Source organism: Enhydra lutris, unplaced genomic scaffold (assembly GCF_002288905.1).
Source record: "Enhydra lutris kenyoni isolate GAN:26980312 unplaced genomic scaffold, ASM228890v2 scaffoldscaffold9, whole genome shotgun sequence".
In the NCBI taxonomy this organism is placed as follows: Eukaryota; Metazoa; Chordata; class Mammalia; order Carnivora; family Mustelidae; genus Enhydra; species Enhydra lutris.
This window is the reverse complement of record NW_019154093.1, coordinates 79136419-79280597: the sequence shown is the minus strand read 5'-3', so window position 1 is coordinate 79280597 and position 144179 is coordinate 79136419. Positions and strand designations below refer to the sequence as shown.

General features: G+C 43.0%; 2 protein-coding genes across 2 annotated transcripts; both read left to right on the top strand.

Moving 5' to 3' along the window:
- Positions 1-15398: 15398 nt before the first annotated feature.
- On the top strand, positions 15399-15806 carry LOC111143688 (nescient helix-loop-helix 2). The gene has a single exon (XM_022497515.1). The coding sequence runs from the start codon at positions 15399-15401 to the stop codon at positions 15804-15806; it is 408 nt and encodes a 135-aa protein (XP_022353223.1).
- A 61989-nt stretch (positions 15807-77795) lies between these two features.
- LOC111143039 (calsequestrin 2) lies at positions 77796-142978 on the top strand. Its single transcript, XM_022496470.1, has 11 exons — positions 77796-78320; positions 103670-103754; positions 106469-106569; positions 107969-108080; positions 113673-113746; positions 119226-119356; positions 120960-121005; positions 127323-127377; positions 136538-136638; positions 138734-138808; positions 140381-142978. The coding sequence occupies exons 1-11, from the start codon at positions 78087-78089 to the stop codon at positions 140597-140599; spliced, it is 1233 nt and encodes a 410-aa protein (XP_022352178.1). The 5' UTR covers positions 77796-78086; the 3' UTR covers positions 140600-142978.
- The last annotated feature ends 1201 nt before the right edge of the window (positions 142979-144179 follow it).

The following is a 144179-nucleotide window of genomic DNA, read 5'->3' as shown; positions in this document are numbered from 1 at the left end:
CATTTGTTGCCATAGAAAGGTCAGTATATCTGGAACACTTCCTTTTTGTCAAAAGAAAAATGCTGAATTCCATTTCTAAGTCCACAGTGCTTCGGAGTAATTTGTCATAAGTTCACTAGCAAATTTCCATGAGGTAGAACAGATTTTCAGAGTCAATCCTCATCTCATTAAGAACATACCCTGAAGATTCCGCGATGGTTGAAAGGTCTTGCTTCAGTGAAATTGGCCATGTCCTATTATTAATAGTGAGACCCTGTTAATGCTTAGGCTACAATGCATCACGGTTCACTGAGAGCAAAATAACAGTGGAGGTTTCTGGTGCTAGCCCCACACTGTAGCAGGCTGCACACGCCGCTGGTGACCCCAAGACACGGAGGCAGTGAGGTCAGTGTTGTCTCTCTGTGTATTAAAGAACAGTAACATTTACTTCAGTTTAGCTAAAATTTAAACACAGCCCTCATCTTTTCTTCCTGTAACCCAAAGGGTTAACTTACACTTCCTTTGAGGTATGCACACTCCTCTTTAGGGACCACTGACTCTAAGAATATATTCCGTGCATCTGCTCTTCCGTTCCTTACTGTCCCCACCATAGGGCAGTATCATTTTCCCCACAGTGTAGGTTTCCCATCATGAAGTTTGAACTGCAAATGGCTGTCCATTCTCTGATGCCTTCTGTGCACTTCAGTACTTTTCCTATCTGGACCTTAAAACAGACAAATCCACCCAGAGACGTCTGAAATGAAAACACCATTTTTTTTCAAAAATTGACATTACTTAAGATATAGGCGTAAGTCGTGTTCATTATTTAAGATAATGACACGACCTAAATGCCCACACATAGGCGAGCGAGTGAATAAAGTGCAGGATCTCACACAATGGAATACTGTGCCATTAGGCAAAGGAATGTGGATCATCTCTCGGGAATGGAGTGGGGTGATTTCCAGGACATATTGTTAGAGTGAAAGGGAGAGCGGCAGAGAGAAGACGCCATGGTTCTGTGGCTGGGCTAGTGCCCTGGCTTCTGCTGAACCGGCTAGAAGGCCCTGGAGAGCAGAAATCATCATCAGAGCTGGGGCCAGAGAGCCTGTCTCTGCCTGAGTTCCTCGGCCCTCCCTGCACTCTCTGCTGGCGGTCAAAGTGCGGGGACGGCAGCTCCCACTCCTGTGATTGTGTCCTCACCAAGACCCACACATGCTCCACTCTGCTGTCTTGTCTCTGAGGAAAAGTCCATTTGTAGCTCTGACTCCTGTAGGGCTCAGCCCAGTGGACCTTCTCCATATACCTCTTTCCAACTTTCCTGCAATTTGTTTTTCTCTAAAACCAAGTGGATGTTATCATTAGTGTGGTACACCTTACTTAATATGTATGATCTTAGGTAGGCTTCTGGTTTTTTATCACCTGGCTGTCATAATTGACTTAATCCATTTGGTGAAAGACAAGGCTTCCTGAAGTCATGATTTACAAGTCTGCTTATTCTACAAGAAAGTGTGTTGCCTATGTACAAAACATGAGGCCTGGGACACCTGGGTGGCTCAGTGGGTTAAGCCATCAGCTACCACTTGTGTCCGATGACCTCCAAATCTGGGTCTCTAACCTTGACCACTCTCTTAGTTTTAGATCCACCCATTCATCTTGGTTCGGAGGGTGCACAGGCAATTCAAACAATAGAGCAAAACCCCAATTCACTACCTTCTGCCCTCAATTCTCCTCCTCTAAATGGTGTCCCAGATTGGAAGAGTGATATCACCACGTATCCACTTGTCGAGGCGACCGGAAGGGGCATTTTACACTTACCCCCAGTCATGGAAATTGTCCTTTAAATTGTAGTACATATTTACTTGTCTGTCCTTTCGCTAAATTGTAGGCTTCTTGGAGGCAAGGAATTAATTTATCTTTTTATCTTCAGCAGCTAGCACTCTGTCCAGCACAAAGTGGATGTTCATTTATTGAACTGATGGGTGAATAATTGATTAACCAGAATACCTATAATTCCCCAGCACTGTTGGATAACAATGGTTACAGACCTCCTTATTTTTATTTCTCGCCCTCACAAAGTGAGGCAGACACGTGCCAAGCTGGACTATGACGCCATCTGGCCAGATCCAAGCACACCTCTAATAAGCTCTTGGGGAGGTACATTTTCAAAGCAATCATTGACGTTAATCTTTCAAATAGCCAAGGAATGTGGTCTGTCATGAAAGTGATCTATTCTCCAACCCAGGAAAATTCTCTTATTCCTGGAGGCCTGAGTAATATGTATTAAGTTAATGTGTGGTAGTCCCGCGTTAGAAGACTGAGTGGTAAGCTAGTACTGTCTGTAAGTAGTAGTGCTGTTTAGTCACTGGTCTAAGCTTTTTTACACTGGTATTTATTTAATGTTTGGTATGTGCCTGGAGCAATAGGCTACATGGTTTAAGGTATTATGTCATTTAATCCTTACAAAGTTCTTATGAAGTCTTGTTATTACCCCCCATTTTACAGATGAGGAAACTAAGATGTAGAAGGCCCAAAAAAGTCTCCCAGGGTTGCACAATCACTTTAAAGGAGTATAGGGGTACTTGGGTGGCACAGTGGGTTAAGCCTCTGCCTTCAGCTCCGGTCATGATCTCAGGGTCCTGGGATCAAGGTCCTGGGATCATCAGGCTCTCTGCTCAGCAGGGAGCCTGCTTCTCCTTCCCCTTCTGCCTGCTTCTCTGCCTACTTGTGGTCTCTCTATGTCAGATAAATAAATAAAATCTTTAAAAAAAAATGAGACCTATAGCAGGTGTTGGGGTAACGATGAGGGGGGAACAAACAGTGATTGCAATATAAGTTCTATCCTCAAGGAACTCATAATCAAGCTCACTGTCTCTGAGGGTTTTACAACCCAGGGAGTACACAAGATCTACTGAAGTCTAGGGTGAAAATACTAGAATTTTTTATGTCTAATTTCTGCTCTAATATTCTAGCAAATGTTTTATTTATCTAAATAAAGAAATCAAACCTTACAGATCTATAACATGTGGATCAATCCTGGTTCCTTTAGCTGGTGTTATGTCATATAGTTGTAGGTCATGTATCATATAAAAGGATCCTTGGGGCAGAGTGGGAATTCTCCAGCTTGCAGGGGTCCACAGTGGAGACCTCTGCCATTTAATCACTTCCAACGTACTGTGAGGTACTGCACTTTGAATGTGCTTGGTTAAGAGGGTTTGCAATTATATTATCTAGCTTTAAGAACATTAACCCCCACAAAGAGACAAATGGCTTTAAAATAATCCATTTAAAGATACTATAAATTAAACATAATAATAATAATGCAGGCACCAGCAAACAACAAGAAAATGGCAGTGGGCACTCTCTCCGTTGCAGACATGAATGCCTCATCAGCTACATTTTAATAAAAAACTAGGTTAATCTGGGCAAATCCATCAAGACCTTACCTAAAACTTTAAAATGATCAAGAGTGTTGACTAATTAACAGTGAAATTCAACCCAAGTGTATCATTCACCTTTAGATAGAGCTGACGAGAGTTCCACGCAATCATGATAACCAAGAGTTTTAAAAATTATGTATGGAGTTTCACTTCTCCTTAGGATGTGGAAAGCTGCAAACACACCAGCCCCATCCTAACAAAGAGAAAAATCCAGACAAAAAACAAAATGGGAAATTTCAGTGAACCTCTCAGAGAGCTGGGATCACAAAACAATGGAGCAACCTGAGTTCCAAAGACAGACCATCTTTCTGATGAGAGGTGGAAAACAAAGTCTGTCACCTATGGGAGGGTACACAAGAAAAAGCTGTAGGCCAGGAAACATGTGAGGAAGAATAGCTACAAGTTTAAGGAATTGTTGAAGGCCAAGTCGGGGCTATGTGTCAGGCCAGAAGAGTGAGGGCCCCACCAAGGGCCATTCATACTTTTCACAAGCTCTTATCCTTAAAGTTAACCTTAAGTTATCCTTAAACCTTTACTGAATGCTCATGAAAGAGAGTGGGGTTGTAACAGGTATATAGGAGATAATTGGCAGGCATGGGGTTCGGGCAGAAAACGCCAGGCATTTCCCTAGATTCTTCTCATGTGTGAAACAAAACCTTCAGGCTTGGGGGACTGGCAGCAAAGACTGTTGCCCAAAACACAGAGGAAACGGAGGTATAAAAAAGACTATCCTGGAGGAGAAGCACAAAACCATGTTGGGCCCATGATCCTCAACTAATATCAGGCAGAGGTTTCCTACTACTGGGGGAGGGGAAGAAAAGTCCCACTCCAGATCAATCACAAATACAAGGCAAAATTTGGCTGCTGTAAGGAGGAGGGGCAGGAATGCAGAGAGGGGCCCACACCTGAGGCTAAAGTACATAGGTCCTTCCCTAAGACAGACCAGGGTGGAATTGAGAAATCCTCACACTCCCAACACAAGCCTGGCACAAAGTAACGAGCACCAGCAGTTCATCTAAAGCTGGGGATGGGGCATGCACGTGGTGAGGGACCTAGGCTGAAAGCCAATGGTGGAGTGTTAACCCTGGGAAAAACTTCCATCATGAGAGCTCTCATCCTAAACACAAGGCAAAAGTAGAAGAACTTGAAATCTGCGGTGTACTGTTGCTCAGCATAGCAACAACAAAACCCAAAAAGCCAGCTCCACTGCTAACTAACTTGACTCTCATGACTCAATTCTCCATGCTAATAGCCTAACAAAAGAAGAGTCATGGTCATTTCCTGGCATTGATAATATTCACCTTGGTCTCTACTGTTCTGCATGAAATATCTGGTATTCACTCAAAAACTACATTTTACACACACATGCACACACAAGAAATCTACTGTCAAGACACAATGCAGGCAACAGGAACAAACTCAAGTAATACTTGGATAATGGAATGAGCAGGCAGTGACTTTATGATAACTATAATTAATATGTAAAAGGATATAGTAGGAAGGGTAAACAACATGTATAAACAGATGGGGAGTTTCAGAAGAGGAGGGGAAATACTAGAAATTATAAACCCAACATCAGAAGTGCAGAGTGCCTTCAATATGTTCATCAGTAGACTGAGCCCAGCTGAGAGAACTGATTAACTGGAAGATCTATCAAAAGAAGCTACCACGTCCCCCTGCCCCCAAAAAAAGACACAAAGAGAAAGAACAATGAAATCAAACACAGCAATGACAACAAAAGAACAGAGCATCTGAGAGATCTAGGACAGCATCAAACATTTTAACATATTTATAATTGAAATCCTAGAAAGCTAAAAGAAACAGAATGGGACAGAAAAGATATTGAAAGAACAATGGCCAAGAATGTCCCCAAAATGATGGATGACAGTAAATCACAGATCCAAGGGGCTCAGACAACCCCCAAGAGGATATACACCAAACCAACCAACCAAGACATTTCACACACACCTACATATATCATGGTTAACCTGCTAAAAACCCAAAATAAAGAGAAAATATTGATGGCAGCTGGAGGAGAAGAGGGAGGACCACGTTACATACAGAGGAATAAAGATAAGAATTAGAGTAGACTTCTCATCAAAAACTACACAAGCCAAAAAAACAAACAAACAACAACAACAACAAAAACCAAAAACCAAACCAGCACATTTTTAAAATAGTGAAAGAAAAATATATAAATAAAAACAGCTGTCAGTTTAGAATCTATACCCAGAGCAAATCTTTCAAAAATGAAACCAAACTAAAGACATCTTCAAAAAACAATAGGTGAGAAAATTCAGTGCCAGCTGGCATGATGTGTAATAAATGTTAAAGGGCAGAAGAAATATGTTACCAGGTTGAAACTTGTATGTATGTAATCATATAAGGAGTTTTGAAAATGGTAAAATGAGTACTACCCTGCAAAATAAGGAGCAGACTAGTGATACATGTAACAACACAGATGGACCTCAAAACAATGACCCACTGAAAAAAGGCACACAAAAAAGAAGAACATAGTATTTGATCCCATTCATATAAAATTCTAGAAACACAAAATAATCTCTAATGACAGAGATTAGACTAATGGTTTCCTGCGGGATGAGAAGGGAGGATGAATGGGGGTGGATTACAGAGTATAACAGATATGTTCACTGCCCTGATGGCAATGATGGCTTCATGGTTCCACACTCATATGCCCAAACTCATTACACTGTGCACTTTACGGGCACACATTTTATTAAATATATTATGCCTCGGGGCACCTGGGTGGCTCAGTTATTAAGTGTCTGCTTTTGGCTCAGGTCATGATCCCAGAGTCCTAAGATTGAGCCCCAGTTCGGGCTCCCTGCTCAGCGTGAAGCCTGCTTCTCCCTCTCCTTCTCCCCCTGCTTGTGTTCTCTCTCTCTCTCTGTTAAATAAATCAATAAAATCTTTAAAAAAATTAAAAATAAATAAATACGTATATTATACCTCAATAAAGCTGAAAGGGGGGTCATTAAAAATAAAATTACAATGAGACGCCTATTAGAATGGCTTAAAATAGGCTTTAGGAGCTAACAACAATAAATAGTAAGGAAGATGGTGGACAGCTGGAGCACTGCTGGCAAAAATGTGAAATGATACAACTACTATGTAAAACTGTTTGGTGGTTTTTCATAAAGTTCAACACTCGCTTTATAACCCAACCATCCTAGCCCTATTTATTTACTCAGGAGAACCGTATCCATATGTCCTCATACATGCCTGTGTGTGCATCGTTAGACCGGATTAGTTAGCTGTATATTTAGGATCCAACCGGATTAATCTCAAAAGCTGTATGCTGAGTAAAAAAGCCAGACTCAAAAGTCTGCATACTGTAGGATTCCATTTTTACTACATTCTGGAAAAGGCAGAACTATAAGAACGGAACTCAGGTCACTGGTAGTCTGAGGCTGATTGTGGACAGAAGGATTGATTACTAGGGGATACAGGGATGCTTTTAGGGTGATGGAACTGTTTTATATTTTGACTGTGCTAGTAACAGGAATGTATGTATTTGTCAAATTCATAGAACTGAATATCTCTAAAGGATGAATTTTACTCTCTATAAATTAAACTTCAGTGAACTGATTTTAAAAATTAAGCATCCCAACCATGAAAGCAAACCCCTGAAGTTTTTCCTTGCTGCTTAAAGTCATGTCATACTCAATCCAGTACTTTTAAACATTTTACTAAATACAATGGGAAATGTTTAGAAGCTTTTCTTGCGGTTTTGTACTCTGAAGCAGAAGCCACTCTAGGGGAAAAGGCTGAAATAGTACATAGGAACCAATAAGGTAACAAACAAATATGCATTCCAATGTCAGCGAATTTCACCGATAGACACTGGAGAAACGCTGCTGGAGATTTGAAGAAACAAGTATGAGACCAATTCATTGGGTAGGGGGCAGTTTGCTATTTAGCTGGATGAGAAAGAACAGCAGTGATTTCTAACATGTTTCAGCTCATGATACTTTACAGATTCTGTTTCAATAATCAAATAACACGAAGAACTTCTCTTTTTAAGAAGGCATTGAAGGTAAAATGTATGGGAGAAGAGCTACTCACTACTCATATCTTTAATAAAAGAATGATTTATGGAAAAATTGTGGACATATGTATAGCCATGAGGAAATGGCTGTTTTAACTCAAATAGAGGGCCGGGAGCCAGAAATACCATCACAAACAAGGTTTATTCACTAAATAATTCCTATGTAAGAATTTTCCTTAAGAAAATTGAAGTATACCAGATATATCCATGTAGTTTTAGAAATACAAGTCTTTTAATACATGGTAGAATCTGGGCGCCTAGGTGGCTCGGTTGGTTAGGCAACTGCCTTTGGCTCAGTTCATGATCCTGGAGTCCCGGGATTGAGTCCCGCACTGGGCTCCCAGCTCCACAGGGAGTCCGCTTCTCCCTCTGACCTTCTCTCCTCTCATGCTCTCTCTCACTATCTCTCTCTCAAATAAATGAATAAAATCTTAAAAAAATATATGGTAGAATCTTTACAATAGATGAAACTGGACGAGACCATGAAAGTCTTCTGGCCCACAAAGAATTAGTTAGTATGTAGCAAAGCTCTTAAAGAATCTCTTGAAGAACATTGTTCAATTTTAAGTGCTCCAAATTTATTTTTCTCTCATGACTAACGGGTGTCAGTAGGATGCTAACAGCGATTAAAAACACACAAAACACCCTGAATGTCTCTCTTTAAATATGTATTTTTTAAAAAGAGTTAAATGGTAATTTTTAAAAAGGAAATTAGTGCTATAGAAAAGACATTTTAAAGAGAGATGTTTGGGAGGCATCTGGGTGGTTCAGTCAGTTAAGCATCTGACTCTCTGTGTCAGCTCAGGTCATCATCTCAGGGTTGTGAGCTAGAGCTCCACGCTGGATGTGGAGCCTGCTTAAAGAGTCTCTCTTCTTCTCCCTCTGCTCTTCCCCCCACAACACTCTCTCTCTCTTAAAAATAAATAAATAAATAAAAAATATAGAGATTTGGAAAATTTTCTATTGTTATGTGATTTTTGCTGCCTGAAGTAATGGAAAAGTGCCCATATGTCAAAATCTCTTAATGTGAACACCCAAAATACTTAGAAATAGAAAAATGTAAACTTTTTTACATTTATAAATTTTACAAATTTACAAAATTTACAAATAAAGAGTTTCAGGGCTTCTGAACTCATTTGTTAAAAAAAAAACAAAGAATTCCCATTAGAAGGACATTTTCTAGCCAACTTCCAAGAAAACTTTGGCATATTTGGTAGATAAGACAAAAATTAGTATAATAATTTAGTTAATAACTAATGATGAACTATGATTTGGATCTTTGGATTTTTGTATTACACCTCTTTCTGCTATAGTAGCCATAAAAACCAAATTCTAAGTAAATTGAGCTTAAAAACCAGACCATCAGATCATATTATCACAAAGGGTTAAGCAATGATTATAATAAAATGAAGCTTATTGCTTCCAAAAACCATATATTATCTTGTGCTGTTAACAGGCTGTTGTATTTAATAACAATAACAGTAAATAAAAAATTTTAACAAAGATTATTAATTTTGTGTTTAGCATTCTTTAAAAATGTTTTGTTTATGCTTTGTAATTATAGAATATGTTTGTACAGCAGTCCATGTACAGAGTTTGTTAATAATAAACATACAAATACTGGATATGTATTATCAAAATTTTTACTGATGGGGTGCAAAATTTAAGAATAGATTGGAAACAGCTGTCTAGTAAAATTAACAAATAATTATAAAGCCTTTGTAGTCCCATACTGTCTGGTACAATGCTAGATGCACAGTAAATATTTAAAACTATTTGCTCAGTGACCCCCTCTGAATGCAAAAATGTGGTAGTTTCTATGTTTTTTGTGTATGTATGTATTTCTCCCTTAGAATATGCATATCATTTGGTAACTAATCCCTCTGCCTGAGTATATGTGTGTAAGACACCATGACCACAGAAGCAGTAGTGCTCAGTGGTGGCAGTTTCTGAATTTAAATTACCTGAGTCTAAATCTTGGCTCCATAATTTATTAGCTAGCTAACCTTGAACAGATCATCTTCTGTGGCCCAGCTTCCCTATATGCATAATCAGGACAACAGCAGTACCCATCTCATTGCTTTGTGGTGAAGATAAAATGAGTTAATACATGTAGAGTCCCTAGACCTATGTCTGACATATGGAAAGTGCTCACTGTAGGTTAGTTGCCAAACACACACATACAAATACACACACAATTGGGGTGAGTATACTGGTATGTTTATATTTCATGTAATTTTATTTTACATTTCTGGTTTACAATACGTATGTCTTTTGAGTTCTGGGCACTCATTTAAGTACTTTACACAGATTATCTTTGTTCATCTTTAGAAAAAAGATGACATAACAATATAAAATACTTTTCTTATTCCCATTTTATAGATGGAGAACTGAGGTCCAGAAAAGTAAAGTAACTCCCTTAAGTTTACCATAGCCAACATATGATAGATCCAGGAAGTCTGGCCTTTTTTTTTTTTTAAGATTTTATTTATTTATTTATTTATTTATTTGGCGGGTGCAGAGAGAGAAGGAGCCAGAGTGACAGACTCTCAAGCAGATTCTGAGCTGAGCAGGGAGCCCAACATGAGGCTTGATCCCATGAACCTGAGATCATGACCCCAGCAGAAACCAAGAGTCAGATTCTTAACTGACTGAGTCACCCAGGCTCCCCAGTCTGGATTTTAAGTCACTGGTTGCCACCTCCCCACTGGTTTAATATTACTGAGTATTACTCCTAATACTCCCTAATATCTTCATTTGTATGATGCTTGCTATTCTATAAGATAAACTTTCACAGACAGTGAGTCTCATAACATAACTAAAGTGAGTAGGGCAGGATCATTATCCTCACTTTTATAGGAGAGGAAACTGGTACCACTGAAACCATGGGAGTGTTTCAGTAGAAGTGTTTCTGTGTCACAAACATCCTGGCTGCCTCTGTACACAGGGAGTCATTCACGATAAACCTACGAGTCCTTACAATGTGTCAAACTCAGACATCCGTGCTGAGGCTGTGAGCGCTGGACCTGCCCTGAAAGCGTCACAGCCTAGTGGGAAACACAGGTATGGAAAGAGAGAATCACTGTATACAATATGTAATCTCTAAGGGGGATAGGAAAAAAAGTGTTTATGAAGCACAGAAGGAGGGACCATCTGTGCCGGGGAGGTCTTAGAAAAGGCAAAGGTGGCAACGGGGAGGGGGGGAGGCTTTCCTGGAAGACAGAATGCATGTGTGTGAGTGTGAATCCGTGTCTGTGACCATGACCGTGTGTCCAGCCATGGCTAGGTATGGATCTGAGTGTGTACCTGTTTACAAGGGCTTGCTCACAGATTAATGTATGTACAAGCAGTTCTGTCAGTGTGGAATCATTGAGCCTGAATATAAAGAAGAATGTGTCTGGATCCACACATACCTTGGCAGAATCTGACCTGCCCTGCTACCTTCCCTCTTTTCCTTCTTTCCCCAACAACGGGTACCTGGTACCACTGGTAACCAGAGATACCAGTGGCTTCCCACTGCAGTAATTGTCTCAGGAGCTATGGTGATTAGACTCACTGGGTTTCTCATTCTGTCAATCTGAATGTGCAGCAGTCTAATAGAGCCAGCTAGCTTATGTGAGTAGGGGTGGGGTGGAAAGTACAGTTATCCGTGGATGCACATCTGTGTACACTTCTGGCTATGTTGAATGCTCAGCGTTGCTGCTCTTAGCCAGACTGGGGAAATCTCCTTTTTCCCTTCATCTTCACCACCTTGGGGAGTTCACCCACTCACCTGTTTCCACTGCCACCTAAATGGGGCTGGCTTTTGCCACCACTTAAGTGTCCTGGGGATATCTAAAATGTACTTCTGTGCTAGGGTTGAGCAGAGGCAAGGCTGGAAAGTGTTGGTGCCCATTTTCCTTGGAGACACTTCCTACTCTTCTCCCACCCCCACCCCATTCCTGGCCAGGCATCTCCCATAAGCTGAAAAATGTGTGCAAAAGCAAACAGGACTGGTGGTAGCCATGAGGGTCACTCCCAGGGGTAGGCTGATCAATCCTCTCCCCTGATGATAAAACCTGTTTTTAGAGCAAAATTGAAAAAGAAGGAAAAATAAGGACTCCTCTCTCCACAAACGTTCCCCCAGGAGTTACTGAGGTGGGGAATAAGGCTACAATATTCTTTTATTTCTTTTAAGCTTACACAATCAAAAAAGCTAAAATGATTGCAAATAATACATAGTCAGTGGAGACTAACAGTATCTCCATAAAGTGGTAAAGTAATTGAACTAGATTTTCCCTTTTGTTAGAAGGCATATAAATTCAGGGCCATGGGGTCATGTAAGGCAAAGGCATAATGTACTGCGATACACTGGAGATTTGTGTGGGTTTACAGCTGGCCCAATGCACTGCCTCACAGCTAAATATTCGGATGGTAAAATAAGCCAAAATGAAGCACAATAATCAACACATGTAATTTTAACTTGAATGAATGAATGGGCAGAAAGAAAAACATACATATTTAGAAAAGTAGGATGGTCTCGTGGTACAGTGCTCTCTGAAATTACAATTCCTGGATTCTCTTCCCAGTTCCACCAATGACTTAATCTATTGAAAAGGGTTTTGTTGTTGTTGTTGTTGTTGTTTTTTAAATCATATATTGGAAAATTAATCCAGTGGCAGGATATATTTTAAAAATACAAATATGTTCAATCAAGTCTTGTTCAAGTGTCTTTTAAAATGTAAATGATCACAAAAATAAATGATCACTAATAAATGTTAGCTGTTGCATATCTGAATATATTTACTATACAGTATATATTTTCATGTGCTGGACACAAATATTTTCCTTAACATTAAGAGAAGATACTGTTTTTCTAGAATGTGAGGAGAATTTTTCCATAGTCAATATGTTGTTTATTTGCCCTTAAATACTGCATCAATAATCTGAAAAAGAGAAATAGTCTGATAATGGCTAGAGACTGTTTAGAGGCTAAGGTTTCTATCATGGACTGCTTTCAACTGTTATATTTTATGGCACAGATTCAGTGGGAATCTGATCTGCTAAAATATTTGGGCTGTGAAAACTCCCACACTGTGACAGATGTCAAGTCCAATTAAGTGACTCATGTCCAGGTTTCTGTCCAATAGGATTTCCCATTAAATATCAATTTAGGGAAAAAAAATTCCATCCCCCTTCTTAAGCCTTTATCTCTTCCACCATCTCCAGGCTGAATCAATTGGTACCAGGAGAGCCAAGAAGCCACACACGCATCTCTGCCTCTTTGCTCTGGCTCTCCCACCCTCTCCCGTCTTTCTCCGCTTCCCTGTCACTGTTACTCCGGGAGACGTTCACTTTCCACCAACCTTCTCCAAGAGTCTCCAAGCCAGACTATATATATTTTGCTGTAAGGTAAAGAAAGGAGGGGGTGGGGTGGGAGATGTAAGCAAGCCTGGAAAGACTTTGAAACTGCAAATAGGTGTCTGTTTATACAACCTACAAGTAAATGAGGAAAGAGGAAGAGGCAAGCTTAGCCCCGAGTTACAGTATTGTGTTCCTGGGAACTGGGGAGACGTCAGCTGAACAAAGCCTTATCTCAAAAAAAAAAAAAAAAAAAAAAAAATCACTTCTGAGGAAGATCGCATCTCTGCCTTGCACTTCCCAGTTTCTGCTCAACCGTATTAAGGGAAGGAAAGGAGTCCTACTGGAGCTGGGATCTTATCTTAACCATCTTTCTTATTGATTCTTCCGCTATTAGAAAGTGGAGGAATCAGCCCTTTGATGTGATTGTGTTTATCTCTGCATCTCTTTTGTTATTTATAGAGACCTAGAAGAGGAAAAAAGGCACAAGACTTTTCAACACCTCACTTAAAAAAAAAATCAACAACGAATTTCCCGAAATGTTTGAGAACAATTAAAAGGAAAAGGCGTTTTTGGTCTATCAACTAAGTGAACAGTCATTTATATCGTCCACATCCTGAGATATTATCTACCTTCGCTGTGGACACCAGCGAGATGACAGCTGCTTTTTCATATTCGAATGTAATAAATATTTGCTGCTTTTAATATATTTCGGAATTTCCCCCTCTATTCTTTGGAATTTGTAACTCTAAAAGATTGGAGAAAAGATTAACGAAAAGGCTTTCACAAGGTAAGTCTTCTTTTTTCCACCTTGGAACTAAGTTATTCATATTGCATTTACGGATGTATTTCAGCTCATTGTTAAATAAATAAAATGTACGCACGACACGCTATTTATGAATATTTTTAAAAGATATCTGAAGGAGAATTTAACATGCTTTGAGGGCAACCCAGGAACTTTTTAACCGAACTACAACTATGTTGTTGCTTATTGTGATTTTCCATTACTCGCCAATTTATTTATGCCCTTTCAAGCCGAATGTGCAAATGCAAGTTGTTCTACTTCATAAACGTATCTGTGAAAAGCCCGTAGGGAGTCACATGTAGTTCACTTGGAGCATTTGTTTTTATTTTGCCTTAGAGGACCTGCTTTCCTTGCAGCGCAATGAAAGCCAGCTTGTAGACAAATTCGCTCCTAGGCAAGTGCGGTGCTAGGAGCAGATCACACATCCCTGGCTTTTGTTTCTCTAGGAGCAAGCCCTCCTACTTGTCGCCGCCGCGGATTTCTCCCCCGGCGAGCGTCGCTCGGGCTGCACTCGCGGCCCCACGGCCTGGTCCTCCCCCGGCGCCTGCGGTCGGTGCGCGCGGCACCTCCGGGTGCGGGCCCCTACTACTGGCCCTTTTCTTCGAGGCCGAATCCCCCCAAGCCCCGCGGTTGTGCCCCCCCACGACCCCCGCCGCCAGAAGGCGCGCGGTCGGGGTCGAAGCTCCAGGCTTTCCGAGGAGCCCGGCGAGGCGGTCTTCCAGGAGGGCGTCGATACAGGAGAGCTGAGCACTAACCAGCTCGGTCTTGGCCAGGCCGCCGTGGCACCGCTGCGGGTTCTCGACTCCGGGCGCCTGAGCACTGGACTTTGCTCCCGGAGGGGACGCTCGAGGCGTCTCCTCCCGCCCCCTGTCTTCCCTTCCCTCCCAGCCTCCCCTCCCGCCCCGATCAGGCCGCCGGAAGGTGGTCTGTCGACCGCCGGGCGCCGTGTCTCCCCCCCCCCCCCCCCCGTCGCCGTTCCCCTAGGTCCCCGATGTGTGTGGCTGTCTGCGTGACAGATGGTGCTTCGGGGAGCCGCGAGGGCATAAGGGTCAATTTTTGTAGAAAGGAGCCTTCGCGTTTGTTCAGTCATTGCTTTGTTTTTTCGGAGAAGCCTCCGGCTCCGGACCGCCTTGTCTGCGGTCCGCACTCGGGACTGGGTGCATCTGCCGCGCGGGGCGCCCTCCGCAGCCGCGGCCGCCCCGCACGCCCCAAACTAGCGTGAGGGCCACAGGCGCCGCTGCCTCCGGCTGCTGGGTCTAAGGCCCTCGGGGCAGGAGCGCCGTCGGCGTCTCCCCACCCCACGTAAACCCAGAAGTGCTAGCCGTTCGCAATCATTCGTTTGTCTGGGAAGGGAAAGTGAGGCAGACGGCCTCGCGGAGTCGGTATTTGGCCGGAGGAGGCACGGAACGCGGTCGCAGCCTCCTGGGCCTGCCCTCTCCCCGGGGGACCAGGCCCACAGACCGCTCTCCGCCTCTCGCAGGCCGAGAAGTCAGGTCCGGGATGCGGCCGGGGCCCTGCCGGGACCTCGCTGGCCCCGGCCCCGGCCCCGTGGGGAGGCTCGGGGCTCCGGTCCCCGGGCCTGCCCCTCTCGGCTCGCTCCCTTCCCCGGGGGGCCAGTTCCGCGGAACGCGCCCGCCTAGGGTGGGGAGGGGACCCGGGATGCGCCTAGGGCCGACCTGGTAGGCCCTCGCCTGCTCTCTCTCGGATCCAAAGAAGACCCTGCTTCCTTTTATTGATTGATTTTCTGACTCCCCCCTCAGCCTCCAAAATGATGCTGAGTCCGGACCAGGCCGCCGACTCGGACCACCCCAGCTCGGCGCACTCGGACCCGGAATCTTTGGGCGGCGCGGACGCCAAGGTGCTGGGCAGCGTGTCGGACCTGGAGCCCGTAGAGGAGGCCGAGGGCGACGGCAAGGGCGGCAGCCGGGCCGCGCTCTACCCGCACCCGCAGCAGCTGAGCCGAGAGGAGAAGCGCCGCCGCCGGCGCGCCACCGCCAAGTACCGCTCGGCTCACGCCACCCGCGAGCGCATCCGCGTGGAGGCCTTCAACTTGGCCTTCGCCGAGCTCCGCAAACTGCTGCCCACGCTGCCCCCGGACAAGAAGCTCTCCAAGATCGAGATCCTGCGCCTGGCCATCTGCTACATCTCCTATCTCAACCACGTCCTGGACGTGTAGAGCCTGGGGCGCAGCGGGAGGCCGCCGGTCCGGAAGCTGGGGCAGCGCCACGGACCCGGGCGGCCGCCGTGGGCTGGCGGACGAGGCGGCGGCCCAGGCTGACGACCGCCGGGAGAGGCCTGGACGCGGGAGGAAGCTCGCCACGCGTTCGAGTTCTCTCGGGTCAGCAGGGAGACAAGGGGTTTCCAACTCGGGAAGGTGGGGTTGTCTGGAGAGTCTGGGGTTTGCAGGGGGCATTTTCCCGGCCAGGCGTGCCTCCTGGAGGCACCCGAGACGCACCGCCTCCAGGCCTCCCCTCCGTGTGTAGGATCCCTTTAAGCGTGATTGCTTTAGCTCAGTGGAGACTTTTGAGTTCTCCTACATTTATCTCCCACAGATCTTCATGTTTTGAAAGGATGAGGGCAGAAGCTCAGAGTAAAGACTCCTTAACTTTAGACTATCTGGGATTTTTTCAAATTGACAAATCACCTAACATCTGGAGGCTTTGGGAAGGACTGTCCTCCAGTGTAAGAGATTTAAGGCACGGAAAGGTGGAACAGGAAAATTTCCGTTCTGCTGTGAAAAGGAAGTTATATTGGAATCCAGATAAAACAGACACACCCTCAATATTGGTAAACTCAAAAGATATATTGAGAATAGACACACTGTGGGAAGATTTGAGCTGGGTGAGATTTTAACCCCAAGGTATGACACTGATGTAGACAAGAGAATCCATATTTAAATGGAAATTTTAATATCTGATTGCTTTTTCAGGCAAAGTGCCCCTTTATATATCCAAAAACATCTATTTGTGACCTTAAACATGTGGACCCATAGGTGCAGTTAGAAAAAGACAACCTATTTTTATTTATGTTAGAAGGAGTAGAGTATTTTTTTCAAGACATTTATTTTTCAGAGTGGTGATAATTTTACTTTGGATACTCTGTGCCAATTTATTTATAGTCAAGTGTTTACACTTTTTCCTGTGGAATAATTATGTCTAACTTTTTACGTGTTTGTTGAGATTATACTGTGGTCTTTCTTTTTGCTCTAATTATATTGCACTTGTATAACAAATTTCCCACTTCTCCCTGTTTCTAAACATATTTTATATATTAAGATGTTTGTTCTTGAAAGGTTCTTTTGTTGTGAGATCAGCAACACTAGCACTTCACTATTATAGTTTTTTTTTTAGAAAGTAAGTGTTGTTATTCTTATCTGTAGTTATGTCTGAAAAGTACTTTACAAGCTGTTTATAAGGAGAGTAGCTTCTCTCTGTGTGTGTGTGTGTGTGTGTGTGTGTGTGTGTGTGTGCTGTTTGTGCGTGGGATGATTTTAGGGAATTAAGTTATTTTCCTAAAAAAATTTCAAAACTACTTTCCTCTGTGACAACCAAAAAGAAAAGTCTATAACCTGAAAATGTTTCATGTTCTCAGCTGTGAAACTCTTAAAACAAGGAGTGTATTTTAGAGACAAGGGAAAAAAAAAAAAACTGCATCTGCTATCCAAAGATTTTAGTCTTTTTCAGGGTTTTTTTGTGTCTCTGTTGCTTTATATAATGCAATATTTTGTAGTGAAAATAGATATAATCTGGTTTCTATCTGACAAGTTTTTCATATCTCATGAATGGTGCGCTGTTTTGCATATAAATAAAGGTATCAAATAAAGTCCTCTCCTTTACTTAAAGCATACTGTCTAAAAATAATAAACATACTTGTTGAGCATGAAATATCTTAACGGACACAGTCCTTAAAAAGGAAATAGTTAAAAAAAAAATCACAACCTCCCTCCCCCCACCAAATCTTAAGATATTTGTGTGTTCAGATACTTGATGCTTTTCCTAAACTTGGATCCTGACCAGTCTGTTATAGCTGTTCCACATATGATGGTGATATAAATCACGTTTGTCTGAATGAGAAGTAAATTACAGTGTTTATATAAAAATATTACTTGAATCATGGATTCTTTTGGCCTAAAAAGAATTTAGGAAACTGAGGCCCAGGGAGGTTGAATGCCCGGCACTAACTCACATGGCTACTTACTGGCAGTAAGAAGACCCCGAGATGATGAGACTCAGTCCTCATGGCACTTGTTAAGAAAAAGGTGTATATTGCAGCACTCAAACATCTGATTAGGACATCGATTTAAGACATGACACCTGCAAACAAGAAAAAAAATTAAGTCCTGGACCAACCTTGGGATGTGAAGAATGTTATCTACTAAAGCCCGTAAAAATGTGAGACTGTCTATAAGCAGAACACATGAATAACTTTAAAACTCCATAATAAACAGAATATATACATACATATACACTCACATATAGACTATTATGAGCTATGAGTCTACATCACACCAAATCTCTGGTTGCCAAGTAAGACGTGTAATTACATGGATACTTGGTTTTATGCCTGTGCAACATCTGGGATTATGAGCATTTTTTCAATTTTCACCCAGGTACCTTGTAATCAGGTTCACAGATACCCAGTGAGACTTTATTCTCTTCTTTACATGGAGGTAGATGCTTAGTAGGAATATACTTTCTACAGCCGGAAAAGCAATGGTGCCTTCTTTGGCTTTGTATTTGGAGTTCTGGCCATGCAGCACTGGATGATTAACCCAGCCTCCAGACATGCTGTCTTTGGATGGACTGTTTGGACTGAGATCTTCCCACCTTTAGGAGTGGTCCCAGTCCTGATAGTACTTCTCTATTACACTATAGAAAAATTGGCCCTGCTCCTATACCATAGAAGTGGAGTCAACTTCTAACCTCTAAAAACCTTCTGAGGGGTTCCCTTTTCCTGGTTTATGAGCGCAATTTCCAACTGACCTACACAGACCTCCCGGTGACATCTAGGAAGGATGTTTTAACTCACCCCCCGCCCCCACCAGACTATGGCCCTCACCCTTGGTGTTAACCTATAGTGGACAAGGACAAGGGTCAAGGCACAACATCCCTTCCCAGCTACATGGTTCCAGCGATACCAGAAGAGAAGCTTTGCAATGTCATTTCAGATCCAAGACTGTGCAGCACCCCACAAAGAGAAAGGAAGCACTGTGGCACTCTGCTAGACAGAGGGTAACTGACTCATCCCTGGAGTGTGGCAGGGACTCGGTGGCTGTTCAGCCACAGGTAAGAGAGTAATGATTCTTCTCTGAATAATGACAGTGAGCATTCATTCTTATATACAATAAATGTTTATTGAGGACCTACTGTGTGCCAGGCACTGTTCTATTAGATGCTGAAAATAGAGCAGCAGATGAGATAAAGTCTAGAGAAGAGCAGTACCTGGCAACAAATAGATAAACAGTATTTAATTTCAAGTTTTGCTCAGTGCTATGTAGAAAAACAAAGCAGGGTAAGGAAAGAGACAGTAGCAGTAGAGGCTGCTAAGGATATGATTTTAGGGCTTTTAAGGAAGGCCTCTTAGAAGAGATGGAGACCGGGATCTGCCTCACTGGCAGTTTCCAAGGTTGCTGCTGCTTGTGGTACCCTGTCTTCTCACATCCTATTACCATGTCCTGTGCTTATGCCACCAAAATCAGCCCCAGCCGATCTCTTGCCATGCCCCACTGGCAGCGGCCTCATCCTTCACCCCCAGCTTGCTCTCTCCCTACACAGACTGGGGACCACAGTCCCTTCAGCTGCTCCTTGGACCTTCTGCCCTCTGTCCCAGCTGCCCAGCAACTGGCCAGGGCATCGCCACTCCCCAGAAAACCTAGCCCCACATGGCCCAGCCAACAAGGCCACCTGTGCTGAGTATTTCTACGTCAAGAGGGCTGCTTCACTTCTGCCACTGTCCAGAGACATCCAGAGAAAAGTGACTAAATTCTTAAGCAAAAACCCGTCCCTTGCAGGGAGAGGGCAGGGGAGGGCGAGCAGCTGAGAGATGGGTCGTGGGATGGATTAGGAAAGGAAGAGCAGACTGAGGACAGGCGGTACATACAGAAAAGAAATAGGGCTGCATGGAGGAGGAGAGAAAGCCTGCTTTCTATATGAAACATGCTCTTCGGGCTTCTTCCGGTGACCCTGCCCTAGGACCACGTTGTCTGCTATGATGAAGTGCAGAGCCAGCCTCTGGAATGCCATGATGTAACCAGTTCCCATCACTGCCATCTGTCTCTGGATGCCAATCTTCCTCCTACTGAGGTCGGGGAGAGGCAAGGCATAAGGGACAGGGGACAGCTAATTCAAGGGCATGTATAGCCAATACCATTCCCAGGGCTCTTGCTCATGTTGGGATAGTAGGAACACTAACAGTTAACATACAGTCAGTGTGTATTGCGTGCTTACCGAGTTAAGGCCTTAGCATGCATTATTATCTCATTTAATTCTCACAGCCACCCAACTAGGTAGGTACTGTGACCATCTCCACTTAGCAAAGGAGCAAACTGAGGCTTACAGAAATTACATAACTTGCTCAGGGTCATGAAACCATGTTTGTTGGTTTCACGAAGTGCGTACCTTTAGGGGTCATACTCAACAGTTTTCTTTTGCCAAAAGGTGGCCATGCCATGCACGCACCTTACCTTTGGCCCTGGCACCCCTTCTCCCCATCGATGAGCTTAGGAGAAGCTTCAGTTCAAGTCATGCCTGAGGCGTGCAGGTCCCACAACCACGAGGACGGAGGGAGGCTAAGACTGAGTCTGTTCTCTGCCTGCCAAGTCCAGCATGTGCCGGAGCTTGGAACTAAGCTGCTGGGAGGCAGGGGAGCCTCTTCCTACATTGTGGGAAGACACTGCAGGCTCGTGGCAGCCCTGCACTGGCTTTTCCTGAAGGAGACTGGAGCTAAGTCGACACTGTCCGAGACATTACTATTCACCACCTGCTCTTCTGTCTACCCCACCCACGACTCCTTAGCATACTGAGGTCCATTCTCACGCTGCCCTGAGAAACATCTTTTAAAGTTAGCATGCCATTCCCTGCCTGAAAGCTCTTCTTGCCTCCCCACTGCTTATAAATAAAGCTCAAGTTCTTTCTCCAGGCATAGAAATCTTTCACAAACTTGTTGTAGACACTCTGTAGCATAGCATCACCTTTAGCCACTCTCCCTCAAGTTAAACGTTCCTGCCAATTTCAGATTTCCTCTCTTCCCTGGACATGCCTGGTTCTGTCTAACCTGTGCTGTTGCACTTACTCTCTTTCTGCCTAGACTGCTTTTCCTCCATTCTTATTTTTTGCCTGAAAATTCTAAGTATTCCATGGTCACCCAACTCAAATGTAAACACTACAAAACTTTCCTCTGTTTCTTTGGGCAGCATTAGCTTCTCTGTTCTCTGAATCCCATATACAAACTTCATTATACCAGAATTTACTTGTTTCTCCTATCCCTGTGTTTGAGACCCAGGAGTCTGGAGCCAGGTCTAGACTCTGGCTCCAACTCATTTTACCTGTGTGATGTTGAATATGTTACTATGCTTCCTTAAGCTGCCATTTTCTGATGTGTAGGATGGGAGGATATATGCACCTGTCTCAACTCTACATTTCTATAGGTTAATGGAGAGTGCTTGCCAGAAGAGGAGGAATACAGTAAGAGCTGGATGATTGTGGGCTATTATAACTACTGTTCCATTTATAGTGTGTATAGGAAGTTGTATAGAAGAGCCTAAAAATAATACATTAATAATTCATTAATGTGTTAATGATCTGTGGTCTCCATCAACTGTATTTATCTGCATATGACACATAAGTAGTTCTACAAAAAGTCAGACAGAAATACTCCCTGTCCTCTAAGACAGAAAACGTCACAGGTAAGTAACTAGGATGTGAGAGAATCAAACACAGAAGCAGTCATTCAAAGTCATGCACCTGTCTGCATCCCCACCCCACTCCATGTGGGAGGCCTGCCTTACACTTTTTCTCTTTTCCTCGTGGTTTTCCCCTGGGCACTGGTGCTGTCATAGCATGTCCCACTATGGGAGAGTGGTCAGGAGCATGGACTCTGACAGAGATGTCTTGTGTTTGAGCCCCAGCTCTTCTACTAACTGGCTTCGGCCCTGAACAAATAATTGAGTTCTCTGCCTCGGTTTTTTCACCTGTAAAATGGGGGTGATTAGTTGTCCCCATCCTGTAGCATTGTTAGGAAGGTTAATTGAGTTAATTCATGTAAAACACTTAGAACATGTCTGGTGTATGTTAAGCGCTCCACAGCACTTCCTACAATGGCTTTTTGAAAGTTAAGTTCTTTTTGAGGTAATGAAGAGAGAAACTGTTGGAAGTTCCTCTCCAGTTTGGTTAAGAGAAGTTCCTCCTCTCCTTGCTGGTCATTCCAAAAGACACCAGTAGAAAGGGACAGGATATCAGGGATCATGGGAAAGGTGTAAGATCCCTGGCTATAGGAGAAGGGAAGGGCCCTCTCCAGGATCTTCTGGGGTTAAAATGGGATAACTGGGGGGATAAGATATTGGAGTCAGTCTGCCTGAAAGGTTCAGAGGGTCGGACCAACTCAAGGGAAGGGGATAAATGAAACACCCTCCAGAGCTGACTCTGTGGAGCAGGACTTGGTGCATCCTCTCCTTCTGGTCGATAAAATCACAGGGGCTGGGGATTATTTCTGGAACAGTGGGAGGTGAGCTGTGCTGGAGGTCGGAGGTCCGGTCTGCAATGCAGGGAGGTTGCCTTGGTTCAGGTGTGAGTCGATTGGGGCCTGGTGAGTAAAAATCAATCACCACAAATTTTCTGAGCAACTACACTAAAGAAAAAAACAAAACAAAACACTTAATGGAGAATTTAAAAACATCTACAAAAGTGAAGGGCATAGTAAACTGCATTCTAATGCCCCAACATTTCATTTATACTCTTACCCCACTCTCCCCCTACCTCATTGGGTTATTTGAAGCAAATTCTGAACATCGCACCGTTTCACCCATAAGTGCATCAGTAAATACCTCTAAAAGACAGACTTTTCTATCTTTTAACTTAACTAAACGGCCATTATTACCATGAAACAAATTAGCAGTATTTCCTGAATATCATCAGTGAGCACCTATATATTTGAGGAGAATTCCACAGTTGGCCTAATCCACCTTTCCCAAAGATCTTTTTCTTTCTTTCTTTCTTTTTTTTTTCCTAAGGTTTCACCCATTTGTTTGAGAGAGAGAAAGAGAGAGAGCACACGAGTGTGTGTGTGGGGGGGGTAGGGGCAGAGGGAGAGGGAGAAGCAGACTTCCTACTGAGCAGGGAGCCCCACACGGGGCTCATCCCAGGACCCTGAGATAATGACCTGAGCCGGAAGTGGGTGTTTAACTGACTGAGCCACCCAGACGCCCCTCAATTATCTTTTTTACTCTAGCTTGTTGGATTGTCTTTCTGATGGTCTTCTATTTTAAAAATTCTCCCCCGTCCTCCTTAACTCGGGCACTTTCTACACACACACACGACTGCCCCTGTCACCACCCTCTCCCTGCCTTATCATGGAGGGACATGCCTGAGCACTGGCTGGTCTGGCACAGTAGGCCATCCCACAGTCTAAAGCTGCCGTGGGGGTATGCTGGGGTAGCTCACAGGTGGTAGCTGGATAACTACAAACCAGGGTAAAAGACACACTGCCAGAGCCGAACTTAGATCTCAAAGATTTAAAAACAAACAAACAAAAAAACCCAGGTAATTCTCTTAGCTATTGGTGGGGAATTGGGGTGAGGAGATGCCTTGGAGAAGGAAGAATTCTGGGAAATTAGAGGTGTGGACCTGCCAGCCCTTCTTCCTTGACAGCAGCATGTATGGAGGCTTGACGATTATTAACAACAGCAACAGATGCCCCTAGCATGGTCCTTTCAGCTCCCAAAGTCTGTCACATATGCTGTCTCTGTGAGTCCTTCAGGCCCCCAGGACAGGGGTATGACCAACTGACATCCTGACTGGTTAAATGGCTCAGCCACGTCTCATACCCTGTCAGCAGCAGAGCCACCTAGAAGACTTGGACACCAATCGTGTGCTGCTTCCACACACAGACCCCACACTGTCTGCCTTGGGTCACAGCCTGGTGACTAACAGACGTATCAGCAAGAACTACACAAACTTAGCGCATACCCTCAGCCAGGCACTTTCCATTATTAACTCACGTAATCCTTCAACAGTGACTCAGGAGCCCTTATTATTCCTAAATTACAGATGAAGGCACCAAGAACACAGAGAGGTAAAGAGACGTGCCCAAGGTCACACAGCTAAGCTAGCAAGCTTTGAATGGGAAATGAAGCTGAAGGGCGGTAAAATTCAAGAGCTTATACTTTGAAAAAAGGAAAAAAAAATATAAATTTCTTCTTCTTTTTTTTTTTTTTAAAGATTTTTATTTATTTTTTTGACAGAAAGAGATCACAAGTAGGCAGAGAGGGAGGCAGGGGATGGGGGGAGCCAGATGCGAGGCTTGATCCCAGGACCCTGAGATCATGACCTGAGTCGAAGGCAGAGGCTTAACCCACTGGGCCACCCAGGCGCCCCTACAAGTTTCTTCTTTGTGGGGAACAAAATATGACACAAAAACTACAGAAACTGAAAGAACACATTTCTCTTAAGCAGGGCCCCAGACCAGACATTGGCACAGTCCCCTGGATTTGTCCTTGCATGCTGAGAGACCACAACATCACCAAATAGAGCAGGTGACTAGGGCACAAGTGTGGGGTGTGTGGCTCTGGGAAGTTGAGTGCTGACAGCCTCAAGCTGCACTAGGTCAAGCTGTGGAAAGGTCCAGAATGAGTCACTGTTGCAGGATGACCCTGACAACACTGAGACTTTGGGAAGTGTTCGGAAAGCCTCTGCGGGTCAGTACACAAGACTCCTTGTACAATTCTAAATAAATGGAAAAAGAAATGAATGTTCTCACTCGAAAGGCTGTGTGACAACACCAAAGGCTCACACGAAGAACAGGAGCCCACCCAGGACTCTCACAACCACTGCGTCCTCGGGTCCTTGGTGTGACAGATGCCACAGGCCTACAGCAGTCACACACACAGCTGCAGATGTCTCCCAACCTTGTTCTTTATACCTAGCTCTATTTCTGGATTTTGTAATCAATACTACCTCATGCCAGACACTTTGTTTTGTCATGTGGTGTGAGCAAGAAGAAAAGGTACTTACTACAAGAGCTACTTATTAATTTTTTAAAAAACTCTGAAATCCTAATTAAAGTTCCAGGTGATTTTTTTGTAGTTGGGACTTCAAGAGGTGTTTGATTTTCTTGGTTTGCTAGCTGGGCGATGACGGGGTGTGTGCTGCAGGCCCGTGTCCCAGTCCCCAGCGTCCTCGTATTTGCATGTGGGCCCGGATTTGTCTTTGGCTTCTTGTATGGTTTGGGATGAGACCCTTGCGTCCCAGGGGAGGGGGGCAGGTGTTGCTCCAGTCGAGCGAATGGAACCAAATTACAGGCCCGTCTGTCACCTCCTCTGGGAGAAGGTGGAGGGAGGGGGCCTGGAAGGAGGGAGGCAGGGGGGATGGGGGAGAGGGGAGAGGCCTGCCACCAGGAGAACAGAGAGCTAGGCATCCGGCTTAGCTCAGCCTGGGGGGAGGATGGGATGGCGAAGAGGACTGCTGGCTCTGGGGACCTCTACCTATGCAGGGCCCTGCCAAAATGGGGACCACACTGCATCCTGGGGGCTGGGACGGAGAGGGGTAGGCCTGTGCCCCCTAGGCTCTTCGCTGACCCTCGGAGATCTGCTGCCACTTAGGCTGCGTCTACAGGGCGCCAGCAACCACTCACACTGGAATTGGTTTCACTAAATTGACTGATGCATTTTCTGACTGCATGGACTTGGAGTCTGTGTCTCTATCCCATCAAACCTACTGAAAATAAACATCCAACACATCCGTGGCCTTAATCTTTTGGCTTACAATAAACAGCTTGCTCATGCACGCACTCTTTAATTAAGCCACACCAATTTGCACAGGGAAGCCTAGAGGTACCACCCTGATTGCAGCCCTCGGTGGGCACAGCCAATGCCCCTCTGCTGGGATTTGTCCTTTAGCCAGAGACTGTGCACGCTGATACTACCTCGTAATGTCCTGCCGCGTCATGAGCCTTCTGTAAGTGACTTGGAGGCTGCTAGATATATAACCAGAGATAACAATGAACACTTTGCTGTCAGGGGCAACCTCTAGAGACTATCCTTCTCCTGAAGGCCCCAGTGGGGCAGAGCGATGTTATTCTAAGCTACTTGAGAAAAATACAAACAGATAATGTGGGCCTTTTGTGGAACACAGTGGATGGGAGTAAGAAATTGCCATCATTTTGCTTTCTCTTATAGATGAGTGGTACAAAGAATATAAGAGAGAATGGCGGGGGCAGATCTCAAACCAGAAAGAGTGGTTCTAATGTGAAACAAGTTCTTGTCAAATTCTTCAGACTTGTGGGAGAAAACAGTGTTTCACATGCCTTCTTCTCTCTCCCTGCCTCTGGGGTAGGCAAGGTTAAAGCAATTGTCAGCTCCTACTAGTTCTTTCAGCAAGAGAAGAACTGAGGCATACAGCGATGATGGACTGCAGGCCCAAGAAGAGACAAATTCCTTCCCCTTCCCTTCGACAATAAAATGATTGACAGAGATAATTCCCCATGTGAGATGAAAAAAGAACTGCTAGCAGATAATGGCTGTGCTTGGATGGTGGCTGGTGAGACTCTGTCCACCCGATGTCAAGTGATGACTGAAAAGGGAAACGTGAATTCCATTATCCAGCTGTTGTTGCTGCTGGTTGCCAAAATACCCAGATGTTCCCAAACATCTGGGTACTTGACAGCATGTTTTTACCATATATCCAGATGCCTGGTATTGTGTAAACAAAGGCCAAACCTAGATACAGAGAAGAAACCAAATAACTACCTGGACAGAGGGATGCCAAGAGCTGGTTAAGAGACTGTGAGAAGGGAGATCGTGTAGTGGTGGGGGAAGAAGAAGAGAAAGGGAAAAACACATGTGAGAGGATCAAAAAAATAAAAGTAAATGTTCAAAAAGAGAACTTTGTTTCCTAATAAGCTGTGCTGGGCTTCGCTGGTACCTATCTCCATGAAAAGTGGCTCTGCTTGCCGCATCTGGATTATAAAAGGCACAATCGAGTGAGCGGGAAGATACCCATGAGGAGACCTAGAGCAGCAAACTGGGCCCAGACTCCAGCCCTCCCCAGGGCAGGTGGCTGTGTGCGTCGGCAGAGAGGGGAGACTCCAAAGTGGAAAAGAGATTCACATAGCGGTGAAAGCAGTTATCACACAGGATGAAAAGTCCAAATTCCAGTCAAGGATGTCTACATTAAGCAAAGCCCTAAAATGTCCTGATTAGTCAACTTTGTTTCCAGTTATCAATCAGGATGAGGAGCTTGCTATCGACAGAACCAGTGATGGTGTGACAGAAGGAAAAGGGTAATTGACTGGGGGAAGGTTGTGCAGTTCGGTGACAGATTTAGAGGAGGGGACATGATGTGATTGAGGTGGTGGTGGGAGTAAGTGTTAGGCTTTCAGAACAGCTCACAAAGCCCCCTGTAATTCCCAAGCTGTCTGTTATCTGTGAAATGCAAATCAGGAGGGGAGTGACATCATGTCGGATTATGGCCACAGGGAGTAATTATTTAGACATTAAAGGCTATTGAAGGGAGTGGTTGACAATATTAATGATGTCCAGATGGACAGAGTGTGATGCTAAAATTATTTTCTAGTACAAAGAACGAGGGAATTTTTATCAGGGTTTCTTTTCTATTGGACAGCCTGTATCTCTTGAAGGTCTGCCCCTCAGAGAAAGAGAGTGATACTAAGAGATGGTCTCTGGAATCAAAGCACAATGGGGTTTGCAGAAAGGAGCCACGGTCTCTAGTTCCTCTGAAGAAAGGCACAGTCAATATGCAAAACATTCACACAGTAATTATGACTATAAAAAGAGGAAATAGTCTCAAGATGGTGTCTATAACAAGCCGGTGATTGGAAACCCTTCTTTTCCCACACTCACCCCAACCCATTCTGCCTTTCTTAGCCAAATACAACAGTGTGCAGCAACTTGTTGCTCCTCATGGCACTCTCCCCTCCCTCCCCTGCAATACAAACCCTAACACAGACACCTTGGCCATTAATACTGGTATCAACTGCATAAGCACACGTAACAGTATTCTTGACCATCAATAAACATGAGGAGAAAGGCATCGTGGTCAAGACCACAGTGTGGACCCCCCCCCCAAAAAGAAAGCCCCAACCTGGAATCCAAATTGGGAAAGACTAATGGGCAATGGCAGGTTATAGGAAACCAGTCTCAAGAAGACCCAGAGGCAAATATGCTGATCTGGACTGCACACCTGACCATTCCATCTAGAGTTCTGCTCTCTCTTCAGAGCAGGTATCAGTATTCGAGCAGAAACTCACCATGGCACCCAACATGCTGCTCACCTTCTGACCCATGTAGGAGTGAATGATACAGCCAGAAGCAGCCAAAACAAGTAGTTTTTCATATATATGAAGTTCCTGAATACAATTAAAGAGTTCAGAGGACAGGTGATGTTTTGGCCTCTTATATCTGAAAGTCATTAAATGGGTAAAGAGGAGGTTTCAGAAAATGAATAGGTAAATCCAACGATGGTTTTGAAGATTCCCTTCATCCAGGCCCTCCGTAGGTTACGGCTTACAATGCCAAAATGCAAGGCTCTTAGCAAGGGTCTACTTATGTAGACTTTGATTTCCCTTAGTGAGGACACTTCTAAATGCTCCTATAACCCCTTGCACCAGCCTGTCCTATCACTGATGTCACTGCACTCCTCCCTTAGGCTATGAGCTACTTGAAGGCGGGCAATCTTATTGGCCGCTGAATTATTAGCACTTGGGATGTGCCCTAAATTAATATTTGATTAATGAACTGGAGGAACATCATGGAAAGCTTTGCAAACTGTTCAAAAGGGTTTGACATGGAAACCTGACAGAGAGGAAGACAAATGTTTATGAAATCATTAAATCCACTATTAGAGAGGACATAATAAATCCCCTATTATGGAGGACATATAAAAGAACAGCAGCAGTGGAGACGGTACCTAGTAATTATTAAGAGGAAGTAGCTGGAGTGAGGATTAGGAATGAAATGTGTTGTCCCATCCACATGCCAATTCAATTCAGTTACCTGAGTTCAATTCAATCTAACAGGTATTTACTGAGTACCTGTATGCCATTGTGCATCACATATAGTATGAGTAATTGTAAAAGGAATACATAATTTTTAGACAGGAAGATAAATGTTTTTTAGAAGTGCTTAAGACTGGTGTTTGGAGACAGGAATGGAAAATGTAAGTAGTTCAAACAAAGCAGTAAAATATGGGTTAGATCAAGGACTGGAGATACTCATGATGTAAATATCATATGAAATTCACATTTCAGTGTATGTAAATAAAATTATAGGGGAACACAACCACACCCATTTGTTTACTTATGGTTTATCACTGTCCTTGAGCTACAAGGGCAGAATCAACAAGTAGTTGCAGCAGAATTTATGGTCCATAAAACCTAAAATAATTATCTGGCTCCTTAGAGAAAGTTGAAAAACCACTGTTGAGAGCAAGAGCTCTAAAATCAAAACACCTGGTTTCAAACCCCAGTGTACCACTGCTTACTAGCCATGAGATTTTGGCAAGTTACTTTTCTGTACCTTCTGTTTTACCAGGTATAAAATTGGGTATAACAATAGCACCTTCTTCAAGGGAATGTTGAAAGCAGTAAGGTGTTTAGAATGATGGTTAGAAGGCATTTAGAATATATAAAAAGTTCTCAAAATTCAACAAGATAACATGAAACACAATTAAAAACTGGAGAAAAGATTTAAACACCCACTTCACCAAAGAAGAGATAGGGATGGTAAACAGTCATCTCTACATGCAGAGATGCTCAATATCATTAATTACTAGGGAAATGAAAATTAAACCTGTGATGAGATACCACTGCACAACTATTAGAACAAGTTAAAAAACAAAACCAAAAACTTAAAATACCAAGTGCTGGCAAGGATTCTGAGCGACTGAAACTTTTATACACTGTGAGTGAGAATGCACAATAGTACAGCCACTTTGAAAAACAATCTGGTTATCTCTTATAAACATCCACTTACCAAATGACTCAGTAATTCCACTCCTACGTATTTACTTAAATGATACAAAAGCACATGTTCACATACATGAATGTTTTTTAGCAGCTTTATTCATAATAGCCCTAAAGTGGAAAGGAGACAAATGTCCACAAACCAATGCATGGATAAACAAATTATGGCACATCCATACAATAGGACACTATGCAGTAATTAAATGGAATAAACCATATATACACTAACACGGATAATTCTCAAGAACGTTATTCTAAGAAGTCAGACAAAACAGGTTACATACTGTATTGGTCAACCCATACGACATTTTAGAAAAGGCAAAAATAGAAAGACAGAAATAAGATCAGTGGTTGCTAGGGTTTGGGATGGGTGTGGAGACTGACTACAAAGAATTATGAGGAAACTTTTGGGGTGATGGAAATAGTCTATATCTTGATCGTAGTATTTATGCGACTATATATAAAATTCAACAAACTATATATCCAAAAAGAACATAAATCACATTTCTAAATCCAGCTTTTAAAAATCAGCATCCTGAAAATCTCCAGAAAATTAAAGATTTGTTATAGATAAATTTTCCAGAACCATGAAGGGAAATAGCATACGGTAGCAGCTGGGCAAATTTTTAATGAGAAAATTCTTGGGTTATAGAATGACCCAGGTAACATTAAGTCCCAATAAAGTTTTAAAATCTATTATATAATACAATCATAATAAATCTATTATATAATCACTATATTATACACTTGAAACTTAAAGCATTGGGAAAAGAAGTATCGTTCACAAAAGTAGGCATAATTTCAATAATAATAAGCCATGTAAAAGTAACTTTTTCTTTTTTCATATGCTTTTTTTGGATGCACCTGTTTTAAAAAATCATCTTCTAGATTGGGTCATTGCTTCATCTACCTCTTTAACAGATCCATGCCAGAAAAAAACCAACATCTTTTCTGTATTGATACCTTCAAACTGGAGTTCATAAGCTAAGCTACATGGATTTTCAAATTGACAAAACAAAAACAAAAACAAAAAAAACCTCCAACCAAACAAAAAACAAACAAACAAAAACAAACAAACAAAAAACCCAGTCCCAAGTCTAAATGTGGCTGAGTTCTGGGATATTTCCTGACCTCCAGGTAGACCGAAGAGCCAAGGTTTCCACCTCCCACTACTTGGATCAAAGATGTATTAAGTTAACACTGCTCCCCTTCCTGCCCCTCCCCCCAACCTTCCAGCTCACGCCTCTTCTCTCTTCTCCTCCTTCCCTTCCACAGTATAGTGTGTGGGGGATTTCACACTCTACATTCAGGAGAGTCTCATATGTTGGTAAATATAGGAGATACTTTTTACTTTTTTAATAGTGATTATTTAAACTTGAAGAGGGGTTAGAATTTTTTTAAGAGTTATTTATTTGAGAGAAAGAGCATGCACCATTATTTATATGAGAGAAAGAGAAGCAGATTCCCTGCTCAGTGGGGATCCCAACAAAAGGCTTGATCCCTGGACTCTGAGATCATGACCTGAGCCAAAATAAGAGCTGGATGCTTAACTGACTGAGCCACCCAGGCACCTCCAGAATTTTTTAAAGTAAGGGAGATTTTGGCCTTTATGTTTTCTCCTTGTTTATGGAAAAAAACAAAAAACTGTTTAAAGTATAGATATTGAGTATATTTTATCTCAGAATGAGTCATGGAGCAAGCACTGGAGGAAGTATGGAATTACTGAATCACTATACCATACACCTGAAACTAATATAACACTGTACATTAACTAATTAGAATTAAAATAAAAACTTAAAAAAAATTAGTCATGGAGTAACCAGTTTAAGAGAGCAAGAGAGAAGACTAATCCCACATTGTATCTTCTCTTTCTTCCAAGGCCTCATTTGAAGTATAATAAAAGAATAAAAATAGATACAACCTCAAAATAATGAAGAAAACAGTAGGCAAAGTATCAGCAAAAGAATAATCTCAACGCGTTTTTGGTAGAAGGTGGAAGTATGCTGACAGATGAGTAGAACCAGGGAAACCCAGCCTAATTAAACTACATACTAGGGGGACTTCATCGGAGGAGGTGTCCAGCAAATTCTGAGTTTCAGGCTTTGAATAGAAGATACAATGAAAGTTGGGAGTGAGAAGTTAAGTTGAAAATCGAGAAAGTAATTGAAGGTTTATATATGGACTAGATGAACTTGTCTGCTATTCCTCTCCTCACTCCTACCTCATAGGAAAAGTCAGACAGACATTTACTTTCAGGCAAAAAGTAGGATTCTTCTCAATTTTTTTAGAAAAGAATTACCTGACACAGGTGCTTAGAGCCCAGGTAAACTCTCCTCGTTTTAACATTTATGGAGCTAAATAGTTCAAATTTCATATAATATTAAATATCTACCACTTTACTTTGAACTAAAGCCCAACAATCAACAAATATCATCCACATATATAGAGTTCACGGTTAACCTTTTTATTTCCTCATTTAAAAATATGTACAAAAAAATAAATACCACCAGACATTTGAAGGACTGCTATAACTTAAAAGAGAAATACTAAGATAAATAAACCTGACATTCAAATTAACAAAGATAACTCCAAAAGTAATAACAAATTTAAAAATAGCCCCAAGGAGTATCTTTGAGAGCTTATATTAATAAAGGTATTGTGGTCATAGGAAAATCAGAGACAACATAATTTTTTGGAGTAAAACAATTTATTTTCTAAAGGAAAAATAAATAGAAGTGTTATACAATAAAGGCAAAGAAATCTCTCATGACCCTGAACAAAAATACAGAAAATATAAGAGAAAAGATAAATATGGAGAGTCACTTTGAGAGATCTAAAACAGTAATTCTAGAAAGAAAAAATGAAATAAATGAAGGAGACAAAATTATAAAGAATACAATAAAATTTTCCAGAGATGAAAGCATGAAACACTGAATTAAAAAGACCTTGTCATATAGTATCTCTTTGCTTCAGTTTTTTCATATGTAAAGTGGGAGAAATAATCCCACCTCACAGGGCTGTTGGGTGTGATAATACATATAAAGCACTTCCAACAATCCTTGACATATAATAAGTACTCAGTAAATTTTATTGCATTGTGACTATTATATTGTTAGTGTTGAACAAGATGAATACAGAAACACACACCTAAGACATCACTGGGAAATGTTAGATCTTCAAAGATACAGAGAAACTCTGTATAAGAGTTTTTAGGAATAAAAAAGTTATCCTATAAAAGAACAAAATTTTTATTGTGTCAAAAGAAAATATATTATGTCAAAAGAAAATAAAGCAATACTTTTAAAGACTTGAGTAAAAGAAGACTTTGAAATAATTGGAATTTTATACCCAACCAAGTTATCAATCAATTGTAAAGACAGAATGAAGACTGTTTTCAACAGGCAAGACCTCAGAAAGCTTGTCTTCCACATATCCTTTCTTAGTGAATTATTTGAATACATACTGCAGGAAAAACAAGAGTTTAAACCAAAAAACAAGATAATATGAAACAAAGAATAAGTCCTATTGAGGAGAGCAAAGCATCAAAGCCCAGATGACAATGGCATAGCTAACCCTGAAAGCAAATAAATAATTTGGAGCAGAAAGTTGGAAGGTATCAAGATGGATGTCTTTGATTGTAAAAGCAAAGCCATATACTTGATATCTGTGGAAAAGCAAACTTGAGCCTATGCTAAAGCAATTAGAAAGGTCATTAGAAACATCAGGAAAATACAAAACTTCATTAATATGTCAAAGTTTATGTTTGTACATTTATTTGATGTTTGAAACATTTGAGAAGCAGAGACTGGGTCTTTGGAATCACAGCACACTAAACTTTGCTGGGGTCAATATTTTCATGATTATAAAATGTTAATGTTGCTATGTAAAATGTAAATGCTGTGATATATTGTAACTTGTAGTTTGTTTTTCATTTTTTGCTATGAAAAATTCAGAACACATACAAAAATACTGTGTAGAAGGATGAACCCGGGTCATCACCCAGGCTCAACAGTGATCCACCTCAGGCCCAGTTTTGTTTCATTTATATTTCCTTCCTCTCCCACCTTCTGTATTGTTTAGAAATATAGCCAAGCCATTGTATCACTGTATCATTACATCCATAAATAGTTCAGTCTTTAGTTTTAAATGATAACTGTTCTTCAACAAAGTTTAAACACTGGTTGCTATGCCCTTTAAGTCTCCTTCATTTGTAGGATCGATCTCCCTCCATCCTTGCTTTTATTTTTATTTATTTTTTATAGAAACCAAATTGTTTTTTTTTAAGATTTTTTTTAAAGATTTTATTTATTTATTTGACACACAGAGAGAGATCACAAGTAAGCAAAGAGGCAGGCAGAGAGAGAAGGAGAAGCAGGCTCTCTGTTGAGAAGAGAGTCCAATGCAGGGCTCGATCTCAGGACCCTGAGATCATGACCTGAGCCAAAGGCAGAGACTTAACCCACTGAGCCACCCAAGAGTCCCAAATTGTTTTTTCTTAGTGAGTTTCTTGCAGTCTGGATTTTTCTAATCTCCATTTGTTGTCCTTCATCTTTTATGTCTTCTATAAATTAGTAAGTAGATCCAGAAGTTTGGCCTGATTCAGGTTTGAAATTTTGGCAAGCCCGCTTTTTAGACAGTGATATGTACTTCCATTAGGAGGCCCAAAATGTTTAGCTGGTCTCTTTTTGTATATTCAGCATTTGATGATCATTAATTCATTAGCGATTGTTAATTGGGTCTTCTACTTCTATCATTCCTTCTTCACTTATTATTGGAGACATTTCTCTAAAGATAAACTTCCTGTCATCAACCATCTGCTTAACCTGATGTATAATTCAAATAGGAAAGTTATGATAAGTTGTTTCCTTCACTTTACTTCCCTGTTTTTACTAATGAGTTAATTCTCTAGCACCCTAACAAGATGACTAATAAGAATTTTTATTTTTTATTTTTTAAAAGATTTTATTTATTTATTTGACACAGAGAGAGAGAGATCACAAGTAGGCAGAGAAAGAGGGGGAAGCAGGCTCCCTGCTGAGCTGAGGCACCCGATGCAGGGCTCCATCCCAGGACTCTGAGATCACGACCTGAGCTGAAGGCAGAGGCTTAACCCACTGTGCCACCCAGGCACCCCTAATAAAAATTTTTAATGTGTTTTTAAAATAGGTTTGTAAAATCATGGATCTAGAGTAGTTGTTAATTTTCCAGCTGTTGCAGTTATTATCCTTATTAATGCTCAAACTGGCCCATCTTTAACCAATGAGAGCCTTTTCAGGTTGGCTTCTAGATCCTTTTGACATGAACTCAGTATCTTTAACAAAATATTCTTGCTTCTGATGCAGCAAGATGTTCCAGCAATCCTCTTAATATATTTCCTTCCTGAGCTCTTGAGTCAGCCATTCCTCCAAGGTGCCCTAGTTTTATTTAGTGCGCAGAGCTGCGTGTAGATCAGTCTGGGTATAGGTACTCTCATCACTTCTGGCCTGGTCATTGTTACAGCTTTTTCAATTTGGAGAGCTAGAATACATTTTTGTTTGCTTGTTTTGCTTTAGGATAAATCATTACTTCCAATTGTATTCAAGCTTGAAGGGCTTTTAGCTGCCCTTTTTTATTTTACCTCTCTTTTCCCCCAGGCTGAATATACCAGTTCTCAATGACAAAAATATAATTACTTATTTGCCTTATCCTACCTAAAAACACAGTACAATCTTAGAATAACAGAAACAAAACTCCTGTGAAAAATACAACTGAAACACTCTAAGATTTTTTTTTTTTTCTGGAAAAATCTTTTTTACAGGTATACACCACTAGAGATACACAGTCATATTTATTATGAGTTTCTTGAAATAGTTTTTCTCTGTGTGGCAATACCACCAACTGGATTTGTATTTGGGAAAACTTGTTTCATTTTGCTTTCAATTTTCCAGAATTGCTTCTTTAAATTTAATTTTGTTTTAGAATTATGTGGACTGTTTACATGTTTCAAGTGTCATATTTAAGGAATTAGATGTATTTAAAGAATTGACATTGTGTTTTCATCACCACCTATTATATTCTCTTCTCCTCCCTAAAGAAAACTTGCTTTTATGGTTTATCCTCCACTTTTTTAATGTAAGCAAGTATGTTTAAAAGCAAATATACATATAAATATAGGTAGATATCATATCTTTCAATTTCTTAAATGGTGGCACACTATATGTACCTCTTTTCATATTTTGTTTTCATTTGATATATCCTGGAAATTGCTCCACGGGAACACATAGAATTATTGACATTCTTTTTAAAATATTTTTTAAAGGAGTAGTTGAAAGATAATAAACATTTGAAAGCAAATGTTTAAAATGTGAACTTTTATCCATTTTTACATATGTATGCACCACAGTCAAGACAACAGATACTTCTACTACTCTCATAAGTTTCCTTGTGCCTCTTTGTAATATATTCCTCTAATACCCTTGTCCCCAGCCAATTTCTTTTTTCTTTTTAAGATTTATTTGAGAGAAAGCCAGAGAGAGAGAGCTTGTGCACACAAGCAAGCATACGAGCAGGGGGAGGTGCAGAGGGACAGGGAGAGAGAATCTCAAGCAGACTCCCTGCTGAGTGTAGAGCTGGATGCTGGACTCCTCTCATGACCCTGAAATCATGACCTGAGCTGAAATCAAGAGTTGGGTGCCTAACCAACTGAAGCACTCAGGCACCCCTCCAGCCAATTTCTGATCAGCTTCCTGGCACCAGAGATCAGATCTCACTTTCTAGAACTTCATGTAGATGGAATAATGTAATATGTATTCTTTTTTACTGGCATCTTTCACTCAGCACAACACTTTTAAGATTCATCTATGTTGGGGCGCCTGGGTGGCTTAGTGTGTTGAGCCCCTGCCTTTGGTTCGGGTCATGATCTCAGGGCCCCGTGTCGGGCTCTCTGCTCAGCGGGGAGCTTGCTTCCCCCTCTCTCTCTGCCTGTCTGCCTGCTTGTGCTGTCTCTCTCTGTCAAATAAATAGATAAAATCTTAAAAAAAAATTCATCTATGTTGTTGGAACTATCAGTAGTTTGTTGCTTTTTATTGCTGAGTAGTATTTCATTGAATGGATAAACCACATTATTTACTCATTTACTTACGTATGGGTATTTGGGTTATATCCAGTTTTTGACTAATACCTATAAAGCTGCCATGAACATTCATGTACCAGTATTTCTGTGAACATATCTTGTTGGTTTCTTCAAAAGCTAAACATACACTCAGCATAGAACTCAAATCATTCGATTCCTAGGTAATACCATTTTGTAGCTGCACAATATACTCTTTTTTCGTAGATGTTTCATAGTTTATAGGATAGTCCCCTACTGATGGGCATTAAAGTTATTTTTAGTTTGGGGCGCCTGGGTGGCTCAGTGGGTTAAAGCCTCTGCCTGCGGCTCAGGTCGTGATCCTAGGGCCTGGGATCGAGCCCAGCATCGGGCTCTCTGCTCAGCAGGGAGCCTGCTTCCCTTCTCTTTCTCTGCCGGCCTCTCTGTCTACTTGTAATCTCTGTCAAATAAATAAATATAATTTAAAAAAAGTTGTTTTTAGTTCTTTACATAGTAAACATATAATCTTGCATATATGTCATTTAGCATTTCTGCCAGTGCATACTTAGGGCATATTCCTAGACATAGGATTTTTACCCAAGTTTTTCCAGTGAAGGAGGGACTAATAAGCAGAGAAATCATCCAGTTCTGTGCATTTTCTGCATTCTGGAAACTTATCAGTGTACAGTCTAAAGGTGAGTCAAAAATATCTGCAATTGCAGCCAACTGCACCCCCCCAGCTCAAATGACAAGTTCAAAGAGAGATGCACTTTAAATTCAAGGTCCCAATAGGCTAAAAGCAAAAGGATGGAAAAAGATATACTATGCAAACACCAATCATAGGAAATCTGATGTGACTATATTAATATCAGAGTAGAATTTAAGATAAGAAGTATTACTAGAGGGGCACCTGGGTGGCTCAGTGGGTTAAAGCCTCTGCCTTCGGCTCAGGTCATGGTCCTAGTATCCTGGGATCGAGCCCCACATCGGGCTCTCTGCTCTGCAGGGAGCCTGCTTCCACCTCTCTCTATCTGTCTGCTTCTCTGCCTACTTGTGATCTCTGTCAAATAAATAAATAAAATCTTTAAAAAAAAAAAAAAAGAAGTATTACTAGAGATAAAAGAGGGATACTTCATAATGTTAAGAAGGTTAATTTACCAAGAAGACATAATCTTAAATGTGTATGTACCTAATAACAGAATTTTTCCTTAATCATATGCTCAATTTCCATAAGCAACTGAATATTGCTGTATTTTATAAAAACTTGTTTCATTGTTCTGTCTATTCATGGGCAAATACCATCCTGTTTTTATTAAGGCTTAGAGAAACTCTGTGACGTGCTTTTAATATCTAGTAGATTTAGGCCCTCAATCTGGCATCACTGTTCTTCTCAGTTTTTCTAGCTACTATTACACGTTTTTCTCCTTTGAAGTGGACTTGATAATCAATTTATCTAGCTCTAGCTCCATAAAAAAAGTCTGATGGTATTTTTATTGTGTTACATTGAATTTATAAACTAACTTAGGAAGAAAAAAATCTTTATGATGTTGAACCTTCCTGCTCAAGAACATATATTTTTTCATTGATTCAAGTATATTTGGCTTATTGATTTTTACCTTATAGAATAAAGCCATAGACAAATTATGGTAGACATCATAATAGTTACAAAACAGAATGTTATCAATTTTGGAAATGCAAAAGAAAAAGCGTAGCTGATCATAGTAGTGGGACACGAGGTGAGGAGAAACAGAAAGAAGTGTAGGATTTTTATTATCCTTAATGAAGTAAGAAATCCAGAGTTGACAACACAAGAAAGAGGGGGGTTTACATATTTTTACAGACATTACAAATATAAAACATAGTTATGTTACTACTATGTTGTGGAGAGGAAGAGGGTCAAGAAGGTGTATAGAGCTAAAGCACTGTCCACCTTGATAAGACTTAACAGGGAATGTCTAACAATGATATTACAATGATTTGGAGGACCATGGGAATATGTTTACTGGATAATTATGGAAAGTAGGGCATCTTAAACAATTTGAGCTCTGTCCTCAAACTTGGGTTGCCGACTTCCTTTCATCAGGTGGATACCTACAAACCCAACTCTATTTTGGAGGTTTCCTCCCTGCACAGCAAAGACAGAAAATTGCTCACCATTTCATAAACAATAATCTCAACCCTTAATGGGAGCATGCCACGCTGTGCCTGGGGAAACAAGAACTAGATTGGTGCTTTCTATGTTTTCCATCTGATCCCTGTGCCCCAAGAGGGACTTCTTTCCTTTTTATTAAAATCCAGGGGTTAACTGATTTAATTACTCATGCATACTAGGGAACAGTAAGTTTGCTATAAATTTATTGAAGTGGGTTGGCTGAATTCAGTTTACAGTCGCAGGCACTGATTTGGGGAAGTAGGTGATGGAGTTAGGATGAGGCTCCCCCAGTTAGGGCCTTGAAAAGCCTCAGGCTCTAGCAACAACCAGCCGCAAAATCCTTTCATGATTTCTCAGTAAAGCTTCTCTCTACTCCCACCTACTCCCCTCTGACCAATGGTTGCTCTTTTGCGCCTTTTATTTTTGCTCTTCAGGGCTCTCCATTTATTCCCTTAGATAAGAATATGTGAAGGGACGGGTCAAGGGTGGGACTGGAGAACAGGAGACAGAGTCCATAGTGCTATCTCCAGTCTTACGTCATTTCCCTCCTTTCTCTCTCAAGCCAATTTCCAAGTTTTAGATCTACCATGAGAAATACAATTATTAAGTAGGCTGGATTGTCAGGTCTGCTGACCACCACGTCTTCTGTGGTGAGCCTACAAGATAAAGAACCATAATCGGAGGCATCCTTGGTGACTACAGAACAAAAGCAAAGAAAACTGGAGAGTGAAGCAGGACAGAACTCTTTTATGAACAGAGAAAAATTTGCAATGACATCCCTCCTGGGCCCCATGGAGTACCTTAGGTGTTAGCTCTCTAGGAAAGTTGCCCATCAAAGGCTAATTAAATAAAACTGATAATTTCCTATGGAGGTTGGCCAAGGCCAAAGTAATAAAGTAGTACATTGTGCATTTCCACCCCAACCACAACAGGAGAGCATAGACACAGTCAGTATAAGGACAGTCAAGTCTCAAATCCTCCATTTCCAAATCCTATGGTGATGGAAAACACCCCCAGCGGTGGCTTTCCTGATATTTGTCTTTGGGGATTACCATATACTTACTCTAGGAAAGTAAGTTATATTGTGAACATTAGCCTGGAACAAGAAGCTGTTGGTCTGAGCACTGGGACAATTATAAAGACAAGGTGACCTAAGGTGACTCAGGTATGTGAGGAAGAAGAAGAGAAAGAAGTAACAACAGAAATACCAGCAAGAAGAAAGGAGAAGCTTTGTGTGTGAGAGGGAACTGTGACAGAGTGAGCTGGACACGTTTTCCTTTGCCCCGAGGCTGACCCTGTCTTGCCTGTCACAGGTGCAGAGGATTCCCCTCAAAGCCACATGCAGGATGAACCCCACGCCCCCTTCCACTGGGTGCACAGTTAGGTGTTTCCCCCCTTCTAACCTTCTACTTCACCTGTCAGCTAACCGAAGAGTTGGAGCCTGTGCTCAACTCTTGTTATCCACTTGTGAGAGGAAGGAAGTGCTACCTCCATTTTCTTGTGTCTCTGAGGCAGTGTGGTCACTGGGGTTGTGGAGTTGGCTAAACTTTAATCCGTGTCCACTCAGGTGAAGTCCGCATCTTCTCTGAAGAGCAGATACTTTCCCAGGACCACTGACTGCTGAGTGTCTGTCCCAGCAGGGTCACCCTGACAAGCTTCCCTGCCCTCACGCACCTTCTCTCATTCAACCCCAGTAACCTTTCCTGCAGCTCTGTTTCACACACTTGCTCTGCCCTACCCACATATTTTTCTATTGCTGGGAGCCAACATCTCCTATATTCAACAATTCAGCCAACATTTGTTTGTACTGTGGGTTTATTCTCTAGCTGAATGGAGGTAAAAAAAAGATCTGGTAACAGAATTAACTAATACAAACATTGGGCCAAAAGGAGTAGAATGGAAATATAAATTAAACCCTATGGGAGACCAAGAGAAAAGATGATTAATTACCACAAAGTGAATCAGGAAATGCTTCATGGAAATTTTATCTGCACTGGGCCTCAGTGGGCAGGTTTCAACAGGCAAAATAGTAAAAGGTATTCCAGAAGGCAGAAGCAGTGTAAAATAAGGACAAAGCGGGAAAAGGTTAGGGTAGGTGGAGTTCTGATCACTGAGGGCCTTGAATGCTGTGCCCAGGAGTTTGGACTGCATTCTGTAATCAATGGGGAACCAGTGAAAGCTTTTACACAGTACCAGATCTGACAATAGTGACTATCTATAGAGTACTGCCGGTGATCCAGGCAACCTACTGAACATTTCACCTGCGTTCACTTACTTGGCCTTCATAATGACCTGTTGAGGATGGTGAACCTGGACAGCAGTTTGGGGATGGGTCAGAGGCAGAATGATTAGGGGAGAGGTGGTAGGAAAGGACAGGACTTCAAAGGACTGGGGCTCAGGGATAAGGGCCTGAACTTGAGCCTACTGGCAGCAGCAATGAGAATTGGCATTAGAATTCTGAGAGAGTAGAATCAGAATGGCTAATAGTGGCCAATTAGCTCCTGGAGTCAAGGGTGCCAGTGACTAGCAGATCTAGAAGGAAAACAATGGTAAACAATGTCAGCAGTCTTGGGACTTCGTGCCCCTACCCAAACTCCTAGTATCAGGAGAATGAGGCACTTTCCCATCAGCCAGTTATGAGACGTGGAGGGTCAGGAAAGTTATAGCAATGAGGGCTCTTCCATTTGGTCCAGTTGGAAGACCAGCTGGGATGCAGAGGCAAATAAACTGGGAACAATAAAAACCACCCCTATTGTTTTATTTTTAGTGGGGGCAAGAGAACGTACCATTCAGAGTCACTGGGATTGAATTTCATCTCACCTATGAACCATGAGCTATGTGGCAGGCACTGTGCTGGGCAGTTCACAGACCTCATGTCATTTAATACGCAAAATATTACTATACTGCTTTACTATAATGAAACTGAGATTCAGAGAGATTAGGTAACTGCCCTGAGCTCACATAGCTACTAAGGGGCAGCACTGACACACATACACACGCAAAATTGATGTTTCTGACCAGAGCATGAAACTGTCTACAGGGAGAATGACTTCTCACAAAGCCATGTGTGGCTCAAGTTGGGTTCATTCTCACAACTATTCATTCAGATATTAGTTAATTCATTCATTTATTCATATATTATGCAATGACTGATGATCTACTGTGTGGCAGGCACTGTGCTGGGTATTTATAAAAACAAACTACTAAGATGCCATCTCTGCCCTCAGTGAGAATAGTCTAGAAGGGGGCAGACAAGTGAACAGAGGACGGCAGCTAACCTGGCTTGTGCGGGTGAAAAGGAAACTGCAGACTTTCAGAGGTGACACCTGGGTTTAGTTGGGAAGGAGGAGCGGATGGCTAGGCTAAGGTGAGGAAGTGAGAAGAGAGCAATGTTGCAGCCATTAGGGTGACTGCAAAGGCACAGACCAGCCTGAGAAATGATGAATTCTGTACAGAAGATGAGAAGCAACTTGGGTTACCAAAGGCAGAGAGAGAGGCAGAGGAGGCAGAAGACTGGAGTGGGGGCAAGAGATGTACCATTCAGAGTCACGGGGATTGAATTTCACCCAGCAAACCATAGGCAGCCACTGAAGGGCAAACTGGTTGCATAAAACTCCCTCAGGCTGCAGTGGGGAAGAGACAGGAAGCCTGGAGGTGAGAAAGGAGGCTGCTGCAATGGTACCGGTGTGGGATGACAGATGCCGAGCAGAGGGAAGAAGATTTGAAAAATGTTCACAGATAACACAGGGGCTCCTAATAAGTGATTCTGGATGGGAGCAAAGGGCTGAGCACGCCCCCCCCCCCAACCCCCCCGCCGCCGGGAGGATGACTTACGTCCTCAGCTGCCTCCACCGCCTCCACCCACAGGTCCACTCTTGGTGGCCTTGTGTGGGTAGTGTGACACCAGTCAATCCTTAGGCTCAGTGAAGACAGTCTATTTGGATGCCTGTGCGTCCCAAGCCACTGCTTTCGTGGGGTGTTCTCCATGGAGTGAGGCTTCCAGTCCTGGGGCCATCAGCCAAGGGAGGGTATACCCCTCTCCCCATGTGGGAAAAGATTAGTTCAGGAAGTCTGGGTCTCTCAAACCCTGCATGTTCCCGAGAAAGACCTCGCTTCAGGAATGGCCTTGGCCAGCTCCTGGGAGATGAGCTCTGAGTCTCTGGAATATTCTGCCTGATAAGACTGTTCTTGTATGCCTGAAGCCTTGGGCCATATGTTACCAGTTTGATCAGATAGTTTATGCTAACAATGTGATTTGTGGTGAGCACCTGTTTTGCTCTGGAGGCTGAGGTCTGAGTTGCTGAGATCAGACACACAGCAGAGCATGCCTGCATGACAGCCTCCCCCCGCCCCATAAAAACCCTGGACACTAAGGCTTGGGTGAACTTCCTTGGCTGGTAACACTTTGCATGTGTTCTCACACAATGCCACCAGAAGAATTAAGCATATCCCCATCAGCTCTACTGGGAGGGGACACCTGGAAGCTTGCACCTGATTTCTCCTGGACTTCGCCCCATATGCTTTTTCCTTTTGCTGATTTTAATGTATGTCCTTTTACTGTCATAAACCCTAACCATGAGTAAAATAGCTCTCCTAAATCCTGTGAGTTCCTCTAGCAAATCACAGAGACTGAGGGTGGTCTTGGGTACCCCAACATACTCTACCCTGGGGTGATGGCAGAAGACACAGCTGGGACAAGCACATAGCCCAAACCCAGTATTTTACCCCAGAGTAGGCAACTTTAGAGTCAGGCCCCGCAAAAACAAGCTAAGTGGGACACTTCGTGTACTGCACAGAGTGGGCAAGAATGCCTGAAACACGGGGAGGGTATTATCCAGCCTCTCATAATCCAAAGTCACCCTGCTGTTCTCCATGTGGCCTCTAGGAGCTCGCTTTGACCTCTATTATACAACAAAGCACTTCACGTTTTTGTTTTCAGCCTTTGCAAAAAGCCTAATTTCCTCCCTCCACTCTTCCAGTTTGTTTTTTTTGCCAGATAGTTGTGCCAAAATTGGACCCATAACTGCAGGCAATTTCCAGATTCTGTAGAACAGAATTTGCCCTGAACAACAGATGTGAGAATCTACAGTATGCCCTAGAAATGTAATACATCACTGTGGTGTAAATTTATAGGTTATTCGAATAACGTGCTGTGATACAACAGGGAAATTAAGCTTCTCAGCAATGGGTATGAAGTACAGCCAGGAAATCTGAGGTTCAATTTTATGTGAATAGAAGCTATTTGTGTGCAATCTTCCCCTTCACTTTACCACTCGGTCTGTTTATTTACAGAACATGAGATAATCACTAATGAGTGGTATCCACCTTCTCTTCACATTTATCCTGAAAAGGATATAGATTAACAGATACTTCTGCTCAACTTGCAGTCCAGGCCCATTCTTGGTATCAACTTGAAGCCTAGGCACTAGGAACTTTTTTACAAATTTCAGGTAAATTAATGACTTCTTAGAACCCATCCTTGCACATACCTGTAAAGCCACTCAGGCCCTCCAGGCCCTGCCACGTTCTGGTTTTGCTTCTCCTTCATTATCTCCTGCTCTCTAGTGCGCTGTGGCCCTCAGTTCTGCACCTAGATCAGTGACAAGCAAGACAGGAGGTTCTTTACCTGTTCTCGACCTTATATGAGGCAGGGCTCCAGGTGGAAAACAGAAATCTGGGTATTGTAAGCAGAAAGGAATTGAACACAGGAAATGAGGTGGTAGCAAGTTACTATAAGGGCTGGAGATGTAGATTCTAGGCTGGGTTCCAGAAAGCCAGCACTAGAACTGCAGAGTTCAAGTCTGCACTGCCATGCCTGCTAACCAAGGATCCACATCCTCTGCCAGCTCCTCCACAACCACCTCCATACCCCAGGAAGCTAGAGACTGACACTGCTGCAGGACTCCCCTCTGTCCTTGACCTTGCTCAGCAACAACAACCAATGCAGGAAGAAGACAGCCCCTCCCTCACAGTTCAAATCTTGCTGGTGCACTACCTGTAAGTGTATGCAAGACCCCAGCCATGAGGGAAGCTTGGGAACTTTCCAGCATTTCATACAGAAAACATACTAAGAGATGAGGGTGCGGGCTGAGTCAGGAGATATGCTGCACCCACCGCAGGCCATCGAGGTCCCTTCAGGATCTAACATTCCATGTATGACCAGGATCCTGAATGGAAAAAGACAACCATCTCCAGAGAAGGACATAAAAGAGGAAAGTATGCCTTCTGCTACCATCTCCCTTTCCACTGCCTTCTGCTTAGGAAGTAATTATTTCCAACTTGTCCTGCCCTCTTAGGCATCTCTTCTGACTACTTTCAATCTAGCCCCCTGTTCCTAAGAGTGGACACAGATTCCAAGTCTGAAGCTGGAAAGGATCCTGGAGACAACTCTTTATTTAAAGGGAAAGAGCTAGAACTTGAGAGCTTCTGTAACTCTCTGACTTTATCACTTGGGTTTTCTACTACCTTCATCAGAATATTTAAGGTACTCAGCGATGGCAGAGGTGCCGTAGATTTTTGCTTTCCAATTTAGTAAAGGTTAAAACATCCTACCTTTCTGTCAGGTATGACTCTCTTAATTTTGGATGCAAGTGGCCCCCAAAAGGGCCCTGGTTAACTGGACCTTAGGGGGACCTTCCTTAACTCTGACAAAGGGAATGTAGGGACTATTCAGAAAGAGTAAGTATTTTAGGGAGAAAGATTTTCATTTGTTTCATTTGTTGCTCTGTATATTTCTGTTCTCTATTTCCTAAAATAATATGAGGTATGAAAAGCAGAGTTTAAAATACAACATAAAAGGGAATATGGTACTCCAGGCTGGGACTGGGAGGCAGAGATTTGGCTGGTAAAAGAGACACAACAGGGACTTCTGATTTTGAAGATGCCAGAACTATTCCTTGAATAACTCTGAAGAAAGAGTCCAAGGAGTTTGAGGGTGGAATTTTAGGAATTTAGTTGGAAGACATTATATGTAAAAGTCTGAGAGTTTGTACTACTGAACGTGACAATTGGTGAATAGATAAAAGATTGTTTTAAGGCAGTGTTTCTCAACCTCAGCACTACTGACATTTTGGAGCAGATAATACTTTGCTGTGGGGCTGTCCTGTGCCTGGTAGAACGCTCAGTGGTGTCCCAGCCTATAGTTTTCAGATGCAAGTAGCAACTCCACAGTCATGATCACCAAATATGTTATAACAGGTTAGAACAGACTATTTACGTTAACATTATCTGAACCCAGTGGTCAATCCTAACATCTTGAAAAGTGAAACAATCCATCATATGTTCCTCCCAATGTAATGGAGTAGAAAGCACACAGCACCACTCATGCAGCACTACCGGAAAAAAAAAGAGTACTAAATCTAATTAAGCGACTAGATTTTAACTATCCAATAACAGCAAATACACAAGGTTAAAGGAACAGGTTAAATGACACCAAGACAATGCACTCAGACAAATTCAGAATGAAGCGAATTCTACAGGGCAAATAATCTAGTTTCTTAAACAAATAAATGAGATGAAACAGTAAAACAGTAGTAACTATTAATAAGAACTATTAGACCCAAAGAACAAATAATCCAATCAAGAAATGGGCAGAGGACATGAACAGACATTTCAGCAAAGAAGACATCCAGATGGCCAACAGACACATGAAAAGGTGCTCCACATCACTCGGCATCAGGGAAATACAAATCAAAACCACAATGAGATATCACCTCACACCAGTCAGAATGGCTAAAATTAACAAGTCAGGAAACGACAGATGTTGGTGAGGATGTGGAGAAAGGGGAACCCTCCTACACAGTTGGTAGGAATGCAAGCTGGTGCAGCCACTCTGGAAAAGAGCATGGAGGTTCCTCAAAAAGTTGAAAATAGAGCTACCTTATGACCCAGCTATCGCACTACTGTGTATTTACCCTAAAGATACAAAGGTAGTGATCCGAAGGGACACGTGCACCCAAATGTTTATAGCAGCAATGTCCACAGTAACCAAACTATGGAAAGAACCTGGATGTCCATCAACAGATGAATGAATAAAGAAGATGTGGTGTATATATATAATGGAATACTATGCAGCCATCAAAAGAAATGAAATCTTGCCATTTGCAACAACGTGGATGGAACTAGAGGATATTATGCTGAGTGAAATAAATCAATCATAGAAAGACAATTATCATATGATATCCCTGATATGAGGAATTTGAGAGGAAGAGTAGGGGTTTGGGGGGTAAGGAAGGAAAAAATGAAACAAGATGGGATCGGGAGGGAGACAAACCATAAAAGACTCTTAATCTTACAAAACAGAGCATTGCTGGGGAGAGGGGGTTGTGGAGAGGGTGGCTGGGTTATGGACATTGGGGAGGGTATGTGATATGGTGAGTGTTGTGAAATGTGTAAGCCTGACAATTCACAAACCTGTACCCCTGGCGCAAATAATACATTACATGTTAATAAAAATAATTAATAAAAAATAAGAACTGTTAAAGATTAAGAGAAATTTAAGATACAAACCAACCAAATGTAATTTTGTAGATATGATTTAGATCTTGATTCAAACCAACCAACCATAAAAAAAGATTTGGGGGGGGAATTATCTGAAATTAAACACGAACTAGATATTAGATGATATTAAAGAATTATTGTTAACTTTTTAAGAATAATAATGGTATTGTGGTTGGCAGTCTTAAAAGAGTCCTTATGTTAGAGATAGACAAGGAAGCATTCACAGATTAAATGATGGTATTTGAGTTGGCTGAAATATTCCAGATATATTCATGTATTACTTGTATAATTGAGATGCAAATGAAAAGTAAAAGAAAAAATGAAGTGCAGAGATCAGTTCTTTCTTCTTTACCATTAACATACCAGAAGGATCTCATTTAATCCAAGGGGTTCGGTAGGAGGCAAGTCTACAGAAACCATGTTCCAATGATACAGATTATTGTAGAAGAGGTATTCTGAAAAGGAAAGAGAGAAGCCAGTAAAATGTGTTCTAATACTTTGCTACTCAAAGAGTGGTCCATGACCCAGGAGCACAAGCATCTCTTGGGTTTTATAAATGTAAAATCTCAAGCCCACCTCAGACTTCCTGAATCAGAAACAGCATTTTAACAAGATACCCAGGTGATTCATTTGCACATTAAAGTTTGAGGTTCACTGCTCGAAGTGCATGCTCATCTTTTAATAAAATTGTTTCATTATCTACCTCTGAAAGCTCCTAGTGACCAAATCTAAGATTTCATGCAGAATCCCCTGGGAGCAAAGATTTGTGTATTAATCTGTTGCAACACCTACACTGGTTCCCTTACTAATGGCTCATCCACCATCTATTCCTGGCCCCAAGCCACACAACATCCTCCCTGCCATGCTTCCTAATTGGTAATCTGCCACCCATGACCTTGACCAGATGGTGTACTGCCTTGGGACCCCTGGCCTCATCAGCTGATTCCACACTTAGGCAGAACCACATTACAAAGGGAGGTTAGTGCCTGGAGCATCCATAGAGATGGATGGGCCCCCAAAGATTGTGGCATGCAATTAAAGGGAAAGAACTCTATTAAGTATTTTTATGAGAGGCCAAGGCCCTTTACAGATAGGGGTCACCAGCCCTGCTATTAATCTAGTCTTGCTGTCTTCCAAATAGAAAATACTTTACATATGAAGAGATATGAGGAGGGCATAGGGGCAGATGTGGAGTGCTTCACATCCATTCGGATAAGTGGAACTCTCTTCCACCTTCTCTTTCCTCAAGACAGGAAGGAAGGTTTGTCTCCATTAGTGTTATCGTTCTTTTTAAGCAGAGCCAACTTGGGTGCGGCATCTATGCCTTCTTTGTGATTAACTTTGGTTCATGCACAGGGCTGTTTAATGAATATTGATTCTGATGATTGCTTTGATTAATAGGGTCTGAGAAATTTCACACTTAATATCTGAATTGAGATGAGGCATGTGGCATCATTTCAATTCTCAGGGAACTGGCAACTACATCACAGCCTCTTTTATGAGGTGTCTTCAAAGAAATCCTTTCCACATTTCTGAATATTTGCCATCAGATATGCCCAACATCTTCATGTCTGACTCTTAGTTTTGTGTCAGCTGCCTGATGGTGAAGAAAACAGAGCTGAGCTATGGGACTGTGTTGGGTGAGTGGTTTAGGATGCGGGCTCTGAAGCCAAATTGCTTGGGTTTAAATCCAAATTTTACTACTTACAACTCTGTGCCTCAGTTTCCTACATGTAAAATGGGGATGATAATGTCTCACAATTTCATTTTGAGGGTTAGATGAAACTGTATCTGTAAAGCACTCAGAACAGTGCCTAGAACAAAGTAAGTGCTCATTAATGCCATTATTATCACCTACGCAAACACTGTGTTCCAACACCAATTCTCTGACACTAACTGGGGGGGTCCTACAATTCCATTTAATTCTGCTACTAACTACTGAGACTTAGCCCAGAAGTTAAGGGCAAAGTCCTTTTATTCTGACCTAACTATCTGAAACTAGTACCCCATCCCACAAGATGAAGGGCAAGGTTCCAAGACTGCCTTTACTTCAGACACCAGTTGCAAGTGGTATCCCCAGGACACCTGCACTTCTGTGCAACTTGGCTACAAATTTAGGGGTTTCTATGACCCCTCCTTCAGGTTTGATAATTCACTAGAATGACTAAAGGCTACAGCCATGAAACAGCCAAATGTCAGAGGTACATAGGGTAAATTCTTGGGGAAAGCCACAGAGCTTCTTTGCCCACTCTGGGTGTGAGAGCCACTCGGCACATCCATTTCTTCACCAACCAGGAAACTCTTCTGAGCACTGGTTTTCAGTTTTTATCTAGGGTTTCATTACATTGGCAGGACTGATTAAATCACTGGTCACATGATGAAACTTAATCTCCAGTCCCTCCTCTCTCCCCAGAGGTCAGGGGGTGGGATTGAAATTTCTAGTACTCTGCTCATAATCATGTCTTGTTTTTTCTGACATGACCAGTTCCTCCCTTGAAACTATTCAATAAGGCCCATCAAGAGTCACCTCATTAGCATAAACTCAGGTATGGTCAAGGGGCTCTTATGATAATAAAGACTCTGCTATCACACAGGAAATTCCAAGGATTTTTGAAACTCTGTTCCAGGAACCAAGGACAGAGACCAGCTGTGTTTTTTATTACATCACACTCAACAACTCAATTTGTTGAGTGTGATGTAATAAAATAAACACTAGCACTTATGTTGGTCCAGGTACTATGTGAGGCAGTGGGGAATAACCTCTACTTTCAATGGTTTTCATTAAGCCATAGGCTGCAGGACAATGCCGGATCTAGACCATGAATCGGGACCACCACTCTTACTTCACCATCATGAGCACCTACACAGAGTCCTATCTCAGGAGTTTTGAGAACCACAATTTTGAGCTGCAGGGCACCTGAGAACTTACTAAAACAATTCCACCCTTTTACAGATGAGGAAACGAAGAATTAATTGGCCCAAAGTTGTATTCTGTCAGTGACACATGTCATAACTGATAATCTGGAGCTATTGCCATTCACCCTGAGCTATGGGAGCAAAGACATCAGTACCTGTACCGATGGTGTACCAATGGTGAAAGGCAGGTATTTACAGTCCATCCTTTTGATTAAGGGCCTAGTCATCTTCTCTGCCTACTTACTATTACGGCTCTCAGAGTCGGCTTGGAAGACGTATAGGACACGATGGCGAGAGCTGCTGGTCAGAGGAACACGTATCAGAGGATGCTCCCTTTTCCCTTCCCTCCTCCTAAGCTAATCAGCTTTCCTGCCACCACCTTCCTGCCCAAGAGGAAAGGCCCTAAAACTTTGGCAAGTCCATTCTACTCAATGTTTGGAGAGGGGGCACCCACTATATACAAAGCATCCTACTGCTGTTGAGTTTATAGCACTGAGTAAGACATGGTCTTGTATGGTATCTACATACATAACTTGAATGAGGAAAAAAAAATGTAAAGCAATGTGGTACCAAAGGCATAATATGCTATCAGAATATAGGGGAAAGAGATTAATTCGGGTGAGGAGTCCTAGTAACACTGCTTTTGCAAGGTACTGACTTCTCTGCTAGTTTAGAGGCCAATAAGGAAGAACCAAAAAGCTAAAATTATGTTGCATGCCTGCCACACTATGCAAACCCACATTGCTTTATTTGCCCTCAATTATCTAAATCAGAGATTTTCAAGTAATTCTTATCACATGCCCTAATTTAGATAACATTTTAACAATTTTATAAATATATACATATTTAGCTAGGGGTAAAACATGAGCATATACTGATGTACTGTGTAAAACACATAAAACATAGCAAGATAATAAAAATGATAATCTGTGAAAATTGTATTTCTCTTAGATGTCTATGTCAACATAATTTATTCCCACCTGTTCTTTTAACAACATGATACTGAGATTCCTTGATTGAGGAGAGGTGATGTCTGTGCTCCCTCCTTTTGAACCTAGACAGAAGTTTGTAACCACCCAGCTAGAATAGGTCATAAAAGGAGATACTGCTCTGCTTGCCTCTCTCTTGGCACATGTGCCTTGGGTGCCCTGAGCTGACACGCAAGAGTAGATGGCCAAGGTGGAGGGAAGCTGATAGTCGGCCTCAACTCCCTGACAGGATGATTTGGATTCTAGACTCTGAGCTGACCCAGGTGACACCATGTGGAACAGAGACAAGCTATCCCTGCTGAGCACAGTCCTAACTGTAAAATAGTGAGCAAAATCAGTATTGTTGTTGTTCTAAACTACTAAGTTTGGGGATGATCTGCTTTACAGTCATGGTAACTGGGAAAAAGAAAAAGATGAAGTATTCCATCAATATTTCTAATAATTTTTCTAATAATATTTCTATGTAATTAATAGAAATTAAGACTTAATTAAATTATAGTAATTAATATTCTAATAATATTTCTAATAATAATTCTAATCTTTCTAAAACTTCATGAATATTTCTAAAATTATTTTCACTTTTAAGGATATAAAAACTATTCAAGCTCTTTTAATAATGTAATTCATAATGACATTTTTGGTGAGAGCAGCATAGTTGGAAAGACTTCATTAAAAAGCAAACAAGCCTCATTTAAAAATTTACAATGTGGGGTGCCTGGGTTGCTCAGTGGGTTAAGCCTCTGCCTTCAGCTCAGGTCGTGATCTCAGGGTCCTGGAATAGAGCCCTGCATCCGGCTCTCTGCTTAGGGGGGAGCCTGCTTCCCCCCCTCTCTCTACCTGCTTGTGATCTCTCTCTCTTGCCAAATAAATAAAATCTTAAAAAAAAAATTTACAATGTAATAATTCAAAGTCATGATTCTTTGCCCAGTTTATTTCCCCACTAAGTTTTTTTAAAGGAGGGATAACTGGTACAATATTATATTAATTTCAGGTATACAATACAATGATTTGATATTCATATATATTTTGAAGTGATCAATACCATAGGTCTAGTTAATATCTATCACCTTACAGTTACACATTTTTTTTTTTTTGGCAATAAGAACTTTTAAGGTCTCTCTTAGCAACTTTCAAATATACAATGCATTATTGACTACAATCACCATGCTGCTGTATATCACATTCCCAGGACTTATTTATTTTATAACTGGAAGTTTGTACCTTTTGACCCCCTTCTCGATTAGGTTTTCATGGCAGACTTGGCCAAAAAGATACCTCATTTCATGAAAACACAATATACATCTATGGCTCGTCCCCTATAGTTAATGTTACTAATTCATATTTCAAAGAGTCCTGATAAATTGTACTTTTTGACTTTTTGTCAGAACTAAGTATGTCCATTTTGCTTTTAGCCCACAATGTGGCTGATAGCTCATGCCAAGAGTAGAAGGCTGGGGCTGGCTCTACCATTCTCCTGTTTTCTCTTCTGCTTCTTTACAGGAATCTCCTAATGCCACGCATTCATTTAGTGAGGAAGAGTTCAGTTAAACCAGATAAAGAATACGAGCACTACTGCTGCGGCGATCTGTTCCCACTGTCTCTGTTTACCACCTCCAGCGCCTCCTCACCACCCTCAGGATAAATAAATATCCAAGCCTCAAACCCGGCAGACTGTGTCATCTACTGCCTTGTATGCACCTGGGCGCCAGCCTTTCCACATCACTTGCAGCCTCCATTCAGTTTCTCACAATGAATGATTACGGGGTAAGTCCATGTATCTGAATTGAAGTCAAATGCACAGAAGATAGCCACTCTTTCAAATGCATATACGCTTTGTCAGGATGGCGCAGGGAAGGGGTCCCATTTACTTGCATGGGGACCGTCTTACCCAAAACGATGGCAAGCACTAACTAAACATTCCTTAAATGTGCCCGAGATCTCGGGGTTGGGGGCAAGGACAGCGGAGTCCTTATCCTAGCTAAGGAGTCTGTATCAACCATAGTGTAATCTGTCTTTTCTGACTGAGCATGTACAGAATAATGACAGTAACCCAACAATCAGCCTTGACGACCTTTCTTTCAAACGTATGATCTTTAAAGCCTTGTTATCTTTTAAGAATGGTTCCTATTATCCCCTAGAATGAGACTATTTATCTAGTACACAACTTTACTTTTCAGATGAACATCTGTGGCAGAATCCAATTCTGTTACCCAAACATTTCTTTTGCAGCCAAACCTTTAAAAACTCATCTATTCTGTAAAGTAGGTATATTTATATTCCTCTTTTCCTTAAGGGATGGAGGAGGGAAATGGGGTAGGCAAATGCGGTCAGCTCACCAGTTATTAATGTTGTGGATTACATTCTCTGTGGATTATAAGGGGTGTATTTTTCATTCTGGGCCTGGGGAATAAAAACTCATTTTAAAATTAGCCCAAGCAAAAATAAATAATGAGGGAAGAAAATGTGTTGTAAAAAAGAATAATATGAAGCAGGTGAAAGGCAGATAATACGGTTTTGATCAATCACTGCTTTGGACTGTCTTTTCCCTGCTTTCTCTGCCATTTGCATGCATAATTGAATGTTCCCTACTCAATGAAAAAGAACACTTACGAGAAAATATTGTTATCAAAATGAGCAAGAGTGGCTAAACGTGAGCTTTACTAAAACCTCAAGGCCCCCTCATAGAAATTTGTTTTCAGAATCTGTGCTCCTTTACAATTTAGGTCTGGTTCGCCTTTCATGGATAGCTGATGGACCTTCTAGGAAATGAGTTAGCTCTCCATACCTCAGTGTGTCTCTATAAGGGATTCTTCATAGTGTTTCCTCATGAAATTTCCTCAGCCATTCACAACTCCCAGGAGATCTGAAAATGGCACTTCTTAACACTCATAATTTTCTTTTATTTTCTCTTCTTTTCTCTTATTCATCCTTTGGAAAGTATTTTGAGGATGTGGTCTCTTTCCTTTCCCAAGTACGCAGTGAGCTAAACCTCTTAACTCCTTGGCAGTCTCTGTTTGTGAATCTCTCCAGCTTTTATCTTCTTTGTCACTGGAGTGATAACATCTGAGTTAACTCAAGCGAAGAACATAGCATTAATTTCATACACTTCCAAAAGAATGAGAACACTGTATGTATGTGACAGCAAGGCAGCTACTGTGATGACTGATTTATTAAAATGTAAGGTTTATAGTACAGATAAAAGAAAATTAATCATTTGATGGCAACTTCACTTTCCCCTCTGTGGTAGGAGCATCCAATAGCTCAGGCCTGTATTCAGTGGAGTAATACCCCAAAAGCCCTTTCTTCTGCCTTGCTAAGTAGCACCATGCATCAGAACATCAACAAACCTCGTAAAATAATACCTTGAGGTGCCCCATCGGCACTCTAGAAGCCATCTTTAGGAGTCAGTCAAGCTCAATGAACTGCTCCAGGGAAAGTTCGGACTTTCTAGTAAGTTCCTTGCTGAGTTTCTGTTGACAAGCCATTGACCTAAGGGGCAGAGGGCATCCTGTTCTCTTGTTAACCACTGGAAATTACAATGTTTTCATAGACTCTCTTTACAAAGAGCAGAAAGTGCCTTCTTTTACTCCTTTTGTGACATAGTTAATTACTAGGACCTTGAACTTCACACAAAGTAAGTGAAAATTGTCTTTTACCACTCCCCATACAGGTAGGTTACTCAGATTTCCCTACAACCAGATGGCTTTCTCCTCCCATGTATGTTTTTCCATTTTTTAATCCAGACTTATAAATGCAAGTCATTGAAGACAACAACAACAACAACTAGCCTTTGGGCCTAATGTATTTTTTTTAATAATGATTTTTTTTTTAATGGAACCTACATTGGCCTGACTTCCTTTTGTCTGAATAAAAGCTTTAGCACAGTATAAAAGGGTTGCATGTGCTGAAATGTTGCCCAAGGATATGTGTTATTATTCCTCCCCCCTTGACCAGCAGGGTCTCCGTTCTCTTTCCCTTTCAGCCTTTTGTTTGAACAGATGGGATTGGGGAAGCAGGGAAAGAAAGCCATTCTGTTCTCATTAACTCTCCCCATACACAAACACAAACCTGGGCTTCAGGGACTCTGAAACGGGACAGCTCCCACTCTATTGCCACTGAGACCTGATGTACTGAGATACAAAGAAAGCCAGGCTGAGGACCCACATCACCATTTCAATGAGGCCGCTAACCAGTGAAATTACATTTATATATGTTTTTTATAAATACATTCACAAAAATATGTGCCTATATAATATACAACACAAGCAAACATTATGTGTATAGAAAAATCAATCTATTATATACACTCTATATAGTACATTATTTTCAGAAATTTCTTTGTCATGTTTGGTGATAGCTTGGGTACAAATATATTTGTGATGAAAGATAATGGTATTCTGTGAATTATAAAACCCTTTGCCCTTTCATCATATCTTCTCTTTATACAAAAGAGCTTAAATATATCAAGAATGGTGGGGTTCCTATTATTTCCTGCTCTCTTGCTCAGTTTTAATGTAAAAATCATTATTAAGGTTTCTAGTTTGGACAGTTTTGTCTGTTAAAGTTCTTGACCATGAAAAATGTCATAAAAAAACTAAAAAATATGGCCCAAATATTGAAGGCTCTCTCTTTAGGGGTTCTTATAAAAGTAAAAGGCTTAAAATATATATATATATATATATATATATATATATATATATATATATATTTATATATTTATATATTTATATCTTGAGAGAAAGTGAAAGGCTTTACAGAACTAGATGAGGGTGTTTCCCCCTGGTGAGCTAAATCTGGGAAGTGCTATCTTTTGTTCTGGACATGGATTAGAAAGTGGTCTGGCCTATTTGTTAGGTCATATTTGCTTTTAAATCTCCGTCCGTCCTCATTACTATGATAAGGGTACTGAGGCAAGGATAAACAGAGCCTGAAAAGATGTCTTCTCATGGCCAGATGCTACCACCTGAGCTTTCGCCTCCATGAGCCCCAAGTCTCAGGAGGGCGAGGAAAAAAGGAACACGGCCCAGGAACAGATGCATTTATGTTTCCAGCACATTCATACATTCAGAGTGCAGTCTCAGAGGACTGGGATGCTACTTTTATTCTTCCAGGACTTCCAACGGTGTGGAATATGTAGAATTAAAATGAAATGGATAAAACTATGGAGACAGTGAAAAGATCAGTGGGTTGCTGGGGGTTGGGAAGAAGGAGAGATGAGTAGGCGGAGCACAGAGGATTTTTAAGGCAGTGAAAATATTCTGCGAGATACCAGGATGACGGATGCATGTCATTATACATTTGTCAAACCCCACAGAATGTACACCACCAAGAGTAAACCCTAATGTAAACTACAGGCTTTGGGTGATAATGATGTTTCAATGTAGATTCTCTACTGTAACAAATGTACCCGCGAGGGGATGCTGATAGTGGGGACGGCTGTGCATGTGTGAGGGCAGAAGGTATGTGGGAAATCCTCAGCGCCTTCCTCTCAGTTTTGCTGTGAACCTAAAACTGCTCTAAAAAATAAAGTTCATTTTTTAAAAAAGAAAAAATTCTTTTTTTTAAAAAACGAAATGGATTCTGTGGTGTCTCTCTTGGAGGGATTCCCCCAAACACAGGGGAATATTTGTGTCCCAAAACAAGCATTTCTAAGTGATAAACAATCTCTTGTAGTTCTATGAAATATTTCCTTGGAGTTTGTTATGAACACAAATTAGCCAGTTTACTTTTTTTAACACCCAAAGAAACTAAAGCACAAAATGCTCCAAGCCTGAGTTTGTGATCAAGAAGAGAAATAAGGTAGAATTTATACTCTATATTAGTCATTGTTAACTCATGAATACAGGATTCAAAAGAACCTGTTGAAAATAAAACATTTTGTCAACTATCCAGAGCACATCAAAATATGCTCATATTTAATATCCTGTTAGAAAAAAAATGAACTCTGTTATATACCATAATTGTTTCCTGCTGTATAGAGAGAACACATATTTGGACTCTAACTAGAAAATCTTGCAATATCTTTCAGTATTTTTATTTTCAAAATCGGTTCAGATTGACTAGGCTGAGGGCAGAGGGAGAGGACTATAAATTGGCCAAACAACAGCAGGAAAAAAAGGCCACTGATAAAAGGCAGCCGATCCCAAGGGGGGCTTGTCTAGCAGGGCACTGCGGGGGTCAGCACTGGCTTTAGTCCTATTTAATATTTTTATTACCAATCTGAAGGGGGAGGGGAGACTGAATAAAAATGAAATCTGCAGATGGCTACTCATTACGGAGGATTTGCAGACCCTAGGAAGAGCAGGAATGAAATTCAGAGGTTCATTTGGAAAGGTGGTCAGAAAAGGACAAAGAAGGCTGGAAAGCTGCGAGATGGGGAATCACGGGGCAGTAACTCCAGCATCTCAAGCTGCAGGAATTCTGACAGCATCCTGGCAGTGGACAAGTTTCACCCCACACATTTTAGGTGTTTGGGCTGGCAAGGTAAAGGTCTGCGAGACTGCCTTTAGACTGCTGAATTTAGTTACAAGAAGACAAAAGGAATTTGAGTTAGATTTCATCTCTGCCTTCGTAATTGCAGGTGCTCCTGCTGAAGGGTGATTTAAGGTATACAGATGATTGAAAAGACCAGTGTGCAACCAGGTCCTTGCCATTCTTTGATGTGTACCAGCAGCCCTCTGTCCTCAGATGTTGCTCTGGGCAGTTTGGCTCTTTAGATGTACAGTTAGCACAAAGCCTTTCTTCAGGACAAGCTACCCACCAACCTGGTCTCCCTTTGCCAGTGCTCCGTTTATTGTGTGAAGTGCTGTCCCTAAAAGTTCTGCAAGCCTTATTTGCTCAACAGAGAAGTCATCATCAACTGATGAGATCTCCCCTTTGCTCTGAACCTTCCGTGGCTCCCTAGTGTCTGCAGAAAATTGGCATTCCTTTGCTGGGGATTCTGGCTGTCTCCCGAAGAGCATGTAGGTGTCTGCACCATCCCTGGAGTCAGACTGGTTGGCTTCAAACTGCCTGACTCACCAAATGCCCATTGTTCCAAATATTAACTCCCAGCCACTTTCAATTACCAAACAGGGATGATAACAACGGTTGCCTCATAGTGTCCTAAGGGTCAAATGAAGTAAACATACATGAAGTGTCTATATCACGTCTGGTATACCATAGCAGAGATGCCAGCCATAGCTTTTCGGTTGACAATTTTCACAGTTTATCCTTAATAACCATTTTAAATATTTTTCCTAGAAATATCAATTTCTGGATGATAAAACAACATGCCATAAATAAAACAATGAAGGTTGTTTTTGAAAGATCATTTTATAAAGTGGTTATATTATTATATCTACCATATAAAAGTGGTATTTTCCTACAGAACTTTGATGACCTGCTCCATGCTCGAACAGGTGCCAATGTTCGTAGCTCTGCCTACCTCACTGTGGACTAGCTTGTCACATAACATCCTTCACTCTGATCTCAGCCCCCAACCTTCTAGCTGCCCATCGTTCCCCCTCTTCCTCACACCTCTCACAGTGTGTCTGCCAGACACATCCCACCTTGGTCCAACCCCTCAAGACTAGTCACCCGTGCTGTTTATTCCCCCGCCTCACTCAGCTGGGGGTTTCATGTCTCAATGAGTCACTCATGACGCTTCCTCCATCCTGCCATTACTTCCTCACGTGGAAACAAAATCTCAAATATTCCCTTTAAGGTTCAGTCAAGGTGGTACCTCTCCTGTGAAGCCTGCCCAGAACTACTCTGCTCCACACTTTTTCTGAGGAACGGAGTTTCCTCTTCTGTGTTCCCACTATTATAACTCCCAACGTGCTGCATATCTGTCTCCATCTCTATTGTGAGGGCTCCCTGGGTCAGAACTGTCTTACTCAACCTATACCTCGAGTTCCTAGCACAGAAATCCTCAATTAATACTTGTCAAGTGTTTTCATTAAGCTTATTAAATTAATGAACAGAAGTTGATCTTGCTAGAGAAAGGGAAGAAGCCCAGGAAATCCCAGGATCACCTAGGAAAGGGGAAGACATGTCTAGAGAGAGAGAGAGAGAGAGAGAGAGAGAGAGAAAGAAAGAAAAGAGCCTATTCTATCCACTGGGACCCCCTGCTGGACAGAGAAAGTGAGCGCAAGTAGCTTTGAAATTAACCTTGGGACTGGGAGCCCTTTCCCCACGGGAACTCGGTCTGGGTTAGCCACAGAGAAATGTTGGAAGTGAGACTCCAAAATGCAATTTCACAGTTGGAGCCACCTCCCTCCTCCAGCGTGGCGCAGCACGTCTGTCCTGGGACAGGCACACAGACTGTGTAATCAGGCTCAGCTGGTAATCAGGGAGCTGCCAAACAGACGCGAGCCTAAATTACCTCCCTGTCCCAGACAAAGTGGCCTTCTCGACGAGGGTTAAAACCAGTGATGGTGGAAAAAACAAAGGAAGGAAAGTGGCAGCTGCTACCGAACACCCGGCCAGTGGACGGCTCCCGATCCGTCCTTATTCACCCACAGACCCTCTAAAGCCAGGGTTGCTTAATGAGGAACGGGCGTTTCAGACCAAAGGTATTTGGTGCAAAAGTCATCGTTAGAGGACGAAAACAATTCATGACCACAGTGACAATGAAAGGGGCAGAACAAATTTCCTGTCAACAGCTTGCCAATGGTGGGCCAAATAAACTTGTATGAGACAATGTGCCTCGGTTTCTCTCTTTTGTAATTGAGAGGGATGTGCCCTCACACCTGAGATTCAGATGATAAGCTCTTTTTGGGAAAGAAGATGATATTTCTGTTCTTGCATGTGTGTGTCCTTGGGGGTCTGGAGGGGACACTGCAATTACAGTCAGAACCATGTAAGTTCATGAGCTTGAAACGGCTACAGAAAGGAAGGAAAGCCCAGAAATCAAAAAATGACCTAGGAAATAGGTACTTCTGAGGCTTGGAGAAGAGAATGAGGCTGCTTGCTTGATCTGTGGTGAGTAAGAGGTTGGTGTGTCCGGTACATGCTGTGCACTGAGTATGCAATGGTGGGCAAAAACAACCAGACGTTTGCCCTTGCCTTCATGAAGCTTACAGTCTAGGGGGCAAATTGCCATTAAACAAATCTTCCCACAAGAAAATGTAAAACTGTATCTCTAAGTGCTGTGAAGAAGCAAGGAGCTATGGGAGCTGCCCTATAAGACTTGATCCATGTAGGGAAGGCCCCTGAGAACGTAGCAGCAGAGCTGAGAGCTGAGGGACAAGTGGGGTTCACTCCAGGTAGAAGGGAAGGATGGACATTCTAAGTGGCTTGGACAGATGAGCAAAAAAGGTTTATACAATTGCAGGTAGGTCTTATTATCCACTGCATTGATTTCTGTCTGATTCAAACATCTTATGCTATAGGTCTACAGTTTAGGACCAGGCTAGCTACAAGGCAAGGCTGCTTCCTACTACTGAAGCAGGTGATGAGTTCCTCCTGAGTAGGATGGTAAACTTCACCCTCTACAGGGGGCCGGAGGCAGGTCTCGGGTTTATCTCAGCTGTCCAGGTAACAGGAACAAGGTCAAGATGTTCTGCTACAGCTCGTGGGTAGCAAACAGTGAGGTGGGCAGGAGTTGCTCCAAGGAAAGGGATTTTAGACATGGCCTGTGACATTACATCATCTGTATCAGTTAGCTATTGTCATAAATGATGCTGGAAAACAAGGCAGCCCAGCATTCAGTGCATCACCTACACCAGATATATGCCCATGCTCATGGTCTACAGTTTTTCTGCAATTCAGATGATCTAGAATGGGCTACTGGGAAGCTCTGTTTCAGGCTGTGGGTCATCTAGGCAGGGCTCCTAGTTTCATGTTGGGTTCTGGTCCATTCCATGTGTCATTCTAGGATCCAGGCTGGAGTCCGTGCTACCCAAGTCACGTTCTTATGGCAGATCACTGGATACAAAAGCATGCCAAGAGAGCATATTTAAGGCCTCTGTTCATGTGGTGTCCTTGAAAATTCCAGTGGTCAAAGAAAGTCATATGGCTAAAGTCAATATTAATGTGACAAGGTTGTATATTCCACCCACAGTGAGAAAGGGTAAGAAATGACCATTTGCTGAAAAACAATGCGAAGTATTACACTATCCTTAAGACCAGCATGTGGTTATCTTAGGATCAGAAACTGGTGCTCTGGAAACTCGCTGTTTGTATTGTCTGCTATTATTTCCTTTTTGTTCTCCCTTAGTATTTAGTTAAATTCTTTTTAAAATGTCAGATTGTCTCAGCTGTGTTATGAAGAACTGGGGGAAACACTTTTGTCTACCCTTGATCCTGAGTTTTAAATGGAAACTGATGTACCCCAGGGTGAGAATCCCAAGTGGGAGGTGAAACTCAGGGGAACAGCTTCCAAGGACTCTTGTTCAGTAGCCACCATCCCCCTTGCATGGGTTCTCCTTCCAGCATTCTTCTCTGCTCACTTCTTGGAGGATTCTGGGGTTTGATTTCCTAAGAAAACAGTTTCAGTGTGCACATGTGTCAGAATACAGCATAGTAGATACCATGTGCTATCCATTCTAAACCAAGATGCTTCCAGCTGACTTGCCATCAGCAAGACAAGCCTCCCTAAGCATGGCCAGTTGCTCTAACCATCAAGGCAGGACTCTACACACCAGATTTCAAGTATGTCTTCATCTTCAGCCAGGACAAGTGAAATTCACCAACACTCATATTTTAGAAAATGAAACTTTGGGAAGTTATCAACATTTCCATGCTGTTCCTGAGAATGAGTGCTGGTGGTGGTCAGGATCTGTCACTGAAACTCAAAATGCAGGTCAACCTCTGTGTCACAGAGGGTAGCCTGACCCTCTCCCCATTCTTCCTTATCACCAGTGGTTCCAATATGCAAGAGTGTTCTTCAGACTTTAATAGGCTGAGGAATCACTTAGGGGTTTTGTTAAAATGTAGATTCTGACTCAGTGGGCCTGGGGTGGGCTGAGAGTCTGCATTTCAAGCAAGTTTCCAGGTTCTGACACTGCTGCTCCATCAGTCACACTTTGAGTAGCAAGGGATACAGAAACCAAGTCTGTTCCTTCTAGGAAATGAAGGAATGAAACTGCCACTTTAGGTATATCAAAATGTCAAAGTATGGGGTAACTTTTATCAGACTTTGGTGGGGATCAGGACTGGCTACAAATGGTTTCCAGGCAAATCAGGGAAAAAGGGAAAAGTTCTACAGAAGCTGATTTAGGTTTAATCCCAATTGGTTTAACCTCAATCGACTGATTTAACCTACATCTGGTTATAAAGGACTTATAACCAGAGTTGTTTCCCAGTGAAATGGCTACTTCTGAAGTACTGCACTTCCTGCTCTTGAAGGTGCTGGAAAAGGGGTGAAGGGACTACTGATGAGAGAGGGTTGGGAGGACTCCTGCTGGGTGCACAATGTGATCGGAGGACCAAAGACCTTCAAGCTCTTGGTCTATACTTAGACTACATATCTGGTTTCTATACAAGGTATGATTCTTTCTAATTTGTGATTTAGCATTTTTTGGTTGCAAAATGCTCAGAAATGAAAGATGCTATAAAGCAATGCAGTCAATGGAAATGAATTCTAACCCTTTCTTCCCTCAGAGACTTTGTATTCCTAGGCAATCACATGTTTTTTAGACATAAGGGGCTGATGTGAAAGTCTGTACGCTGACCTCAGGGTACTGGCTTTGGAAGAATTCACGTGGAGTAATGTGGAAACAAGTATGAAAGACTGAGCAAGTCAGACAGGAGAGAGTGCCCACCTGGGAAGTAGAGCCTGTAGGCCCCATTGCTGGGCCTGCTACTAGAATAGCTGTAAGTCTTGGATAGGCCTTCACCCTCCCTAATCCTATAAGGGAATGAGAGAACTAGACTAGAGCTCTTTGCTTTCTTTTCCTGTCTTCTAAGTCATGGAACCCTTTTATCAAATTCAATGTTGTGTTAGGCAGCATAGAACGTAACATAAAAGCAAAGCTGCTCTTACTGGAGTAGGGAGCCTGGAACTTCTCTATAGGTCCCCTAATGACTCCATGAGGCACTTCTGTGGAAGCCAAAAGCTGTACAGACACAGTCTGCAAACCAAAGCAAATATCTGCCCTGGATGACCTCAAAGGTCCCTCCTGTTCCAAAGCTGTGAGGATCACCTCATCTGTAGAGTGCTCCCTAAGACTGTATAAAAGGTTGGAACTAAACCTCTCCCAGCAGTAGGACACTTGTCCGCAGAAGGCTTGGGCCTCTCCTTTTTGCTCTTATACACACAAATTTGGGTTTTCAGGGATGAAGAATACATGATAAAATCCCAAGCATGGGGGTACTGCTCACCAATCTTTGGCTGCAAGGGACAAAAAACAAATTTGATCCAGGTCAGGCAAGAAAAGGAAAATGTATTGACTCATATATCCAACTTCAAGAAGGATAGGAGGAGTGGATCTAAAGTCAACTAGAACCAAAGACTCAAAATTTCTCTTTCTCTTCCTTCTATCTCTGTTTATGCCTTGATTCCATTATCACCTCCCAAAGTGAGCAACATCAGCTCTGAACAGTTATTCTTCAAGCTTAGTAGCTAGAAAAGGGTGAAATATCCATTGATATATCATGTCCAGTTAAAAAAATACCAAAGGGAGGGCTCTCCCTGGACTATCATGGGCTGGACATCCCTCCCTGGGATCCACTGCTATGGACCACAGCACGGTATCCTCTGTGGTGGGCAGAATCCACTGGAGCCATGTGGCTGGTTCCACTGTGGCTATTATGAAAAGGAGGGGAAAGAGTAAGGGAGAAGAAAAACAGCAGCTGTCTACTGTACCCGCCATTCCAAGCTTTCCTCCAGCCTTCACTCCAGCCTGACTAGAGTGTCTCTTCTTTTGCTTTGTCCCCCTTGCCTGACATGTCCCCTTTTCTCCCTTCTCAGCTGGTTTCTGGTCTTTCTAGTCTTCAAGGGTTAGTTCAAATCCAAACTCCCGCAGAAATACCTTTTCTTCCATCCTGTATATTCTTTCCTTTCCAGAAGAAAGGATCACCTGTCTGTACATTCAGTGGTGAGTTGGCAAATGTTTAAAAAACCACTCTCCTGAAAAACAAAAAATCAAACAAAACCCTGATTTTTCACTTGTGAATTTCCATGGTGTAAATACTCCTACCATGGTCAATTTCCCGCTCTCAGCATGAGAGTCAGTGAATGCAGAATTGGAAAGAAGTGTGCAATACAGCACCATTACACAGAATTCCCACCATATGGATACTACAGATCTAAAGAATCTTGAGAGCATACACATTAGTGAACTGAAGTAATAATTATAAAGTTTATGAGTTTTGAGTATTTATTAGCTTTGCCTTTAATTTAATTGTAAATTATCATATAATTTTTTAATATTGGCAGTGTTTAATAATCATCTCACAAAATTCTTAGAAAATTAACAGCTACAGTTTTGACTTTTCTAGAATTTCATTTAAATACAATCATATAGGGGCGCCTGGGTGGCTCAGTTAAATGTCTGCCTTTGGCTCAGGTCACCATCTCAGTGTCCTGGGATCAAGCCCTGCTTCAGGCTCCCTGCGTAGCAGGGAGTCTGCTTCTACCTTTCCCTTTGCTCCTCCCCGCTGCATATTCTTCCCCCCACCACCTCAAACTTATTAAAAAAATAGAATCATATAGTAGATAGTCTTTTATTATCTGGATTCTTTCACTAAGCATGCTTTTTAGAATTATTCATGTCACAGCATGCATCAGTAGTGTATCCACTCTTTACTGATGAAGGATAGTCCATCACATGAATGATACCACAAAGCTATAGTCATTCATGATTTTGGTTCATTTCTGCTATTATGCATAAAGCTGCTGTAAAGATCTGTATACAGGTCTTTATACGGACATGCATTTTCACCTGTCTTGGATAAATATCTAGGACACTGTTGTGTTGTATGCTAAGGGTACATTTAACTCTAAAAGGAACCACATCAATGTTTTTCTAAGTGAGCTTATTATTTTGCATGCGTATGAGAGATGTAAAAGAATTCCACTTGCTCTCCACACTCTTGAACACTTAGTATGATCAGTCTTTCTAATTTTAGACATTCCTGCAAGTAGTGTAGTAATCTCTTACTCTCATCTTGATATGTCCTTCTCTAATAACTAGGGATGTTCAGATCTTTTCATGTGTCTTCTTTGGTGGAGTGTTAATTCAAATCTTTTGCTCAATTATCAACTGGGTTGTTACTGTGGAGTTGTTTTATTATTGAATTGTAAGAGTTATTTATACATTCTGGATGCAAGTTATTTATCAGATGTATGTTTTGTAAAAATGTTTTAAAGAGTCTGTGGCTTTTCTGTTTTCTCCTTTTTTTGCGGATTATCTAACCATTGTATTTTTAAATTTAAGCTCAATTAATTAACGTATAGTGTATTATTAGTTTCTGAGGTAGAGTTCAGTGATTTATCAGTTGCATGTAGCACCTGTGCTCATCACCTCACTAGCCCATCACTCAGTTAGCCCATTCCCTGCCCCCTGCCCCCAGCAACCCTGTTTGTTTCGTAGAGTTGAAAGTCTCTTATGGTTTGTCTTCCTCTCTGATTTTGAGCTCTTATTTTCTTAATAGTATCTCTGCTCAACCCAAAGTCACAAATACTTTCTCCCACATAACTAAAACTATTATTTTTCTTGGCTCTTATATTTAAATCTATTTAATCTTTGTGCATGGTATGAAGTGAGGTTTGAGGTCCATTTCTTGCATACAAATAACCAAACAATGTATTTTTAAGTCTTCATTTTTTAAAATAGTTTTAGGTTCACAGCAAAATTGAGGGGGAAGGTACAGAGATTTTCCAGCTACCCCCTGGCCCACACAGGCATAACCCTCCAGTTATCAATGTTCCCCACTAGAGTGGTGGATTTTTTATAATTGACAAACTTATACTGACATGTCATAATCACCTCCAGTCCATAGCTCACACTGGGGTTCAACCTTGGTGTGATAAGTTCTGTGGGTTTGGACAGGTGTACGATAACACGTATCCATCATATGACAGCATACAGAGTATTTTCTCACTGCCCTAAAAATCCCCTGCTCTATTTGTCCCTCCCCTCATTTCAACTCCTGATCTTTTTACTGTCTTTTCTAATGTCTGATCTGCTTTTACTCTAATCTAGTGTATTTTTTATTTCGGTATTTTTCATGTCTAAAAGTTTCATTTGAGTTTTTTAGTCGGACCTATTCTTGTCACTTTAACACTTACATAATTTGACTGGTCTTACCCAGTATTTAATAAGGCCATGGAATTTCTTATAATAGTCTACCGAAGAGTAAGGGTTTGAAATATATAGATGTGGATCATCTAACTTATTATTTGTGTCACCTCAGGAAAGTCACTTAATTCTCTGAGTTTACGAATGATCATCTATTAAAAAAAAGAATGATCATCTATAAAATTGAACTGAGAGATAATGTTAACTGAATGGGCAGGAATTTGTTGACACAGCAAACAGGTGGAAGAGGTATTTGTGGCCATGAGGCCCCTCTCTCAAGTACTACAACCTCACCACTTTGGAAGCTGGTTTTAGTTATGAGTCAGAGAGAGGATTAGCAGTCCCTTTGCCCTCAGAAGGAGTGGCACAGGAATGCTTCTGGATGCTACAAGCCCAGCCCATACACTGCAAGGTACAGTGGCTGTTCCCAGAACATTGCTAAGACAATGATCTAGAGGATGTCATCTCCGCTCTTAAGAGCCCACAAGTCTCAGGATGCCACCACAGGGACACTGGAAGGATCTACCCCGTGCTCCACTTTGGTCACGTGTCCACACCTTCCTTAGTACTTGCGAACTCTCCACAGGACAACATCTCACACGTGTTCCAGCATCTCACTGGCTGTGTGCTGCGGAAGCATAATCAGGGAGTTTCAGAGAATGGGTGGTTACTACCATAGGACCCAGCAAACAGGACAGGCAGAAAGACTAATCAATGTGACAAGTTGTCTTGGAACAGTTAAGGACAAGAGTGTCTTTCCCAAACTAAACTTATCCTGCAGCCCATGAGGCAAGGAGACAGAGCTATAAAGAGCAACAAGCTATACAGCTGAGGCTGGAGATGAGGCTAGGCAAAGCCAGTGCTCACGTACCAAACAAGGAACGAATTCTTCAGGTTCCATGAGCAGGGGTAAGATCGTTGCTACTTAAGTTACAAAGACCAAAACACAGGGTAATGTCCGGAGAGAGTGAGTCTCAGCACATGGGCAGCAATCTTTCCGTCCAGCCCAGGTTTTTCAGCTTCAGCACTAGTGACTTTTTGGGATCAGACAATTCCTTGTTGCGGGGAGCTGTCTTGTGCATTGTAGAAAGTTTCATGCATCACTGGCTTCTATCCACTAGGTGCCAGTAACACACCAATCCCCTCCCCTTGGCTTGTGACAACTGAAAATGTTTCCAGGTACTGCCAAACGTCTCCTGGGCTGTCAGATAGCCCTCAGATGAGAACTATTGATCTGACCTTCTGGACTTACACCTTACAAAAACTGACAACACTAGCAATAATATTAACTGACAGCAGAGCTCAGTGTGAAATACAGGGACCTCTGCTCAATATCCAGTATTTATGTTGGTTTACTTATAGCTGTGAAGCAAAAGGCACTATTTATATAAAAGTTTACCCCAAGAACTTAACAAAGGAGAATGGTTAATTACATACACATGAGGGCATGAATCCCAGCTGCTCAGATTCCACCTTCACCACTTACTACTAAGGAATCTCTTCTCTTTGTGACTCAGTTTCTTTATCTATAAACTGTAGATTATCACAGGCTCTACTTCACAACATATCTGAGGATATATATATTTGTTACTATATGTAACATGCTCAGAGCAGTGTTTGGCAAATGGTGAGCCCTAAAGATGGCTCTATACTAGCACTTCTCAGCTCGGGGGTTGTGACAGTGTTCCCAGTGTTCAAGCGTTCATGACATTAATGGCATTGAGACTTCTTTTTCTTTTCACAAGTCCCCAAACTACTAATTTAAATATCTTGCAACTTAAAATAAAACTGCTTGAGAGCCTCCAATTAAATATGAGTACACATGGCCCTTAGTGAGTCAGATAGGCCAGCTCCTGACTCAGACAGTCACTCAGCTGCCACAGTGCTTTTGGCTATTGCAGAGCTTTCAATTATCTTTATTCTCACTCATCATGTTTTTTAACCTGTGCCTATAGCACATTATTGTACAAAGACAAAAAATACAAGAATGCCAGTGCTGAAACACAAGAGGACACATATGAAATTAACTAATTCTAACTGCATCTGGAAATGATCTTCCTAAATCTGTGAGTTTACTTTACCCAACCCAAATCCTAATTCACAGATCCAGATACAGACAACATTTCTAAAGTCAGAGTCCAAAATATACTATTATAGAGAATTTAGCCTTTCATTTATTAGGAACAAAGATATGCCTCACACCTGCTGCGTTGTGTTATCTGTCCCAAAGAATTTACAAACAGCCTGATCCCTATCCAGGTAGACACTGTGATTGCTCCCCCCTGCCCATTCCCCTGGCTTTTGACAATGCTCCTTCCTGGCAGTCCAGGGCTTTGGAGGAAGCTGACCGCATCAGAGTCTCAGTGATTCAGTGTAAGTACATCCCCTGGACTCTGGTTTTCAAAAGTGGGGACATGACCTGATTTTAGCTGAGGAGATTGGGGAAGATGGTTGCTGGTGGTTTCTGAGGGGGGGAAAGGTACCCGCATTGTCTTCCCGGAAGTGGAAGAGAAAGCCTGGAGCCAGGACTTGTCCGCAGTCATCTATCAACAACCAGGCATAAGCCAATAACATGATGAGGGTTTAAGACAAGAGAAGGTAGGACAGAGAGAAGAAAAGCAGAAGAAATCCTGAAAGATACTATCAAGCAGGTGAATTATACTGATACTACAGCTCTCCCTGGTTCCAGTAAAACAAGCTAAGCCAGCTCGCATTGGGTTTTTGTTACTTGCATCCTAACATAATTTCACTGCTATACCTTTAGCTTTTCCATTTAGAAATAAACTTTTAAAATGATAAAAACTAAATTAGTGAAGATAAATGTAATCTATGAGAATGATGAACATTATATCATAAAAGCAATTTTTGTCTATTTTGCTTGTACAGTCCATAGCTAAATTTCAATTTTCTAAGGCTTTTGCTTCCAGTCAAAATGGAGTAACAAATACCAACTTACATGCGTATTTGAAACAATCCCAACCAAAACAAATAAAAAAAAATACCTGAAATAACAGTTTTTGAGACACAACACATTAGGCAATGGAAGAGTGTGATTCCTGAGAGATAGGAAACCAGTGATATAAGCCCTACAACTGCCCCAACACACATGGCCTGCAGAGAGCTTCTAGGGAGCAGACATGGAGGGATAAGTACAGCAGAGTCCCTGTATTGAGGAGAAGCTGAGGGCCCAGAGAATGCAAAAAGGCTAAAGCTCCCAGGCCATAGCAGCAGAGAAGAGAGCTGCACAGAGAGACAACCACAAAGATTGCGATCACAGAGGGCCCTCCTCCAGTACTGAGCAGAACATCAATGAGTGCACGTGAGTTAGGAAACTCCATGAGGCTAGTAAAAGAACAATCCGAAAGGATCAGACGAGGGGGAAGGGTACCTAGTGCTCACATGGCCTAAGAAAGCCTGTTTCCACTAGCCAAGCTGAAAAAATGTAATTTGTGAAACACTAGGTAGACTGCTTAGAAGAGTCCTGCCTTGGAAACAGAGAATAATTCGTCTTGGGTCAATTACTGCTCTGGTCCTGCCAAAAATATATCTTAACATTGAGATCAGAATGGAGACTAAACTCTTCCTCCTCAAAATTAACTTCATCACAGAATAAAGTTCAAGAAGATTTATAAAAGTTAAAATAAAACACAGTATCCAAATAGATAAAATTCACAGTCTGGCATCAAGTCAAATATTATCAGGCATTCAAAAAAGCAGAAAAATAAGACCCATAATGATAACAATAATAATTGAAATTGACCCAGAAAACTGACACAGATGTCAGAATTAGCAGACAGGAACATTAAATAATTATTATTCTATGTGTTTTAAAAAATCAAGGAAGATACAAAAAGATCTAAGTCAGACTTTTAGAAATGAAAGCTGTAATATCTAAGAGGAAAAATACACTTGCTGGAATTAACAAATCCTATATGTTGAAGAAGAAAAGACTAGTGAACTTGAAGACATAGCGATTGAAACTATCCAAAATGAAGCACAGAGAGAGAAAAAAAAAAGAATCTTGGAAAATGGAGCATCAGTGAGTCATGAGCCCAAGTGACTCTGTTTGCATAAGTGGAATTCTTCAGAGGCAAGAAGACAGGAAGAATATCTGAACAAACTGTGGTCTAACATGTAATAAATCAGATGGAAACTGCAAACCCAAAGTTTCAAGGAGCTCAACAAACCCCAAGCACCAGGAACATGAAGAATACTCTTATCACCAAATCGCTAAATCAAGGCCCATCAGAATCAAACTGCATAAAACTAAGGACTGAAAGAACATCTTAAGGACAGCCAAAGGACAAAAGAAAACTGTGTACGATGGAACAAAGATAAGGATGACAGCAAGTTATTGTAGGGCACAATGCAAGGAAGATGACAGCAGAACAACAATTTTGAGATACTACAAAACAAAACAAAAAAACTGTTAGCCTAGAACTTTCATCCACTGAAAATATCTTTCAAAAACAAAAGCAAAATGAAAACATTTTAAGACAGACAAAAGCCAAAACAATTAGACAAAAGCTAAGACAAACAAAATGAGAACATGTTAAGACAGACAAAAGCTAAGATAATTATACCTCAACAGAGCTATATCACAAGAAATGATAAAGGGGCTCTTTGGACAGAAGGAAAATACCAAATATGCAATCTGGGTGTTCACAAAACAGTGCAGACCAATATTCCTCAGAAACGAAGGTGCAAACATTTTAAACAAAATTTTAGTACATTTAATCCAATATTTATTAAAAAGGACAATATATCATGACTAAATGGGGTTTATCTTAGAAATCCAAAGTTGATTTTACTTTGAAAAATCAATTTGGTAAATTAATCAAATCAACAAAGTAAAAAAGAAAAGCCATATTGTCATTTCAATAGATGCAGAAAAAGTGTATTCAACACCCATTCCAAAAAGTAAATTCAATATCCATTTCTGGTGAAAATTCTCAGCCAACCAGGAAAAAAATGAACTTCCCCAACCTAATAAAGGGCATCTATAAAAAATCTACAGCTACTCTCATACCTAGCAGTGAAAGACTGAATTCTTTTCTCAGATCAGAGACAAGGCAAGGAAATCCATCTCACCATGTCTATCAACACTGTACTGAAGGTTCCAGTCAGTTCAATAAGGCAAACAAAAGAAAACAGATGGCAACTAAATTTCAAATAAAGAAATAATCTCTTTTTTGCAGATGATGTGACTACATAGAAAATGCAGAGGAATCCCCAAAAATCTTCTAGAAACTCATAATTCAGTTTAGCAAGTTTAGAGGATATAAGACCAATATACAAAAATCAAATGCATATATACTATCAACAAAAAGTGGAAATCAGTATTTCAAAAGTTTATCATTTTAATCATCAAAAATATGAAATAGTTCAGATAATTCTGCCAAAAGATGAGAGACAATTATATGGAAAACCACAAAACACTGCTGAAAGAAATTAAAGACCTAAATCTACAGAGAGATACATACCTTGCTCATGTTCCAGGAAACTCAGTATTGTAAAGACGTCAATTCTCTCCAAATTGACTTATACATTCAACACAACGTATAAATATATAATACAACTTGATGAGCTCATTCTGAAGTTCACATGGAAATGAAAAAGCCTTAAGAAAGACAAAAAACTTGAAAGAGGAGAAGAAAGTTGGAAGGTAAACACTACCTGATTTCAAGACTTTCAAAACTATAACAATCAAATCTATGTGGTATTGACATTTAAAAGATAAATAGATCAAAGGAACAAAGTAGAGAGAGCAGAAACAGACTTACAGGTATATAATGAACTAATTTTTGACAAAGATACAAAGGCAATCTAGTGGAGGACAGTTTTTTCAAGAAGAGGTGCCAAACCAACTGGATATCCTTACATACACACAAACGCACATACACACAGCACAGCCAAATTTGATCCATACTTCCCACCATATTAAAAAATTAACTCAAATCACAGATCTAAATTTAATATTCACACGAGCTTTATGTGTGAAAACAACCCCATGTTTACCAACAGGGAACGGATAAACACATTGTATGTACTGATATGATGTAATTCTAGTTGGCAATAAAAGTGAATGAATAATATATGCAATAACATGACTAAGTCTCAAAACAATTATGATGAATGGCAGAAGACAAACTAAAAAAAAAAAAAAGAATAGATAGGAGTGCGTGGGTGGCTCAGTAGGTTAAAGCCTCTGCCTTCGATTCTGCCCAGGTCATGATTCCAGGGTCCTGGGATTGAGCCCCTCATCGGGCTCTCTGCTCAGTGGGAGCCTGCTTCCCCCAAGCTCTCTCTGCCTACTTGTGATCTCTGTCTGTCAAATAAATAAACATAATCTTAAAAAAAAAAAGAGTAGATAATATATGATTCCACATTCTCATAGAAAACTGGTGCAGTCTAGAAGCTGGGCAGATGAGTTTCAATCCCCACTTTGCCATTTAATAGCTGAATAGACTTTGGAGGATCACTCACTCACGCTCTGATTCTCAGCTCCCACCCCCCTTGTCAAATGGGGATAATTATGCCTATAGTTAGTTAATCGCCCAGTATCTCAGTTTACCTATCTGTTAAAGGGGATAATGATTTAAGTTTGTAAAGTACTTCAGAATAATTCCTGGCACAAATTAAGTGCTTCAAATTTATTTAATAAATATTTAATGAGAACTGAGAAAGGCCAGACTAATTTTGAGGATTACTGTGAACAGATGCTGTCCTCGTTCCTATGAGGCTCAGTCTAGCTGGGAGAAAATAAAATCCCCAGGGTAGAAATGTTTCCAAGGAGAAATACTGTGTACAAGGAGGGTCAGGCCATGGGCTACACTGAGAGCTTCCCTGAGGAAGTGACATTAGTTAATACCTGGACTTGTTATTGGGAGGGCTTTGGGGCTTTTTTCCAACTAGCTCTGGTCTTTTCCTGCTTGGTTCTGTTTGGGGTTTCCTGGTGTTGGGGAGCAAGTTCCTGGGGCTGCTTGATACTCAGAGGCAATAGGAAAGGAAGGTCTTAGGGTGGCTAACAGGCCTGTTCTGATCTACTAAAGGCAGGCCTGAAGCTGGGGAACGCAGGGCTCCAGACACAAGCACTTATGGGACTCTCTACCAGGCCAGCAGGCTAACTTCCCGGACTAGAGGCCTAGTGCGAGGGAGGAGCGGGACCCAGGAAAGAAAATGCCATACTCTGCTTCGTCCACGGGGTGGAGTATTTTAGCCGAAGAAGGGACCTTTGGAGGCCGCGCAGTCCTAGTTGCAGGACTTGTCTAGAGTCGCGCCCATCCAACCCTCCTCCCGCAGATGCGTCGCCAAACTTCTCAAACCTGTGGGCTGTGCCAAGGCCTATCCTGGTAAAAGGAAATCCTCTACAGACATTAACAAATTTAAACATTTCAGAGTCAGTAAGGGGCCAAGGGAGACTAGTGAGCCTGGCCCTTGTCCCCTCAAGTGAGCACTGTGAGGGCCAGGAGGTGAGTGACGAGTGTTGACCACGGTCGGTCCCACAGCCAAGGCTGCATCAGACCAGCTCAGAACCCAGGTCCCTCAGCTGCCTGTCGCAGCCCTCTCGCTGAGCAGCCTCTGGGTCCTTCGGACCGCGTCCCTGCCCTGCAGACCTCCCAGCGCAGCTGTGAACCAATCCAGAAGTTCTCCTGGGAGATACAGTCTGAGCGAGAAGACGGACGCGGTGAGGAGGAAGGACCAGGGGGACACAGCTCTCTCGTGGTGGAGCCCCTAGGTCTCCAGCGTGGAGGCTCATACCTCTTCTCCCCGCGACTCGCTTTCCTCAGCAACCTGCTCCCTACCATGCCCCTCTCCTTCCTTTCCCACGTTCCCTCCTGCAGACGCCTGCCTCAACCATCCTTCCAAACCCTCAGCCACTTAGCCACGCTCACAGGCTCTCCCTTGTTGCCAGTCGTTTTTCAGAGCACGTGCCTCTACTTGGCGTTACGTCACGCACACGTGCAGACCCATGTGCGTGCGCATGCGCGCACACATAACCCACGGTTACATTTGGCATTTTTTATTATGGCCTATCTCCCTTTGAGGATGTAAACTCAAATGAGTTCAGATTAGCAACTAATCCCCAGTACCCAGAAGAGTGTCTGGTGCATAGAAGATGCCCAATAAAAGTACAATTAACAAATAAAGGAAAGACCGTGGCTTCAAGTCCTGATTGATCTGTAAAATGAATTATTGTAAAGATAAAATTAAATTAATAAAAATTAAATAAAACATGCATAATCATTCTGCAACCCATGAAGAACTTAAAAAAAAAAATGAAAGGGGTTAGGTTAGATTAAAGGACTGTGTGTAGTTCCCACTCACAGAGTGGAGGACTGGAAATTGGTAGCAAAAAGAAGGGGACTGCGTTGCGACAATAATCAGCATCTATTTATATTGATTTGTTTATTTTGTTCTTGTTCAAACAAAACAAAGCAAAAATACCTGCTGTAGGTACATAAGGATACATACCCTTCAGCACAATCCCCAAAAACTAAGAGTGTGTGCTTGATACACTGGGACAGCAGCTAAAACCAGAATAAAACAGCTGATCTGGTAGATATAAGGTTGATTAAGAAATGTCAGAAACATTCCCTGGTTACCAAATGAATTAATTAGAGCTGGTGAGCAAGAAAGCAAAGGGAAAAAAAAAAGTTAGAAAATAAAAGCAGCCAGAGAAATGGCGGTTACCTAAAAAGTAGACCGTGGAGGATGAGAAGCCTGATTTCTACAGAATGTGTCCTCAGGGCTGGGCTGTGAGGCCCCCAGAAGAGTCCAGGATCTGGGGACAGGAACTTTCCACAATGGAGCTTTTTTCTGTTAATACATAGTTGATCAGAAGCCAGAGAAGGCTTAACTAAATTTTATAAATTTCTTTCTTTCTGGGGTGCCTGGGTGGCTCGGTGGGTTAAAGCCTCTGCCTTCAGCTCAGGTCATAATCCCAGGGTCCTGGGATTGAGCTCCACACCTGCTTCCCCCTCTCTCTCTGCCTGCCTCTCTCCCTACTTGTGATCTCTGTCAAATAAATAAATAAAATCTAAAATATATATATATTTAAAAGAATTTCTTTCTTTCTCTTGATACTTTTCATCAGTTTCAAGTCAGGAAATTCAAAGACTCTGACTTTAAATATTTCCCAGTTTTTCCGTAAAATTAAAAAAAAACCTCACATATTAAGAAAAGTGGGGCACATTCTAAATAAAGGTAAACCCACGAGATTGAGACAATGGGAACAGTTTTGGGAAACTGACCTTGAAAAGACAACACATACATTTTTTCACTCAGAAATCTTGTTCCCCTTAAATTCTCTAAAGAAAGCAGAGATCTCTCATGCTTGCCAATGACCTGGAAAGTTAACTATGCCTTAGAATGGCTATTTTTGGCTCCATCTTTAAAAGCATACAGAATTCACCATTAGAAAGAACTGACGGCTTTCATGGTTTCAGTGATGGGGGTTCTCCAAGGTCCTGGCTTCCTGGGCATGAAGTGTCCTGACTGACAGCTCCTTGTCACCCTGCCTCTCAGCATAAGGCCCTCCAGATGCAGTGGAGGGGTCTGGTCTCCCTCAAGTAGGATGACAAACTTCTCTTTTCCTTCAATCCTCTGTAAAGAGTCCTCACTCTTCCCAAAGCTGGTTTTCCAGCCCAAGAAAGACAAAAATTTGGTCCAAATTATAAGAGCCATTGACCACTCTAAAGAGTGGAAAGACATGCCTGGCCTGTTGTTTAACCAGAAGTGATGGTTGAGGAGCCACTTAAGAAAGGGGGTATTTGCAGGGAATTGCCCTGAGTTGGAGGTAAGGCAGCCAGGAGCACCAGATTCCCGAGTCCTCATGTTGGCAGTTAATAAGGCAATCTCAGACAAGTTGCTGATCTCTGAATCTCAGTTAGCTCACCTGTGAAACGAACACTAATCACTTCTGCCCCAATTGTCTGCTAGATTCAAGGAGAAAATGGATAAGAAAGGATTCACAAACCATTATTATTAGAAATTGACAAGTATTATAATAACCCATGTTCTACCATCTCCAGCAAGAATAAAGTTAGGTATGATAGCTACCATGTTTGGGCACTTGATTTTTATAATAATGCTTTTCCATCTGTATGTTCCAAACCTTGCAATAGAGTGTTATTTGTCAAGGGGGGAGCTGGGAACCAGAGAGAACGAGTGACCCCCTCCAAAGTGCATTCAATCATTAAAAGGCAGATGGGGACTGGAACTCTCTGTCCAGCTTCTAGGCTTTGTGTACAAATCTGTCCTTAATGAAGAAGAAAGGGGCAAAAATGTTACATTAGGGGTTAAGGTAAAAAAAAAACATATGACAGAGGTGGTAGCCAAAATATCTAAGACGGTTTCTGAGGAAGACTGTTGAATTTTTATTTTATTTAAAATATTTTAAAATAGATTTTAATATTTTATTTATTTATTTATTTTAGAGAGAGTGCATGAGCAGGGGGAGGGGCAGAGGGAGAGGGAGAAAGAATCTCAAGCAGACTCTCCGCTGAGCACAGAGCTGGACATGGGGCTCAATCCCACGAACCCTGACATCACAGCCTAAGCCCAAATCAAGAGGAACTGTGGCCCCCGGTGGGCTAGCAGGCAGGGTGTCCCTATATTGCTTGCCTAGTGCCTGGCAGAGCCATGTCAGCATGCACGGCACAGCGGCCAGCCGGGGCCAAGCTCCCAAGAAGAGAGGATGGGAGGCAGGGAAAGGCAGGTGCAGAATGTGAAGCTCACCTCGGGGCTCCACTTGGCTCCCGTGTGAGCAGTGTTAGGGGACAAGTAGCCTGCTAGGAGGGGACAGGCTGAATATTCTCCCCATAGTAGTTGAACAAATCCGAGGTCTGGGTGGCCCTGTGTATGTGCAAACATCTTCATTGACTTGTCCCACTACTGTCCCATCTTTCTCCCCTCTTATCGTCTCTCCCTCCTTCTTGAGTCTCTTTCTCTTCCTTGACCTTGCTGGCCTCCTTATGTCTGGTGCACACGTTCTCCTCTTTCCGTCCTGCCTCCTCCCTTCCTACCCCTCTGACAGACTGTATCAGCGAATCCCTCAACAGAGGCATATCTAACTTTTTTATTCATTGCATGATTTATTTTTAGCCTGAAACAACTGCATCCTAAAAATGGAGTTCCTGATGAGACAGGGGCTGGGCCGAGCTATGCGAGGTATCTGGGGCTTGGCTGCTCAGCCTGGCCCTCAGTCTCTGCAAGCGTGTGTCCTGAGCCCAAGAGTACTGCTTGTTGGAGCCCAGGAGTTGGGGAGTTGGTCCTCGGGCCCAGGAGGGACAGAGGGGAGGGACCGAATCCACTTCTCTGCTCCCCACTTTTCTCAGTCAGTCCTCTGGAGTCTTCCGGCCGCTTTCCCGCACTCAGGTTTCCTGGGAAAGTGAAAAGAAACTTCTCCCAGATGGAGAGAGTGCACCTGTTCATCGTGGGGGTCTACCTGCTGTCCTCCTGCCGGGCAGAAGAGGGGCTCAACTTCCCCACGTATGACGGCAAGGACCGCGTGGTCAGTCTCACGGAGAAGAACTTCAAGCAGATTTTGAAGAAATACGATGTGCTCTGCCTCTACTACCATGAGGCAGTGTCCTCAGACAAAGTCGCACAGAAACAGTTCCAACTGAAAGAAATTGTGCTCGAGGTAAGCTGGGGACCTGCTCACCGCATTGTCCCAGGGAGCACGGGCTGGCCAGCGGCTGGGAGGTGGGAACACCGGTGTGGAGACTCTGTCCTGAAGTCGAGCTGCATTTTAGTCTGGTTTGAATCTGAAGATATCCTTGTTGCAAAGCTGGGCTGTGGGAAGAGCAAAGTGTGGGTCCCGGCTCCTAAAATGGGGGCAGGCAGATGTGTTGCACGACACATAGTTCTGATTTAAACTCTGTCACCTGATGGTCCTCTTGACTTTTCAAGGGTAATAGTCGATGTTAAATCTATCATTGAAAAGCCTGGCTGAAATGCAATTCAGAGATGATCTGTGCGTTCCATTTGGTGTGCTAACTCCCCCCTCTCTGTTCCCGGAAGTTTCCCCATGATCCTGGAGAGACAGGAGGCATTTGACCTTGCTTCTCCACATGGGTCAGATGGGGAATGTCACAAAGTGGTCTTTGCCTCTTGGGGTTTGGGTCCAGTCAACATTGCACAGTGTGCATATGCGGAGATCTCTAGTTACACGTTCATTAGCGGGATTTTTTTTTTTTTTTTTCAGAAAGTTATTGGTGTGTGTTCAGGGCAGATGCTGAAGTCAGTTCTTATTTTATCTGTATTACATGGCCAGTTTGTAAGCCTGGCACGGGGGTGCATTCTCTAATCCTTGGTGAGTGGTCCAGGGCCGATTCCCACAACGCCTCCTGGACAGTGTAAGGTTACTTACACTTCAGGAGCACCTGTGAATGCCAGGAATTCTAGTAGTCACCAAGATCCCTCCTCAGCCCCACGCCCAGCTGAGGCACAAACCTGGGGACAGGGCTATTTGAGAATTATAGCAGCTTATTAACTAGCATATCAGAAAGCTCAACTGAATCAAATATTTTGATTAACAAAGTTATCATATATCAAACACATGTAGATTTGAATCCCTCCAAATAGATACCAATAAATTCCATGAAAATCATCTCAAATATCATAAAATATAATTTAAAAAGTACTTGAGAATCCTAAGTGTCTCTTGATCATACAACACCTATTTTCAGAGCTCTTCTGTATGGTGGCGTGGTTATTACAGAGAGCTTGGGTTGACAAAAAGCTAAGCATTTTCAAAACATCACAACTACCACCATATTTTTCCTCAGGCTTATCCTGGGGGCTGGAAGTGGAAATTCAGTTCCCTCTTGTGTTGCAAGCAAAGAGAAAGCAGGGACAGTTTTTAGATCTTTGTACTATATATGGGAACATCAGAGGCTGGAAGAAACCAGGACATACAGCATAGCTGCTGCTTAGCCCCTGAAATACTCACATCGTCATCTCTGTTTCAAATGGCCCTACTCAGTTATCAAGAGACACTTTTCTGAAGAAGTTCTTTGAAGACATAAGGATTCTACCCCACATGCTCGTCACTGTCTGATAGCCTGTAACTCAGAAAGAATGCCAATACGAGTAACAATCTCCCATTTCTGATTCCCCAGCATATTAAAACACATGCGCACACACGCACACACATACACTTGGACACACATACACACACACTCCCTCAAGAACGTATCTCCCCCAAAGACCTAGGGCCACGTAGACCTGAGAAAGGACTTTCCCCTGGGCTCACCATCCCTTCAGACACCTTTGATCCAAGAGTGCCTGGCAGAGACCCATGGGACTTAGGCGATGTCCCACAGGCTGCTGAAGCTGAGGTGGGAATCATTAGGGGAGAAGGACATAGAACATGGAGTCAGGAGATCTAGATTTATATTTTGGCTTTGCTTTTCCTGGGCACATGATATAGGGCAGGGACTTGATTTCTCTGAGTCTCTTTTTCTTATCTATAAATATGGGAAAAACAATCATTATACCTATGTAAGAAATAATTAAATAACAATAACATTTATTATCCAATAATAAGACTGTTCTAAGCACTTTGTATATGTTAACATGTTGAATCCTTACAGTATTTCTATGACATTGGCATAGTTCCTATCCCCATTTTACAGAAGGGGACACTGAGGCACAGAGAGGGTAAGTTGCCCAGGGTCATTCAATCAGTGCAGGCGAAGGTGGTCTTAGCCCCTGCATTGTACTGCTGCTGTAACCAAATAAGATGATGTTTAGTTATCTGCTAGATACCCTGTTGAGGATCCTTTCTAGTCTGCCTTAAATAAAGTTGCTCCGCCCATGGGCCTGGGCCTGGAGAGGCCAGCTGTATCAGCAACAGGGTTGAGAAGCACAGAGCAATCTCCCCCCCCATCCCAAAACAGGATACCAGTCACGTAGCTGTCCCAACCAGGGAGGAGCCCCTGCTTCCTTAGTGATGACCGGAGAGGGGAGGGGGATTTGCTGGGGTACCTGTCAAGTGCAGACTCTTCCTCAGAGTCCAGGACAAAAATGGTTCTGGGAATACCATGGGTAGAAAGAAAGGGATGTAAGCCTCTATCTTTCCCTCCTCATCAAAACAGTTATTTTGTCCTTTTAATTCCCTGCCCCCCCCCACAAGCTGCATTAAGGAAAATTCTCTGCCAGTTTCGGGGCTGTGGCTGCTGGGGGCTAAGAGAAGAGGAGACAGCTCCCAGCGAATGTCCACAGGAATGAGGTCTCAGGCAGGGGCAGACAGGGCAGGGACAGTGGGCTCCTTTCCTCCAACTTGTTCAGGGAGGTGGCTTCCGACGTTTCTATCGTAACTCACTATGACCTAGTGCTTGTGGACACATGCATGCATACACACACAGGAAACAGAGATTTCAAGGGACAATTACTGTTTGGGGAATACTTGGATTTTTAACAAAATTCTTTTTCTTCTATTTCATTCTGTTCTGTTCTTGTCATTTTGAATCTTTTTCAATTAAAAAATATTGATTCCAACCCATTAAACCGATTTCATTCTACAATGATGAGCTGTCACTCCCCTCCCCGCCCCCCCGCCAGCTAAGAGAATTTTAGGGATTAGGATCTCATAACTTGTCATGTAAGGGCTGCCCCGTTCTGACAAAAACCTAAAGGAGCTGACCATAGCTCCTGCCCCTCGAAAGGATTTTGCCTGCCACTCTAAGGGATGACCATGAAAAGACCCAGGAGCAGCCCTGTCTGCAGGGTGAGGAGGCATTCCCCGACTTGGGGTCTTGAAATGCTGATCAGTCACACATACATCTGTCACTTGCAAGTTGGGGTTTGGGTGGGGGAGAGATACTGTGGATACAGGAAAAGGAGACACTTGGGTGCCTCATGGCCCATTATGGAAGAAGGGCAAACAAAAGCTACAGTGCAAGGGGCTCATTGTAATAATAGAGAGGCTTATAAGGTTCTCTGAGAGCACAAACAAGAGCCCCACTCTCTGGGAGAGAAGTGGAAGGCATGACAAGGAAGAACTGGTTTGTTACAATGAGTAGAATTTACCAGGCAAGAAGCAAGGGCTGGGGAAGGAACTGCAAGAGGAAGGATTCTGACAACACTCAAGTATCTCCCCACCAAATTTTCCTAGAATTTGACCGTGATGGCCTCATTCTTTTAGGGTAGGGTTTTTGTTCCTACTTGGTTAAAGTCCTACGGGCAGGTCCTTTAAAATATTGCCAATCACTTGTACCTGCGTCTGACCAAATTTGAGTTCTGAGTGAGAACAAGGTTTGATAAAGGGAAGGGGAGTAGAGAAAGAATGTAAGGTCACTAAACGCTTAGGCAGAAAAAGTGCAAATAAAATGATACCAGGAGGCACCAAGTTCAAACTGTTGTCCAGTTTGGCTGGGTCTGGCTCTGGAAGGCACCAGGGGTGGTATGGTCTGGCTCTGGAAGGCACCAGGGGTGGTGCGGGGTACATAGTTCAGTAGAGGTGTTCTGTAGAGGCTTGTTGAATGAATGACATGTCTGATGAAACGTTGTCTTTGAGAACCATCTAGCTTGCTCTGAACCCTTTACTTCAGAGCTGTGGCTTTGTAGTGATGGGACTCAGCCAGCTGGTAATCCCGACTCCTGGTTGGGCATTTCATCCACAAAGAGCACATACTCACTTAGAAATGTCAGAATACATGGAAAAGAAAAACAAAGACAAAAATAATAGCCACCCAGAAAGAAACAGTTCACGTACTGAGAGATTTCTCTCCCATATTTTCTGTCTATATGCAAACATACATTTTTCAGTTGTTTTGTATTATTTATACAATTTTGTTTCCTGCTTTTTTCATTTCAGTATATTGTGAGCATTCTTCTGTCATCATAGAGTGTTATATTCTTGGCAAACGTAATGTTAATGCTGGCCTGGCATTCCATTGTATGACCATGCATATTTTTAAGATAAGTGGCCTATTTTGGGATGTTGACACAATTTTCAGAGTTTTAAAAATCTTTGTTTAGATTTTCATTGTACAGTTTCATCAGAAATTCTTTGATTTTTTTTTTTAGCTAAATGGAATTTTCACATAAAATTACCTGCCGTTTACATTTTTTTCTCCCATGAATTAATTTTCTGACTTTCCCCCAGTTTTCTGTTGAGGTGTCAACACCATTTAGTTGCAATTTTATACACTGTTTCCTTCAGCTTCAGCCAAGACAGTACACGGAGTTAACGCCGTAGAGGCCAGATTCTATTAGCATCATAGAACTCAGACCCAGGAGGAGGATCTGCCCAATGATTCCGATTCTTCCCTGCTCTTTTGTTTCTTGCTTTGACTTCCCCCTTGAAATTGCAATGCAAGCCATTGCTGCTATCATGTGTTCCACAAACGTTGCCAGAGAAAGTCCTCCAATGTCACCGACCTCTCTTGGGTTAGAATGCTTGAGAGGTGGTGTGCTTTAAAACATGGACGTTCAAATCAGATAGATTCAAGTCCAGTTCCCAAGGAGGAAGTCTGTCTGTGGTCAGGCTCCTTGTTTTGTAAAGTGGAGATAGTGGTGGTGTGACGATGAGTTAGTCTGGCAAGAGCGTGGTTCAGGCACACGGAAGGTACTTCAACAAATATTGTTAACTTGCAGCCCGTGCTCCCCTTTCCAGTCTTCATTTTAGATGCCACCCACCCTAACCCCACCACTTTATAGACTGAGGACACCAGGCCACTTGCAGAGAGCTCAGGACTGGTAACACAGTGCCATGTTGCTTATTCTCAGCCAGCTGAGCCCCAGAGGGCAGAGGGGACTTGCCCTTGCTCACAGATTCTTGATGTCTGCCCACCATGTGCAGCTCTCCCTCTGATCTCCACGACTTTGCTGAGTCTGTTCTTGATATACTCAGCCACTTCACCCGCACCATTTATGAACTGGGCTTCTTCCACATTCTCAGTTCTGGTGCCGTCTTTGAGGGATGCTTCCAGTTTCCTTCCAGCTCCTTCTACCTTACTCTTTCTCTCCAAGGAGACATATGTGGAAGTTCTCCCTCTGGACTGGAAACCTCCGGAGGGCAACCTGAATTCAAAGCAAACTTGGTAATAGAGGAAGTGGAAAAAAGCAAATGGAATCAAATTGATATGGGCAAGGACCAAAATCTGCTTGTGAGTCAAAAACACAGCTGGATGAATGATCTGGGGGTGTAGGGTACTGGATGGCAGAAGGAGGCAGAAGGATGGCAGAGGGGGCTGTGCATAAGCAATATGGCTTCCACATTAGGAGTTCCTTAGCTCCCTGGGATTGGCATTCCAAACACCCAAGCAAGTATGGGAACTGTTTACTTCTTCCTGTCCCCACCTGCCTTCACACGGATATTATCCCCAAGTCCAAAGCCCACTGCCTTTCCTCTACACCACTCCACTTCCAGGAAAACAGCATTCCAGCCTGAACAAGGAGAAAGGAAAGAGGACCGAAACTTTTTCCTAGAGAGCTTCGTGCCCATAGAGAAACGATGTCTTGCTACTTCAGCACCTCTAGAAGGAAAGGAGAAAGGAAACGTGCATGGACCTTGGTTTCAGGATCTCTGGGCATTCTATATCACATCTCATGTTCAAAGATGACACTATTAACTGTGTATGTGTGTTTTGGGGGAGCGAGTGAATAGGCCAACCTGTAACCAATACACATTTATTGGATTAGGAGAAACCATGGGAGATCTACTCAGGCAAGTTACAGAATGTTTTAGAGCCTGAAAATAAGTAATGTGAATCCCTGAACAGAACTATCAGTTCATCAAATATGCACTGCCCTTACCAGACTCTGAGTCACGTCAGCATGAATACGTGAATGAATGAATGAATGAATGGAGTCAGTGAACAGAAGATGAAGGAGCTGTGCTTTCCTCACTGTGAGCAGTTGACAACCGCTTCGGTTGTTTAGGATGAGCGAGGTCTCTTAGATGGGCAGGCAGCCTGGGGTCTTGCAGGAATAGCCATTGCATCCTGCTAGCTGCATGCCAGGTCGACCCAAGTCTCCTGGTATTCTTCAACAGACCCTTAGCTAAGGTGCAAGGTCAGAGGCTGCTCCTGAGCATCCCCACGCAGGGACCTTCTGTTCTTCCTGCTTAAGAGGTCCCACTTCCACTCACCACATAAAAGCTGCTGCCATCCACACACAACCTTCCTGGTGGCTCTCTCCCAGGCCCTCTTAGATACTGAATGCACATCATCACATAAGATGATTGGAAATGCCCTGTCTACCAGTAGGAAGACAGCTTGTTGTTATGACCAATTTTCCAGTGCCGGTAAGAAGATTATTTTCCAATAATTTTTGACGGTGATTCTGACACAGATTATTCATTATGCCCTGTGGGGGGTGGGGGAGGCTGGTTCCAGCATCTGTAGCAGAATCAAGAATCAGAATCCTGGTCAGTGTAGGGCTCTGGGTTCTATTGCTACTTAAGGAAGTCTCTTGATACTGCTGCTCCCAGTCTACCAAAGTCCCTAACAGACTGAGCTCCCTTCTCTATTAAGCACTTAGTCTCCAAATCAGTTTGCATATCAGTGAAATCTCTCTGGCTAGGAGTGAGTGACACAACATTTTAGACCCTGCAGTATGCCCAATGTCATTGACATGACTCTCGTGCTCTTTCTGAGCATGGCCGGCCTCTTATATCCAACCTCAGATGAGGGAGCCATGCTCAGGAAAAGCAGACAACTGGAGCTCAGAGTGAAATTCTCTCACACTTGCTTTTTGATCCAGAGCAAGTCACGGATAGGCACCTCATTTCACTCATCTATTAAACCAATCATGTGGTTTCAGCCAGTGAGTTAAAAGACTTACATGGAATGCATGTGAATAAAAATTTCTTATAAAATTGTAGGAAGCAGGCGCCTGGGTGGCTCAGTTGGTTAAGCGACTGCCTTTGGCTCAGGTCATGATCCTGGAGTCCCGGGATTGAGTCCCACATCAGGCTCCCAGCTCCACGGGGAGTCTGCTTCTCCCTCTGACCTTCTCCTCGCTCATGCTCTCTCTCACTGTCTCTCTCTCTCTCTTTCTCAAATAAATAAATTAAATATTTTAAAAAATTGTAAGAAGCTATACAAGAATCAGATATTATCTTGTTATGTTGATTACTATTACGCTGATACTAGGAGATTAATCTATGTAGAATGCCTAAAGGAGTACCTGAAATATACCCAGTGCTTATCAAATGCTAATTCTCTTCACCTGTTGCTTGAAATTTAGACCATGTTCTAGGCTAACTGCAATAGTTCTCAACCTTGGCTGCATATTGGAATCACCAAAGAATTTTTAACAATACCAGTGCCTTGGGGTGCTCAGCTCATTGAGCATCCAACTCTGGGTTTTGGCTCAGGTCACGATCTCAGGGTCATGTTCTCGGGGTTGAGATAGAGCCCTGCATTGTACTCTCTGCTCAGAGGGGGGTCTGCTTGAGATTCTCTTTCTGCCATTTCCTCGGCCTCCCCCCACCCCTTACCACCTGCATGTGTACTCTTCCTCTCTCTCCCTCTCTCTCTCAAATACATCTTTTTAAAAAATACTGGTGCTTGGGTCTCCTCCCTCCAGATACTGATTAAATTGGTGATGGGATAAGAGATGTTTTTAAAATATCAGTTTTTAAAAGCTCTGTGGGTAATTCTCATGTGCAGCCAAGCTTGTAGACACTTGAGAATTGATGCTCAAAATGCAGACCCCAGAGCAGCGAGCAAAGCATCACCTGGATGCTTGTTACATTTAAATGGGATTCTCCAAGTGATTCCTAGGTGGATTAAAGTTTACCAAGCACAGCAGTGGTCTCTTGGGCTAGAGAAATTTTCCAGATGACCAGAATCGGGTTCCAACTGGTTGATCTTTGGTCTTTTGACATACCTCTGGTTTGAACTGATGCCATAATTTGGTTCTAGGGTTGTAGGGGTTCAGGTCTGCCCTAGGACTCAAGCACCAGTATTCGCCCACCGTCCCCTCTCAGAGCCAGGGACTAACATTTTGGACCTCCTTAAAAGGGGATATTTGGGCCAGGGGAAGTCTTACCCTACTTGAGAGGTTTCCAGTGGAATTATGGGTTTTTCTGAGGCCAGATCAGAGGGTAAGCTTTGGGCAGGGTACAGGATGTACCTTCAGAAAGGAAAAAAATCATCTATTTGGTTGCCATGTCACATTACCCTTTTCCACAAAGAAATGGCAAATCAGAGAACCCTGGAGAATATGGGATACTAACGGGTTTGTATGTGTGGGTTTTAAAGTGTTTGACAGGAAACTATGGGAAATCTGCTTAGAGCAATATAGTAAGTGTTCTATAATGTGAAATGGCCCTGTGACCACCCAAAGAGAAATATTCATGTGAAATGGCCCTGTGACCACCCAAAGAGAAATATTCATTCCTTTATCCATCACATGTTTATACCTGCTTCCTTACAAGATGCAGGGGAGGGGTGCCTGGGAGACTCAGGCAGAGTCAGTTAAGCAGCTGCCTCTTGGTTTCAGCTCTGGTCATGATCTCAGGGTCCTGGGATCAAGCCCTGGGTCGGGCTCCAAGCTCAGAGGGGAGTCTGTTTGAAGATTCTCTCTCTCCCTCTCTCTCTGTCCCCCCCACAAATAAATAAATAAATCTTTTAAAAAATCTTAAAAAAATACAGATGACGTGGCTCTCTATAGCTAAAGAGATGTTCTTTCATTAATGCTAAGAACTCACTTCCTTTAGTTCTTTGCTTTAAAAGGCACCTTATAAAAGAAGTTATTTCCCTGACCTCCTACATAGCTCAGTCTCTGAGCACTCCTTTTAACCTCTCTTCCCTACTCTTTCTCCATAGCACTAGGCTGACACATTGCCCACTATCTGACACCCTTACAGAATGTAAAATCCACACAGGCAAGAGAAAATGTTCCCTCTATTGCCATATGTCAGCACCTACATCAGTGTCTGGCTCATGGTGGGCACTCAGTGGTATTTGTTGAGTGAATGTTAAATGAACAGAAGAGAAGAAGGAGAAGGGAGATAGCACTTACTATGAATTTACCATAAACCGTACCCAATATGGGTGCTTTATGTATATTATTTTACTTAATTCTTACAGCATTTTTTCCACAATGCATGCAAAGAAATGATCCCAAAAGTTAAGAGGAGAAATTGCCCAAAGTCACAAAGCTATAAAATGGTAGATCAGGATTTGAACTCATATCTGTTTGGTTCCAAATGACAGGTTCCTTCCATGACACCAAAGAACAGCTGAGAGGGATTGCTTTGTGTTTGTAAGCAGTGCCAGCTTAGACAGGGACAAGTGTCTTTAGTTTGTATTCTGGATTTTCACCCACACTTGAGCAACATTTAATTGTACAGTTGGACTAGGTTAAACTGAAATGAACAGTGTGAGAAAATGGGCTAATGCTTCACGCCTACTTGGGATTTAATAAAAATCCAGCAAACACTGGATGGATGGGTGGATGGAAGGATGGATGGATGGACGGATGAATGGATGGATGAAAAGAGAGGGAAGGAAAGGCAAACAATGGTAAATCTATTGCATATACAGAAAATATATTTCTCCTTGATCTCTCTTTAAAGTTAAATTAATTAAAAGAAGCAGAGTGGAAAAGTATAAAATTAGATTGACTCTGTCATATCCAGGAACGTTTTTGTCATCCTTGCTTAATCCCACTGAAAAATGGGTAAAACTGATTTTTTTTTTTTTTAAACCACAGGACACTCAGTCCCAAGTATATATCCAGCATGGGCAGAAACCTCTAGCCTCTGCAAGGCTGACCCTGCCTTCAGACCTATTTAGCACTGGCAAATGTCCCTATGATTGCATTTCTAAACCCCAAGAGAGGAAGGCAAAATGAAGTTGCGGGAGTCAAGTAAATCTACAGATGGAATGATGTGGGAACTATGGGCAGAGAATAGCAACACACACAAGATTCAGGTATTTCTTCCAACTGTTCACTGCCCAAAAATGGCATCCTCCAAACTTGCACCTGCTGCCCTCTGTAAAATCAGATGAGGTCAGTCTTATTTTGGTTTGGCTGTGGGAACGAATCCTCCCCTAGAACCAGTGCTCTCTCAGACAATGTATACCCATGCCCGCTCTGAAATTGCAGATCTCCTTAGAGCCCAAGTGCCTCCCAAATATTTGATGAGAGTTTACCGTGCACTTCCCAGGGGCAGATGGTGAAAGACAGAAGTGCTATTAGAAGATCATGGCTTGAATTGATGGAAGGAGATCAGTTCTCCTTCCACCTAGAGAATTAATAGAGATTTTACAAGATGGAAAACACACTGTTGATTCAGAAGTTTTTAGACCATTGGAACTTTCTTTTCTCAGTCCAATACTTGATTCCAAACAGGATGTCTGGCCATGATATCCCTTAGGTAGACCTTCTACCAATGTTATACATTTTTTAAGTGGAGACATGAGATACCATGAAAGTCTCCACTATAAAACTATCATAAGGGGTGCCTGGGTGGCTCAGTGGGTTAAAGCCTCTGCCTTCGGCTCAGGTTATGATCCCAGGGTACTGGGATTGAGCCCTGCATCGGGTTCTCTGTTCATCGGGGAGCCTGCTTCCCTTCCTCTCTCTCTGCCTGCCTCTGCCTACTTGTGATCTCTGTCTGTCAAATATATAAATAAAATATTTTTAAAAAACTATCATAAGATGAAGCAGTAAGATGAAAAATTCAGGGATAAGATGTTTCAGAATCACATGGTTTTTCTTTCAAAACAGCAGCCCCCTTTTTTTATAGTTTGGACACCTCTGGTTGGTCTGGAGGATTTTCATATCATTAACAGCTCAGCCTTAGCATCTAAGGTGACTTCTTCCACCAAGAAAGCCAGCCCTCCAAAGCACTGAGTCTGTACCCGAGAGCCTCGGAGGCTCCCTCTTCTAGCAACTGGATGCAGTCTTATCCAGATAAGCCGTTTCTGTTTGGACAGCCATGTGGGAAGATGGCCAGTGCGCCATCTTGCAGTGTGCTGGGCCCCGCCAGCCAAAGCCGCTTCTGAGTGCCCACAGAGCCTGTTCCAGGAGTGTCCGCCTGCTGCCCATTGCCCCACGCCAGGCAGGCCGCTCCTCACCATCTGCTGTGTGCTGGGCAGGAGGCAGACCAGGCCAGCCACCAGGTACTCCCTCACATGCTCACCTGCCTCTACTTCACACCCACATGCACGGCCACTTTGGCTCAGGACCCCAAACGATCTGACCACACGTTCCCTATTTATTTATGAAGGAAACGAGAGCGTCTCCTGTATTCACAGGAAAAGGTGAACAGGACATATAAACAGCAGCCCTCAATATTGCCCCACAAGAAGCACACGCTTTGGGGGGCTCAGTCGGTTGGGCATCTGCCTTCAGCTAGGGTCATGGTCCCAGGGTCCTGGGATCAAGCCCCATGTTGGACTCCTTGCTCAGCAGGAAGCCTGCTTCTCCCTCTCCCTCTGCTGCTCCCGCTGCTTGTGCGCACTCTCTCTCTGTCAAATGAATAAATCATCTCTGAAAATGGAGCCACAGTGTCAGGTTGGAACCCAGCTATGTTACTTAAGTGCTGTGTGGCCTTGGGCAAGTTGGTTGACCTTTCTACGCCTCCATTTCCTCAACTACAAACTTCTGCTTTCTGTGGATTTTGGGAAGATCCAATAAGATAATCCATGTAAGGGACTGGAGCAGTATCTAGCACATAGAAAACACCCAATGGGTGCTCTTTTTCTTACTGTTACACTGCTTCTCAGCATGGTGGAAAGAACACACAGCTCTGGTTCTTGGGTCTCATCCCTGGCATTGACAAAAGACAGAGCCTAAGAACACCAGTAGAAACCAGCAACAGCCTCCCTCTTGCCCTAAAGCTCTCTCGGAGGCCACCCATTCCAGCCTCAAGAAGTCCCAATATTTACTTCTATCTCATAAAATAGCTGTTCCACTCCCTCGCCCGCCTCCTGCATGGAGCCATCACGTGCCAACGCCCAGCTATACATAGCCCGGGCCCCATCTGCAGGTGGCAGAAAGTGCTGGGAGATTACTGGGGATAAACGTCAGCTCTCCAGTTTCAAGGCAGGACACACAGTTGCTGAATGGCTTGACACGTTGCCAGATGGTATGAGGGATAGTGGGTGAAAACAGGGTGCTTTTTGGCTTACAAGGAAAGAGCAGCATTGTGGCCGGGATATTTTTAAGGACCAGCCTCAGGGACGTTCACTTTGAGCAAAGATCGGTGACATTTTTTTCCCAGGCTCCTCAGTACTCCATTTTCTTCAGATTCTTGATCCTGCAGAAAGTACCCCCCAACCCCAACTCTCAGTTCCCTTTAACGGAACCTCCCCATGCCTTCCCCACCTTCCCTCTGACCATGAGATGTGGCACCAATGTAGCTTTCTTCAGTCCATCCCGGGAGGTAAGGGGTGCCATGAAGGGACTGCACTTGGAGGGTCAAACACAGGGTCCTTGATGGTCTGCATCTGCTGTCCCAAGGCCTGGGGAGCGGTCACACGGCCCTCGGAATGTGCCCCCTGGTGCGGCTGGATGACTCTTTCCTGCCTTTCATGGGCAAACTTCTTGAACCAGGGATCCACACCTGCTCTAACATGTCCTTGCCACCCACTCAAATGCTTAACTCCCAGTGCTTTGGCTTCTGGCCCAGCTCCTCTCTGAAAGGTCACCAGTGACTTACCAGTCCTGAAAGGAGAGACCTAGTGGTGGTCCCACTGTCCATGACTCCCTGCAATATTTGATCCGGCCACCTGCACCTTCTCCCCTGCTGTGACTTTGGAGTCCCCACACTGTGTTCCCTGTCTTCCGATTCCTCCCCCAGGCCTCCATGCCTCCAGGGCGCGCTCCTCTTTCTGCTCCTGCCTCCTGTGAGACGGCCAGTCTCCCACCCTGTGGTTTTCTCACACCCTGGCCTCCCTGAAGATGCTACCTGCCCTTCCGCCCCCACCTCTCCCCTCCACCTCTCTCTTTGGGACCCCTCCCCCGAGCGCCAGGTTGACACCTCCAGCTCTTGGCAGGACTTGGATTGCCATGAACGCACTACATCTAAATCGAAACGGAGAACTTCGCCTCCGCGTCTGGCATGCCCCAGCTGATGTCAGTGTTTCGTTCTCCCGTTCGTTCCCTGGCTGGGGACCCTGGAACCATCTCGCCTCCTCTTCTTGTGAGGTCTCCCTCCCTTCTCTCTCCAAAGCCATGGAAGAGCTCTAGTTGGACTGACTCTACACTTGGAACATCATTTCCTACGTTACCTCCATACCCTGCCACCGTCTCAGTCTGAGACCTGTCCTCTCCCAGACAACGCATCAGCCTCTCAGCGGGTCACCCTTCCTTTGCACTCTCCTTTCTGTCGGTCAGAATAGACCCTCCTCCAACTCCGGTTAGCTGTATTGTTCTCCTACCCAAATACCCCCAGTTCAGAACCATTCATCCTCATATTCAAATCCTTTACCCTCTTTTTCTTTTTCTTTTTTTAAAGATTTTATTTATTTATTTATTTGACAGACAGAGATCACAAGTAGACAGAGAGGCAGGCAGAGAGAGAGGGAGAAGCAGGCTCCCTGCTGAGCAGAGGGCTCAATGTGGGACTCGATCCCAGGACCTTGGGATCACGACCTAAGCCGAAGGCAGAGGCTTTAACCCACTGAGCCACCCAGGCACCCCTACCCTCTTTTTCTTGTATGCCTTAAATATACCACTCCATTCAGCACCCTCAGATAACCTCTCAGTTCCATACCCTCCCTGTACATCTGCATCTCCAAACCTCTGCTTTGCCATCTTGTCCTCCTGAGATGCCCTTGCTGCTGGCCTCTGCTTATCCATGTGCTGCTCGCCATTCAAGGTCTAGGGGGCCTCTCCTCTCCCAAGCAGTATCTTCTTGCATTCATTCATTTCCTTGAGAAACTAATTGTGTTTTTAGTTTACTGCAAGGTAGCAATGTGGTTCCAGTTCTTCTGATTTTTCAAGGAAAGTTGGAAATCTCAATTTCCATATGAAATTGCTTAATTTAAAAATTTTCACACCATGTTGTAAAGATGGTTCCTACCAGAGGCACATAGTCCGTTAAAATTATAATTTATAGACTACTTCATATACCATGCAGATAGCAGATCATAATATATTCAGTGTACAGAAACAAAAGAGAGTAATAATTCTTTTCAGGACAGGTTTTTGGATCTATAAAAGTAGATTTTCTTGGCAATCAGGAGTTGGATGTTCATCCTATGAATTTGGGATTTAAATGACAGGAATTTAAATTTGAATGACACGACAAAAATATGGCAGTGTTCATCACTTCTTCATTTTACAGGTGAATTTAGTAATATAACATTTCTATCAGTTAATGTCATCAGATGACTTTAAAATCTTATTTTTATTTTATGAAAATTTTCAATGAAACAAATTTATTATAATTTTTTTTTTTAAATGAAGGAGGGAGAAAGGCAGGGGAGGGACAGAGAGAAAGAGAGAATCTTAAGCAGGCTCTGTGCCCAGCTTGGGCCTCTACGTCACAACCCTGGGATCATGACTTGAGCCAAAATGAAGAATCAGAGGCTTAAGTGACTGAGCCACCCAGGCCCACTTCAATGAAACAATTTTCATTGCGACGTAACTGACATACATTGTATTAGTTTTAAGTGTACAACATAATGATTTGATACCTATGTATATTGTGAAATGGTCCACCACAGTAACTTTACCTAACACATCCATCACCATACATAGTTACTAATTTTTTTGTGATGAGAATATTTAAGATCTATCCTCTTAGCAACTTTGAGACATACAATACAGTATTATTAACTATGCCTATTATGCTGTATATTACATGCCCAGGACTTACTTTTCTTATAGCTGGAAGTTTGTACCTTTTGACCCCCTTCATTCATTTCACCCAACCCCCACCACCTTTGGCAACCACTCATCTGTTCTCTGTATCTATGAATTCAGTTTTGTTTTTTATTTTGTTTGTTTTTAGATTCTACAATTCAAATGAGATTGTACTGAAGGCAAGGAATTAATATTTTTGAGATCCATTCTGGTCAGTTACTGGGAGAGCAGGGGGGAGAAAAACAGACAAAGACACTTTGTTTACAGCTATATAATAAGTAAGTATAGCTAAGTGATTATATAAGCCAAGGCGTCCTTTATAAATTGAGAAAGAGGTGCAAAGGAAAACTATAGTGTGCCTCAGACAAGAATACAAAGGGCACCTGATTCAGACGAGGGGTCAGGGCATGTCTTTTGAGGAGCTGACGTTTATGTGTAGACTTCCAAGATAGTTGGAGTTGGTGACAAATGGAAGAAAGAGACTTCTAGAAAGAGGGAACGACATAAGTGGGAGCAGAGCACCTTCAGTGCCTTTCTGTGGGTAGAACAAGGCATTCCCTGGAGGCAACTGCAGCTGGTGCCCAGCCTAGGGCTTGGGAGCACTGCTGAACAGACACCCCATGCAAAGGCCTCCCAGGGTAGAAAAGAGCTTGACAGTTTGAAGAACTGAGGAAGAGTGTATTAAGTAAGAGGTGGAGTGGCCCCAAATGAGGTTGGAGAAGCAGGCAGGCCAAACCATGAAGGGCCGTGTTGGCCGTGTTAGGGATTTTAGATTTCATTCTGATTGTATGGAAGGTAAATCCACACTGCTTAGCACAGCCCACTAGGCTCTGTGTGATTTGACTTCCCTGCCCATGAGCTCTCTCTCTCTCTCTAATTCTCCATAACCCTTGTTTTCTACCTTTTGTCTTTTTGTATCTACCAGTTAATTTTTCATTAGCTTCCTTCTTAATGAAATCACAGAGTTCTTCACACTCTGTATCTTACACCCTTTCGTTGAGCACATACCTCGATCATAGCAGGTCCTGGATGAATAGTTTTTGCTTTCTTTCCATTCCAATACATTAGGCTTTGGTTCTTTTGAATTGGCACAAGGTCCAGAATCTTATCCAGCTGTCATAATATTAAGAAAGAAAAATAACATTTATTAAGCATTTACTGCCTGCCACACTGTATCAACAACTTTACGTGCATTATCTCATTAATCTTCAGCCTTGTGAAATAAATATTGTTATTGTCCATATTTTGTAGCAGAGTCCCAGCACTTGTGATCTAGTCAGGAATCCAGGTCTCTGACACCAAGCACTGTATTATTAACCACTGGGCTAAACTATTTAAAGATGGGATTCTCTCCATCCATTTTGAATGTCAGTCTTGCTGGATAAAGTGTTCTTGGCTGCATGTTCTTCTCATTTAGTGCCCTGAATATATCTTGCCAGCCCTTTCTGGCTTGCCAGGTCTCTGTGGACAGGCCTGACGTTATTCTGATGGGCTTTCCTCTGTAAGTAAGGAGCCTCTTTGTCCTAGCAGCTTTCAAGAGATTATACCTACAATTATGATTCCTCAATTTGACTATCAGGTGCCTTGATGTTTTTCTGGAATCTATAATCTTGGGTGGAGACCGTTTGGCCTCTAGTACATGAACGCTGGTTCCATTCGCGAGATTGGGAAAATTTTCATGAAGAACTTGTTCCACTATATCTTCTAGACTTCTTTCTTTCTCCTCCCCTTCAGGGATTCCAATAATTCTGACGTTGGAACGTTTCATGGCATCATTTATTTCCCTGATTCTGTTTTCATGGTTTCTAAGCTGTTTGTTCCAGGCTTCCTGTTAATCCTTTCTCTCTGTTTGTCCTCCAGATCACTAATTCTATCTTCTGTCTCAGTTACCCTAGCTTTGCGAGAATTTAGATTAGATTGGAACTCATTGAGAGCATTGTGAACCTCAGCCCTGGTAGCTTTTCGCTCTGTCCTAACATTGTGAACATCCTGTCTGGTCGCTTTCAGCTCGGCCCTAATCAATTCTGTTTGGTCATCCATGGCTTTCTCCAACCTAGCTATTGCCTGGATAATTGTTAGCCTGAATTCTCTTTCTGACATATTGTCTATGTTGATAGCCGGCAAGGCTTAAAAGACTATGCAACCACCAAGCCAACACTGCAGGAAATATTAAGGGGGTTCTATAAAAGAGGGAAAATCCTAAGAATAGCATTGAACAGAAATATAGAGACAATCTACAGAAAGAAAGACTTCAAAGGTAACACGATGTCAATAAAAACGTATCTATCAATAATCACTCTCAATGTGAATGGCCTAAATGCGCCCATAAAACGGCACAGGGTTGCAGATTGGATAAAACGACAGGACCCATCCATATGTTGTCTACAAGAGACCCATTCTGAACCTAAAGATACACCTAGACTGAAAGTGAAGGGATGGAGAAGCATCTTTCATGCCAATGGGCCTCAAAAGAAGGCCGGGGTAGCGATTCTCATATCAGATAAATTAGATTTTAAACTAAAGACTGTAGTCAGAGATACAGAAGGACACTACATAATTCTTAAAGGGACTATCCACCAAGATGATCTAACAATTGTAAATATCTATGCCCCCAATATGGGAGCAGCCAATTACATAAGAAAACTGTTAATCAAGATAAAGAGTCATATTGATCTGAATACATTAATAGTAGGAGATCTTAACACGCCTCTCTCAGAAATAGATCATCGAAGCAGAAAATCAATAAAGAAACAAGAGCATTGAATGACACATTGGACCAGATGGACCTCATAGATATATACAGAACATTCCACCCTAAAACAACAGAATACTCATTCTTCTCAAGTGCACATGGAACCTTCTCAAGAATAGACTACATACTGGGTCACAAATCAGGACTCAACCGATACCAAAAGACAGAGATTATTCCCTGCATATTCTCAGATCACAATGCTTTGAAACTGAAGCTCAATCACAAGGAAAAGTTCCGAAGGAACTCAAACACCTGGAAGCTAAAGACCACCTTGCTTAAGAGTGCTTGGATCAACCAGGAGATCAAAGAAGAACTGAAACAATTCATGGAAACCAATGAGAATGAAGACACTTTGGTCCAAAACCTATGGGATAGAGCAAAGGCGGTCCTAAGGGGAAAATACATAGCCATCCAAGCCTCCCTCAGAAAAACTGAAAAATCCAGAACACAGCAGCTGTCTCTACACCTTAAAGAACTGGAGAATCAACAACAAACCAAACCAACTCCACACATAAGAAGGAAATAAAGATGGGATTCATTTATTCATTTAAAGATGAGATCTACTTTGATTCCGTCATTGCAGAGTTAACAATGGTGTGATAAGTACCTATATGATGCAATATAAAGAGAGAGAGAAAGGGTATACTATGGATATCTACTTATTTACACTGACTTATGCAAATAATCTAGTATTACTTTTTTTTGTTTGTTTGTTTGTAAAGTTAGTTTGTAGTCAAAATAATCATCTGGGGTCAAAGCAAATCCTAATGTTTCTGGAAAGAACGGGCATTGCGCCAATACCCAAGGCTGTGTGTACCAACCCCATTGTGTGTGACAACCCCATTCTCTAGGAAAGACAATAGATAAGACCATCTGAGAAGTAACAAACCAATCAAACAAAACCAGTGGGGAAAAGATTATAAGTCAACAGGGGAAAACTGTAATCAGATCAGAAAAGAATATTCCAGTTTTCTGAGAATTCAGGAGACATGCTGACTCTGTTTTTTCTCTCTGACTCATATTTGTAACTCTTAATCACTATAATTAGTGACACTCGCCTCTTCCTATTTTGATTCAAAATCCCTTGAACTTAGAAAGTGCTTGGGCCAGTCCATCCATTCATTTAAGTATGCTGAGTCTCTAAGCTGCTACACGAGAGACCAGAGGCACAAAATGGGGTCCTGGTGTCCTTAGGGAGGAAAGATTGACAATGCAGAAGAGGGTTATACATGACTCTAATGACTGCAAAGTCAGTGTCAGAGTGTCATGCCCCTGCCATGGGCTTTGGAATTCACAGAAAGGAAGCTGGAGTGAAAGATGAGCCTGGAGCTGGCTTTACAACCAGGGGTGCCAAGGCTGGCAGCAACTGAGAGAGCATAGTGAGACTGGGCTGCAGGAGAGTGGAGAAAGGAATATATGAGCTGGAGATTTAAGATCAGAGCAAAGGCGGAGACAAAATGGAGCCAAGTTGGAGAGTCTGGCTGGCCCCACCAGCTCGGTAGGGATTCTTGGTCCTGGGGGGCCTGGGTCATGTCAGGACTCAGCCCAGGAGGGCCCAGTCTTTCACCACAGAACTTCTCCCCCAATCCAGCCTCACTGCTTTCTCTTGGGTTGCCGCCAGCCCTGGCCACCCTTGGCTCAGCCCATGGGGGTGATTGCTGGGACTGACGGGAGTGATGACAGAGCTCAAGTGGGCAGGCTTTGGGCTTAATCAGGTTGGGGAGCAGAGTGATGGGACACTGCAGGGACTGCACCTACGATTGCCAAGGAGGAGGTACACAGGTCTCAGCTAACATGGGTTTCTGGCCCATCTGTCACTACAAACTCTGTTCGTCCATCTGTTTTTAGGATAGTGGCTGACTATGCTTAGTTAAACAAGAAACCCAAGAAACAGGACCGAGCTTGTTTGAGACAGCATCTCTCACTCATATGGGTTCAAAAGTCACATATAAACACGGATAAGGTGATAGATGCCATGCTTTCCATGCCTAGGGGAGGCATGCCTTTGCAGCGACCTAATGCCCAACAAAACATGGTGGTGTATGCCTAGGAGAGGTCAGGGGTAAAACTTCTGTTCAATTCTCAGAGTTCATCACTTATATTCTTACTGTAATTAGCATTTCTCTCCTGTGCCTAAGGCAGAGGGGTCAACAGAGCCAAGCAGGGGCCTGAGGGTCACAGTTGAAAAACATGATACCGTATCACTTTTGGATGAACTGACAATCTTTTATAGCAGTGATTTCCAGAGTGTGGTGTGTGGCCTGAGACCTGCTATGTCAGAATCAATGGGTGTGGCAGTGCGGCTTACAAAAACATACATTTCTGAACCCCACCCCAGCTCTGTTCTCTACTTTCTGGTGCAGAGGCCCAGGAAGCCCCATTTTAGCCAGTGATTTAAATGCATGCTGCCACTTAGGAACCACTGCTAGAGGCTCATGCTCCAGGAGTAGGGAAACTTACTAATATCACAAAGCCATTAGGTCTCACCATCATTAATTTTGAATGATAGACAAGGGAACATTTACATCAACATTTTGATAACACTAAATAGGGCAGAGTGGCTTGTATGTCTACATTTCAGAAATGACCTTGTCTAATAAGTTGAAGGCCATAGACAAAAGCCAAGTGACTTTGCAGAAAGATGGGCCTGTTTAAGCATTGCAGGAGAGCTCAGATGAGTCATCACATAAACACTGATGATGATGTCTTTCATCCTAAGCCTTCCCTAGTCTTGTCAAAATCCAAGAAAGGAGAGAAAATTGCCTGAGGGGCAGGTGGTGCCATTTGTTGCCTGCCCCTCCACCCCCTAGTCACCAAGGGCACTCCACAGAGCAGCTTCTGAGCTGTGACCAATATGCTTAGCCTTAAAGGAACAGAAGTGGTTAGGAGCAGAGAGAAAGAAAGAGAATGAGGAGCATGTGAGAAGGTTAAGAAAGGAAGAATGAATAGGCAAAGAAGGTCCTCAAAGAAGTTATAACAAGGAAGGAAATCCAAGGGAGAAGCCACAGATGCCAGCAACAGTGAAGGGAGACAGGGATGAAGAGAAAATGAGAGAAGCAACCACAGAAGAGGAAGCCGATGGATTTATAGCACAGACTGTAGAGCCAAATAGATCCAGGGTCACTCCACCAAGAAAACAATAAATCTTAAAGTTATGTGCACCAAAGAACAAAATAGCAAAATGTGTGCAACAAACACTGATAGAACTGAAAGGAAAAGTAGACAAATTCCTAAGAATGAGAACAAGGCATGGATGTCCACTTTTAACTACTTTTATTCAATATAATGTTGGAAGTTCTTGTCGGTGCAGTAAGTGAACACAAAAAAATGAAAGGCATACAGATTGGGGTAAAAATTGTCCATATTTGTAAATGACACAATTGTCTACATAGAAAACCCAAAGGAATCTGCAAAAGCAAAACAAAAACCTCTTAGAATTAATAATAGTTTAGCAGGGTTGCAAGATGCAAGATAAACATACATAAACAAATTCTATATCTATTTACTGGCCATAAACACATGCACATCAAAATTTAAAATATGATACTATTAAAAAATCACTCAAAACATTTAAATAGTTAGGTATAAACTCAACAAAACATGCATAAGACTTGTATGCTAAAAACTACATACTGCTGGTGAGAGAAGTCAAAGATCATCTAACTAAATGGAGAGGCATACCATGCTCATGAGCTGGAAGACAATAGAGTATATATGTCAGTTCTCCCCAAGTTAACATACAGATTTAAAGATTCAATGCAATTCCTGTGAAGATCCTAGAAACATTTTTTGTAATTATAGACAAGATTATTCAAATTTTATATGGAAATGCAAAGAAACTAAACTAGCTAAAGCAACTTTGAAAAAGAAGAATCGTGTGGGGGTGCCTGACTGGCTCAGTCAGGGAAACATGCAACTCTTGATCTTGGGGTTGTGAGTTTGAGACCCATGTTGGGTATAGACGTTACATAAAAATAAAATCTTAAAAAAAAAAAATCATCTGGGAAGAGGCAGTCTACTCACCTTCAAGGTCTATTTTATAGCTACTGCTATCAAGACCATGTGATATTGGCAGACAGAAGAGAGAAAGCAGCAATAGAGCCATATAATTATGTCAACTGATATGCACAAAGGTGCAAAAGCAATTCAATGGAGGAGAGATGGACTTTTTTTTTTTTGGAATATTATGCCCTTTATTCAGATTCCCCTCATGTTGCCATTTTGCCCCATTTTATCATTTGCTTCCTTTATGTTTTTTTTTAATTTTTTTTTATTTTATTTTTTATAAACATATAATATATTTTTATCCCCAGGGGTACAGGTCTGTGAATTGCCAGGTTTACACACTTCACAGCACTCACCATAGCACATACCCTCCCCAATGTCCATAATCCCCCCAACAACCCCCCTCCCCCCATTAATCCTCAGTTTGTTTTGTGAGATTAAGAGTCACTTATGGTTTGTCTCCCTCCCAATCCCATCTGGTTTCATTTACTCTTCTCCTACCCCCTTAACCCACCACGTTGCATCTCCTCTCCCTCATATCAGGGAGATCATATGATAGTTGTCTTTCTCCAATTGACTTATTTCGCTAAGCATGATACCCTCTAGTTCCATCCACGTCGTCGCAAATGGCAAGATTTCATTCCTTTTGATGGCTGCATAGTATTCCATTGTGTATATATACCACATCTTCTTTATCCATTCGTCTGTTGATGGACATCTAGGTTCTTTCCATAGTTTGGCTATTGTAGACATTGCTGCTATAAACATTCGGGTGCACGTGCCCCTTCGGATCACTACGTTTGTATCTTTAGGGTAAATACCGAGAGATGGACTTTTTAACAATAGTGCTGAACAGAAAAAAAAAAGAACTTCAACATAAATCTCACACTTTACCTAAATATAGCTCAAAATGGATCATGAAATTAAAAGTAAAATTAAAAATATACAAATTTTAGAAAAAGAGGGGCACCTGGGTGGCTCAGTTGGTTAAGCATCCAATTTTTTTTTTAAAGATTTTATTTATTCATTGGAGAGAGAGAGAAAGAGAGCACAAGCAAGAGGGAGAGGCAGAAGCAGAGGGAGAAGCAGATTTCCTGCTGAGCTGGGAGGCTGACATGGGGCTCAATCCTAGGACCTGGAGATCACGACCTGAGCCAAAGGCAGCCATTTAATCATCCGAGCCACCCACGCACCCACTAAGCATCATGTTCTTGATTTCAGCTCAGGTCATGATCTCAGGGTCTTGGGATGGAGCCCTGTATCAGACTCCCTGCTCAGTGGGGAGTCTGCTACAGGATTCTCTCTCTCCCTTTACCCCTCCCTCTGCTTGCTCTCTCTCTCTCTCTCAAGTAAATAAATAATTTTTTCACAAAAATTTTTTAGAGAAAGAATTAGGAGAAAATTTCAGGATACAGGGCTAGACAATGAGTTCTCAGACTTAACACCAAAGGCCCAACCTATAAATGGAGAAACTGATAAATTGGACTTCATCAAAATTAACAACTTTTCTTCTGTGAAAGATCCTATTAACAGGATAAAAATGATAAGCTATGGAGTGGGAGAAATATTCATAAACCACATCTCTGACAAAGGGCTAAAATTAAAAAACTCTCAAAATTCAACAATCAAAAAGCAACCCATTTAATGCATAGGCAAAGACCTGAACAAGAATTTCATGGAAAAGAAGACATAGATGTCAAATAAGTACATGAAAAATGTTCGGCCTCATTAGACATTAGGGAAATACAAATTAAAACCATAATGAAATGTCACTACATATCTGTTGAAATGGCTAAAATTAAAAATAATGACAACCCCAAATGCTTGCAAAGATGTAGAAGAACTAGATCAATCATCACTACGTTGCTGGTGGGAATGTACAGCTACTTGGTTAGACAGTTTGGCAGTTTCCTTAAACGCTAAACATGCAATTACTATACTCAGCAATCACGTTCCTGAACATGTTTCCTAGAGTAATTAAAACCAACCTTCACAAAAAACCTGCACATTAGTGGTTGTAGCAGCTTTCTTCATGATAGCCAAAAACTTTAAACAACCCAGATGTCCTTCAAGGATGACTAATTGACCAAACCGTAGTACCTCCATACCATGGAGCAATTTAAAAAATAAATGGCCTTTTGATATACACAAAAATCTCAAGGACTCTCCAGAGAAATATGGTGGTTAAAGAAGATAATCCGAAAAGGTTACATACTACATGATTCAACTTATATAACATTCTTGAAGTGAAAAGTTTATAGAAATCTTTTAGGAAGTTGGATGAGGGCAGGAACAAGCAGATAGGACTATAAAGGGATAACATGAGGGGTCCTTGTGGTTACGGAAATATTCTGTACCTTGACCATATCAATGCCAAAGTCTAGTTTGCAATATTGTATGGCAGTTTTGCAAGATGTTACTTTGGGGAAAACCAAGATGTACAAGGGATCTCTGTATTATTTCTTAGAATTGCACAGTAATTTACAATTACCTTTTTAAAAAAGTTTAAAGAAAAATGATATTAATATTTTGTGATCTCTCTGGTAGCTTCTCCACTGTTTCTATTTAAGACCCCATTCGCCAAATGGCAGGACTTAGACCTCAGTCTGTCAGGGCCTCCCTGCTTCCTTAGAACTGAGTTTCAGGGAGGTTAACACAATGCCAGTCCCGCACTTGACATCATCATCTGTGCTGATGTCTACCCAGAGTAGCTTCCAGCCATCTGTCCCCCTAGGACACCGCTGCATCCTCTTCCCTGTTGTGGCTGATGGTTCTGTTCCAGTGTACCACTGGTTCTTCCTCTGTGGGCCGCAGGAACACTTCAGGGGCCATCTTGGATCTATCGGCCAGACACACACAGTGCACATTCCTACTCCACAAGCCCAGGGGTTGAGGGAGCTCAAGAACTGTGCTTGGGTATTGGGGACACCAGTCTCCTTTGTTTTCCTCAGCTTTTCTGGTGTTCCTCAGTTTTTTCAAGACCGAGAGGGAGGATTTAGATGGGGCACGATTAAGTGACCACACAGGGCACATTGTGAACTCTCGTGCCACCACCTGACTCCAGGTTCAAATGGTGGCTAGCAAGGGGCTCTGAGCCTCTTGTCATGTATCCATGGTCATCCAAGTATTCTTGGCTTCCTGTTTGAGTCCTACCTCCTCAATCCAAAGTTTATCCACCCTGAGGGCAGAGGAGGGTATGGGACAGTGGATATAGTCTTCCAAATCCTATATCTTAGGATTCTCACATTTTCTCTCTTTGGTTCTCAGCCTTCTGCTAAACCATCCTTCTGCTGAGGGGATAGCATGGAATCCCTTTATGCTGTTTGAATTGGTCAGATTAGCAGGACATATGGAGGAAAATCCTCTCGTTATTACGTCATAATATTATCCCATGATGTTTTCTGCCATCTTTCTGCCCTCGGTCTGCTCACCCTCTGGCTTGTCTTCTCCTTCAGCTTGTGGCCCAGGTCCTGGAACATAAAGATATAGGCTTTGTGACGGTGGATGCCAAGAAAGAAGCCAAGCTTGCCAAGAAACTGGGTAAGTGGGGCTTTCTGAGGTATACCAGGAAGAAATGAATGTGTCTTGCAAAAAAAGAGTACAGTTTCATTTCTTTGTGCATGATAGCTGGACTGTTTTTAAGCAAATATGAAATGATTCTGCACACCTCATTCTCGGGATGGGGAAGAGTTTCATGAAAGCAGTATTGGCCTGAATTGAATGATTTCACATGAATGATCTAATGTAGCTTTACATCATCGTAGAAACTGACGCAAAAGAGGCAAACCTTTCTTTTTGGCTCCTAGAGGGGGTTAAAAGCCTAGCCTCTTTATGTCACTGCCATGGTGATCTCTCTGGGGAAGAGAAAAATCTCTTCTCCCGTCACTATTATTTCCTTACCTCATGAATTAAGCAGCCAACACAAGATAGCAGTAATAGTAGTGACTCTGGGGTCACAGTGGTTCTACGTGTAAAGCTAAACCTCAGCTGGGCATAATTGCTGAGGGCGAGAGGTAGCATTTAGATGAGGCACGGTGATGCGACTGCACAGTGCATGTTGGGATATCTTGTGTCCATGTGTCTTGCTTAAGTCCAAGTGCACTTTAAGAATCTCACACCCCTAATACCAAGAGAGAGAGAGAGAATATGGGGAGTTCCTCTGCTTGCTGAACACCCACACACGGGTACTGCCCATTTCTGCATGACCAGTGAAGAACGGCTATTTAAAAATAGCAGGAGGTTATAAAACAGGACCTTTGAAGAAAGGTTAATTGGATTTGGAGTAGTAAACACAGTGGGGGAGAAAAGATTAGTAGTGGCATCAGGTACATGGAAGTTCATTATCTGAGGGCATTACAAACAATTGTCCTTTATTATATTTTCAAGAAGACCAGCTTTTTTTTTTTTTAAGATTTAAATTTTTTGCGACTGTATTTAGGTTAGATACAAATAAAAAGTCATGACTATAAAATGATAATGAATTATTAATAATGTCTGGGCTATCGTTTTCCCTGGAGACAAATAAAGGAATATGTTTTCCCTTTGAGCAGGAGAACTAAGTGTGTTAACTCTTTCCCCCGTCAAAAGCAATTCAATGCCATGTTTCTCTTCCTCCAGAATTTATTGATTTCCTAGTTTTCTTTCCTGTTGTTTTCATGGGAAGCTGAATTTGGGAGAACTTCCAGTAAATTTAGTTAGAGGAAAGCACTAGTATTCCAGTGATCTAAAAATTTAGCCAGGGGACAAGCTGGGAGAGCTTTCATAAGAATGGACCAAAGGATATTCTCCCAGTGGATGGAGCTTGAAAAATCGACATGATTTTTTCCTGAAAAGCTCACCCTGGAGGAACTGGGGGAGGTTCTTTTGAACCAAACAGTTCTCGGAGTTTGTAAGAGAGTTGTATTTTGTGAAGCTGCTCCTTCATCTTCTCCTCTCTTCCATTTGCCTGAGTTTTGTCTCCATCAGGCTATGCCTGAACTACTACAAAAGCCTCCCAACTGACCTCACTTAGAGCAAAATCTGACATCGGGATATCGGCTGATGTTCCCAAGGTACCCTTCATGATCAGTCATTGCTGGCCTCAAGGATACCTGGTACAGCGGCCCTTTGGGTTTACAAATGGTGCTCCAGGGTGTGCCCTGGGCTCTTCAGACGTGCTCTGGGTGGGAAAAAGCAGGCGGTGGGCCAGCCTCCTTTTCCCTAGAGATTCTGCAGGAGAGTTCAATTGGAGAAAGCATTCTCCAGCTAATAGAGAGCTTGGAAAAAAATTAATCTAAGGATTCAAGGATGCCATGCAGTTGAACTAAATGCCAGCCTCGGTTATTTAATATTCCTGGGGGAAACAGTTTTCCAGCAAGCATTTGTTAAAGCACACAGTATTACGCCAGGAGCAATGGAGGGTAGAAAAGATGCAGAACCTTCCCTTGTGGCATTATCAGCTAACTGGGAAAAAGAAGATGTGCAGAATTCAGCGATGATAGAAAAGTAAACTTTTCATTCTGGCCACGGACATTTTTGGGGTCCCTGATGTGTCCAGGCTCTGTGCAAGATCCTGGGGTGCTGAGGGGACCTTGGTTCTGCCTTTGGAGAGCTTTCTGTTCCGGTGAGTACTGTAAATGGAGCCAAGAGAAGAACAATAGTGGCAAGAGGGTGGCCTTCTTGGGAAAAATGAGTCCAAAGTGGAGACCCGAAGGAACTGACCAGGATCAGGGTGCAGGGGGCAAGGGTAGAAGTCATTCCAAATTTGGGGAACCAGGAGAATATCTGTGACTTTTCCTTTACACACCCTCTCACATCAGCACAAGGGCAAGAAGCAAGGAAGATGCAGAGGGGATTAAGAGGGCAAGTCTACCCAGGAGAGAATGTGAAGGGTAGAATTGGTGCTAGGTTGTGGAGGGACTGGAATCTGGAATGCCTGGCTAAGAAGTCAAGTGGGCAGGGGGCAATGAAACTTTTGGTAGGGAGAATAGGGTTGGCAATATTTTTGGAAAATTAAAGCAGTGGTAGGGTAGAGAATAGATTTTTCTTTCAAACTGAAGTCCTGGTAGAGCTGCTGGTTCTTAACGATTTCAGTTTAAACATGTGCTTTGGGCACCCTTTACAAGGGTGTTTTCAAGGAACTGATCCTAAGTTGAATGCTGGCCCCACTGATCCTGACCCCACTATCACCGAGGTATCCTGAGCCAGACGTCAGCCCACAGGATGGCTCTTCTTGCATTGGAATGACCTTGTCTTGTGGACTCTGTTTCTTCCAGGTTTTGATGAAGAAGGAAGCCTGTATGTTCTTAAGGGTGATCGTACGATTGAGTTTGATGGCGAGTTTGCTGCTGACGTCCTGGTGGAATTTCTTCTGGATGTAAGCATTTATGCACAGTGCTCCTGCCTGGGGCTCTTTGGGTTCAAATATAAAGGAAAGTGAAATCCCAAAGTAAGAACCAAGAAGCTGGATAATCTGTCCTGGTCTAAGACTGATTCCTTGGGCTTCGCAAAAAACTAAGGAGGACTTACTTTGCAGTCTATTTTCTTCTGGTGGGAAGCTGGTCCTTAAGTTACCTCAGAAATTGTTTTATTAGGGGTCACTAATCGGGACTGTGTTGTAGTAACACATTAAGTTTCTTAGCAATTCGACACCACCATCTCCTGAAATCCCCTTGGCTTTGTTCTAGGGCTTCTGAAGAAGAGCTGGGGAGAGTGGGAAGAAGAGGTGGATAATCACCCAAAGATGAAGTAATAATCAGCTGAGTTACCGTCAGAGCAGGATAAAGAGCAGGGCTAACGAGCTTCCCAATATCACAGTCCCTCTCGGCCATGGGGGTACAACACTCTCAGAGCCATCTGCTCAGGCACATAGAGGAACAACACTATAAAACTATGTTATCCATAGATAAACTCATACTTTCCATAATAGCCATGAAGCTGAATGCTTTTGAACAGATTCCTGTGCAGGTAAATCATATCCATACCGATGATTCCCTGTCTACCAGCTAACACACGGTGGCCTGGTGCCTTTTCCTCATGGCCTCAAAAACCCAGAGTGAGTGAGTCAGAAGTGAGTGGAAAGCCACCTCCTGCAAAAAAAAAAAACCACCCATAGACTCTGCCTGGCTCTCTCCTGGACCCATCCCTGCAAGACCTAAAAAAAAAAGTGAGGGAGGCAACAGAAAATTCTGGGCCAATCTCTATCAGCTAACTGGAGGCTTTTAGATGCACATGACAGAACTCATGCCCAACTACACAAAAAGCACAAATGGAACAACAGAGGGAGGGCAGATTTTAGACTGACTGATAAATCAGAGATCATGCTCTCTTCAGTGTGTTGGCTTTGTCCTCAAGCTGACTCTTTTCTAGTTGCTTGTAAGACAACCAGTGATTGGAGCTGATATGTCACATCTCCTCATTCATATTCAACAAGTGGTGCGGGCTAGGGGAGAGGACCTGGCTTCCACTGTTCTCCTGGAAGGAAAGGAGAATTTCCCCAAATCTCTCAGCAAATCTACCCGAAGAGTCACTGGCCAGAGCTGGGTCACATGCCATTCCGAAATTGATAATGGAGAAGAGAAATAGAATTGTCTAGTGTCAGCCTACCCCTTGAGTTAAGCTGATTCCTCAGAAGGCACTGTTGCTGTGTGCTCTGGAGGAGGATGGGGTCCACAGCTCCCTGCCAAAGCGTCCTACGTGTGTGCCTGATGTCCCCACTGAGGAGGGAACATTTTTCTCACTGAACATATCTTGTGTACATGTGTGTGGCATTTCAGCTAATTGAAGACCCTGTGGAGATCATCAACAGCAAGCTGGAGGTCCAAGCCTTCGAACGCATTGAGGACCAGATCAAACTCATTGGCTTTTTCAAGAGTGAGGACTCGGAGTGTAAGTTTTCTGAGCCCCACCTGTGAGTCTAAAGGCTAAATTCCCCACCAGTTATTTAGAATGCTGCTGATGAAGAGGATGGGCCATCAGCATATCCGGTGCTGGGTGGAATAAAGGGAAAATTGTCCTCACACCCTGTGTAATGGGACCCATCTGCAAAAGTATGCAAAGCAGGCAGGGATGCTGAAAGAGCATAAAGGTTGGGCCATGTTCTCTGGTCTTGGGAGGAGCATGTTTTATAGAGAGAAAAGTCTTCCTTCCCCTTTTCTACTTGTCCACCTACCAGTGGGACTCTTCCCTAAAATAGGTAAAGAGTGGGCTCTCTCCCTGATGTTGGCAGTTCCTGTGGCCGCCAGTTGGAGAGCTTCTCAGTCACTTGGACAGGATTAGAGGAAAATTTGGGTGGGCAGGGCTCAGCTGCCGTCACACAATGTGGAAAATTGCTGGCCAAGCCCACAGTCGACCACCAAAGCTGCCCTCAACAGCACAGCCTCACCCCTGGGTGTAATCCCTTTGAACGCTTTGTGGTCAGGTTTTGGGTGGGCACGGGAATGCATCATAGCATCACCACAATCCATATGGGAGTGAGAGAGCGGAGAGTGGGAGTCAGGAAAAGGAGGGACCAGGCAAGCTAACTCCTGGAGTAGGTCTTTTTAAACAACTTTGGCAGCATGGCACAATGAGGAAAGACTTTTTCTGGAGCCTCAGCTGTGGCATAACCACAAAAGAGGATCTGGTAGCATTAGTACATGGGGGACATGTAAAGGAGGGCTGCTTATGATGTTTCTGGAAACTCCAAAATATTTTGAAAATTATTGGCAAAGCTGTTTCTTTGCCTGTATGCCAGCAGGCACCCTTGGCCTTCTCACCAGCAAGCCACCTATTTTCCCTCTCCTGTGACCAGACTTAGCTGCCTTCTCTTGTGCTATATAAAAGCCTGTATCTGGGAGGAAGGTGGCTATCCAAAGAAGTTTGCCCAGCCCTCCTTTGGGTGACTTCATTTCAATTTTTATGTTTCTTACAGATGCTGACTACTCTGGGGTGCCCCAGCTGCCTCCTTCTTCTTTCTCCTTAACTTCTTTCTATTTCCCTTTATCCATTTCTGTCCCCACCCTTCAATCTCTTTCGTCCTCTGTTTCTCTCCCCTCCATTAAGCTCAGAATAGCAGGTAAGAAGGAAAGCAAGGCACAGATTGGGATAAAGAGCACATCTTCTAGTTCCTCTCCTCCCTACTAAGACAGTGACAAAAACAACTCCATTTAATCAACACATGTCATGTACCAGGGTCTATGCCAGGAGCTCCATAGTGACACCCCACCTTATTTCTCACTACTAGCCTGTAAGGCAGTTACCATATTATCAGTGTTTTGATGAGGAAGAAATGAAAAGAACAAAAAAGTTAAATTAGTAAATAAATCCTACAGCCAAGATTTAAATCCTAGCAATCTGATTTTATATCTTGCACACTTAAAACACCATTTTGTACTTTCAAGATTTTACACACTTTTTTAGGTCATGGCACACACAAAATGTGGTGATGTTTGCCCAGCCTGTGGGGTAAACTGGAGAGGATTTGGACTTAGTAGAAAAACAAAAAACAAAACAAAACAAAAGATTCTCTTGCTTTCTTTATATACTACTACTACTAATAATAATAGTAAAAGAAGATAATAGAAAAGTTTTCAATATTGCCTTGTATAAATCCTCCAAATAAAATATTTTTAGATTTTTTTGAATGAGAATGTTGTACTTCCTTCTAAAACTATAGCTTTTGAAACAATGACACGCAACTCCTGGTGAAGGGTTTAAACAATCTCTTCTTTTTTTTTTTTAATATTTTATTTATTTCTTTGACAGACAGAAATCATAAGTAGGCAGAGAGGCAGGCAGAGAGAGAGGGGGAAGCAGGCTCTCTGCTGAGCAGAGAGCCCGATGTGGGGCTCGATCCCAGGACCCTGGGATCATGACCTGAGCCGAATGCAGAGGCTTTAACCCACTGAGCCACCCAGGTGCCCCTAAACAATCTCTTCTTGATGGTCACAGTCAACAAGAGACTTTGCTTGAACAGGTGGATGGCGGCAAATGACAAGGCAATAGTTACTGCTTTTCCTCTGATTGATGAGTGGTCTTTCCTAAAGTGGAATTTAGGAAATCTGATCTCTAAATTGTCACTTCAAGGGCATGAGCATTGCTTCAGTCCTAATGGCTATTACTTTCATTTTCACCGGCAAATGTAATATTCTTTTAATTTGAATAGATTTCAAATTCAAAGTTTTCCATATTATATACTTCAAAAATAATAATGAAGCATTTCCTTAAGAATACACAGATCGAGTTCTACTAGTCTTAGAGATTGTTTTCTGGAGATTTAAGTAATAAAATCACTAGCGAGCCATTTCAACTTCCTTTTTTTTTTTTTTTTTTAAGATTTTTATTTATTTGACAGACAGAGATCACAAGTAGGCAGAGAGGCAGGCAGAAGGAGAGAGAGGGGGAAGCGGGCTCCCCGCTGAGCGGAGAGCCTGATTCAGGGCTCGATCCCAGGACCCTGGGATCCCGACCTGAGCCGAAGGCAGAGCTTTAACCCACTGAGCCACCCAGACGCCCCTCAACTTCCTTTTTAAGGTTGAATTTTTATCTTTAAATTGACAAACTTTGTCTTTAGGAAAGTCTAAGCCCAGATCATGTTAGTAATACCGATGATGATGTTGAACATGATAAAGAATAGCAGTCATACATTCATTCCATTGATGTTAGTAGACAATATGAACATTCAAGTGTATGAAATCAAAACAAAAAAACCCCCAAACCCTGAATATTTTACAGTATCACAAACCGAAAACCATTACTAATGACAAACTAGCTTGGACTAGAGTCACAATCACACCAACTGAGAAGACCTGGTGAGGAAGCGGTTTCACCAAGGATCTCTCCAGCTGTCATGCTTGACGACATCTTAGTTAGAAAATATTATAGAATGCAATAAGTTTACACTTTCAGATATAATATTAACTACTGTGAAATTTTGAATGGTTATAGAAAACATGCAGAAAGTTTTATCACCACAAAAAATGTATGGCTGTTACACACTGACTGAAAGCATCACGAAGTTCTATCAGACATTCACGTCTCCCTGTTTCTTCTTGCCGTCCAAAAGAGCATGGGGTCCATAGGTGGGGAGTTGGGAAGGTACCCAGGGGAAGCACTCAGGAAGAATCCTGTATTTCTGCTGTAGTTTGAGGGTGACTGGTCAAGGATATTTAATGGCACAGAGACATTGGCTTTGCAAAATGAGCCCAAGCTATCCTACAGAGAAATGGAAGGACAGTGGAGAACTAGAGGGCTTGAACACAGAGGTAGACTGGCATGGTTTGGGAGAAAAGTCTCCTAAGATATAGAAGATCAAATTAGAAAGGACTTGGAAGAATTAGGGGGCTACATCTTCCAAGGAAGTTGGGTATGAAACTTCACATCCAACTTGAGCACATAGCTATGGATGCTAGCATTGAGAGGGGGTAACAGGAACTTCTGAGGGGAACTCAGCAGATAGTTAAGAATGCCAAATTGGGGGAAATCTGGAGGTGGGCAGCCAGTATCCAGTATGGAAAACCGTGAGATGTGGGAAGAAAGGTGAGGAAATGCAGTACGCAGTAAGCCGGCAGTTAAAGGCTAATTGTTCAGGAGCCTATTCCAGAAGGGGAAACGGAGGGTCAGACTGGAAGAGCCAGGAAGGAGCTGGTCAGCATCAGAACAGGACATGAGGGCAGGAAAACCTGATGTCACATGACATCAAACAGAGCAGATTAGACCAGGTACCCTAGAAGACAACCACTATTTGGGAAAGGCTAAAGGTTCAACCACAGTTTGAAGTGTCACCTTGGGGAAATTATCTTGCTCTACCCTTTTTCTTCTTAAAAGGGATACAGATTGGTTCCCTAGGTGAAGAAGGGAATTCTCTGGACACAGGTGTAGGCCATCCTTTCCAGCAGGGGAGGAGTTCAAGGACGTGGGGAGAGATTCATCAGGGACAAGGGGGTCAGGGAGGGAGGATACAGATGATTCTGCTGGAGAACACTATAGTTTTAGACAGATGTAAATAGCTTAGGTATGGCCCTAATCCTCTCTCCCACCTTCTGTCTATTCATTCTCCAAACCTCTCACCCATCTTCTTCCCCATCCACCCAGTTCTCTACCTCAACTATCAGGCTATATGATGTATTTTCCAACTAACCAATTACCCTTATGGGGAGAAGTCTGTGTGAATGTGTATCAGTATGGAAGGGCATTCTTGTAAATTTTCAACCCCCTCTCATCTGTGTTTATTGCACTTACCTCCATTCTAGCAACCATCACATTACATTGTGGTTCTTTAAGGGTCCATACCAACTCTGGGTTGTGTGCCTTTGAGATCATTGTCTTTGTCTTACTCATGTTTGTGTTCCCTGAGCCAGTATTAATCGTGAAATGTTTTTGATTGACTTGAAAAATTCTGCATGCTCCTGGAACTCAGGCAAAAGCTTATGTCTCTAATGATTAGGAGATAGGGAACTCGACAAAATGAGAAGAGGTTAATCTTCTTAAGAATGAATCAAAGTGTCACCAACTTTCAGAATTATGGATGTTATGTAGAACCAGCCTGTGAGCATTCCCATCCTCATTACCCTCACCTCTAAGGCTGAAATACCAGTGTCTTCTCCAGGTAACTGACGAGATGTGATAAGGCACAGCATGGCCACGCTCATGGGTCTCAGGCGTAACATGGCCAGTTTGGATTCAAGTTTGAAACCAGAGTCAAGCATAGGCTTGATTGATTTTAAATCATCTTCTCAAGGAATCAGAATAAGGATGAAAACTTAAAAAGAGGGAAAGAAAAATGAGGGTTTACCAAAAAGGGGACTTCTGCTAAGAAGTTTAAAGTACTTTCATGATGTCATTTTTGATTGAGGTTGCTTTCCATACTAAGATGGATTTCCTTCTCATCTGGTGGTCACTTATAGGAAGCTGTGCTTACACACTCATAACTAATGGTGAGTCTGAGTGGAATAACTTTTTCCTCGGGTTTAGAGTCTAATATTCTCTTTTTCTCCCTTTCTCAGTTTCCTTCACTTTCTCCTTCCCATCTACCAATTTCTGAAAAGACATAAAAATGTGGTAAAGGGTTCTTCTTTAGCTCAATAGAATACCACTCAACTCAAACTCCTTGGGGGAAATTGTGGGTTTAAATAGCAATAAATAGGGGCACCTGGGTGGCTCAGTCATTAAGCGTCTGCCTTCACCTCTGGTCATGATCCCGGAGTCCTGGGATCGAGCCCCGCATTGGGCTCCCTATTTGGCGAGAAGCCTGCTTCTCCCTCTCCCACTACGTCTGCTTGTGTTCCCTCTCTCGCTGTGTCTCTCTCTGTCAAATAAATAAAATCTTTAAAAAAAAATAAATAGAACTAAATAGTTTTCTATCTAAATAATAATCTACTAAATAATTTTCCAGTCACAATTAATTGGCTCCCCACTCTCTCTACATTATTTAAAAAGAGAAATGTCTTTGGCATGCATCTTTAAAAGTTCTCTTTCTTTGATCTTTTTTTTTTCTCTCAGATTACAAGGCTTTCGAAGAGGCAGCTGAACACTTCCAACCTTATATCAAATTTTTTGCTACCTTCGACAAAGGGGTAAGTACCTATGAAACCCCAATTTGGATACTTCTGTAGGTATAAAGGATGAAAATTTGAACTTCCCAGTCCTTTTCTAAATTTTAGAAATATTTGCCATCTTCCATCCATTAACACTTTCTCCAGAAGTGTTAGAAATACAGCAATAAGTCACTTTTGAATGGGAGATGAATACAAAGATGATTAATTCAGAGGAAGCAAGCTCATTTCTGAAAATAGCTGATGAAAAGTGATGAACCATTTTTAACCACCTTGAACACTAAGAATGGGCAGTGCATGAACAGAGTGTGCCAGGACACTAGTCACTGCTTCCTTGTCTTTAGAGCTATTCTCTCCCTTCCCAGGGGTGCATACTTCCCCTTCTGTTGGGTTAGGATGGGGGAATGGAATGGGGAGGACTACTGGTCATCTGAAACCTGGAGTGCTTCCATAAGTTACCTATTATCTTCAAGAGATGTCATTAATATACTCATCTGTAATTCAATTTTTCTTTCTTTCTGGATGTGGCTCATGATTTTGTAAGCCAAAGAACATATATGAAGGACCTTGAATCAGTGGGTAATTTTTTTGGAGTTCACTATGGGTGGAATACTCCACTCTAACTTCAGTTAGGACTAAAATGGCTACTACTTATCGAGTGCTTTTTGTGTGTCAGGTACAACTTGATGCATTGTATGTCTATGACCTCTAAGCCTTTAAACAACTTTGGGAGCCAAGAAGTCCCATGTCCCATATAACAAAACAGATTTAGAAAGAGTAAGTAATATCCAAGATCTCCAGTGAATTAATGGTAGTGCTGAGATCCCAGCTATGCACACCCATGCCCCTTCCTTGGTAACATCCACTTAAGTAGAAGACTCTGTACCTGCCCTTGAAATTCAGGGTGTATCCCCACATACCCACATTCACATAGAGACACACACAACACACAAAAGATGCATACATAACGCACATGTAAAACACCCAACACACACACAACACACAACAAACACAGCACACAAACATGACACACATAAGCACACAACAGGACACACACAGTACACACATAACGCACACCTCCTCACACACACTCACACTCAAATCCACACCCACACTTATATAACTCTCAGTACACACGCACTCACACTCATAGCCACACCTACACACATAAGAGTCTCTCTCACACTCACACACATATCACAACTAAAAACCTTCAGTCACCATATCTACTAGAACAAATAAGTCTAGGACAAACTAAATCCTGATTATATTCAAGTCAAAGTCCATCAGAGGGTGACCTACTGAGGGGTAAGGCAGTTGAAGAGCAGGGCTCGTGGGCCTTTATACCATGGGAGTCCAAGTATTCTGTGAAAAACAGAAGGAAGCCTGTAGGTTCTGGAGCAGGGAAGGAGTATGACAAGAAAAGGTTGTATTCAATCCCTGTATATGTGTACATCAAACTACCTCTGTGGATATGGCCCTGCTCTAAAAACTCTAGATTGAAAATAATCCAGACGAGTCTATAATCTGAGTAATAAAATCTAAACCTGAAGAAAATTTACCTTAATTGGTTGGATTAGAGTCAAGAGAGATCCAGAGCAAGAATACCAAAAGCAATAATAACTACCACTTACTAAGTAGCTTTTACGTGCTAGACTCTGTGCTGAGAGTTTACATAGCTCTTTCAGTCATCTCAAAGTGCCCATAGAGGACATATTAGTATTCTCAATCTACATAGAAGGAAGCCAAGGCACCGAGAGATTAAGTGATTTGCCCATGGTCACACAGTAAGGGAGCAATGAAGACTGAGGTGTAATCTCAGGTCAGTGTTCATACTGCTGTGCAGAGAAAGAAACAATACACGTGAAGCTCTTGGCTGAAGTCTGATATGTGGGGAGCATTCAGTAAATGTTAGCTAGTCCTGTTGTGCATAAAAGGCAGCCATCTAAGCCCAGGGGAATGAAGGTTGGGTGAGAACTTTAGCAGAGAAGGGGAGGTAAAGGGAGACCTAAACTGAATACATCACTGCCATTCCATTACGACAGGCCAGCAGTGACTGAGGTGGCTCCCGGGGGCCAGAACTCATCCGAGAGAACACAATCAGGCAGGCAGGCTAGGCCAAGAAAGAAAGCCTTAGTTCTTCAAAGGGTGGCCCACTGTTCAGTTCAGGCTGGTATCGGTTTTCAGACATGCCTCCCAGCCCAACCATATGGTTTTGTGTCCGTGGCCCATGAAGAAGGTGAGGTCAGGCTATAATTACAAACTCAGAAGCCTCTTCACTCCAAACTCTGTAAGACACTGAGTCATAAGTGCCCCCATTTATGTAGCCTTGTGGGATTTTACAACATTTAAAAGGAGAAAGACACACTCTCTACCTCTACATGGAACATGGAAAGAAGAGTAGTCACACGCAGAGGACTCAGTACCATTTGGGACTTGAAAATTTCATCCACCATTTGTGGGTGAGGGAGGGAGCCAGAGCCCCAGGAAGCCTCATGGTGTCCAGCAGGGGGCGCTGGTGCAGAAGAGGGAGCTGCAAGAACTTTTCGTTGAGACTGAGGGAAGCCCAGAAGGACTAGGGGGAGGGAAGGTGGTTCCTAGAGATGTGAAGTCAGGCGAGGCCAGCGCCAAGGAGGCACTAATACAGTCCCAAAGATGAAAAGCCAACTGGCAGACATGGAGATGACAAGAGGACTTGGTCATTACTGAGGTGAAGGAGAGAAAGACCAGAGAAGATTCAAAAATACAAGACTGCAAGACTCCTCTTCGAGACAGCAAAGATCCTGAAGCTCCTGAAAACATTAGGGAATCGAAGAAAAGAATCTGCTGAAAACATAAGATGGGGTTGATGAGTTCTCTTACTACAAGTGGGGAAGACGTACAACTAGAAGTATCTTCCATTTATTCATTCATTTGCTCACTCAGAGAATATTTATCGAGTGCACTTTATGGGCTGGAATCTCTTCTAGAGGCCAGCAACACCACAAGGAGTAAAACAGATTCCTGCCCCTGTGGGATTTAGAGTTTAGTGTGGTGGGGGAGGGGACAAGGAGAAGATTGTAGACAGAAAGTAAGTAGACAAACCAATAAATATGTTATATTCAGTATAGTATATGAGTTAGAGAACCATGAAGACAGTGGGATGTCAGGACTGCTGAACCATTGTCCGTAGGGGTCTCCCCCAAAGAGCTTTTAAAATCATGGATTCCTGGACCCACATCTAAGATTAAACTTGTATTTTTTTGTGTTGTGACCAGGCCCAGGAACATGCATTTCCAGAGAACTCCTTGGGGGTATTCTACCTGACCTATAGGTTTGGGACCAGCACTAATAGGTTTGGGACCAGCACTAATAGTTGCATCCTGATCCTAAACCAAGCTATGACATCTCTGATCTGAATCCCATGGAGTCAGAGTCAGAGGGCTAAGGATGGCATGTTTATTGGCCAAGATGCAACTGAAAAAAAATGAGAGAAAGGGCTTTCCTTGGGATACAGGCTGAGGGCACTCCATGGTGTGGGATATAGTGACTAGCTCTCTGGAAAATTTTTTTCAGGTTTCCCAAGACCTAAACTTAAGAATACCACCATCCAGCTTCATGTTTGTGGTCTTAACATTGCATACCCAGACACTGGCATTCAAGGACCACACACACACACACACACACACACATACACACACACACACATACACTTCAGAAGTTGGGAATGAAAAGAGATTGCCATTCTAGGTGATAGTTTAGAACACACCACTGCCTGGGATTCGCTTTGGGCTGTCTCCCCTCCACATACAAGATCTTGACAAACTGCAAACAAAGACTAGGCCTCCAGTTCATTATCTGTAAAGTAAGTAATAATAATGGTTCTTACCTTAGCAAGCCAGGTGAAGATGTACAAAGTAATCAATTGCACTAGCGCCCGACCCAGCGTGAGTCCTCCGGGTGCCTACTACCTTTACTGTTTTCCTTCATCTGGTCACTCCCCACTTCCTTTAAGCACGGTTTCCTGGTTCCTAAAATATGTCATCAGTGAAGTCAGCAACCCAAAATCAGTATCATTTTCTGATAGGCCAGGCTCTGTGAAGAACATGTGAAACATGTGAACATGTGAAAACCCAGCCCCTGGTTATGTGTTCGCTGGTTCCTTCCCACGCTCCCCACCCCAGCATCCACACCACCCCCACCCTGTCAAAGAGGGGGAAAAGTAAGAAAAGACCCCACACTTCCCTGTCCCTCAAAACCACATCAACATGATGATAAATCTCTTTTGATGGACTGGAGCTCTTAACGTGGCCTGTTTTCTTTAGCTCTGGGTAGGATGCTAGAGTTTCTTTCCCTCAAGTCCTATGAGAAATGTCTTTTGGAATATGGTGACCCAGAATTAATAGCGACTGATGACAAAAGCCATAGGGACACCCGTGTTTGCTCAGAATGGCCTTACTTGTGTAACGGTTTATGTAATACCCAGTTCCTCCCCCTTCCCAATTAGTCACGGCTGCCCTGGACCTCTGCACCGTTGGTTACCACCACAGGGCGTCAGCTCTTAGGCAATTCTTCTTTCGTTTCAAGGGAACCACTGTTCATCCCTGTGCTTTCTTGGACCTCAGCTCAAACAGGAAAAGAATGGCATTTGGTTTTCTACAAAGCATTGCACATTCCAGGCCTCTCAAATCATTTCACAAAAAGAGGCTTGAGCTCAGCAGCCCTGCAGGCAAACACAGCACCCATTCTGCCCCAACAGTGAGACTATGTGGCCACTTTAATCAAGAGAGCAGACGTCTTCCAGGCTGCAAGCTGGCTCCCCATGCTTTTTATCTGGTAGAGGGTGAGCCCCTCATCCTGGGTTGCTGGGGGACTATCCCAGTTCTAGCTTAAGAGTCTGAACCCTGGGAAATCCCTCCGTTCTGGACAAAGCAGGATGGTTGGTGACCTTCTGGCTGGTAACAAAGCAGACAGTTCCCAGAGTCTGAGAAACCACTGGACAAGCCAGTACTGAGAGATAACCCTGCTTCTGTCTAAATCACAAGAAGGGGTAAGGAGATGATCAAGGACAGATTAATGGGTTGACCTCTGATTTTGAGTACTTGTGTGCTGTAAACGGTTTCTGTCAATTGCCTGTGCTATCCAAATTGGTTCAATTAAATCCATGCATCTCAGAACACTGAGACTATTCTGTTGACATCTGCTTCTTTCTCCAGCCCTGGCACATACAGTGGAGTGATGATGATTGTACAGTTAGATTTCCCATTTTTCATTCCTACCGCTCCCTTCTCCTGGTTGGATCTCATTTGCCAAAGAGGGTTTTTCCTTGATTTATCCTTCTCTGATTGGTTGAGCTAGGGCTTAGGCAATGAGTTTCTACCACTTCAACATTTAAGTTAAAACTGTAGGTATACTCTCATATCTTTTCCAGAAAACACACACACTTCTTATAGATGGGCAACCCACTGCTACTCTAGACTAGCATTCAAGGAAATTATTGTTATGTTTCTAATTGTTACAGGTTGCAAAGAAATTGTCCTTGAAGATGAATGAGGTTGACTTCTATGAGCCATTTATGGATGAGCCCATTGCCATCCCTGACAAACCTTACACAGAAGAGGAGATCGTGGAGTTTGTGAAGGAGCACCAAAGGTGCCTCAGATGACATGCAGGGGATGGTGGGTGGGGGACAGGCAGTGGTCTAAGGCCTGGGGGATGGAGAAGAACCTCTCAGTCCTAACAATTTTAGGCCTCCCAAGAGCAATAACCTGGAGTTACTAGCCCAGAAGAACTGAAATCAGTAGTATGGCTTTGTTGGTCATTGATCAGTTGGGCAGGATATTGCTACCTTTTCTGAGTATGGGTCTATACTTGCAAACAAGGTAGACCAACTCCCCACAATCAGCAAATCCCCTCCGAGTCAGAGTAAGTTACAAGTCATATTCTACAATAATAACAATAGAGATTTACTGTCAGCCTCTTATATGCCAAATACCATGCCAGGTGCTTATGGAAGCTATTTTATCTAATATTCAACATTATGGAGTATTATTATTATCCTGATGTTACAGATCAAGGGATTGGGCTCAGAGTAGTTAAATAACTTAGCCATGGATGAGTGTTTAATACATAGACTTCTGGGAGAGGCATATTTGATACCACTTAGAGTAGCTCTAGCATGGATCAGCAAACTTTTTCCATAAAGGGCCAGAGAATAAATATTTCAGGTTCTGTTGGCCAGATGGTTTCTGGTTGGTGTAGTGTGAAAGCAGCTGTGTAGTGTGAAAGCAGCTGTAGACAGTATGTAAACAAATGGGTGTGGCTGTAACCCAATAAAAGCTTATTTATAAACACAGGAAGCACTGGCTGGATTTGGCCCACCAGCTATGGTTGGCTGACCCCTGCTCTTGAGGGAGGGACAATATTGAAACATGGAATGTGGTAGTGGGTTCAACACCTCGGCACACCACCCTCCCTCTCCAATGCCCGCTCAGATATGTCCACTGAACCTGGAGCACTATGACTCCATCACCTGGTTGTCCTGGTCCCCATAGGGAGGCAGCATTTGGAGAAGGAAATCTCTGTGTGTCTAATACAATTTGCCAACATTCAGAAGGACATAAAACCATGAGCAAAATATAATTTTACTTGTTCCTCCAAACATCCCTAAAGAGCTTTTGAATGATGATCCTGATGATACGACAATGCAGTCCTGGCCTGGGAGAACCACTACTTCTGCTTCTTCTCCCAGGTGTCCTCATTCTGGGCCTGCTCTGGGCTTTGAGCAGTGGGCCCTATCTATGAGGAAGGAAATGGCTTCTTGCCCTAGGAATAAGCTAACCCTGTACCCTCTGACCCATTGTTTGTAATCGACTTTATTTCCTTATTTATTTGGCTCCACACTTAGAGTGGAGCCTAACACAGGGCTTGAACTTTATGACTGTGAGATCAAGACCTGAACTGAGATCAATAATAGTTAGATGCCTAATCCACTGAGTCACCCAGGGGTCCCTCTAATAGGCTTTATATAATCCTTGAATCAAATGGGTCTGTGAAAAAGCTGGGAGCTTCAGGCCCAGCTAGCTCCCTGTGTGATGTAGCAGGGTAGAACAGCTCCATTTCCTTAGGGGAGATTTCTAGAGCTCTTCATGTCCTTGCAAATGAACCAGCATCTCATTTTATATTCACTACGCTGAGGCTGTGGTGTCTGCCTTGGTAATCCCCACTCAAAGAAGCTCATCTTTGTTTTTTTCAGACCCACCCTACGTCGCCTGCGTCCAGAAGACATGTTTGAAACATGGGTAAGAAATGAGAAACTCTTTCTGCCTTGTAGACATCACCCCAAGTGGAGTACCCCTTTGAGTTCCCAAACTTAAACCACATTTTATTTTGCTGGAGTGGATGTCTAGATGATGGAGAATTTGAAACGTGGATAACATCACACTCAATTAAAGCCCAGTTCTCCATGGATCTAATTTAAGCCTCTTGGGTACTACCCACAAGGCAAAACTACTCTATCTTTGAGTTCATGTCCCACAGTCACTACTGGCTTCTGGTCACTGACTACCAGAGACCCAGGGTGACATCATGGAAGGCACTCGGGCTGTGGAGTCATAGAGACTTGGGTTCACATCCAGAATCTGCTACCTGGTAGCTCTGCATCCTGTATCAAGTCATGTCATCTTTCTGAGCTTTAGTTAGTTTCTGCTTCTCAAATCAGGGCTTTTCGTAAGGATGAGTGGTTGCAAAGCGCCTAGAACCTGGGAGGTGTTTGGCCAACTGATGGTAGCTGTTTTCATTAATATCAACTCAAGGCACTGGAAGGTGCTGAGTCAGATTATCCCCTAGGTCTATGCCATAGACAATGTGTCAGGCAAGTCAAAATAGTATAGAAAGAGGGCCATGGAGGTACGACATCCCATCCCATCCCATCCCACATCAGCTTTATATAAAATTCCATAACCAATAACAACCAACACCTGTGGAGCATTCTTCAAAGCATTCCAAAGTATTCTTTTAACCTGGATGTTTCAAGAGTTCTAAAAAGTGAAGTAGAACAAATATTACTTAACCTCATTTTACATGGGGAAACTGATGATCGTACAGATTAAGTTGATTAATCAAGGATACATAACTAATAAGCATTAGATCTTGGGACTTTAGTTTAGATCATTTGGAGCCAAATCTCATGTTCTCTTCAGTATAGTTCCCCAGAGTAAGCATATCCCCATGAGGTGCCATTTTGTCAAGGGGGTGGGGGAGAAGAAAGGAATTAACATGAAAACATTTATTTATTTAGTCTTTGATTCAGAGTCTAAAATGACAGAAGAACAGAACCATGAAGTAACTTATCACTTGATATCTTACTGGCTGGTAACTTATTTGTATTTCTGAAGGCAGAACAAACATTTCGTAAGACACTGAAGAGCGAGTCATCCAGTCTGGAGAATCGGACTTTCGAAGAATAACCCAGCAGTAATGGAAACCTATTTTCTTAATATTTAAACCTTTCAAAAATGTAATCTTTAAAAGGTCTTGTTACTAGATTTAAAAAGAGTGTAGCAGTGTTTTAAAAATAATATTCCTTTAAAAAATAGCTTTACCTTTTACTTAAAATCGTTTCACACTTACGAAAAATAATGTAAAGAATTCCATGATCTCTTTACCAGATTCCCCAAATGTTAACATTTTACTTTCTTTGCTTGATCACATACTTCTTGACAGATAATGGATATAAACATTTTTTTGCTCTGAATTGAGAGTAGCTAGCAGACACAAATCTTCTTACCCCTATATACTTCAGATGTTTTCTAAAAACAGGGAATGTCTCTCAAAACCACAGTGTACTTATCAAAATCAGGAAATTAGTATAATTCTATTTCACCTATGGACCTTATTCAAACTGACCAGTGTCCCACTAATGTCCTTTATAGCACACACACACAAAATTCTTTTTTCCTGGCCCAGGATCTGATCTTGGATCTCACATCTGAGGTTTGTTGTTCTATTCTTTAGTCTTTAACCTGGTATGAGTTCTTGGTTACCAGAATCTGCTACCTGGTCTTTCTCTGTCTTTCATGACCATTTTAAATTGAGAGCGATTGTCACTGCTCTCTTCTGCTATGTCTCTATTCTTAGTTCTTTTAATTTTCTTCATCCCTAAGAGAAGCCCTTCCTTCAGACCTTCTCTTAATGACACAGCTATATCACATCCCTGACACCATATGCCGTGGTGGGAGAGCTGTGTCCTGTCCCCTCCCCCTGACCACAAATACCCCTTGCTCCCCCCACACTGCCCAGTAGAAATGTTCCCTCTCATATATCACAGGCAGATGTTCAGAAATTTCACTCTCTGGATTCACCGCAACTCATTCTCTGCTCTCTTTTCACTTAAGGGAAAAGAGAAGTTACTGCCTTTCGCTATAATAGAACTGATGGCTCATATTCTCCACCATTACTATATATTCAATTGTTTTCTAATCAGGAAAGGGCTTTGTATTAAATTTAACCTGGTAGAGAAAAGGGCAACTAGACTGGGTTTCTTCTTACCTGCACACCATCATGGACTATCCACGTGACATCCCAGGAGCTGTAACCAGACCTCACCGGTCCCAAGTCTCCAACTACGGAGGGAAGGCAGGATCATCTTTCCATCCTTAAAAAGGAGAAGCAGAAATCAATCTGTCAAAGGGATCTCTGGGAAGCCACTTCCCAAGTGCCTTCCCCAACTACCTTTGCCACCTAGGGAAGCATTGCTCCAAAGAGCAGCATCTTCATGGACCACTGGGCTGCAGCAAATGAAACCACAGAAGCTGGGGAAAGTGACCAGTTATGACCTTGGAAGTCTTTATCTTCAACACCCACTTCCCCAGAAGTTGCAAAATATTTAAATAAGATAGGAAAACTAAGTCAAGCTAAAGCAACTATTGACCTTTTTCTTTCTCTCATTGTGTGGGTTTTTAAAGAGCAAACCATAAAAAACACATGCTTGATTATTACTAAAGAAACTGGTGGCTAGTGATACTTGCTTTGTGTAAATTAAACAGCTATTTGCTTATTTAGATTCAAAGAACGTCAAGGTGGGGCAAGGTGGTCCAGACTGAGTGCCGACTTGTCCTTCCCTTTCAATACTCTTACCTTCCAACCAGCTCTCCATCCTGGCAAGTGGTCGGAGTTCTGGGCAAAAGTGCATGGGGATGGGAGTCAGCAGTTCCTTCAGAAAGAACCTTCTCTCTTTGTGGCAATAACAAAGTAGTACTTCCAAAAGGGGGCCAAAAACCTCCAGATAAGCCCCTAGAACATTCCATTGCACCAGGGAGTCTGTAGTTTTAAGTGCATGTTTTTTTCTTTGCATTGCTTCATTCAAGAGAACAAACATTCAACAGAACCTGGAAGGGAGCAGAGCAAAACAGTAACAGTGGTAATATACCTGGTTGGTGGGTGACTGATGTGTGGTTTCTTTTTGGTATCTCTAATACTTTCCATTTTCTTCAACTAGTGTGTAAGCTTTTTATCAACATATCCTTTTTTCTTTAAGTCAGTGGAAATTCATAAGAACCTATTACTTTGTGCTAAGCACAGGGTTTATAAAAATGAACATTGCTATTGTGTCCTTAGAAGTTCAGGGTTGAACAAATGAAACAATCTTAAAACATATTAATACCACTCCAGTATGCTCATACTATGATAGATAAATGTACAAAGTGAAAGAGAATTCAGAGTAGGGTATTCACCAAAGTATTCCTAAGTCTCTAGTTCTTTGGGGGATATGGGGCTCAGTCATTTTACATAAAACCCCCTTACCAGGCTCCTTTAACTAAAGAGTCACTAATCTGAGTTTCAAACATCTGCAAACCCTGCAGGGACAACAGACTCATTCTGTTGCTATTAATGATGTCAAGGAGGAAAATTGTTCCTTCTACCCTCTTAGGTTCTGTATTAAAGGGCTGCAAATTAAACTGACAAAACACAGATGAGCATGGGCAAAAGACAGATTTAATGACCCATTTATGCAAGGGAGTTTACAAGGAAATGTGACTCAACAAGGGGCTTATATACCATCTTAATTGGAAATGGAAGAGGCAAGAGGCACTTCTGGGAGAAAAAATGACTTGTTAGAAGGTTGGGGAGAAAGGGAACTTATGGAAAAACAAACCATGTCTTGGTAAAAGAAACAGGCCTTTGGGGAATAGATGGGAGATTTGCTAGTTCTGTGATAATATCTGTCTAAGAAGAGAAATTAGAACGGTTCTTGAGTATGGGTTTATGACAACTGAGTTCTTTTGGGATTCTCTGTTTTTAGGTAGATAAGGCATTCAGGAATTCATATGCTTTCAGCCCAAAATAATTTTTATGCCACAGTGGCTTATTCTGGACCCCTTCAGTGAGAAAGAAAAAGCACGTGGGGCCAGACAGAACGGGCTTGAATCCCAGTTATGTCACGTACCAGTTCTGTGGCGTTAGGTAAGTCACTTCAATTCTTTAAGCACTAAATAGGAATAAGACTTTCATTTGTGTTTTAGAAATGACGTACTTGTAAAGAACTGATACAAAGAACGGCAGGGGGCAGATACTATTGTGGCCATTGTAATTATCCTTGTTATTTTAAGGCATAATCCTTTCCCTCAGAGAGCTTGCCATCTGGTTGAGAAGGTAAGATTTGTGCTATTAAAAAGAGAGTTTCCAAGGCAATGTGATCCAAAGGCTAAATGGGTGATCTGGAGCAAAGGCTGTGGGGTTCAGAGAAAGCCCCCCAAGGGGGTCTCAGTCCTATGCATGGTCAGCTTGGCTCTTCCTCCTCCGTGCACATTGGATTCTCACTGAGGAACCCTGATTTATATGCTTCCCCCATGGATTCTTGCTCTGTGAGTGTATTACTGAAAATACCCGGCCCCAAGCAGGCACCTGCCTCTTTGCCAGTGTTCTCTACAGGTTTGTGAACTGACTCTTTGATCCCTACAAAGAGACAGGTTCTTTGCCTGGATGAGAGCCCTCCATCCAGGCACCATCTTGGGCCTGGGGAGTGACAGCCACATTGTGAGCAGCCTCTTAACAAATGAATATGGATTCTTAATTCCAAAAGCAATTTCAAATGTGTTCTAGAAGGGCACACAGAAATGAAGCCTGCTTTACAGAGTTAACACTGCTCACTTCCTGCTGATGGCAGGAGACAGAGACACAGGACAGCCTAATGAGAACTGATCAGGATATTCTGTCTGGCGATAATAGCAAATGTAAAACAGTGAAACCTTGGACTCCCCTTCTGGTTGGTGTCGGATTTGTGTAATAAACCTGCACACACATGCACACGCACACACATATATCTGTAAAATTCAATTCCCCAGAGCATCTGACCAAGCCCATGCCCACTCTCTTGTTTTTAATAATAATATTTTCCATTTAATCTCTCAGAATTTTTGGAGCTTTTATCCATTCCAAACTCAAAGGGGAAAAATTAGCATTTAGATAGGATTGCACCAGCATTAAAATCAATTGAAATGGAAACGGGGATCATGGGAGGGTTGAGATGCCTGGAGTTTTTTCCATAGGATGATTCTGATATGATATCCTGGATACCCTGTGACTCCCTTTCCCTGTGTCAGCGATAATCTGTATTCACTCAGATTTGTCCCACGTGCCTCCTTCTTAAACATCTTCTTCTCCATGTTTTTTTGGTAATCACACTGCTCACAACAAAGCCTCCTCCAAAAGAGGCACAAAGAATTGATGCAAAGGAGACACAGGTGTACGGTCCTTTCTGTCCAGAACATAGAACTATGCAATGCTGTTTGCTTGCTCAGGGATGTGACATACTCACTGAATTCTTGGCCTTGGCCTCAGCCCCCGTAGCCACACCCACGTGTCATGTCACACCCTCAACTTTCCCTAGTTCCCAAATCCACTTTTCCCATAGCCTCCCACACTCACAGAAATGCGTTAGAGGCCCTCAGCAAAATTTGGACCTGAGCAGAAAGGACCCCAAGGTGGGAACCTGGATGCCACAGTCAGCAAGGCACCCCTTACTGACTACACAGGTTTTTCAGTAGGAGGAGTGTTCACAGAGGAGCCCTACATTTGTATATGATTCTTGCGTGAACAGAACAGACCCACGTCTTAATTGACCTAGAAGATTCCTGTCTGCTGCCAGTCTGGGGACAGTTTCAGGATTTGTCGAGGGCATTCAGACGTTCCCATAATTGCTGGTTGCGGGTGGTGAATTCTCAAAACACAGACTGACAATTTACTGAGCTGTATTCAGAGTGATTGTTGCCCTTGGAGCTCCTAATAACCAGAATCATGTTTTTCCTCCTTTTGCCTTTTACTGCTGCTGTCCTGGACCCCACAGCCCACAGGAGTGAGGCCCATTCAGTGCTGATGTCTTGTGTGTAGTGGGTGTTCTCCTGTCTTGTAAACCCATGGATCAAACAGCACGCATTCTGCCCAGTTGCTCATCAATATTTCCTTCCTTACTGTGCACCCCTCAGTTCCCCTGCCCCGTGTCCACTACCCCAACACCTCCCCCCTTCCCATTTCCATGCCACCCTTTGTCTCTGTCCCTGACTTGTTCCTTTCTATCTCTCCACCTGGGAGTGTAACCTCTGATTCTTCTCTCCTCCAGGAAGATGATTTGAATGGGATCCACATTGTGGCCTTTGCAGAGAGGAGTGACCCAGGTAAGAAACCGCCATCTGTCCCTTGACACCTTAAGCAAGATCTGACTTCTCCCCTTTGCCAGCCCTCCTTCCTTGCTCTTGCCTCAGTGCTTGTCTGCAAGTCCACTGCAAGATATTGGGCACCCCCTGGTGGTCGCCAGTTAGGTATGAGTCTGTTGTCAGTTGTGCACACAGCTAAGAGATGTGGATGGATCAGAGCCTCATTCTTTTCTGCTTGGCTGTCCAAACTAGGAAGAAGCACTGAGTACTGGAGGGATATAAAAACATCCTAGCTTTACAGGGTGTATGCGCGTGCACACACGTGTGCATGTGAGAGAGAGGGAGAGAGAAATGTCTGTCCACATTAAAAGTTTATTTAACAGTATTATGCTCTAGTCTATATAAATAACAATCCTACATTTCAACTACAACCAAAGTATGCTTTGCTTCGTAAAATATGGTCTGTGCTTGGGAAACTTAATAGAAAACACTCCCTCAAAGAGTGAGGCTTGGACAAAACTGGCAGTTAATTTCTAAAGTGCAAAATGACCCTATAAACGGATGAGCAGCTTTGTTTTATTTTGGAACCTGGATGACTTTTTCCTGGTCACATTCTTTTTAGCATCGGTGGAGAGGGAAGTGCAGGAAAAATCAATATTGCTGGTTGTAGAATGCTTAGTCCCTTTGGCAATGCTGTGACATAAAGGGTCCCCAAAGCATATAAGTGGGCATTCTGCAGCGCATATGGGGAGACTAGGCACGATCTAGACAGCACACATAGAAGGCAAGGAACTTCATTTAGGATGGCTCAGCAGCCAGCCTTGGGCCATGAGGTGCCTGGGCAGGGGTCCCCAAACGTGACAGCATGAGAACCAAAGCCACCTGGGGCTGATTATAACAGGACCTTCCGAAACCTGTAATTGCACAGAGCTCAGAGGCAAGTGTTAAGGCACCATCCGGTTTAGGAACCATGGCCCCAGGTACCGCAGAACTGTGGTATTTGCCTGAGACCTCTTGTACACTCACAGGGACAGACGAGGAAGCTTCAAGGAGTTGAGCAATCTGCCCAAGAGGGCACAAGGAGTTCATAGTGGGCCATGAAGGAGCCACAGGTTGTCTTGGTCCTCAGTATGTACCTGGTCCTTGTACAGCACCTTGACACATAGTAGGTACTCAATAAGCAGCTGTCAGGAAGTGATAGGATAAGTGGATGACTGACCAAGACTGAGCCCCAACACTTCAACCCCACTCCTGTTTTTGTCGTTGATGTTAATACACTCTTAGCTTCCATAGTTCTTACAGATGGAAACCTAAATGCTATTATCATACAGTTTTTAATCTTGAGAGATAATCCACACATGACAGTATTCACCTTTTTAAAGTGTGCGATTCGGTGGTAATTTTAGTGTATTCACACAGTTGTACACTAATCTGGAACATTTTCATCACCTCAAAAGGAAACCCCATACCCGTTGGCAGTCCCTCCCATTTCTTCCTCCTTCCCCCAGTCCCTGGCAACCACAAATCTACTTTCTATCTCTATGGATTTGATTATCGTGGACATTCCATGTGATTGGAATTATGTAATCTGTGGCCTTTTATGCCTGGCCCCTTTCACTTACCATAATGTGTTCAAGATTCATCCAATATGTAGCACATATCAGTAATTCACTTCTTTTTAGGGCCAAACAATGTTCCATTGTATCAAAACCAAATTGATGCTCCAAATTATTTGAGGGTTTCCTCCTCCCTTTGTTTTTACTAGTTTCTGAATGCTCACTGTGGTCTCATTTTTCCCATCACTGACTTGCAGAGTTGGCAAAACTCTTGAAGGATATCTAGTCTTTGTCTGAAAAAAAAAAAAAAAAAATGCCGGTATGGTTCCAGCATTTTCTGGCCACCCCTCTGCCCCTGTAGGGGAAAATACCGAAGGAAGCCAATTGCCCAGGGTTTATAAGCTATAATCAAACAGAGTCGGATCCCTGGTGTTGTGTGAACAGAGATGAAACTGCCATCAGCAGCAGCCTGCTGGCCAGACCCCGGCGGGCTTCCTCCCTCTGCCCCACCTGCCCTCTTCCAGGATTGTGGGGAAGCCTGTCTGGCCCTCTGGAACAATGGAACAAAGAAGCCTGCAAGAAGTTGCTGGAACCTGTTTGACCGAGATTGCTGCTGCAATGAATCAAGCTCCTGAAACTACTTCCACCTCCTCCTTGCACAAATATCCTTGGGCCTGAAGCTGCGTCTTTCCCCAGAGGAGCCCAAGCTGGGGCTTGTTCCTGGGAAGCTGGAAGAAAGGCACTGAAGGGGGGGTCAATGTGTGGGGGATCGAAGTGTATCTTTTCATCCAGGGAGGGCCTGGCCCACTCAGGGCTAGGAAAGGCTTTTCTGTGAAAGTCCCGACGCTGCAGCTAGTCAGTCATTACCCGAAGGTCACTGATGTGTGACCCGGGGGCAGAGGGGGCGTGGCTGTAGGACCAGGAATTTCACTGCTGCCCAGACAGCGGTTCCTTCTATACTTTTGCTCTCGCTGGACCTGGCCGACTGCCCCAACGGGACCCCTGCCCACTGGCTAAAGACAGACGGTCATCTGCCCGGGAAGTCCATGCAGCTCTCCTGAAAGAGCTAACAGTCTCGAGGAACTGTGCTGTACGGAGATGATCTCGTTGGGTCCCTAAAGCCAGACTGTGATAAATGCATGATATTGCCATTCCCAGCTCAGAGGAGAAAAGTGGTCTGAGAGGTTAAAGGGCCCAGATCACTTGCTGTGATTCAAATCCCGGCAGGCTTTATTGACCTCTGACCGTGGCCTGATGATGATGAGGCTGGTGATGATCACTTCTTGATCACTTCTTGTAAGCTTATGGGCCAGAACCCCACGTGGGTGCTGCTCGTTCTATTCCCATTTTACAAGTGAGGAGGCTGAGGCCAAGAATGAAGCTGAGGGCTGTATGACTTCCTTCACAGTGGCAGGAGGCCTTGCTGTAGACTTGAGGGCCCCTCGCAGTTACTACCCCTGGCGACCTCCTCCAGTGATCCTTCAGCCCGCCCTCCTTCCTCTCTCCTACCCTTCGTCACCCCACCACCTCACCATGAACAAGACCCAGAGAAGTTCGGTGACTTGCTTGAGATCACGCGGCTAGGGGCACAGCGGACACACGAACTTAGATTTCTCTCCGGCTCTTCAGCACCCAGTGCAGCTGAGCCCACTACCTGCGGGACTGCTCGGCCCAAGGCTGGCTCTGAGCACGCCCAGTGATGCTGCTGCACTATTGGGGGAGGGGGGCAGGGAGAGCAGGAGAACGCAGCCACCTGGAAGCTTGAGAGCCAATTAAGGAAGAGAAGTCAGCTGTCCTCCCTGCTGTCCACTGATGTTCCCAGATTTGAAATTCAACCGACTATCCGAGTGACCTGAGTCCCCCGGGGGCGCTTCTCTGAGCAGTTCCAACACTGCCAGTTGTGATCTTGCTCCCAAGGCTGCAGTGTCCGCTCTCTGGGCCCTGGAAGGATGAGCCTGGGCGCTCTGCTCTTGGCCCAGGCCCTGCATGCTGCTCGGTCTTCCTCCTCCAGGGCCTGTCCAGCTCCTGCGCTCCGGATGCCCCTGGAGCTGCTATTTGACAGGTTTGAAAACGAGCACCTCTCCTCTGCTGCCCCCAGATGTGTCTGCAGCAGGCTGACATCTTTATAACACCTGCTGAAAGGTTTGAGGAGCGGCGTTTCTACATGAGCGCATGCTGGATGGATATCCTCGAAGGGCCCAGGGAACATTAGCACTAACAAGCCGGAAATGCAAGGACAGGCTGCTGTGTGCGCACGTGGATTGGCCCTGCAATGAACATCTTGAAGCCCTGTTCCGACAGGATTGCAACCACCTGGGGTTCTTGGAAAATGTTTCTGAGATCAGTTGTCTCAAGTAAGAGTGCTGACTGCTTATTTGAGCTTCCCAATGTAAATCTGGTTTATCAAATTTGACTTTTGGTTCTTGCTCAGTGCTAACCATGCATGTAATCTTCCCAACAACCCTGTGTCTTAGGTACCATCCTTACGGTCTTCCCCGATGTACAGATGAGGAAGCAGGGGTATAGGAAGTTAAATAATGTCACCAGGTCACACAGCTAATAAGTGGTGGAACTGGGATTCAAACCCAGGCTCCCAGCTCTTAGGCTGTGCTCTGAGATACCCACTTCTCTGCCGACCCAGCCCTGGTCTGACAGGGTTTTGAGTGGCCTGGAACTGGTCCCCCAAGGCTTGGCCTGGAACTGGTCCCCCAAGGCTTGGTGCAGCCTCATTTCCACTAGATCCTCCCTGCCTGGGAAGGAGGAGAGCATAATCACCGGTTTCCCCTCCCACAGAGATGGGATTCCCAGAGGCCTCTTGCTCGCCGTGGGAAACCTGGCTCCACACGAGCCCTTAGCCCTGGGTCATGGGATTTTAGGTTCCAAGTCAGTGTGGCATGGGAGGGAGTCACGGTTCTCACAATACCATGTCCCTCTTCTTTATTTAGGTGGATCTCTGAGACTCCAGTCACTTAGGGACCTCGTTGACTTTAACCCACCCACCCAACACAGTAACAGTGTGGACAGGAGGAGGAGGGTGCTCAGCAGCATGGGGGTGGAGGGGGAGGGGCTCCGTCCTCCAGAGAGTTCTGCCCCCGTGCTGCCTTCTTGCTTCCCTCCTACGGAAGCTTTCCCACTCAGCTCACAAATCTCAAGCACAATCTTGAGGAAGGAAGATGGCAATAGCTTTGGCAGGAATGCCAAGAACTGGGAGGGAAAGTGATTGTGGAAATGGTTCTAGACGTGCAGACCAAAGAACTGAGTTAGAATCCTGGATCTTCCACTTGCTCCCATGTGATGCTTGGCAAGCCACATACTCTATCTGTGTCTCAACTCCATCATCTTTAAAATGCAAATAAGAAAATCTTCCTGTTGCCATCAGGACAAGATGTGAAGATTAAAAACATTGACTAGTCCTCTAGTTTTGGTGATGGAATAATCGCTAGCCCCAAATCATGGAATAATATTTCCTCCTTTTAAAAAAAAATCTAGCTTTTTAAAAATATTATGGACTCTTCCTCCTGAAAGATACATGGCCACAGTTTCAAAAGGGCTCTAAGTTTAGGGTATCACTGATGAAGGAAACATTTATCCATTCAAATCCATCCATTCATTCATGAAATCGCAATTGTGGACTCGTCTTGGTCTTTACACTGAATTACAAAAGTGAAATATGGCTTCCTGCACCTGCCTTCCTGGTCAAAAAGGGAGAGTCCACGGTGGCTATTTCCCTTCTCCAAGACACCTGCCTGGACACCTGCTTTACAAAGAAACAGAAGCTCTCCCTAAGAGGAAATTGAACTTGTAACTTGCAATTTTAACAATTAAATACCTGGGAGACCAGTTCAGCTGCCTTAACTCAGCTTTCCCAGATGCAAGAGAATCTATTCCAGCAGGTCCACATCCAAGGCTGTGAATAAAAGGGGAGAGAATGTATCAGGCTTGTGAACCTTGAATCAGGAATATCCAAATTAGCTTAATGACTTTAAAATAAAGGAATTAAACTTTGCTCTAATCCACATATTGGGGCAAGGTTCTCATATTCACAACTGCTGGCACAGCCACCCCTGAGGCCTTCAGTCATAGAATCATGAGCAGGGGCCAGAAGGAACCACCCCATGACATACTATCTCCTGGCGTGACTTCCTACAAGCCTGTCTTTCTCTACTGTGTGGTGCCGAGACTGTATCAAACACACTGCTTATGCCCAGATCATTGTACTTGTTACCTATGCCCTGAATGGAGAGATGAATGGCCAGGTTCCTTGTGTTCAGGCAGAAAAATCCAGATCATTTAGGAATAATGGCTTAAACTTACTCTGTGCTAGGCACTGTCTCAGTGATTTAGAGGGTACTAACTCATGTAACCTACAACCACCTTATGAAATAGGTACTTTTATTATCATCATCCCAATTTTGTGGATGAGGGACCAAGACTTAAATAACTTGCCCAAAGTCACACTCAAAATGGCAGGACCAGGATTTGGACCAAGGTTGTTTGCCCCAATGTCTGTGTGTTTAAGCATCATTCTGGGCTGCCTCCCTTCCGTTCTGTTCTTTGAAAATATCCAGGAATGCAGAAGGATTATGTCCATTATGGAATTCATCATCTCAAAAGTCGAAAAGCTGTGCTTGGATCTAGATGAGGTTTCTCCTGCTTTAATGTCAGCCTCATTTATTGATGTATTTTGTGAATGTTTTTTGAATTTTCCTTACTCCTCTGTGGACTTAAAAACCTTTCGTATTCCTAAAATTAAGCACTAAGCGAAAAATTTGACTTTTCTTGTTTACATAAAAAAACTGCCACCCATTTAAGTTTTCTAGCAGAACCCATTTTTTATTCCTTCTATCTTTTCATTTTTATCTCCAAACCTGCTCTAGCATGTAGACTAGAAAAGATCTATATGCATCATTCCTTCTCATTAGTTCCAACATTCTGTGGGGTTTTCTATCAGAAACCTACCATGCTTTCTTGCGTGTTCAGCTGTGGTACTCATGACGCCTTTGTCCCTCTACAATATGGTGCCTAGATGGCTTCTCCCCTCCCTTTATTCAAGTCTGTCTTTTGATCCTCAGATGTACTTTCTATGTGAATCAGGGTCTGTGTCTTTGAATTTTAGCCTCTTTGTGAATTTCTGATTTATCAAGTTCACTTTTGCATTTGGTTCTCACCTTCTAGAATACTTCCTTCTGGTTCTTGAAAGTAGCCATGGAAAGTGTTTGGAGAATTTCCCATTGTGGTCTGTGTATTATGATACATGATCCACAGATTCCCTGTTTTGACACAGTTCTATGCCCAGGGAAGGAGGAGCTATAAGGTTCAAATAGCAGGGGCCAGTGGAACTCTGGAGGGGTTTGACCTTCTCAGCCACTCCTACAGGAGGCAGGAGTAATATCCCCCAACCCCATCTCCACCCAATTCCCACAATGATAATGAACTCTAAAGCCTGTGGCCCTATTCACCTCAGGTGTCTGCCATACCTGGAGACTAGTGATACACAGTCTTCCCTCGCTCTCCCAACATTCTCATATGTTGCTTTGCTTTTACAAAATACCCACATTAGTATCTGTTTTTGCTGATGAAAAGAAATCCCAAGAGGATTTTTGATTTTATGACATGTTATTGCTTCTTCACTTTACAACATTTAGGTTCTTAGGAATGTTCTACTTTTGGATATCGGGGGAAACCTGCAATTCTGCAATAGATGGAAAAATCAGGCAGACAGAGCACAGCTCTGCAGGAAGGGGCTGTGGCCTCTTCTCTCCCACCAGTACCTCTGCTTTCCAGGTAGAAAGGTCGAGGGGGCCCAGTCTAGATCTTACAGTTAGTAGTGGGGAGTTAGCAACATTGAAAGTGATTTCACCCACTCAAAGCAGAAGTGCCAAGAATGGCAATGCTTTTTGCTTGGAATGTATAGGAGATGAGGAAGTGCAGAGAAAACCCTTTACCCAGAGGCCCCAAGTAGCCAAACAAAGGCTAAAGCTCCTGGAAAGAGAAGAGACTTGTTAAACAGAAGGGCTCAAAGTGGCTGGGACCTCAGGCAAAAGAAGAAACATTTACAAAGAAAAAGCAGCACCAGAGGGAATTCTGAGATAGGTGGGGAAAGTTGCTGGTAGAGAAGGTGTACATTTCAGGTCACACGTTCAACCAGGCCATAAATATAACTTTGCTGTCTAGAATCAAACCTGTATTGTACCCAATGGGAACTGGGTCTGGTCATGGATGGCCCCCCAACTTCACCTCACCATCTCGAGAGGTCTGGTGTCTCGCTGCTTCCCAGGCGTAGACCGGTGGGGGATACATCTTGTTGGAGTTGGCTATGGTTCTGTGTGGCCTCTAGCCCTTGTTCCCACCACTGTCCTGTCCATCCCAGCCATGGCTTCGTGCATGTTCAGAGCCACAGAGAACTGGTGGGGCCTCCTGGCAGGCTTTTCTGCCCTCGTGCTGCTGCACCAAGGGGTTCTGCAAAAGATTTGGAGGCCTTTCCATTTCCCAGAGTTTCATTCCGAAACACAGCATGAGTGCCCTATGCGCTGAGATCGCCTGGAGCTGGAGTTTCTTCGTGTGAACACACATGCACATGCGCACCCTGGCTTGCATCTGTGCGCATGCACGCCCACATACACGCAGGCGCAGAGCTTCTTCTCAGGGACTTTCCAGAATCTTTGTTTCTAGCTGGGAGTGGGGTGGGGATGCTGAGGGTTTAGGGTGTGCTTTCTCTTACTAAATGTTCTTCCAAAACTTTTTGTTTATGGTATAAATTTTATGCTACCAGTCCTTAAAGGTATAGGCTTTAGTTGTTTTTTTTTTTTAAATTAAAAAAAAATTGTGTTCTTGAGGCTCACAGGGCTTGTCTCTGCTTTTCTTATGAATCATCCCTCCCCTGGGGGCCATAAATGCTGTTGCTTGAAGAGAGGGAGGGCAGAGCATACCAGGAAATGGTAAGAGAGGGAGGGAAACCCCATTTACTATCTCAAAGCTATGAAACCAGCTGTAAATCAGAAGCTTCGTTTGAAGGTTTTACAGATTCCAGGTTGCAGAAGACTAAGGGTCCAGGCTACATGTTCTTGGTCTGTAGAACTCTGAGTGATAGCAAATTGTTGGTTTCAAAAGAAGGCACAGAGCGCTGAGGACCAGGCAGGGGTTCCTCTGATCTGATCAGCAAATGGAACCTGGCTTTAAGAATCATCCACTTCCCTGTGAACTTTTAATATTTTTTATTTAAAATTTTTATTGTTTCCTTTGAGTAAGCTGCTTCGTGGCTGGAGTTCTTCTCTGACTCACTTTGTAGAATAATCCTATAATTTTTTTTTTTAAGATTTTATTTATTTATTTGACAGACAGAGATCACAAGTAGGCAGAGAGACAGGCAGGGAGAGAGGAGGAAGCAGGCTCTCTGCTGAGCAGAGAACCCAACGTGGGGCTCGATCCCAGGACCCTGGGATCATGACCTGAGCCGAAGGCAGAGGCTTAACCCACTGAGCCACCCAGGCGCCCTGAATAATCCTATAATTGAGGGTATGCACCAAATGGCCTAAGAAACTCGTGGAAAGACCACACTCTTGGCTCCACATGCCGGAAGCCATGTATGTACAGGGGTTACTCAGACTTCTTGAATCCTGCTTCAGATGGCTACGAGTTCCTGGAAATCCTGAAACAGGTTGCTAGGGATAATACCGACAACCCTGACCTGAGCATTGTGTGGATCGACCCGGATGACTTTCCTCTGGTGAGTGGCTCGGCCCTGGGCACTGGTCTTGGTCACCTTCATAGTCTCGTGTGTGTGTTCGGTGTGAGACCCAGAAGCATGAAGAAGGGTGGGCACTAGGAGGAGCATGTGCAGAAACACAGTGTGACCACTCCTATCTTGTGTGGAAGACCTTGGCAACATGGTGGGACACCATTGACCTTCATACTGGGTGCTGGCACTGACATGGTTAGACCCACCATTCTCACTCCCTGGAGACCAGGGATCTGAACCACCCACATGAGTGAGCCGGGTGAAATTCTTCTACTAGTACTTCCATTCCTGTCCCCCATCCCACCACCTCCCTTGTTATAGCCTCTTTCATGTTTTGGGCGGGGACCATCATTCATAGGCAGCCTGAGTTGCTAAGTAGTAAAAATTAGACTTGACCATTTTGCATAGGGTGAAGAACTTCGTGGAGAGCAGGAGCAGCCTCTCAGAGAGCAGAGACTCTATCTTGTTCATTGTGTTCTCCCAGGTCCTAGCATGTTGAATGTGTAAGAAAGTTAAGGACCAGACTCTTGCTAGTGTCAGTGATCAATGGTCAGAAAGCCTTGATTATGCTTAATTTTAAAGGGAATAAACAGGAGCCCAGTGGTGATGACAATGGATGTAGCCAATATACTGTATGCCTGGAAGTATAGTAAATTCTTTACAGGCACCATCTCATTGAACCTTCCTATCAATCCTGTGAGGCAGGGACCGTCATAATCCCCATCTGACAGATGAAAACAAAGCTACTAAGTGGGAGATGAGATATCACAACCCGGATCTGTCTGATGCCAAAGATTTGTCTACTAGTCAGTCAATAGACTTTAGGTAGAGCTAACTGCTGGTAATCAGTACATGTTTAGTTATCATTAGGTTATAAATGATATAATTCTTCTGGGAATTATTGTTTGTTGCATAGGACCTGACTGATCATATCATGATTAAATAGTCAAATTGGGGGAGTTGAATGATTTCAAGGGTCCTGAAAACCAGTCTTACTTACAGAATAAGACAGAGGCAGAGACTTTCATGATATCTGATGCTTCAGATATCATGAAAGTAATTCTTGGGTGATCGTAACAAAGTCATGGCCTCATAAGACCCTAAATACTATAACTTTTTTTAAAAGATGTTATTTATTTGAGAGAGAGAGAGCGCACATGAGCAGCAAGAGGGGCAGAGGGAGAAGCAGACTCCCAGCTGAGCAGGGAGCCTGATGTGGGGCTCAATCCCAGGACCCTGGGATCATGACCTGAGCCGGAGGCAGACATTTAACAGACTGAGCCACCCAGGCACCCCTAGTATAACTTTTTAGTTAGCCTCTGCCTGGCTATATTTTGAGTTTATCTGGACTGTTCTGTTGTGTAAGCTTGCAGATGGTCTGCAGTGGTCCCAACCTGCTCTGTCTGTTTGTTTGCCTTGGTGTTTGCAAAGGAGAAATCTCCAGACTGTTTGGATATCCAGGTTCCTGACCATCCCCGCTCCCCATCAGGCCACTTATTTGCGTTGGAGACTTTTTGCCACTGAACATTTATTTGCATTGTCTTAGCCGCATGGCCCCTGATTCCTTTAGCCCTGTCCCAGTCAGGGATTAGTCCCTGCAGATCCCAAGCCTGGTGAACAAAAAAGCCCTCCCTTTACTTGCATGACACTTCCTTGTCTCCACCACCACCCCCTCCCCACCATCTTGTGGATCCGAGTAGTTCAAGGTAAGGGATTTTTAAATGGGACATTGAAAGAGAAATGAAGGAAAATGGCTCCCTGACCACTCATGAAGTATAAAAGAGCCATGGTCATTTGGGAATTGACATTGGGCCATCTCTGTAATATTCTTCCTTACAGCTGTAGAAGCTTTTATAGTACATGTTTTCATAGTTGGTGTTATGACCTCTTTTTTTTCCACACTTATTTAAAGTGTTTGAGGGTTGAGGCCAAGGCTTCAATTTTTGAAGTGCCCACAGCTGTCTTGGAAACCTTTAAGTGACGGTGACCGATGAAGGGATGGTAGGTGGGTCCAGCCACAAAATGTGGCTTTGACAGGGAATGCCCTCTGCCTGCTGTCTAATCTTATTTTTTGTTGTTTCAGCTCGTTGCCTATTGGGAAAAGACTTTCAAGATTGATCTATTCAAGCCACAGATTGGGGTGGTGAATGTGACAGATGTGAGTATACCCGGGTCACTGCTAACCTGTCCTGTTTTCTGCCATGCAGCCCAGACTGTGACCCCATGGATAGGAGTCTAGCCTCCCCTGAAATGAGCAGGACCCTTGGCTTTGCCCAAGCTGTGTGTGTCCCCAGCCTAGTCTCTGAGCCTGTCTCAATCTATGGCTTCAGGACTGGGCACTTCCTGGGAAATGCATGGGCATGTTTCCTTTACAGGGCCAGCCCATCCTGTTTTACTGACTCTTTGGAACTTTCTACCCAAGTATTTCCACCAACTTTCCACCCTGTATTTTCTCCTAAGGCCCAACAACAAACTATTCTTACACAAAGGAACCCACACGTGAAGCTGCCATTGCACAGGGGGTGATGGAGGGGGCTATGGGGCAGGGGGAAAGGAGGAAGATCATGAATGAGTTTGGAGGGCCACCCCTCACCAGGCAGACAGCTGGAACCGAGGGTGGAAAAAGCTGGTGTGTAGTAGACAGGCAGATCGTGGGGAATTTTGAACCTCAGTCTTGACTGCTGATACAACTCCATCATAACAAAACAGAAGGGAAGACAAACACAACATATAATGAGCAAATAAATAATGGACAGAAAGAGATTGTCACAGAGAAGTCATTAGAGGCATAATTAATTGTGGTGGGAATGCTTGTGAGTGGGGGCCAGTTAGCAATGTCCTGTTATCCTGTTGGTGGATGTTCGGTCACCTGGGGGATTCTACATTTATTTATTCTGTACACTGCTTTTTAAATTAATAATAGTAATTAATACTGTCAAAAATTTACTCCAGTTAAAACATTTATAAATGGAACATTTGAAATATATATGGTGAAAAGCAAAAGTATTTCCCACTCCCTTGACCTCTTTCTTAGTCCCATTCCCTGAGGGAAACATTGGTGATAGTTTCATGGCTATCCTACCGGAAACATCATATACATGTTTGTCATTATTATTACATAGGTATCTTGTAGATACAGTCATGAAATCGGAAGAAAAAAACAGTGCAAATATAGTTACGATTCATAATAATACTTGATTTCGATACCCCTGGGAACTGTTCCAATCTGGGCTACCTCCCCCGCCACCCCCCAGCACTTTCCAGACCTAATGGCGGGGATCAGGAGGGCAGGCAGTTTAGGGTGGGACGGGGACTCTGCCAGGCAGTGCTGCTGATCTGGAGGGACTACTTCAGGGTGGGGGGGTAATGCAGAAGGTAGGGAAGATGGCATTTCAAAGAGGGGTGGGGTGGGAGCAGCTACCAGTCCTGGTATGCTGGGCCTTACTCATTCCCCTGACAACCCTCAGAGCCTCACCTCCATACCTGCTCTCCTTCCCCAGAGACTTCTGTGGGCACATTACACACACACACACACACACACACACACACACACTGGAACGCACGCTTCCTTTGACATCGCACAAGCAGACTGCTACACATAGCATTCTGCATCGAGGCATTCCCATGAAACCGTGTGCACATGTTCCCTATGACAGGGCCCAGCTGCTTGGAATCCTCTGGTCTGCTGGTCCTTCCATCACTCACTCCCTCACTCTGTCCCTTGCTGCAGGCTGACAGTGTCTGGATGGAGATCCCTGATGACGATGACCTGCCCACAGCCGAGGAGCTGGAGGACTGGATCGAAGATGTGCTTTCTGGAAAGATAAACACTGAAGATGATGACAATGAAGATGGGGATGATGGCGGCGACGATGAGGATGAGGACGATGATGATGGTGATAATTCTGATGAGGAGTCTAATGGTGACAGTGACGATGATGATGAGTAGCTCTGACTCCAGCTGGTGGATGAAAGCACAATCATAGCTGCCCACTGCCCTGCAGATAGCCCCGGGGGGCGGCAAGCAGCCCTGGCCCCCTCCCACCAGCACCTTCCCCCTTTTCCTATCCCTTTTCCCACCCCCTTATTGGGAGCTGTACCGTTCCACAAATGCCTCTAAACCCAGTAATCCCACTCAGCAGGGACAGGTGGGGAATTATTCCCATGTGGACTGTCTTGATTGTCTTGGAAAAGCTCGTTCTTTGCTAGACCTTCCATGGTCATGGCAGTGCCAGAACCTGGCAGTCTGGGGACAACAATCCCCTGACACCTTGACTCAAGTTTACTTGTTGTCTTTGATGGGACAGTAACAGAAATTGACAGCTGGAAAACTCAAAGCATAGAGTGATCTCACAGTCAGAGCCCAGGGAGACCCAAGATTAATCCATTTAGCCCCTGTGCCTAGAACATCAGTGACAATCCCTCCTTAAGGCAAGAGGTTCCCTCCTAGGAGAGGCTCAGCCTTAGAAACAAGTTTCTAAATCAGGTTCTCTTGGCTCTATTAAACTGATTATGTCAAGTGTTTGTCACGCCATTATGAACTCAGATCCAAGTGTTTGGACAGCTATCGGGAGGCCTTGAAACACATGTGTACAGATGTCCCAATCATTTTTGGTATGTTGGGATATGGGATGGGAGGTTGATTTGCTTTCTGAACTTCCCTTTAGTGACAAGTCTCACATGATAGGCAAGGGGGTGGGGGAACTGGAAGGATGAAATGTTTTCAGTTTTTCCTGCTGGGTTCATGCCCCTGATTGAGTCAGCTGGCTTCCTAGCCTGAGCTGGGATCTGGATACCCTTTTCTGTTGCTGTGAGTGAGCCCTCCCATTGGGAGGGAAAGTTGGTTTATCCAGAGGTCGATCAATGCTCCATTTGTCAGCCCTCCCACACTTGAGCAGGACAATAGCTAGAGTTCATAATGGTGCCCTGAGGCACTGAGAAAACCCCAAAGTGCCTTCCAAACTATCTAGAGGTTACCTTGTGCTCGTAGTTTTAGCATTAAGAGTGCATTTATCATGTTCTAATTTATTTTCAATCTCTTAACACATGTGTAAGACACTGTGCAAATTCTTTGGAAATAGAGTAATCCTTTTATGGAACAGTAGCCAACTAACTGTCATTAAACTTTGAAAATATTGAGACTATCTTAAAAATCCTCACTTCGTTTTTCTGATCCTGTCATTCTCTCTTGGTTCCTGTTCTACCTCTCTGTTCCTTCTTTGTTTTCCTTTCTGCCCCCTCTTCCCCTTCCTGCCCTTTAAATGACAGTGTGTCACAGTATCTCTCAACCCTAACATTCTTCCAAGGTACTATCATCCATGTCCATCAGCTGCCACTTGTGTACGATGACCTCCAAATTTGGGTCTTTAACCTTGACCACTCTCTTAGTTTTAGACCCACCCATTCATCTTGGTTCGGAGGGTGCACAAGCAATTCAAACAATAGAGCGAAACCCCAATTCACTACCTTCTGCCCTCAATTCTCCTCCTCTAAATGGTGTCCCAGATTGGAAGAGTGATATCACCACGTATCTACTTGTCTAGGCAACCAGAAGGGGCATTTTACACATACTCCCAGTCATGGAAATTGTCCTTTAAATTATAGTACATATTTACTTGTCTGTCCTTTTGTTAAATTGTAGGCTTCTTAGAGGAAAGGAATTAATTTATCTTTGTATCTGCAGCAGCTAGCACTCTGTCCAGCACAAAGTGGATGTTCATTTATTGAACTGATGGGTGAATAACTGATTAACCAGAATACCTATAATTCCCCAGCACTGTTGGATAACAATGGTTACAAGACCTCCTTATTTTTATTTCTCGCCCTCACAAAGTGAGGCAGACACGTGCCAAGCTGGACTATGACGCCATCTGGCCAGATCCAAGCACACCTCTAATAAGCTCTTGGGGAGGTACATTTTCAAAGCAATCATTGAAGTTAATCTTTCAACTAGCCAAGGAATGTGGTCTGTCATGAAAGTGGTCTATTCTCCAACCCAGGAAAATTCTCTTATTCCTGGAGGCCTGAGTAATATGCATTAAGTTAATGTGTGGTAGTCCCGCGTTAGAAGACTGAGTGGTAAGCTAGTACTGTCTGTAAGTAGTAGTGCTGTTCAGTCATTGGTCTAAGCCTTTTTAAACTGGTATTTATTGAATGTTTGGTATGTGCCTGAAGCACTAGGCTACGTGGTTTACAGGTATTATGTCATTTAATCCTTACAAAGTTCTTATGAAGTCTTGTTATTACCCCCCATTTTACAGATGAGGAAACTAAGATGCAGAAGGCCCAAGAAATTTTCCCAGGGTCACACAATCACTTTAAAGGAGTATAGGGGTACTTGGGTGGCTCAGTGGGTTAAGCCTTTGCCTTCGGCTCAGATCATGATCTCAGGGTCCTTGGATCGAGTCCCTCATCGGGCTCTCTGCTCAGCAGGGAGCCTGCATCCCCCACTCTCTCTGCCTGCCTCTCTGCCTACTTGTGATCTCTCTCTGTCAAATAAATAAAACCTTTAAAAAAAATAAAGGAGTATAAGCATAACCCCATTTTTATACTTAAATCAAGGATTTCGATGAAATTAAATTCCTTAAGTTAATCAATTAAAGGATTCCATTTCTTTTCCTCAGATAGTGTCTTGAGATGGACTCAAGTGAATTTCCCATAATCCTTTTCATAGCTTATGCCAAGATACTCTTTTTCTTTTCCTTCTGGAGGCCATAATTACCTTATTCCGTATTGGAAATGGAGGCTAATTAAAACTGCAAGGACTTGCCATCCTGTTGGGGGAAAAAAATCGTTGTGTTATCAAGAATGCATGATCATTGTCAGTGTATTTTTTAAAAAGATGTTTATTTGAGAGAGACTGCACACATGCATATGGGGGGAGGAGGAGAGGGAAAGGGAGAAGCAGATGCCTTGCTGAGCATGGGGCCCGATGTGGGGCCTGATCCAAGAACCCTGAGATCAGGACCTGAGCCAAAACCAAGAGTCAGATGCGCAACTGACTTGGGCTACCCGGGCACCCCCACTTAGTGTATTTTTTAAAAAATAACATCTCATCACTAGAAACAAGCTTGTCTTTTCCATAATAAGGCTGTGTACTGTCTAGGCCCTAGTTCTAACAATGCAAGAGGCCCACACTGGTAATAATGTCACTTGATCATTACTAAGTAGCTTTTGATCAAAAATCTTTGATACGTGCAAACACACACATGCTTCCTAAGTGCACATGGGTCCTGGGGCTCTGCCCTTCAACTTCCCACTCTCACCAGGGTGTCTCAACCCTGCTCAGTGAGCATCAGAATATTGTCTGCTGAACTTACTTAGAAAACACAGATGCCTTTCACCAGCCCAGACACCGTGACATGCTACCTCCAGAGCTGGGGCCTGACAGTCTGTATTTTAGAAAGGGTCACTGGGGACTGACACAAGCCAGGGCAGGGACCGAAGCTCGTCCACAACCTAAGGTCATCTCACCCAGCTGGTGGTTACCAACATCTTCTGTCTCTAGCCAGGCTCTCCTGTTTCCAAAG

Coding starts and splice junctions, on each gene's coding strand:
- LOC111143688 (XM_022497515.1), top strand. CDS start 15,399: ATGATGCTGAGTCCGGACCAGGCCGCCGACTCGGACCACCCCAGCTCG.
- LOC111143039 (XM_022496470.1), top strand. CDS start 78,087: ATGGAGAGAGTGCACCTGTTCATCGTGGGGGTCTACCTGCTGTCCTCC. Junction 78,321..103,669: donor TGAAAGAAATTGTGCTCGAG/GTAAGCTGGGGA, acceptor CTTCTCCTTCAG/CTTGTGGCCCAGGTCCTGGA. Junction 136,639..138,733: donor ACCCGGATGACTTTCCTCTG/GTGAGTGGCTCG, acceptor TTGTTGTTTCAG/CTCGTTGCCTATTGGGAAAA.